Source organism: Mesoplodon bidens (assembly GCF_964165515.1).
Source record: "Mesoplodon bidens genome assembly, chromosome: 11".
Lineage (NCBI taxonomy): Eukaryota > Metazoa > Chordata > Mammalia > Artiodactyla > Ziphiidae > Mesoplodon > Mesoplodon bidens.
Window position 1 is genome coordinate 47011959 of NC_138167.1, and position 141311 is coordinate 47153269.

The following is a 141311-nucleotide window of genomic DNA, read 5'->3' on the forward strand; positions in this document are numbered from 1 at the left end:
AGCCAAGAGCAACTTCCCATTAGGCCTAAGAAGAAAGCATAAATCCTCGGCATAAATCAACGTTCGAAATAACACAGTCCAGTTGAACTCTTCATTGCACTGGGGGGAAGCCCAGGGTATCATTACATGGATGAAAAGGATGTTGTTTTGACTGAAACTGGAGGACCTGCTTGGTCCTCAGTCCAGTCGCGGTACAGACCAGACAGAGGACCACCAATCCCATCTGGTCAACTGCTTCCATCACCACTGCACCGACTCACATTCCACCTTACATTCTGTTAAGAAAGGCCTGTGCTTTCATTTGTTCCTCTACTACTGGAGTGGATGATGTTTGCCACTCACTAACCCTATACAGAATGCCTCTCTTGAAAAAAATTAAGACTAACAAATGGGTAAAATTGGCCTATTTCTAAAATATATATACAAAAGCTGGTGGTATTATATAAATCCTCTAGGATATCTTTTTGAGTCACAACTATCTTTACAACCTTTAAATTCCTCATATAGTAGACTGTTTCTTGTTGCCACTAAAGCTCTTTTCCTTTTGAAACTAATCTCAGGGATTCGTTTAAAAAAGAAAAAAAAAAAAAAAGGATGATTTTTACTTGTTCCTTTTTCTCCAACAGCTAAAGACTTCTAGTTGAACTCTTACTCAGTGGCCTGCCTTACAGTTACCCTGGACCCACACAGTGTGAGCAAGTTCTCAAGCTTTAAGTACAGACAGATGCTGAGCTCAGGAGCCAGTCTTTCATCTTTGGGTGGTGCTAACCTTCTCATTCATAGCCAGGATCATCATGAGTTTTCTGAAGAGAGTAACGAAATCTAAGAAGAGGTCAACGCAGTGCCTGAAAGAGAAGAACCAGGTCACAAACTGCACTTCCCACTTTCCTTTATCCACAAGCCCACAAAGGTGCAGAACACAGAAACCCCGCCCCAACCCCAAGAGTCAACTTCACCAGCACTCCACCACCAACTAAGTACAACTCTAGTGTCTGAGATCCTCTTCAACTCAGCAAAGCCATGGAGCATAGAGAAAAGAAAATTTAGACTCTGCAGAGGCCTAAGTCTGAACCCTGGAACTACCATTAACTAGCTGAGATTTTGAGAGGATTACTACATTAAAAAAATTATATGCACATCTTCTTCTCATTGTTAAAGGCTTAAAGAATACAACAGTATTAAGAGTAAAAGGTGAAAGATCCCTTTCCCTCTCCTCTGCCTAGAGGTAACCACTATTCAAAGTATGGATAATTAAATACATATTATTAGTCCAACTTTTAAAAATCTGATGTCTTTCAGGAATTGAGGGAAATGATGCTTTTTGGTGCACAGTTCCAAAACCATAGATATCCTATCACGTATGCCCCTGAAGGCTGGCCACATAAGTCAGCCAGTGCCATCTGGTCCACTCTTATTCCTACCGATGTGGAAAGAAAGGGAAGCCAAGCAAAAGATCATCCCAGAGAATCAGAAAAGAGTCGTCGAAAGGAAGATTATGCCTCCCCGCTTCATACTCATTAAAGACCAGGTTTCACACTCACCAGATATAATCTTTATCTCCATTTTCAGCCTTTTCAATAATGAGCTGAGTATCGAAAAGGACAAAGCCACACATGACCACCAGCCCCACATACAGGTTTGCCTAACAAAAGAAGAATGAGATGAGGTTACCATGTGGTAGACATTGTAGAGAAAAAACAGCCATACCTCTTTCTGGCCCTTGGCCGCTTGAAAGTGCATCGAACGCTAACCCTACAGACATTAACATTCGTGGGAACTGAAGCCCATAGTGAAGACCGTATTACTTCCCTAGGCACAATTCTGCACTTATTTTTTCAGGTCACTGGAAGAGCTTCAATCATTTTAACAAGGAGCCACTGCTGGACTGGCTTTAGAAAAATGATCTCTGAGCAAACCATATCCACTGCAATGCCCAACCCCTGTTCAGTTTGTACTTCCACCTGTAGCAGAAGGCTCCGTCCTGGGAGGGTAAGTGGTGAGGCTTCAAGAGCACTGGCCCACAAAGATGAGAATTCTGAGTCTATCTTGGCTAAGATAGACTTATTAAGCAAGAAAAAGAAATGCAAGGTAAATGGCTGCTGCAAAGTTATATGCAAATCTCACCTGGAAAAGCCAAATGGATCCAAAGAAAAGATTCCCCAGGGAAGACAAGAGCATCAGGCTCATGGCTGACATCAAGATACCTGTAAGAAAAGACAAAAAGCCCTCTTGAGAAAAGCCAAAGCAAAGCAAGGCAATCCCATTAAGTCCATTCTTTACTTTCCCCCCAAAATGAAGGCTTTCAATTTCAACCCAACAGTCACAAGTTGGAGGTGAGGGTAAAGGTCCTAGTGAGAATTCTGGCTAAAGTGGAGACCCTCTCCCTATTTTCCAGTCCACACATACCTCCCAGAAACAGGTAGCTACGGCGCCTGGCATAGAGTGCACTCAGGGTGAAGCAGGTGAAGATCATTGCTGTGCCCAGGAAGGCGGTGGGAAGGATGCTGTTAAGGGAAAAGACCATTGTATCAAGGGCTACAGGTATATAACCTATATTTAGAAAGTATATTTAGAAGGTATATTCATAAGACACTACTACCATAGTTACCTGGGGTTGATGGCAATGCACAAGTCCAGAGCAGGGCCCAGGCCAACTCCTAGAAAACAAAAAGCCGCAGAACACAGCATTAACACCAATTTCTGAAGAGGATTCTCATCCAAAAGCTGATCATCAATAGCATGGGCATGCCTACAGTCCTAGAAAACAACAAAACAAGTGGACTAATGTAATTAAAATCTTTCTCTCTTCCATCCTTAACTGTTTTCCAGAGAACAAATACTCGACTGAGTTATTTACGGACAGACCTGCACAACTGTCCCCTTGGCTGAAAATCATAGACGACCCAGGAGGAATAGACATTAGGAAAAATGAAGCAGGCATGTCAAACATTTTCCAGCTAAATTATAAGGCTGCAAAACTCTGAAGAGCAGTGATGTGAGACTGTAATGTAGGCCAGATCAGGAATTAGATGAAAGGGATAAAGAGCAAAGCAGTGCCTTGTGGCCAACAACCTGTAGTCATGAAGGCTGACTCCCTCTGTAGCAGAAAAGGCCAGACCGGTTCTGCAGGTGGACACTTGCCAACAGGAGGGTGCAGCGGCAACCTGTTCCAGCTCCAACATCTCTTCTACTCTGGTTTTTCTCTCCTTTTGATAACCCTACCCCTTTAGTACCTTCAAAAGCTAGCTTTCCCTGATCTAAAAATCTTAAATCTCTAAATCCCTTCCTTTCTACAATTTCTTCAACACTGTATAGATTAGACGCACTCAGAACGAGTTGTACTAACTCAAATGTTGCTTTGCAAGTATTTTTACTATGTACCTTGAGACCTGTTTTCCTTAATGACAATTCTAGAAGATCTGCGCTTTTAATTCTTTTCTTGAGAATCAGCAAAGTGCCCTGTAGGATGGATCTCAATGTATGACTTTAATTAACTGTCCACAAGATTCAGAAGAGATGCTCCTATGATAGTTGCCAGTTGAGTTCAACTAGGTCAGATTCTTGGCCTAGTTTAGTCCCATGTCCACCATTAACAAGTTATGCTACCTAAGCTCTTAAACGTCATTCATTCAAGCATACAAATGCTTATTTTTGGATACAAAAGTAGAAGTCACAGACACTAGTCACAAACAGCCTTCTAGATGGGGAAGCAAGATGCACCTACATGAAATAAGAAAGCAACACAAGGCACACTCAAATACAAGATAGGATGGTACAGTGTGCCAGTTGGGGTGCATCAGAATAAATATATATCTTGGGCCTTAATCTAAAGAGATACTAAAAATACAGTGTCCCTCCCTCAAAGTTAAACCAATCCCTTAACATACCTGTAAGGAAAGCAAATCCAGCAAGAAGTCCCAGTCTTTTTTGCTCAGTTTCATGGCTATGAGGTGTTGCCATCAGCCAAATCATCAACCCCAGGGAGCCCAAGGCAGAGAGCAGGCCAGCCTGTTAGATGCAGTCAATAATTAAACACTTGAAAGTATCAAATTTATTTTGCAAGAGACCTTATCGGGTTCAAATATTCACCTGGACTTCCTAATATTTGTTTCTAACCTGGAGGCAGCAGAAAAGGCAGTGAGGGCTGAGGAGAAAAACCAGAAGCTTGAAGGACAAGGTCAGGACCATGGTGGATGCTGGAGGCAGTCCATTAACTGTAACTGCCCAAGTCAAATTATAAGTCTGACCCAAGAAACGGAAAAGATGAATCAAAGTGACAAGTGCTTGAAGCATATTCCAATCTGCAGAACAAGTAGGAATGACCTCTTTTTGATCACTTTAAAACACACACACACACACAAATGTATATACACACACACAGAAAAAACTGAATGACTGTGCCCACCCCCTCAAATTCATGTTTAAATCCTAACCCGCAATTTAATGGTATTTGGAGGTGGGGTCTTTGAAAGGTGATTAGATCATAAGGGTGGAGCCTTCACAAAGGGAGATTAGTGACCTTATAAAAAAGATCCCAGAGGGCTCCCTTGCCCCTTCTACCATGTGATGACACAGGAGAAGATGACTGTTTACACAGGAAGCTGGCCCTCACCACAGAACAAATCTGCCAGCACCTATCATGATCTTGGACTTCCCAGCATCCCAAACTCTGAGAAACGTTTGTTGTTTAAGCCACCCAGTTTATGGTATTCTGTTATAACAGCCTGAATGAACTGAGACAGAGAGTAAGAACCAAAATGTTAATTTAGGATGATGGGATTATGGGGTTTTATATTTCCTTCTTCTCACTAGTCTGTTTTCTAAATTCTCTACAATGAACATGCATTAGTTTTATAAGAAAAAAATTTTTTGTTTTAAAGCAAGTGGGAAAAGTTACAAGCATTAGAAAGAGAGGAAAATCATCAAGGATGTATGTGGACACCAAAGTTCCTTCCTTCTTTTAAAGGTAGAGTCAATCCTCAGTTTTCACAGTAGTTCTGCTTTATACAGCCACTGTAAGCAATGAATCAGTGATACTGAACAAATGTTCCTGGAGGAAATAAAGGTTTAAGCTCTTTCATTGGATATATATTGTCGAGTCATCAACATAGAACTCGTGCCCAGCCGCACTGTAATTCATGCCTGAACAAAGCTTATCTAACACACGTATTTTCTCTATAAGGCACATCACAGTCTTGCACTTAGCAATACCACTCAGCACTTTTTAGCACTATGCCTGAGGCCATTTTAAACATCAAAATCACCACGAAAAATTATAAAAACGGAGAAAATGTGGCACTAAATAGACTATGAAAAAGACACTTGTTTACAGTATGAGAGCTTGAAAGAAGGCAGTGTTGCCTTGTTCAACCTCAGCTAGAACATGGTGCAATGGACAACTCGAATTTTTTGCCACTCTGTGTATGGCTGCAAAGGTCCACAAAAGCACCGTGAGAACTGATTTTAGGGTTACAAATGAATTTTGCTGAGTAGGTAAATCACAAATACAGAATCCATGAATAATGAGGATGACTATATTTCACTATATTACTTAAAAAAACAAACAAAACACAACCAGAAACCAAAAGGGCCACTTCTGCCTAAAAGGTAGACTATGTTTTAGTCTGAACTTGAGGGATCAAAGCCCTATCTTTGAGTGTCTAGAGTAATTTTTCACACCACCTCTGCCAGGAGGTGCCTGAGCAAGGGGATGCCTGATCATGCCACTCCCAGCAGGGGCAAATGCCAACACAGGTACACCCCTGTACTTACATTAAAAAGGTCACTCCAAAACGGACAAGTCTTGGTTTGTGAGCTTCAAACTTTTCGAGTACTCCTCAACCATCCCTTTTTTTTTTTTTTTTTTTGCGTTACATGGGCCTCTCACTGTTGTGGCCTCTCCCGTTGCGGAGCACAGGCTCCGGACGCACAGGCTCAACAGCCATGGCTCACGGGCCCAGCTGCTCCGCGGCATGTGGGATCTTCCCAGACCGGGACACGAACCCGTGTCCCCTGCATCGGCAGGCGGACTCTCAACCACTGCGCCACCAGGGAAGCCCTCAACCATCCCTTTTATTGCTTCTAGCCAAACTCAAACTCTCACTCAACAAAGGAAAATGAGTTTCTCCAAGAATAAAATGGGCCAAATCCTTAAAGGTCTCAACCCTGTCTCTCCTGATAATCATACAATCAGTGTTTTGTATCCAAGTACTACACAGTCATTCAGGCAAAAAAAAGAGGAAGAAAAGATAAAAAAGTTACTGTGCAAAACCACCCCAGCACGCAGACGTCTCCCCAGTGGGTGGGGGTCTTGTGTGTCAGCAGCACACTGTTCAGTGTCAGGGCCAAAACATCCTGTTTTCAGTATCTAGAGAGGGCAGAGTTGCCAGAAAAATTAAATGGTTCTGCATGTCCTGATTTACAACTGGCTCTGGCTGGGTTCAGATCCCCAACTACTGAGAAGTATTAAGGAAGGACATAGGCTTGTACCACCCTGCTGAGCTAGTTTCTTCCTAATGCGATCTGGGCCACAGCAACTAGAGGAGAAAACTGCTCTTACCTGAATGAAGTGGGTGACCACATGGACATAGGCCCCGGCAGCCGCAACAAACATACTGAGGGCAAAACTGGCATAGACCTTCTTCAGGTGCTGCTGTGTCGAAGGGGTTCTAGGAAAGAATGTTAATAATGGCCATTACTCTAGGACCAATCTCATCTCTAAGCTAAGAATAATTTTCCTTCTTCTTCCCAGGGAATATGTAAAAGTTTTGGCACAATAAAAAAAAAAAGAACGCTTTGAAAACTAGGTTCACAAACAGAAAATCTTAAATGCTGAGGAAAGCCCCAATGCCCAAACTATGAACAATCATTACCCAAACTATAACAACTAAATGGCTTTCCAGCGACCACACCGCAGCCCTTAGACTTTGGGTGCTTTTATCAGATCCTCGGGATTCTAGCAAAGTTAATATGTTAGTTTATATGTACAAAAGTTAATACACCAGGAAAAGGAAAAGAAACAAGATATAAAGGGAAATGTAATATGGAAGTACAGTTAAGGTCAAAGCACTTACATGTGGGAAAATTTAAGGAGTGCATCAAAGTTGATCTTCCGATCAAATATGTTCATGATGCTAGAGTCTGTGGGACACAGTCTCCACTCTGTGGAATCAAGGAAATAAGAAAAGTTATTTTAAAGATACAAGGACACACAAAATAACAAACAACTTTCTTATGAAAAACAGCAACATACAAGTTTGGAAAAATGAAAGTTATATCTAAAATCCCACTGCCCTAACACCACCATTTGCATTTTTATATATTTCCTTCTAGAATACATTTGCAATCATACACAACCATTTTAAAGGGGTCAGAGGAACCCATCTTCTTCTCCCCAAACTGTTTCATTACTAGCATTTGATTTCTATTCTTTCAGAAGATAATCTGCCCCTTTAACATCTTTTTTTTTTCTTTTTTTTTTTTTCAGTACGCGGGCCTCTCCCGTTGCGGAGCACAGGCTCCGGACGCGCAGGCTCAGCGGCCATGGCTCACGGGCCCAGCCGCTCCGCGGCACGTGGGATCTTCCCGGACCAGGGCATGAACCCAAGTGCCCTGCATCGGCAGGCGGACTCTCAACCACTGCACCACCAGGGAAGCCCCATCCTGCCCCTTTAAAAGAGAGTTTGTTTCTTTGAGAAATTCTCTATTAGCAAGCTAGTTAAAGGGACCCAGTCTTACTGGAACATAGAGCAACTTGTCATTTTTTCAAGATGCCAGAGAATTCCCTCAGCAAAGGCACAGAAGTTTAAAGATAAAAAAGAAAAATTATAAAGCTGGGTCTGATACTAGGGCTTGCATTTTTCAAATATACATTTAGAAACTTTCCACCCAACGCAATTTAGAACTGAACTGTAAGGGAGCCACAATTTTAAAAAGAGGAAAGTTCCTCCATGAAAAAGAAATTTGTGCAGAGAGAATTTTTTAAAACACAATCTCAGAACCTTTCTTACAGAAGAGTTGGAACAGTACAAGGAATTTCTGCACACTTCACCCAGATTTCCTAAATGTTAGTATGTCACCATATTTGCTTTATCCCCCCCCATATAGCAATACATGGAGACCTTTTCTTAACTATGCAAGACACAGTGCCTCTTTACACCTAAACACTTCAGTATGTATATCCTGAAAACAATGATCAAAATCAGTAAATTAACAATAATACAATACCATTATCTAATCTACAGACCTTATTCAGATCTTGTCAACTGTCCCAATTGTCAGAAAGGGCATTTTAAAACTGAACTACAAGCAGGTTACATTACATCAGTACCATAAAGTCATGATCTTAAGTTTTGCTCCCTCCCCTATTTCAATGCAATCCTAAATAAACACATTTAACCTACAGAACTAAAAATCTAATCAAGAGCTTTCATCCTTCCTAAATATCAATCCTCCAGATTCTTATTAGACCCATAATACCCATTCATTTCAAATCAGCCAAAAACGGGGGAGAGGAGGGGATTAACGCTAAGTTGTTGGAAAGACAGGCCTACTACTCACACCCATTCTATCAGCACCTAGCCCAATACTCAGCAAAATTAATCCAGGCAATAAAAGTTACAATCCCCAAACTGACTTCCCGAGGAATCCTGGGCCAGTGGAAAGATGCCATCCTTAGAGTCACAAGCATCACTACCGCTTGTTTCCTGAGGCTCTCTCTCATACATGGAACAATTACAATGGCTGGCTTGCTCTCTCTGATTTCCTCTTTCCTTTCTCACCAACATCCCTACTCACCTCAACTGTATTGTTAGTTTTGTTCTTAAGGATATATACAGTGAGAAGCTGCAGAACCTACTAAAGCCGTTCCTCTCACCTCCAAGTCACGGGGTTCTGGGCCCTCTTGATCTAGATGGTGCAATGGTTGCAGGCTATTGCACAGCCAACCAAAGCCTTCCATAACCATGATGAATCCGTCCTCTAGAGAACACACTTACAGGATGGCAGAATCCAGCACCTGGAAAATGTCTTTGTTTAAAGCTTCCATTAACACCCTTAATGACATCCCTAGACAGAACTTGCAACAGCACTGAAGCAACCTTCAGAGCCAAGTTTCTCAGTATTCACAACAAAGCTAGAGTGCCTCCTGCTTCCAATTTCAAGAGTTCAGGTGTGTGTGGGGGTGTGTGTGTGTTAAATCCTCAAATATCCTGGGGATTATTAGTCAGAAAGGGGCAACACTCTGTAACCAGACCCCACTGAATGGAAACTGGGAGGGGAGAATGGCAGTTTGCTCTCTGGCATTTCCCAGGGGCTACTGACTGTCTCTCTTACAACTGCTGATGGAAAAACCAAAACCATCAAAGGTTGTGAGGGTAGGAACAGAGGTGTCAAATATGAATTTCTCCATGATTTAGTGCCTTGCAATTTAAAATCATTAAAAAATTAATTAAAACCAGTTTTCCAACATTACTACCAACTCTAAAATTTAAGTGAAATATGTAATCACCAAATTTTCTGGATGCAAAGGTACACAGCAATTTTAGTAGCAGCAGCTTCATGGGGAAAAATGCAATAAAGTATACATTTAATAAATATGACATAATTTCAGAACTGTTAAAATTAGAGGGGAAAAAAGTTAGGTCTTAGAATCAAGGAAATATACGACAGTTTGCTCTCCGTCTGTTCCAGACAAACAAGAACTAACATACAGATAAGTAATGAGTTCAAACTCTTCTTATAACTTTTGCCAGATAGACTAAACTTACCAGTTTTCTATCTTAGCCTCAACTACTTGTGCTCAGAAGCTGTAGAGAAAAGGTATCTACGTTTCAATGGTTCATATGCAAACTCAGCTAAACAAGATTAAATTGCATTCATAACTCAAAAATAGCAGCTCCCATACCAAAAGTATTTTCAGCCCCAGGGACAGACAGCTCTCAATAGGGCTTGAAGTATTCAAAACCATTAACCAAGTAACTCGGCTAACATTCCAGAGGGGCCCCCATAGTTAAGCGACAATCTCGGTTTTAAAAAAAAGTACAGGGAATTCCCTGGCAGTCCAGTGGTTGGGACTCTGCATTTTCACTGCCGAGAGCCCAGGTTCAGTCCCTGGTCAAGGAACTAGGATCCTGCAAGCCGTGCAGCGTGGCCAAAAAAATAAACAAAATAAAAAATAAAAATAAATGTAAAAGTACATTAAAACAATAAATTTTATGTTATATATATTTTACCAAAATAAAGGGAAAACGTATACTACAAGTTACTCAAAAATTATTCATTATAGGACTCCCCCTAACATACACTGAAGCCCATTACGGAACGGATACCAGCACTGGTCTGTCTCACCCTGGACCCCAACTCATACAGAGTTCTATACTCAAATCTAAAATAGGGAGGTGGACAGTGCCTCAGAGACTCATGGGAAATATGCCTGCACTGCATTTGTAAATGAGAAGTAAATGTTCAGGTGTTACATAACCAAATTCCTTTAATTTAGTTTAGAGACTCATTTTATGCCTTCATACTTTGAAAGGCAGGATACCAAAACTTGTCAAAATTTGTCATGCATATATTGCTCAAGCTTTGTTGGAAGTGTCACCATCCATGGTTCCCCAGGCCAACCTCTCTGCCAGAGCCACCCGAAAACAAAACAAAAAACATATTGCACAATAGGACTTCCCTGGTGGCTAAGTGGATAAGAATCCCCCTGTCAATGCAGGGGACACGGGTTCGAGCCCTGGTCTGCGAAGATCCCACATGCCATGGAACAACTAAGCCCATGCGCCACAACTACTGAGCCTGTGCTCTAGAACCCGCGCGCCACAACTACTGGAGGCCATGCACCTAGAGCCCGTGCTCCGCAACAAGAGAAGCCACCACAAGAAGCACACACATCGCAACAAAGAGTAGCCCCAGCTAGCCACAATTAAAGAAAGCCCGCGTGAAGCAACGAAGACCCAGTGCTGCCAAAAAAACAAAAACAAAAAAACCCTTACTGCATAGGTTTATCAAGATAGAAAAACTCAAGTAAACACATTGTTTTGAGTTAGGTATTCCTGGGGTCTGCTTTTGTTTGAGGAGGAAAGGGCAGCAGGGGCAGGTAGGAGGGGACAGATATTCTTATCAATTAACATCTCTGTCTTCTTACATATTGTTAAATCTATTGTTGTTTTCTAAGAATCTTCCTTACCCATGTCCTAAAACAAAATATTATTATCAACAGCCAAGCCTTAAATTTAAAAAAAAAAATTCTCCTCAATCTTATTCCAACACCTATTAAGTACAATGCATATGAAACATGGCCAAGTGGCCAAAAGCTATACAAAACAATCATGCACTTAGTATTCATTTTTTAAAAATCCTTGCCTTTGACAAAGAAAAGCTTGCTGGCTCCTGGAGCCAGCCCAGAAGCTGCCTCAGTGTATACAATTTAACAACATTAAACAAACCAAAGAAACATTGTTCACACATTTAATTAAACATTCAGTGCATGAATTGGTTCTTCATTCCTGTTGTAGTAATTCAACCATCTTGAATCCTGTTCCCACACACCCAAAGGGACCAAATTGATACTTGAGAGAAGAAAAATCTCATGTGGTTAAAAAAAAAAAAGGTGGTGGGGGGGGAACTCTAATTTTTTTTAGTAGTTCTTTCTACTGAATAGTTTGTAGACTCTACAACCATGTCCCTAGCATAGTGGTTAAGAGTACAGCCTGCAGTGTTTGAATCTTGGCTACTTCCTTAGCTGTGTGATGGAGCAAGTTTCTGGCACTTAACCTCACTGGTTTCAGTTTCCTCATTTGTAAAATAATAACACTTAACATTCCCTACTTCATACAGATGAGGACTAAGTGAGATAATACAACGTGCTAAGAATAGTGCTTCGAATAGTGCTTCGTACATAAGACCAGCTCAATATATTAACCATTGTTTTTACTAGTGTAATTCATTACTCTCATGTCCTCAGTGCACGATTTTCCCCCTTTTCTTAAATTTTTGTTGTTGTTTATAATCATTTAATGAATGTTCCAAACACACCCTTCACAGGCTACAGGTGATGATTTTCCCTTTTAGAAGTCTAGTTTTAGGGACTTCCCTGGCAGTCCAGTGGTTAAGACTTTGCCTTCCAATGCAGGGGTTAAGGGTTCAATCCCGGGTCCCCCTGGGATTGTGGGAGCTAAGATCCCACATGCCTAGTGGCCAAAAAACCAAAACATAAAACAGAAGCAATATTGTAACAAATTCAATAAAGACTTTAAAAATGGTCCACGTTAAAAAAAAAAATCTAGTTTTAGAAGACATTTATCATAGGCCTAATTTACATATGCTCTGTATTTTAATTTTTTTTTTTTTTTTTTTTTTTTTTTTTTTTTTTTTTTTGCGGTAGGCGGGCCTCTCACTGTTGTGGCCTCTCCCCCTGCAGAGCACAGGCTCCGGACGCGCAGGCTCAGCAGCCATGGCTCACGGGCCCAGCCGCTCCGCGGCACGTGGGATCCTCCCAGACCGGGGCACGAACCCGCGTCCCCTGCATCGGCAGGCGGACTCTCAACCACTGCGCCACCAGGGAAGCCCTCTGTATTTTAATTTTAAAAACGTATTATTCAAGAATTAGAAATGAAAAAGGAGGGGCTTCCCTGGTGGCGCAGTGGTTGAGAGTCCGCCTGCCAATGCAGGGGACACGGGTTCATGCCCCGGTCCGGGAAGATCCCACATGCCGCGGAGGGGCTAGGCCCGTGAGCCATGGCCGCTGAGCCTGCACATCCAGAGCCTGTGCTCCACAATGGGAGAGGCCGCCAACAGTGAGAGGCCCGCAAAAAAAAAAAAAAAAAAAAAAAAACGAAAAGAAAAAGGAGAAGTAACAACTGACACTGCAGAAATACAAAGGATCATGAGAGATTACTACAAGCAACTATATGCCAATAAAATGGACAACCTGGAAGAAATGGACAGATTCTTAGAAAAGCACAACCTCTGAGACGGAACCAGGAAGAAATAGAAAATATAAACAGACCAATCACAAGCACTGAAACTGAAACTGATTAAAAAATCTTCCAACAAACAAAAGCCTAGGACCAGATGGCTTCACAAGCAAATTCTAACAAACATTTACAGAAGAGCTAACACCTATCCATCTCAAACTCTTCCAAAATACAGCAGAGTGAGGAACATTCCCAAACTCATTCTACAAGGCCACCATCACCCTGATACCAGAAAAAGATGTCACAAAGAAAGGAAACTACAGGCCGATATCACTGATGAACATAGATGCAAAAATCCTCAACAAAATACTAGCAAACAGAATCCAACAGCACATTAAAAGGATCATACACCATGAGCAATTGGGGTTTATCCCAGGAATGCAAGGATTCTTCAGTATACACAAATCAATCAATGTGATACACCACATTGACAAAGTGAAGGAGAAAAACCATATGATCATCTCAATAGATGCAGAAAAAGCTTTCGACAAAATTCAACACCCATTTATGATAAAAACCCTCCAGAAAGTAGGCATAGAAGGAACTTACCTCAACATAATAAAGGCCATATATGACAAACCCACAGCCAACACCGTTCTCAATGGTGAGAAACTGAAACCATTTCCTCTAAGATCAGGAACAAGACAAGGTTGTCAACTCTCACCACTATCATTCAACATAGTTTTGGAAGTTTTAGCCACAGCAATCAGAGAAGAAAATGAAATAAAAGGAATCCAAATCGGAAAAGAAGGAGTAACAGTGTCACTGTTTGCAGATGACAAGATACTATACATAGAGAATCCTAAAGATGCTACCGGAAAACTACCAGAGCTAATCAATGAATTTGGTAAAGTAGCAGGATACAAAATTAAGGCACAGAGATCTCTTGCATTCCTGTACAATAATGATGAAAAATCTGAAAGAGAAATTAAGGAAACACTCCCATTTACCACTGCAACAAAGAGAATAAAATACCTTGGAATAAACCTACCTAAGGAGACAAAAGACCTGTATGCAGAAAACTATAAGACCCTGATGAAAGAAATTAAAGATGATACAAACAGATGGAGAGACATATCATGTTCTTGGACTGGAAGAATCAACACTGAAAATGACTATACTACCCAAAACAATCTACAGATTCAATGCAATCCCTATCAAACTACCAATGGCATTTTTCACAGAACTAGAACAAAAAATTTCACAATTTGTATGGAAACACAAAAGACCCCGAATAGCCAAAGCAACCTTGAGAAAGAAAAACGGAGCTGGAGCAATCAGGCTCCCGGACTTCGGACTATACTACAAAGCTACAGTAATCAAGACAGTATGGTACTGGCACAAAAACAGAAATATACATCAATGGAACAGGATAGAAAGCCCAGAGATAAACCCATGCACATATGGTCACCTTATTTTTGATAAAGGAGGCAAGAATATACAATGGAGAAAAGACAGCCTCTTCAATAAGTGGTGCTGGGAAAACTGGACAGCTACATGTATGAACGAAATTAGAACACTCCCTAACACCATACACAAAAATAAGCTCAAAATGGATTAAAGACCTAAATGTAAGGCCAGACATTATAAAACTCTGAGGAAAACATAGACAGAACGCTCTATGACATAAATCACAGCAAGATCCTTTTTGACCCACCTCCTAGAGAAATGGAAATAAAAACAAAAACAAATGGGACCTAATGAAACTGAAAAGCTTTTGCACAGCAAAGGAAACCATAAACAAGACGAAAAGACAACCCTCAGAATGGGAGAAAATATTTACAGATGAAGCAACTGACAAAGGATTAATCTCCAAAATTTACAAGTAGCTCATGCAGCTCAATATCAAAAAAACAAACAACCCAATCCAAAAATGTGCAGAAGACCTAAATAGACATTTCTCCAAAGAAGATATACAAATTGCCAACAAACGCATGAAAGGATGCTCAACATCACTAATCATTAGAGAAATGCAAATCAAAACTACAGTGAGGTATATCACCTCACACCAGCCAGAATGGCCATCAAAAAATCTACAAACAATAAATGCTGGAGAGGGTGTGGAGAAAAGGGAACCTTCTTGCACTGTTGGTGGGAATGTAAACTGGTACAGCCACTATGGAGAACAGTATGGAGGTTCCTTAAAAAACTGAAAATAGAACTACCATATGACCCAGCAACCCTAGTACTGGGCATATACCCAGAGAAAACCATAATTCAAAGAGAGTCATGTACCATAATGTTCACTGCAGCACTATTTACAATAGCTGGGACATGGAAGCAACCTAAGTGTCCATCGATGGATGAATGGATAAAAGAAGTTGTGGCACATTTACACAATGGAATATTACTCAGCCATAAAAAGAAACGAAATTGAGTTATTTGTAGTGAGGTGGACGGGCCTAGAGTCTGTCATACAGAGTGAAGTAAGTCAGAAAGAGAAAAACAAATACTGTATGCTAACACATGTATATGGAATTAAAAAAAAATGGTTCTGAAGAACCTAGGGGCAGGACAGGAATGAAGACGCAGACGTAGAAAATGGACTTGAGGACACAGGGAGGGGGAAGGGTAAGCTGGGACAAAGTGAGAGAGTGGCATGGACATATATACACTACCAAATGTAAAATAGATAGCTACTGCGAAGCCGCCACATAGCAGAGGGCGATCAGCTCGGTGCTTTGTGACCACCTGGAGGGGTGGGATAGGGAGGGTGGGAGAGGGATGCAAGAGGGAGGAGATATGGGGATATATGTATACGTATAGCTGATTCACTTTGTTATAAAACAGAAACTAACACATCATTGTAAAGCAATTATACTCCAATAAAGATGTTAAAAAATATATATATATATATAATTGAATCACTAACTCACAGCTAGCTATAACCTGAAGGCGTATTTACCCTAATGAGAGAGTAAAATTAAATGGGGGGGAGGGGGAATCTAAGAAAATTATAAACTGGAATTTGAAGGAACCTGGTAAATCTTACTACTGATTAAAATGACTTTTGTTTAAATGGCATGCCTCTCCGCTGGTACATTTACACTGTACCTCCTGTCCCCCAGGACCACAAAGGTGTTTTGAGTCAGCCTAATGACCACTAAGTGATAATGTGATGTGGTAGAGAATTTGATGAAGTAAATGTTTATTAGCTTGATGCTTTCCTTGCCACCCCTAGGAGGTAGATCAGTTTGATTTCAGGAAATCCAAGAAATTCTGTCTCGACTAGGGCTGGGCTTTGATTGTCCTAGATTTGGACTCTAGATGTCCCAGCCCATCCCTTAACTTGAACCAAAATCCCTGGATTAGGTAACCCTGAATCTCTAGGAGGCTGCCTCAGAACCAAACCAGTAACTGGAGATGGAATGCCTACTTCCTTCAATAAATTATTATTATTATTATTATTATTATTTTATTTTGCCTTTTTTTAAATTTTTATTTATTTATTTATTTATGGCTGTGTTGGCTCTTCGTTTCTGTGCGAGGGCTTTCTCTAGTTGCAGCAAGTGGGGGCCACTCCTCATCGCAGTGCACGGGCCTCTCACTATCGCGGCCTCTCGTTGCGGAGCACAGGCTCCAGACGCGCAGGCTCAGTATTTGTGGCTCACGGGGCTAGTTGCTCCGCGGCATGTGGGATCTTCCCAGACCAGGGCTCGAACCCCTGTCCCCTGCATTGGCAGGCAGATTCTCAACCACTGCGCCACCAGGGAAGCCCCTATTATTATTTTTTGCATCAAATGGACACTGTTGAATCTCCCTCTCTATAAGCACAACTGTTTGACAAACTGAATCGCACAACGGTCCCAATGTCCTAAATACATAATCATCCTCCAGTATAAACCAGCAATCCCTGCCTAATAAAACCATATTTAGCCCAAATGAGAGTAGACATAGATTAGGACAAACAGCACACCCACTCAGCCCTCATCCTTGAAGCTCTTTTTTTCCCAAGTGTTTTGGATTCCAGTTAATTGTTCAGGAACTTTTCTCACACTTTTCACAGTAAGCACCCCCCACACTTAAGTCTCTAGAGTAAATCTAGACCCCCCCATCATCTAATCAAGTGTTGCGACCACAAATCAGCATTCCCCAGCTGGCTCAGAGAGGAGCCTACCTTAATAGAGGGTCACTGAAGTGGCCCTAAAAGCCAGTCTCTACAGTTTTTCTCTCCTTGGTTCGAATACTGTTTTTGAAAACAAAAATGAGTATGTATAATATAAAAGCTACTTCATGAAATTTGGTTAGAAACTCTAGAGGAAAACAAGGTGGAGTAAAAGACACTTCTAGCAGATTCTACCGCCAAGTCAAAGTAGCAAAGGAAAATTTAGCAGGATAGTGCATCAAGAGAATATTCAGTGTTTTCCCAGAGGAGACTAATACCCTTGGGTAGTTTATGAAATAAAGTGAAACTCTTCAGGCTAGCAATAGTACCTTTTATAACAATACCACTGACTGCATTTATATGAAATTAAACAAATTTCAAAGTGTTTTATTATATACACTATTCCCTTTGATCATCACACACATGAAGAAAGGGCAAGAATGATTAGTCCCACTTTAAAGATTAAAAAGTAAGTTCAAAAAGGCAGCATAATAGTGGCACGAGCACTCGATTTGGAGTCACAAGTCCTGCCATATTCTACCACATAACTTTGGGGAAATCATTTTACCTAAGGTCATCTAGGCTTCCTCATCTGGAAGGATGATTAGCTAACACCTGCTCTACTAAGCTCATTGAATGCCAATAAGAAAACCTGTGTGAAATTACTATAAAGTGCTAAACACTTTACAATGGACATTAAATGGACATTAGTACTGACCAACATCAGAGAGTTGAAATAAATAGTAGAGCCACGGACTTCCCTGGTGGCGCAGTGGTTAGGAATCCGCCTGCCAGTGGAGGGGACACGGATTCGAGCCCTGGTCCGGGAAGATCCAACATGCCGCGGAGCAACTACTGAAGCCCGCGCGCCTAGAGCCCGTGCTCCGCAACAAGAGAAGCCACCGCAAGGAGAAGCCCGCGCACCGCAACGAAGAATAGCCCCCGCTCGCCGCGACTAGAGAAAGCCCGCGCGCAGCAACGAACACCCCTAATGCAGCCAAAAATAAATAAATTCATTAATTATTTTTTAAAAAATAGTAGAGCCAGAAATCAGGTTAGGGGTCTTCTGACCTCTCAAGCCTGGTGCTCTTTCTACTATTACACCTTACAGCAGAAAAGCAAGTTTTCCTTAAAGCAGTTTCAGCTATAGGTCAAGAGAAATTGTAAAACAACAACAACAAACATATTTTGATTCCTATTATACTTTTCTGCATTTTTCAGCATTTCTAAGTACGAACCATATGCATAAATCAAGAAAAGATGTGGAAATGCTGACCAAATATCTGGATTAATTTTACCTTTCCTTTTTAGGAGAGCGAGACTTCACTGGATCAATAGTGGGGAAGGGAGAGAAGGGAAGAAAGAGGGTACTAAGCCAGGTTTCCACAACAAAATGAATAATGGAATTAGGAAACTCTGAATCCAAATTACAGACTGCATTTCTCAAGGATTCAACCATTCTGACCCCACTGGAGGAAAATGGCAGAGAATCTAAATGTCAACATACTCTTGAAGCCAGGCCAAAAAAAATATTAGACAAGGAGGAGTAATAAAACACCAAAGAGGGTAAATCAAATAATTACAGAAATGTGTTTGCAGAAGCCGTAAGAAATGCAGTTATGAAACTTTTATCTTTCTTGAACTTAATTCTTAAACTACACATGCAACCAAAAGATAAACTTGAAATAAATAAGTAACTAGAAAAGCCCATTCGCCATTAACCTTTAACCCTGAAATTTTTGTCTATGTTTCAGGCACAGTCAGCTCTTCTAGTGATTACACATTCACAACTTAACTATTGCTGGAACAGAGACTCAAGTTCAGAAAGGGTTTTTTTGTTGTTTGGTCAATGGAAGGCTCATGCGGCAGGCAATGCAACTTGGGCTGGCACCGGGCTGCAATTCCTCACTTAATAAACACACAAAAATACCACAGCTCCAGCACGTACGTCCAAGAAAAAAAGAAAAGCAACCGCCCAACGACGCCTTTCCTGAGCGGACTTTAAGAAAGTCGCCCACAAGGCCCAGGACCAAGCAAAGCCAAAGCCACCTCACCTGTCCAAAGGTAACCAATCAGACCAGAGCGGGGCTGCCCTGGGGGGCTGGCAAGCCAGGCCTGGCCCGGGTCTCTCCTCACCTCCCGCCTCTGCTGTTGGCTTCCAAGTAAATAAGGAGCCTCGCAGGTCACAGAGACGTGTGACATCACCCGCCCCGCCGTGACAGGGCAGCCTGCCGGACCAGGCCCTCCTGAGTCCCAGCACCCGCCGCTCACCCAAATGGGGCCCGGCCAGGACCCCCAGCAGGCCAGGGATCTGTCGGGTGGGGCGGCTATGACCACAAACCCGTAAGGTTTCGCTTTCATTCTCCTCGGAAGGAAGGTGCGGGGGACGTGCCCTGAATTCAAGGGATCAAGGCTGGGCCTGGGCCGTCTACACCGGGCGGAGGAGGAGGAGGAGGAGGGACACGCAATGGGGGGAAGGAAGGCCAAGAAGGAGCCTTCGCTAGCGCTAGCGTGCAGAATCCGCGCCTCGACGACCCCCAGAGACCCCTTGGACTCGTCCCCGCCCCTCCCCCGCTCCGGTACAGTTGCGCATGCGCAGTAGTAGTTGTCGTTTTCCTCCCCTCCCCGCCTAGCTTTCCGGAGTCCAGTTGTCGACCAGGGCCCACTTTCCCCAGGATGCAGTCAGTCCGAAAACGGAGACTACTCCCACTCTTGCTCAAGCAACAACTGCTAAGCCTCTTTCCATTTCTCACTCCCGGTTTGCGCAGTCCTAGCTTCAGACGTACCTTCTGACCCGCCGCTCAGGAGTCCAAACAGCTCTCCTACCACCGGATGTGCTTCTGACTCTCCCAGGGTCCGCTCCAGACTCTTTGCCTCGCGTCCGCCCCTCGAGGGAAGCCCCGCCCCCGCGTTCCGCCTAAGGCAAGTCCTCATTGGTCGTTGGTTGCACTTCTGCCTTTCCATTGGCTGTACGTGCATAAACAACGGCTGCTTACTTCCGAGCCGTTTGCTTAACGCCCGTGTCGATCAAGACTCTAGCCGCCAACCAGCGTCGTAGCGAAAGATATCCGCCTTCTTCCCTCATAGTAAGAAAGGGTCGCGGTCCAAAGCCTCCTCTAGTGGACAAAAAGAAGAGGGGCAGGCCCCACCCAAGACACAGGGCAAGTAATTCAGCCTCCAATACGCGCGGTGGGATAGCACCGCAAAGTCCCGGGATTCTGGTTTTAGGCTGGTCATGGAATGTTAAAGGGGGAAAGAGATTCAGAGAACACCTAGAAAAGCGGTCTCACAAGGGCCAATTTACCGTGAATCTAGTGAAGCTTAGAAGGCTCAGCGAATCCTCCAGGAACTCGAGGAGGAATTAGCAGCCCCAGTCCTGCATCGGACGCACGGACCCCACCCTGGAGATCACCCTCTAAGCCTAAGTGGTGGTTCTGGGGTCTTGGGCGGGGCCAGCGGGTTGCAAGGACCACCTCCCCATCCACCTTGCTTGGGGGAGGTGGGTATTAGTGCAGTGGGTGGGAGGGGAACGAGTGTGGCTATCTGGCTGAGTTGCTCTGGCAGCCCTGAAGAAACTAAGCCAAGGAAAATCAAAGGACTGGAGCTCCCCGAGGACAAGAAGCAATACTTGCGCAAGAACTTATAGTAAGGAGTTCTAAGACTGATTTAAAAAAAAAAGTTTCTGCACTATCAATTTTTAAAAAAACTTTTTTTTGCTAATTTAGCGTTCTAGTATCGCTTAATATCTTATAAAAATAATACAACATGGTCATACGAAGAGGCAAAGAGTATGCAGCCAAAAAAAGAAAAAGATAAAAAAAGCATATCGTGGTTGACAGGCAAGTTAGTAATAATAATGTGGGTTTTTTGAATTGTGTTATATTTGTGGTTTTGGCAGCATTTAAAAATCTGTAATGATTTCTTATTCTAAATAAATATTGACTTTATTACATAATTTTTTATTCTTTTTCTTAAATACAGCCTTATAATTGTAGATGTTTGGGGCTGCACAAAACATAGATCCAACCCTGCCCCTCATTTTACAAATAAGGAAACAGTCCCATGGACAGAAAATGTTCTCGCAAAATAAGAGAAGAAATTTAGATTAAGCATTTGATCAGTGAAGATCAAATCAGAATGCAGGATTTAGGAAACTGCTTTCTAGAAGGATAGAATAGCTTTTTTTTTTTTTTTTGGCCGCATCTCCCGACCAGGGATGGAACCCGGAGGAACCTGGGCCCTCAGCAGTGAAAGCGCGCAGTCCTAACCACTGGACCGCCAGGGGATTCCCTAGAAGGCTAGAATAACTATCTTTTCAGTAAAGAATACAAATGGACAGGGTATGATTCTCAGTACACAAATGCAGATATGCAATAAACATTTTATTTTCTATAGTGCAACCTAATGTTTACTCTGAACCTTATTCCACTGGAGTGGGAGAAAATACATTATCAGTCTTCCTTGAGGTTTCTCTCCCTACCCCACCCTAATTTCGGCCACATTTCTGGGGGCTAAAGTGCTTGGGAATAGGGCCTATCTGGTTCCTGGTCATCAATTCACACAGGTTGCTGCAGAAGTTTTTACCTTTGTACTGGTGTGGCCCTTTCAGGTACAGCAGTAGCTATTTCCTTGCCATACTTAAGCCACAAGAAATCTTTTGTCAAGCTAATATTGAATTCTCCACCTAGAACAAGAGGTTGCTAAGAGTTTGGCCTGTACAGTGTTGACCGACATAGTTTATTCATTCATTGATGACATAGATTATTCCCTCCATTTCTGACTCAAGGTCTCTCATGAGGTTGCAATCAGATGTCAGCCAAGGATGCAGTTATCCAAAGGCTTGACTGGAGCTAGAGGAATTACTTCCAAGGTATGGCTGACAATTTGGTGCTGGCTATTGGTAGGAGGCCTTAGATCCTCTCCAAATGGGCTCCTCTATAGGGCTGTTTGAATGTCCTCACAGCATGAGGGCTGGCTTCTCCCAGAGTGAGCAATCCCAGTGACAGAGAGAACTAGGTGGAAGCTCTCTTTACAACTTATCTTCACAGTTGCAGAGCAATCACTTATAATAATAACCTTATTCCCAGACCCCTGTCCTGGGTCTTGTGCCTCAGAGGGCCTCATGCTTTGGAAGGCCTTCCTGGAAATTTTCTAAGTCTCCCTCATGTGCCTGGGACCAACCTGGGCCAGTAGTGCCATCAAGGTTCAGCCCAGACCAGGTCCTGCTGGGCCCTTGTCCCAGTTTCTCCCCTTCATGGGGTTCTCCAATTCCAGGATGCCCGAGAAACTCTGAAACTCATGCCTGTGGCATTATTCCAAGGCCCTGTGATCAGGTCTCAATTCCAAGAGGGCATCCTGGTGAGCCGATCACTCGTGCTAGCCAGCACAGTATTTCTTTTGTGGAATCGCATGAGATTGGGTCTCCAGGATCATGCTGACATGCCTACTTGGGGGTCAGACAGAAGATGAGCTCAGGCCTCTGGGCTACCAACAGTCTTCTACTAACCTTTGGGCTTGAGGTGTATGTATGGGTTCCTGTATTGATCCTCTCCTGTCAGTGTTCTGACTGTGGAGCTGTGTGAGGTCCATAGCACCAGAGGACAACAGAATGACAGCGGGCATCTTTTATCCTGTACATCACTACACTCAAGCCACTTCCACCCCCACCCCCTGCCCACCCTACCACTGGCACCCAGGGTAGTCACTCCATCTCCTCCAAAGACTCTGGGACGTATGTCAGGCAGTCCTCTGGGAGTAGCCCCCACTTCCTCCTCCAAGATCACTTCTGGATGCTTTTGAGACTGTTGCTCCACAGTGCCAACAGGCCCTTCCCAACTAATGTCCTCTTTTGCTTCTGAATGCTGTGGTGATACAATGTTCTCACCCATGTCAGTCTTAAGTCATGCCAAAGGAGGCATGCACAAATGATATCATTCCTCTTGCTCTATCCATGATGTGTGGAAGGTAAGGATGTGGTTAACACTGAAAGAGATCACAGTCTGGGAATGCTGTGATTATGGTTTAAAGAGTATAAGAGAAGGTATGGTTAGAAGAGGTGTTGTTCTATGCTTACGGTATAAAATTCTGAATGAAAATTTAACATGACCATAAAACAAATTATTGTTCAAATTTTCTTGCATATTCTGGGTAAGACTTGCATTTGTGGTCACCATAAACAAAGCACAGTAATAATTTTTGAGAGAGTCATGGGTGACATGTGGATAACGTGGTGTCATGGGTAATGATATAACCTGGAGAAAACAAATAGTATAAGGGAACTACAGGAACAAGAATATCTATATTGTTTCACTATAAACAGAGTACAAAGACCCTTGGCATTGTATTAACAGTGTTACTAAACAACCCAATCAAAAAATGGGCAGAAGATCTAAATAGACATTTCTCCAAAGACATACAGATAGCCAAAAAGCACATGAAAAGATGCTCAACATTGTTAATTATTAGAGAAATGCAAATCAAGACTATGATGAGGTATCACCTCACGCTGGTCAAAATGGCCATCATCAAAAAGTCTACAAACAGGCTTCCCTGGTGGTGCAGTGGTTAAGAATCCGCCTGCCAATGCAGAGGATACGGGTTCAATCACTGGTCCGGGAAGGTCCCACAGGCCGCAGAGCAACTAAGCATGTGCTCCACAACAAGAGAAGCCACCGTAATGAGAAGCCAGCGCACCGCAACGAAGAGTAGCCCCTGCTTGCCGCAACTGGAGAAAGCCCATGTGCAGCAGCGAAGACCCAATGAAGCCAAAAATTAAAAAATAAAAAAAATAAGGTTTAAAAAAAAATGTCTACAAACAATACATGCTGGAGAGGATGTGGAGAAAAAGGAACCCTCCTATACTGTTGGTGGGAATGTAAACTGGTACAGCCACTATGGAGAACAGTATGGAGGTTCCTTAAAAAACTAAAAATAGAATTACCATATGACCCAGCAATCCTGCTACCGAGCATATACCCAGAGAAAACCATAATTCAAAAAGACACATGCACTCCAATGTTCATTGCAGCACTATTTACAATAGCCAGGTCATGGAAGCAACTTAAATGTCCATCGACAGTGGAATGGATAAAGAAGATGTGGTACATATATACAATGGAATATTACTCAGCCATAAAAAAGAATGAAATAATGCCATTTGTAGCAACATGGTTGGACCTAGAGATTATCATACCAAGTGAAGTAAGTCAGATAAAGACAAATATCATATGATATCACTTATATATGTAGAATCTAAAATGATACAAATGAACTTATTTACAAAACAGAAACAGACTCACAGACTTAAAAAACAAACTTATGGTTACCAAAGGGGAAAGGGAGCGGGGGATGGATAAATTAGGAGTATGGGATCAACACACTACTATATGTAAAATAGATAAGCAATAAGGATTTACTGTATAACACAGGGAACTATATTTAATATCTTGTAATAAACTATAATGTAAAATAATCTGAAAAAATATATATAATTGAATCACTTTGCTGTACACATGAAACTAACACAATATTATAAATCAACTATACATCAGTTTTTTTTAAAGTGTTACTATTACTTTTCTCCTTGTAGGAGATATGAAATTAGCCAGCAATGACACATTTGACAGTAAAGAACATGAAGAACATGATTTCTGAACCTGAACAAGAAGAGATGATACCTGGACACTGAAAAATCATCACATCCTCTGATGTGTACAATAAACTGATTGCTATCCATTAGTCTAAATCTTCATCAATAAGTCATTATACCTCGTATAGGCTCATAGATTTGGTAATCCATTTTAAAAATGAGATATAATTCACATACTATAAAATTCCTCCTTTTGGAGCTTGTACAATTCAGTATTTTTTTTTAGTATATTAACAAGGTTGCACAAACATCACCACTACCTAATTCTAAAACATTTTTGTTACCCCCAAAAGAAACCCTGTACCCGTGAGCAGTCCTCCCCATTCCCCTTTCTCCACAGTGTCGGCAACCATTAACTTCCTTTCTCTATGAATTTGCCTATTCTGGACATTTCATGTATTAGAATCATACAATATGTGGCCTTTTGTGTCTAACTTCCTTAACTTAGCATAATGTATTCAAGGTTCATTCAAGTTGTAGCATGTTATCAGTAATTCACTCCTTTTCATGGCTGAATTACATTTCATTGTACGGCAATACCACATTTTGTTTGTCCATTCGTCCATTGACATTTGGGTTGTTTCCACTTTTTGGCTATTATGAATAATGCTGCTGTGAACATTCATGTACAAGCTTTTGTGTGAACATATGTTTTAATTTCTCTTCGGTCTATTCCTAGGAGTGGAATTGCTGGATCTGGAGCCATAATTGGGGTGGTTTTTCTAAAATGGCCTTGAATGCTTGACACTTATCAAGAGATTAAGTCTATTTCCTCTCCCTTGGATCTGGACAAGCTTATAACTGCTTCCCATAATAGACTACAGAAGAAGTAGTGCTGTATAACTGCCAGGACTAGCTCATAAATGCTGTGCAGCTTCTGCCTGTTTCTCTTGGAGCACTTCTACTTGGAATACTCTCTGGAGACTCTCTTAGAACCCAGCTGCTAGCTTGTGAGTCTAAGCTATTTGAAGAGGCCATGTAAAGGTTCTCCCACCAACAGTTGCAACTGAACCCAACGTCTGAGTCATCCTAGCCCAGATGTTACACATGTGAGCAATGGAGTCTTCAGATGATTCCAGCCTCCAGAGGATTCCAGCAATTCAAGTCTTCCCAGCTGATACCCTGCTGTGCCCTATCCAAATTCCTATCTCATAGACTCCACAGGCCTAATCAAATGATTGTTGGTTTATGCCAAGTTTGGGGTGGCATGGATAAATGTGGTCTTTCTACAAATCAGTAAGAAAAAGACCAAACCAACAGAAAAATGGGCAAAGGGTGTAAACAGGCAGTTCACCCAAGAGAAAACCCAAATGGCCAATAAACACTGAAAAGTATATGTTCATTCTCACTAGTAACTAGTAAAATGCAAATTGAAACAATGGTATACCATTTTACACAAGATTGACAAAATCAAAAAGTCTGACAACTCCAGCATTGGTGAAGAAGTGGAAAAACAGGAAATCATACGCTATTGGTGTAATGAAAAACTAGCATAAACATTTTGGAGAACAATTTGACAAGATCCGGCAAAGCTGAAATGAACATACCTCATAACTTCTAGGTATATATTTTAAGGCATATGTATAAAGATACAAAACTAAAGCTATTTATTGCAACATTTCTTGAAAGAAAAAAATTAGAAACACGGTATATTTATACCATGCATTCTCAACTGGGGCAATATCACCCTGAAAGGGGTGAAAATTGGTTCTTAGGGATGCCAAAAATTAGATGTGGTCTATGGTATTGACCCTCCAAAGTTCAATCCTATCGAACAAAAATCTTATTCCTTAGTATTTAATTTCTGTTGTTGGGAGAAATTAAAATTAAATGTTATTCATTTAATAACTCATAATTAATGAAGTTTTCCCCTTGGGGGAAATTACAAAAGAAAGGTTGAAAAACAGATTAATACAGTGAAAAATCGTGCTGCTGCTACAACAAATGTAGTACGTTTATATGTATCAACATGGACTCCTCCTGAACACAATGTGAATGAAAACAAATTACATAATGTTACACGCAAAATGGTGCAATTGACTTAAATGTAAAATAACACCCAGAACAATAATATATATTGCTTAAATATATACATAGCAAAGGTTTAAAAAAAAAAACGGACTGTATAAACATTAGATTCGTGACAATAAGAGTCTCAGAGGAGAATGCTTGGTGAATGAGATTAGGGAAAGGAAGTTTCAACATATTTATAATATCCTATCTTTTTTAAAATAAATTTATTTATTTTATTTATTTATTTTTGGCTGCGTTGGGTCTTCATTGCTGCACGCGGGCTTTCTCTAGTTGCAGAGATTGGGGGCTACTGTTCGTTGCAGTGCGTGGGCTTCTCACTGCGGTGGCTTCTCTTGTTGCAGAGCACCGGCTCTAGGCATACAGGCTCAGTAGTTGTGGCACGTGGGCTCAGTGGTTGTGGCTCACAGGCTCTAGAGAGCAGGCTCAGTAGTTGCGGCACACAGGCTTAGTTGCTCTGTGGCATGTGTGATCTTCCCGCTCCAGGGCTTGAACACGTGTCCTCTGCAATGGCAGGCGGATTCTTAACCACTGCGCCACCAGGGAAGTCCTATAATATCCTATCTTTATGAGAAATTATCTGAAGAAAAAGTTATGAAATCTTAACATTCATTAATTCTAACCAATGGGAATGTGGGCATTTATTTTTATTTATTTATTTTTTTTTAAATTTTATTTATTTATTTATTTATTTATTTATGGCTGTGTTGGCTCTTCGTTTCTGTGCGAGGGCTTTCTCTAGTTGTGGCAAGTGGGGGCCACTCCTCATCGCGGTGCGCGGGCCTCTCACTATCGTGGCCTCTCTCATTGCAGAGCACAGGCTCCAGACGCGCAGGCTCAGTAATTGTGGCTCACGGGGCTAGTTGCTCCGCGGCATGTGGGATCTTCCCAGACCAGGGCTCGAACCCATGTCCCCTGCATTGGCAGGCAGATTCTCAACCACTGCGCCACCAGGGAAGCCCATGGGCATTTATTTTTATTCTCTGCATTTTTCTGGGGTTTTTTTTCTCCCAAACTTTTCAAATTGAAAGAAAATGAAAATTTAAATATTAAAAAATCCTTTTTTTTTTAGGTGTAGGTGCAGTGCATCTGTTTTTTTTTTTTTTTTTTTTTTTATAAGTTGTTTTCATTATTTTTTTTTTAATTATTTATTTATTTATTTATTCATTTATTTATGGCTGTGTTGGCTCTTCGTTTCTGTGCGAGGGCTTTCTCTAGTTGCGGCAAGTGGGGGCCACTCCTCATCGCGGTGCGCGGGCCTCTCACTATCGCGGCCTCTCGTTGCGGAGCACAGGCTCCAGACGCGCAGGCTCAGTATTTGTGGCTCACGGGGCTAGTTGCTCCGCGGCATGTGGGATCTTCCCAGACCAGGGCTCGAACCCGTGTCCCCTGCATTGGCAGGCAGATTCTCAACCACTGTGCCACCAGGGAAGCCAGTGCATCTGTTTTGAGTGGGTCTGTGTCAATGAAATCCAATTTAGCAAGATAGAATATGAATGGATGAAGCAGACAAGGTTTGCATATAAAACAAATAGTTTTTAAAAACCCTGCCTGCTTCACCCTCGGCTCTCAGGCCCCTACGGACCTCCCCTCCATCCTGTCTCTAATCCAGGGGAGGGAAATTCTTCTTGGTTTGGTGAAATGAAGAGCCTTCTCCTTTCTTATCTGGCCAAGACACTATGCCCTTGAGTATTTTGCCAATGAGCGAAACGCTTGGCAGGCATTATTTGTACACCGACCCTGTCCTACTTGCCATATTTTCCCCCAAGGCAATAAGCATAAAGCAAAGTAACTGCTTGATAGGGGAAAATAGGGGAAAAATAAAGGGGAACATCTTAAAATGTGATTTAAGACACTCAGCCATAGCTGCCATGTTTGGAGTATTTACTATCTGATATCTAGATCCTTTTACAACATTGTGAAAAAAAATTTAAATATTTATTTATTTATTTAGTTGCACTGGGTCTTAGTTGCGACAGTTGGGCTCCTTAGTTGTGGCATGTGGACTCTTAGTTGTGGCATGCATGTGGAATCTAGTTCCCTTATCATGGATCGAACCTGGGCTCCCTGCACTGGGAGCATGGAGACTTAACCACTGCGCCACCAGGGAAGTCCCACAACATTGTGAAATTTAAACTGACAAGATTCCTAAATTAGACTTTGTTTTTCTCCCCTTTGCTTCTTTATTTGTCCACATCACTGTCTACCCTTTGGTTCCCATTCTACCCACAAATGCCAAGCTCAGTTACATAAAAGGCACCTCCCAGGAGAGCCTGGAACCTGGCTTTTAGAAAGCATAGAAATATTCTTAGGAAATGGCTCAAAGAGACTGTTTCTATATAGGACAGAGGCCCAGGGAAATGGCCATCACCCAGTTCACCTGAAGATCCTCAGTGTGTATATGTCCAACCTAAAGTTAAGGGAGCATTTACCTGGGTCTGAGAGGTTTCCCAGGATGCAGGACTCTCAGTGCTAAAAGTAGAACAGGCAAATTGGGATGATTGCCAGCCCTAAACCTGGGACAGAATTGGGGTATAGGATGGAGGGCTAGGCAGGGAACATGGCAGGAGAAGAGAAAGCTAAGTGACCTCCTCCCACAGGAATAAATTTGAAGGAAAATTCTGTTGGGTTTCCAATTATTTCAAAGAGCATATATGCAAATATTAACCAAGAAGCAAAAGACCTCAGGAAGATCTCTTAAACCCTGTAACTTCCTCATATTTGTAATGTTATTGTCTGTTTTTATTAGTGAGCAGAAGCAAAACATGTAATTATAGGTTAATTTTTTTCTTTTTATTTGCTTTCTGTAATAATACTAGTTAATATGTATTGCGTGCTGCTTTTTGTATGCTAGACAGTGTTTAAGATGCTTTATATTATAAACTAATTTAATCCTTGCAATCACCCTGCAAGGCAGGAGCAAGTATTACATTTAAGATGAGGAAACTAAGACTCAGTTCACCCAAGGTCACAGAGCTCAAATTTGAGCTCTGGATACCTCATTCTGAAGCCCATACTTTTTTTTTTTTTTGGCTGTGCTGGGTCTTAGTTGTGGCACTCGGGATCTTTAGTTGCGGCATGCAGGCTCTTAGTCACGGCATACGGGATCTAGTTCCCTGACCAGGGATTGAACTTGGGTCCCCTGAATTGGGAGCACGGAATCTTAACCACTGGACCACAAGGGAAGTCCCTCAATCATTTTTTCCCCATGTGTTTATTTATTTATTTATTTATTTATTATACAGCAGGTTCTTATTAGTTATCTGTTTTATACATATTAGTGTATACATGTCAATCTCAATCTCCCAGTTCATCCCACCACCCCCCCACCACCCCCCTCTTTCCCCCCTTGGTGTCCATACATTTGTTCTCTACATCTGTGTCTCTATTTCTGCCTTGCTAACTGGTTCATCTGTACCATTTTTCTGGATTCCACATACATATGTTAATATATATTTGTTTTTCTCTTTCTGACTTACTTCACTCTGTATGACTCTAGTCTCTAGATCCATCCATGTCTCTACAAATGACCCAATTTCATTCCTTTTTATGGCTGAGTAATGTTCCACTGTATATATGTACCACATTGAAGCCCGTACTTTTAATCGTTAAGCTATACTTCCTCTCACTGTAAAATTGGCATGTATTTGCATGTTAATGCAATTTTGTAAAGTTTTGTCTTTTTTAAAAAAATAAAATCTTTGAAAGAAAATAGCAGTTGTACTTGACTTTAAGGGCTAAGGGCGATTAAGAAATGGTGGGGAGGAGGTGGGAAGACAGCAACAGATTCTTCATCCCAGAAGTTAGGGAGGAGGTGAAAAGCAGGCTGAATTCCTCAGCCTAGGGCAAGGATGGAGAGGAGCAGAAGCAGGACAACTTGGAATGACTGGGGGCCCTACTCTCAACTTAACTGTAGGGAGGCTGAGTGGTTCCCCAACAAATGGCGATAAACGTGGCTTCCCCGAGGTCACGTCTTCTGAATCTTACACCTTTCCTTGTCTACTTTTATAACGCCACTCCCTCTTTCAAACTCACTGACCTTGTTCTGCTCTATGGTTATGAGAACAAGCAGCTAACAGGAAAAACCACATTAAAATCCACATCATCATCTATAAATGTGTGAGTATTCAACATTCTGTTTAAGATTCAGGAGGAGGCTTTTCACTTCCCAGATCTCATTTGCATTTCCACTGACATCTGGAAGACAGGAGTGAAGAAAATTGAGCTTTCCTTTTCCAATTACAGTATTGTGGGCTGTTACTACTGAAGACTGGCAGGAGAAAAAGACTAAAAAATATAGTTTGCCACATGAAAGAATGCTCAACATCATTAATCATTAGAGAAATGCAAATCAAAACTACAATGAGATATCATCTCACACCAGTCAGAATGGCCATCATCAAGAAATCTAGAAACAATAAATGCTGGAGAGGGTGTGGAGAAAAGGGAACCTTCTTGCACTGTTGGTGGGAATGTAAACTGGTACAGCCACTATGGAAAATAGTATGGAGGTTCCTTAAAAAACTGAAAATAGAACTACCATATGACCCAGCAGCCCTACTACTGGGCATATACCCAGAGAAAACCATAATTCAAAGAGAGTCATGTACCATAATGTTCACTGCAGCACTATTTACAATAGCTGGGACATGGAAGCAACCTAAGTGTCCATCGATGGATGAATGGATAAAAGAAGTTGTGGCACATTTACACAATGGAATATTACTCAGCCATAAAAAGAAACGAAATTGAGTTATTTGTAGTGAGGTGGACGGGCCTAGAGTCTGTCATACAGAGTGAAGTAAGTCAGAAAGAGAAAAACAAATACCGTATGCTAACACATATCTATGGAATACAAGAAAAAAAATGGTCACGAAGAACCTAGGAGCAAGATAGGAATAAAGACACAGACCTACTAGAGAATGGACTTGAGGATACGGGGAGGGGGAAAGGTAAGCTGGGACAAAGCGAGAGAGTGGCATGGACATACACACACTACCAAATGTAAAATAGATAGGTAGTGGGAAGCAGCCGCAGAGCACAGGGAGATCAGCTCGGTGCTTGGTGACCGCCTGGAGGGGTGGGATGGGGAGGGTGGGAGGGAGGGAGACGCATGAGGGAAGGGATGTGGGAACAGATGTATATGTATGACTGATTCACTTTGTTATAAAGCAGAAACTAATAAAAATATGTTAAAAAAATATATAGTTTGCAAGATTGTTTACTATCAACTCAGTCCCTTTTAACTTTTCAGAGTGCAGCGATTAACGGTAACAAGAGTATTAGAAGAATGCTTTACTCTTTTCAGAGTAATTTTCCATCTGTAATTTCACTTTATCTGTATAACAACTCAGTGGAGAAGGTAATGCAGATATTATTAGTTCCATTTTACAGAGGAGGAATCTGAAACTCAAATAGATTAAGTTAGTTTCTGTAAAGAGCTATGAGAGATGCTTCATTCTTAGAAGTAATTAAGTCTCTCCATTTTACTGTGGAGCTTCCGTCTGAGTTCCAGATCAATTACTTTAGTATCTCCCGGCACTCTAAAGTCTACACTCTGCTATCCCATCACCACTTCCAAGCCCCAAACACTTGGCCAACCTCTTCATCTGCTTTCCCTGGTCCTGCCTCTGTCATGTAGTGCAGGTAGTGAAACAGAGCAAAGGGCTCCTGTGCCCAAGGTGCAGAAAACCAACCTCTGACAGCGGGAGTTTGTAGCAAAGTAAGGATTTATTGCAGGGTGCCAAGTAAGGGAGTGGGAGACAAGCCTCAGATCCTTTCCCACTCAGTCTCTGAGTTAGGGGCTTTTTAAAGGGTAAGAGCAAAGAGGCTGGGATTAATGATCATCTTGTGATAGTTCTGTGACACTTCTTAATCATAGTTTTGGAAGCCAGAGTATCTCTGGTTTATGAGTCTCTGGCCAGGTGGTCCATGGCTTGGGGGTCTGTTAGCTCATCTTGCCCTGGAGAAACAATCTGAGTTTGTACGGTAGTGATATTATCTACAACAGCAGTTTTAGTCATTAACGCTGTTATTGACAACAGCAATTTTAGCCATCTGACTCTGACTGATTAGCACTCAGTTAGTACAGGATTGAGGTCAGAGGGGACCGGAAAGGGAATAAAGTTTTGGATAGAGAGGTTAATCATAAACTCCACAGGGAAACTCGGTTTTAGGGGGACTCGGTTTCAGTAGAAAGGCACTACATTTGTATAACCGTTGCTTACTGCACTGACTTCTTGCATCACTATTCACAACTAATGACACAAATCTTTTCTTCCTTAAGGCTTCAACATATCTTTTTTTCTTTGCCTTACTGTGATGGTTTTAAAATAGGTCCACAAGTTCCTTGACACTTCTCCCTTCAAGAGCTGGAGCTTAATTCTCCTCCCTTCAAGCACAAGCTGGACTTAATGAGTTGCTTCTAATAAATAGAATATAGATCTTCCTCAACTTACAATGGGGCTATATCCCAATAAACTCATCAAAAATTGAAAATATTTTAAGTAGAAAATGCACTTAATATATCTAACCTACCCAGCATCATAGCCTGGCTTACCTTAAATGTGCTCAGAACACTTATATTATTAGCCTACAGTTGAGCAAAATCATCTAACACAAGGTCTATTTTATAATAAAATGTTGAATATCTCATGTAATTTATTGAATGCCATACTGAAAATGAGCAATATAACAGTTGTATGGGTATAGAATGGTTGTAAGTGTATCAATTGTTTATCCTCATGATCACATGACTGACAGGGAGCTGCAGCTCCCTGCTTCTGCCCAGCATCAGGAAAGAGTAGGTACTGCATATCAGTAGCCTAGGAAAAGATTAAAATTCAAAATTCTAACTACAGTTTCTAATGAATATGTATCACTTTCACACCCTCATAAAGTTGAAAAACTGTAAGTTTAACAATGGTAAGTTGGGGACTACCTATAAAGTGGAAGTGATGAAGATTAGGAAGACTAAGTCAGAAAAAGCACTGCAGCTTCCTCTCTGCTCTCTCTCTGATCACTCATGACCAGCTGCCATGTCAGGAGGACACTCAAGCAGCCCTGTGGAAAGGCCCAGGTGGTCAGGAACTGAGGTCTTTTGCCAACAACTAGCAAGGAACTGAGGCATCCTGCCAACAGCCATGTGAGTGAGGCACTTTTTTTTTTTTTTAATTTCTTTGTGTGAGTGAGGCATCTTAAAAGGAGTCAAGGGAATTCCCTGGCGGTCCATTGGCTAAGAATTGTGCTTTCACTGCCGAGGGCGAGGGTCAGGGAACTAAGATCCCGCAAGCCATGTGGCGCAGCCAAAAAAGAAAAATAAAATACATCACTTCCCTGGTGGTGCAGTGGTTAAGAATATGCCTGCCAATGCAGGGGACACAGGTTCAAGCCCTGGTCCAGGAAGATCCCACATGCTGCAGAGCAACTAAGCCTGTGCACCACAACTACTGAGCCTGCACTCTAGAGCCCATGAGCCACAATTACTGGGCCCGTGCACCCAGAGCCCATGCTCCACAACAAGAGAAGCCACTGCAATGAGAAGTTGTGCACCACAACTAGAGAAACCCCAAGCGCAGCAACGAAGACCCAACGCAGCCAAAAAAAAAAAAAAGGTAGTCAAGTCTTCAGATGACTGGAGCTCCAGTCGAAAGCTTTATTGCAACCTCATGAGACACCCTGAGTCAGAAGCACCCGGCAAAGCCTCTCCCAGATTCCTGACTCTCAGAAACTGTAGGATAATAAACGTTGCTTTGGTTGTTTTTGTTTCAAGCCTCAAAGCTTTGGGGTTATTTGTTAGGCAGAAATATATAACTAATACCCTTACTTAGTTTCCATTCTTGATTCCAGCTGATGATGTGACATAGCTTGAGAGTTTCACAGCTTGAACACATTTGGGTGCCAATCCTTGGGGTAAAGAGGGGAACTAAATGACAAGGAGATTCTGTGGAAGGTCTAGGCACATGCACTGATTAGGGTTTTAAAACCAACATTCTAACAAAAGAGAACAAGAGTGGCATCCAAGAAAGGAGTTAAACTATTGGAACAGAAAAAGTGAGAGAGAATGAGGGCTTGGACTAAAATGGCAACTTGTGAAGATGGAGGGAACCAAATGGATATCTTACTGTATAGGGAAGTTTTGTGTTTTGTGTTTGGGGAAGACTGGGGGAAGGAAAAACAACCTGGTTTCTGTCTGAAATCACTGTCTTCGGGGAAGCCAATGCCTTCTAACTGCTGAATCCAAAAATCCAAAGGCCTTTTCCTAATTCTTCTCCTCTCTGAAACTCCGTGTTCCTTTGGCTTTGCTGGCACAGCATTACCTGGATCCCCTTCACCCTCTCAGACTGTACCATCTCTGCCTTTCCTCCTCATTCCTCCACATCTATCAACAACAACGCATTCTCTCTTTCACTCAGGGTTAAAACTTGGAGTTATTCTCAACTGTTCTCTCTCTCTTTTCTTTCTTCAACAAATATCTGTCAAATCCCTAACATGCACCAGATTCTATGTTAAACATTAGAGATGTAAATAGGCACGGCCCCAGCCATTATGGAGTTTTCACTCTACTGGAGAAGACAGACATCAAACAATCACATAAGTGAGGGAAGTGAGGGAATTCCCTGGCGGTCCAGTGGCTAGGACTCTGCTCTTTCACTGCTGGGGCCTGAGGGAAGGGGGTGGGGGGTGGGAGGGGGGTGGACTGGGCAGGTGGGTTTGATCCGTGGTCGGGGAACTAAGATCCTGCAAGCCACGTGGTGTGGCAAAAACAACAACAAATCATGTAAGTGAATATACACAAGGCGTATAGGGTTTTTTTCCCCTAGTCCAAATGTCTCTGCTTTAATACTTAAATAACTTTATTTAGGTATAATTGGTATATAATAAACTGCACACATTTAAAGTGTATAATTTCGTGAGTTTTTGACATGAAACCATCATTATAATCAAGATAATGAACATATCCATTGTCCCCCCAAACTTCCTCATGTCCCCCTTTTGTTTTTGCGGTACACGGGCCTCTCACTATTGTGGCCTCTCCCATTGTGGAGCACAGGCTCAGCGGCCATGGCTCATGGGCCCAGCCGCCCCGCGGCATGTGGGATTTTCCCGGACCGGGGCACGAACCTGCGTCCCCTGCATCGGCAGGCGGAATCCCAACCACTGCACCAACAGGGAAGCCCGGAAGTTCCATCCTTATTATTGATTTTTGAGAGCTATTTCTATGTTCTGGATACAAGTCCTTTGTCAGATATGTGATTTGCAATAGTTTCTCCTAGTTCGTGGCTTATTTTTAGTTCTCTTAACGATGAGTTTCAAAGAGCATTAGTTTTTAATTTTGATGAAGTCCAGTATATCCATTTGTCTTTTTAAGGATTGTGCTAAGGATAACTAAGAAATTTTTGCCTCACCCAGGTCACAGAAAAGGGTAAACTGTAGCCTGAAGGAGAAGACTGAAGAGACAGGGCCAGAGACAGTCACCAGGGGGGGCCCTGGGCAAGGGGGGTGGGGGAGGAGGAAGAGACCCAGTTGCGGGTGATTAAGACATTGGGTGGATTTTCACACAAGCAGAGTAGTGGATATAGTTTATTAGCATTCAGCATATATTCCCACATTCCCAGCATGTATTTTCCTTCTAGTGTGCTTTCCTATACTGCAGAGGCTGAAAAGATAAGGATTATATTTCTCAGAATACCCTGTAGCCAGTCAGATGTACGAGGATGAGATTTAGAAGGCAGAAGTGAGACAAAGGCCATCATGCTGCTGCCTGGGCTATTTCTCCAGGCAAGCAAACCCATAGAGATGTGATCTATTTCTACTGCAGTAATCCAGTGAAGTCTCAAGCTTTGCAAATATTGAGAGGTGGTTGCATCAGAGTGTAGCAGCGGCAGTGTCCTGATCATAGATTCCAGATCCTTGGATCACAGTTGGCAACCACTTGTTCTCAAGCTCCATCAGTGGAGACCTCTCGGTGCCCCACCCTCTCTGGCTATGGCAGAGGTAGCACCTTCCCTGGCAGAGCACTTTTATCATGTTCTGGAGCTCATTGCTAGAGTTTTCAGCCCAGAGTGGGCCCCTCTAGACTTTCCAATTGATTTTGTAAGCACCTATGTCTTCATATCCTTGTACTACTTGGAGGGCTTTTTTGTTTCCTGCATTGAACCCTCAGTCATACAAGCAGTCAGACTGTATCTGAGAGGAATGATGAAGAGTAAAAGGGCTCAGTGGTGTGGGAAGAATGTCACAGTGTATGAAATCATTCATTTGTTCCATGAGCATGTAACAGACACAAAGTGGGCGCTGTTGCTAGATACTAGGAATATCAGCCTGCCCTGAAGGAGCTTACACAATCTGATGATTCATGATCTGATGACAGAGATATATTAGGAAACTATGTGCTCATAGACATGTTCTCATCAAATTTGGAGAAGTCATGAAAGAGGTGACCTGTAAGCTTAGTTTTGATGGATGAATAGGAATTAGCCAGCCAAGAGGAAGGGGAAGATCCTTCTACAATAACAGTTTAAGTTATTATGAAAAAGTTTTAAATTTCTGTATTCACATCCCCTCCACACACACACACACACACACCTCCCCAGGAGAGAGAGGACAGAGCAGATGTGTGTCTCTAAAGACCTTAGAGGAGGCGGCTGGGGATAATGTAGGCGCTTCCTAGATGGGGAGAGAGCAGGCGGAGGCAGGAGTTTGAAAGCATTTTGAGTAAGGGGGTGGAAGCAGTTGACCTAAGAGAGATTCTGGGCTTCCCTAAAGACTAAGGGTAAGGCAACCTCAAGCTGGCCTCAACTTTTCAGTCCTCTTTACCCCCTCACTTCTCACAAGAGAATCAGAATGGCATGGGATTCCAAGTCCACAGCCAGGTTCAGTGCCAGGGTCTCTGCTTACTAGCTATAAGGTCTTGGACATATTATTTAACTTCTTTTAGTCTGTTTATTCATCTATGCAATGAAGATAATGATAGTATCTCCCTCCCACAGTGTTGTGAAGGTCAAACCAGATAGTGGATGTGAAAAACAATGTTGTAAATTATAAAGCACTATAAAAATATTAGTCACTATTATCAAATAGGTACCTAAGTCTTGTTGATTCTATGGCAGGTATATCTCTGTTATAGACTGAATTGTGTCCTCCCCAAATTTGTACGTGGACAACGTGACTGTATTTGGTGACAGGGCCTTTAAGGAGGCAATTAAGGTTAAAGGAGGTCATAAAGGTGGGGTGCTAATCTGACAGGACGGTGTCCTTATTAAGAAGAGGAAGAGACACTAGAGCCCTCCCTCCATATGAGTACAGAGGAAAGCCCAGGTGAGGGCACAGCGAGAAGGCAGACATCTACAAGCCAGGAAGAGAGGTCTCACCAGAAACCAACCCTGATGGCACCTTGATCTTGGATTTCTAGCCTCCAAGACTGTGAGAAAATAAATCTCTGTTGTTTAAGACACCCAGTCTCTGGTATTTTACTACAGCAGCCTGAGCAGACTAATGTAATCTCCGCCTCCCCCCCGCCCCACCAGCCTGTTTTACTTCTCTTCATCCCCCATCCTGATTCTGTTCAGGCCCTTGTCTTCTCCGTATCATCTCTGCAGACCTCTCTGTTTTCTCAAATGCTGCTAAAGGAATCCTTCCGAAGTGTATACTTAATGGGGCTTCCCTGGTGGTGCAGTGGTTAAGAATCTGCCTGCCAATGCAAGGGACACAGGTTTGAGCCCTGGCCCGGGCAGATCCCACATGCCGCGGAGCAACTAAGCTCGTGCGCCACAACTACCGAGCCTGAGCTCTAGAGCCCGCAAGCCACAACTACTGAGCCCACGTGCCACAACTACTGAAGCCTACGTGCCTAGAGCCTGTGCCCCACAGCAAGAGAAGCCACGACAATGAGAAGCCTGCGCACCGCAACAAAGAGTAGCCCCCGCTCACCACAACTAGAGAAAGCCCGCACACAGCAATGAAGACCCAACACAGCCAATAAATAAATAAATAAATTAATTAATTTTAAAAAACACAAAAAACTGACTAGGACACAGGACTATCTACAGCATAAAAGACTCAGCTGAGCATGAGACTCCTCTAAACTTGATTCCCATGCCTTTCTAGCTTTGTCTCCTGTCCTCCCACTACATACCCTATGCCCCAGCCTCACTGAAATTCTTACCATTGCTCAGACATTCTGTGCTTTTTTCACAGTTCTCCATTTTCACCTGTATGGTTCCTCCTTCCTGAAATGCCTTTTCCCCTTCCTGATCACCCCTCCTTCCATCACCTTCTCATTCACACTGTCTCACTTTTTCCACTGGCACCTCTATTTATCCTTCAGCCCTGGATCAAATGTCATCTGCTCCCTGAAGCCTTAGGCAGCACTTTGCACAACCTTCTATTACAAAGTTTACCACATCGTTTTGTAAACACTATTTTCAGAGTCTTTCCTACTAGATTCTGAGAACCTGAAAGAAAGACACTTATTCATCACTGAATCTTCTTTTGTACTTGAAACAAAGCAGGTACTGAATACGCATGTCTTACATAAACAAACCAAAAAACCCCACCACCCAGACAAGACATACACAAAAAAACTAAACAACAAAAGGCAGTAGAGGAACCACGAGTTATTTATCAGGTATCCTCCATGGCACCTAGCCCAGTGTCTTGCATGTAGTAGACTCTCAGTAATATCACTGAATTAAGTTCCAAAGGAAAAGTAGAGGAAATAAGAATTACGATCATTTAAATCTGGGAGAAATCCAGGATGGGATTTAAAAGCTGGTATCCACTAAAATAACACCAATTATCCTATCTGGTGCCTTCAAACTTCGTCCTTACTCCTCCTCCTCTCTACCTTACCGCCTCTGCTCCAGACTCTGAGCCCTTTTGAAGTGGGGAGGGGGGAGTCTCTCACTCATCTTTGTATCTTGCCTTCTTTATCTACTGGTATTTAGCCAGATGCTTTGCATGTGATAAGCATCCAATAGAGTTTGTTGCGTTTTGTTAAATACCAAAGATTATGCTGAACCTGGGGTGGGGGTGGATTTGAATAGGCCGCACAGAAGAAAGCAGAAATCCAGGTCAGGGACACAGCAGGAGTGTATGTGTTTCCTATTGCTGTTCTAACAAATTACCACAAACCTAGTGGGTTAAAACAATACAGATTTATTATCTTACAGTTCTAGAGGTTAGAAGTCTGAAAACAGGTCCTACAGGGCTAAAATTAAAGCGTTAGGGCTGTGTTCCTTCTAAAAGCTCTAGGGGAGAATCTGCTTCCTTACCTTTTCCAGTCTCTAGAGGCTGCTGCATTCTTTGGCTGGTGACCCTGCATCACTCTAACCTCTGCTTCTGTTGTCACATCTCCTTCTCTCATTCTGACCCTCCTGCCTCCCCCTTTAAGGACCCTTGTGGCTACACTGAGCCCACCCAGATAATCCAGGATAACCTTCTCATCTCAAGATCCTTAACTTAATCTTATCTGCAAAGTCCCTTTTGCCACATAAAATAACATATTCACAGGTTCTGGGGATTAGGATGTGGTACTTTGGGGAGCCATTATTCTGTCTAGAACAAAGCTGAAGACATAAGAATGCACAGCTAATGTTAGGAGATGGACCTTTCCAGCTGAAGTAAAGGGTTTCTGAATATTAGAGCCAGGTAAGATAGGAAAAGTAGATTGAAGGGCCATTGGGGTTTGGGGATGATACAGATCATTGAACACCAGATTAAGTTTTGGCTTTATCTGTATAAAGTAAGAAAGCTTTGAAGGTGGGTGAGCAGAGAGTTAACAATGAAAGAAGTAATCTAGCAGACTCCAGAAGGTCCTAGAGTATGTATATTTGGTGATCAAATAAAACCAAAAATAAAAGGTTTGGGACAAAGAAACTGCACCAAAGTGAATACATTGCTGTTTACTGTCAAGTCTCTCCTTTCTGCTACATGTTCCTTGAGAATCCATAATAAATGACTGATGAGTTATTTCCTCTCTTGAATTCTAAATTTTTTGTCTAGTGGAAGTCTTCAGTTGTGCTATAACTCATCTGTCCTAGAAGAGTCTGCTACAGCAATTGGGAAAGTGTGTTTGGGGTGGGGGGAGGAGGACAGGGGATAAGATGTGAGTTAATTGATTTGTCCAACTGACTGGAGGAGGCTGAGCTTTTTGGGAGTTTCAATGGTTTGCAAAGACAGGGACTTCACTTTTTGGTTGTAAACAACAGAAACCTAACTCAGACTGACTTACAAAAAAGTAGAACCTACCAGCTTTAAATTGCATCAATAGGCTGATGATTTTCATTTTTAAGCAATTTTTTTTGGGGGGGGGGTTGTGCTGGGTCTTAGTTGCGGCAGGCGGGCTCAGTTGTGGCATGCAAACTCTCAGTTGCTCCGCGGCATGTGGGATCTAGTTCCCTGACTAGGGATCGAACCCGGGCCCACTGCATTGGGAGCTCAGAGTCTTAACCACTGTGCAACCAAGGAAGTGTCCTGATAATTTTTATAAGTTTATTTATTTTTGGCTGTGTTGGGTCTTTGTTGCTGCGTGCGGGCTTTCTCTAGTTGCGGTGAGTGAGGGCTACTCTTTGTTGCGGTGCGAGGGCTTCTCACTGCGGTGGCTTCTCTTGTTGGGGAGCATGGGATCTAGGCTCACAGGCTTAGTTGCTCCGCGGCATGTGGGATCTTCCTGGCCCAGGGATCGAACCCGTGCCCCTGCATTGGCAGGCAGATTCTTAACCACTGTGCCACCAGGGAAGTACCCCCTGATGATTTTTTTTTTTTTTTTTTTTTTTTTTTTATTTTTTTTTGCTGTATGCGGGCCTCTCACTGTTGTGGCCTCTCCCGTTGCGGAGCACAGGCTCCGGACGCGCAGGCCCAACGGCCATGGCTCACGGGCCCAACCGCTCCGCGGCACGTGGGATCCTCCCAGACCGGGGCACGAACCCGTGTCCCCTGCATCGGCAGGCGGACTCTCAACCACCGCGCCACCAGGGAAGCCCCCCCCTGATGATTTTTAAATTGATATTGCCAGCCTGGATCTCCAGTCTCATACATACCCAAATGCCTGATGGCTAACTCTACTTGGATGTCCAATCAGCGAATCAAGCTCAACATGGCCAAAACACTGTTCCTGATCTTCCCTTTCTGGCTGTCCCTCACCAAATCTACTCCTCCCACAATCTTTCTCCATTTCAGTTAATGAAAACTCCACTCTCCCAGTTGCTCAGGTCAAATGCTTTGGAGTTAACTTTCATTCGCCTTCCACATTCCAAACTGTCAAATAATTATATTGGTTCTACTTTCAATCCATTGAAAATCTGACCATTTCTCTCTACCTGTACAGCTACTACCTCACTCCAAACTACCATCATCTCTCACCTAACTGGTCTTCCTGCCCATGCCTCTATTCCATTTATTTTCCATGCAAGAGCCAGAAGATCCTTTAAAACATAAGTTAGATCATGTCATTCCTCTGCTCAAAATCTTCCAATGGCTACTGATCCTACTTAGAGAAAAACCAAAGTCATTGCAACAGCCTACAATGCCTCGCACAATATGGCTTCTCGTTACCTTTCTGACCTCATCTTTTACTACTCTTTCCTTTGCTCAATGCACTCCAGCCACATTGGCCTCCTTTCTGTTCCTCTAACACATCAGGCATAGTATGTACCCATCATTCCCTCTGTTTGGATCATTCTTCCTCCAGATAGTCACATGGCTTAATTCCTCACTTTCTTCAGATCTTTATCCAAATGTTATCTTAATAGTGAGGTCTGCTCTGATCGTCTTATTTAAAATTGTAACCCCCTTCCACCTCTATCCCCTTTCAATTTTATTTGTATTAACATGGATCACTAACATCTGTACATTTTACTTATTTAGTTTATTGTTTATCTCTTCTCCTACCCAGAATGTAAATTCCAGGAGAGCAAGATGTATGCCTTTTTTTTTCCTTTTCTTTTCTTTTTCCTTCGGCCGTGCAGCGCGGCTTACAGGATCCTAGTTCCCCAACCAGGGATCAACCCAGGCCTCCAGCAGTGGTAGCACAGAGTCCCAACCGCTGGGCCACCAGGGAATTCCCTGTATGCCTGTTTTTGTTCATAGCTGTATCTTCAATGCCTAAAACAGTATCTGACCTATAATGAACTCTTCAGTAAATATTTGTTGAATAAATGAATGAAAATGGTTGGAGTCAGGTTCTCAGCATGCTATTAGAACTCTATCTCTTAGCTTCGCTTTCCTCTGCATTGACTTCATTCTCAAAAAGGCTTGAGGTGTTACGGGTAATGGCATGATGGCTACCAGCAGCTCCAGAGTTACATTCTCACAATCCAGCAGGCTTAATGGGAAGAGAGTGCCTCTTTCCTGATTATTCCAGTGAAAGCCTTAGAAATGAGTTTTATATTCTGGCTTGGGTCAAGTGTCAATCCCTAAAACACTCTCTAAAGGTAGAGCAAGAAAATGCTGTGACTGGCCAGGCCTGGGTCATGGGGCTTCCTGGGATGGGGGTGAAGTTCAGCTCTACGTAGACTGAGAACAGGGGAATGTAGTTCCCTAAAAGGAAATGGGGTGCTATCACTTGAAGAAGAGGGATGTAGATTTGGCCAGCAGAAACAACAGATGTCCATCACATCATAAATGATGACCCACCCAGCAGACCTAGTCCAGAACAGCATTCTTCTCCTGCCCCTCCATTTTCACCTCCAACTAGATCAACCCCTGAACGTTGGTAAGGTCCTCTCCTCCCAAATGCCTTTTCACCTGTCTCTGTCAGTTAAGGTATTCCCCGTCCCTAAATGGCCGGTTCAAATATGATCTCCCTTACCATGACTCTTTAACAGATGTGGTCTCTCTCCCACTTCTGAGCATCCTAGTTGTTTCTACTTCTCTCGTCGTTATCTTTTCACACTGTACCCTATATCTTACTTATTTGTACACATTATGAACTGTTGTGGAAAAGGGCCGTTTCCCGCGTCAGCAACTGCGGTGATTAGATACGCACCAGGGCCGCCAGGGTGCGCCAAGCGCCAGGCGCGAGGCAGCCGGGGGCTGGAGGCGCTGTGATTGGCAGTTGCGGCAGTCAATCGGGCGCAGGCGGGGGCAGGGCGGGGCGGGCCGCCCGAGAGGGCCGTGGGCGAGAGGCGGGGCCTTCATGAATGGGGCGCGAGGCGCGCGGCTGCAGTCAGCGCTCGGGGGGGAAGCGGGAGTCCCGGCCGGGAGTGGGTGGGAGGAAGCGAGGTGGGGAGGGGAGGGAAAGAACGCGGGGGGCGGGGAGGGGCAGCGCCGGGGCGGCGCGCCGAGAGCGGCGAGGCGGCGGGTGTGAGCTAGAGCCGTGGCCGTGGTTCCTGTCGCTTTGGTGCCGCTGTCCGCTGCGCCGCCTCCTGCCGGACCCCGAGGAGCCCCCGACCCGGCGGAGGAGTCGGGATTGGGGTAGCCGGCGCTGAGGGAGGAGTCGGGTCCGAACGGCCGCGCCAAAGACCCCCGGGCGTGGAGGTGGGGGGCTGAGGCCCCCGAGGGGGCCCCGCCGCTATGGGCAACCTGGAGAGCGCCGAGGGCAGCCAGGGCGAGCCTCCCTCTGTCTCGCTGCTGCCGCCGCCCGGCAAAATGCCGATGCCTGAGCCCTGTGAGCTGGAAGAGAGGTTCGCCTTGGTGCTGGTGAGAGCTGAGCCTAGTCCCTTCCCCCTCCTACCGCCCCGCAGGTCCCAGCGCCCCGGGTGGGTTCCTTGGTCCGGCCCACCCCTTCAGTCAGGGCCCCCGATGGGTCTCGGCCCCCAGCGCCTACCAGGAACCTCTGAGCAGCCCCGTCGGGGACCTCCCGACCGACGCCTCAACCGCTGGACCCTTAGGAGGAGGGGTCCCCAACCCGGGACCGCCCCAGGATCCAGACTTCTTCCTCTTCCCTTCCCCTTCTGCCGCCCTTCGCACTTCTCCTCACTTCCCTGACAGTCTCCGCATGTCCCTAGGATTCTCATTCCTAAACCTTTGGCTGGTGCGGGGGAATTCAGAAGCTCAGGGCCGGCCCACTCCCCAGCCTAAGTCCGGGTTCTCTGCCTGGGGAGACCGCCTCTCATGTTAACATGGAGGCTTTCCAGGGAGTGGGTCCTACTCCCAGCCCAGACCAGATGTTTGGGGGAGAGGAGGGGGAATGGAGGGGGACTGGCAGCTCGTGAAGGGGGTGGAATAAAGAGTGATGCCATTCTACTTATTTTCAGAACGGCCTGCAGGCATCCTGCAAAGTTACAGTGGGTTTGCCTAAAAGAGCTGAACATGTGGATAAGCCATTTCACTAGTGTATTTTTCCAATTGAAACAATACACAAACCATCCTACCTACCTCCCCCCCACCCCGCACAACCCCTTTTATGTTAAGCCCTAGTGGCTGGTTTGTGTTTTTTGCCTGTGCTTCTTTTCAGTCTTTCTGTAGGTTCCTAAATGATCTATATGGATGAGTTTTTAGAGCTGACTTTGGGATTCTTCTTTGATGTGGGAACTGGACATTGATGTCGGTGGCTCTGTGGACAGAGAGCATCTGAGCTGGTATCACTGAGATGGAGGCAGAGAATATGTCGGAGCTAAAAATGAAGTTTTGGAGAAAGAAAGTGAGCTAGGTGAAGGAACGTTTGCTAACAGAGGTAAATCTTAGAGAAACTTGGGGAAATAGAGCACAGAAACTTGGGGAAATAGTTCCCAGTTCCTCAAAGAACTCTCTAAGAGGCAGTGTTAATGCTGCCGTTATTGTTACTATGGCCTGAAGGGCTGACTTTGCCTTTGCCTGTGAGGACGGTTAAGTTGTGACTTAGCAGCCTTATTGGATTTCATCTGCTTTGGAATAGGAAGATTAGATCTGTTGGCACCAGTGAAGCTGTCTAGAGATCCTGGCCTGTCTGATGGTGCAGAGCCTGACATCAGCCCACTGGCACCATAGCCAGATCAGAGAGGGTTCACGGGGTTCCAGGGGGAAGCTGGCACCTATCTGCCCATCAGCTTTGTGAAGGGCCAAAGGGATCTGGGCCACATGTCTTGTGGCCCTCTGCCTTTCCCCCAGCATCCTCAGGGGGATGGGGTGAGTCAGTGATTATTAATGTGCTGTGGCCACCTCAGAGGCTGAGGAGAGCCTGGGACTTGGTGCCCTTGCAAACAAGAGCTCAACTGTTGGGGGAAAAGAGTGGAGGGAATCTGCCCTCCAGTGGGGGTGTGAAAACCCCCATGGAGTGGCATGAGGTAGCTACAGAAATTGGAGAAAAAGGGATGTAAAGGGATGTTCAGAGGTGGACTGGGTAGGGGGCTGCCTTAGGTAGGCGCTACCAGGCTGTTTGTTGTGAGAGCTCAGAACCAGAGTTGGTCATGTCCTCACTGGAGTTTGGTTGACACATTTGTTTAGTTGGCAGATTAATGGCTTAATATTTACAAAATGCGCATGGTATCCTGATTACTAGCCAGAGAGCCTAGGTCAAACCGGGGACCGTACCACCCACTTGTTAGCCTAACTTGCAGCATAAAGTTTTGATTTGTTTCCTCGTGGCTTTTGTTTTGGTCTTGTTACTGTGTGCCTGAGCCACTGCTAATGGGGAGTTGGAACAGGGCAGGCCAGGGCTAGTTAGCTGTCTTAGGAAAGGAGGAGATTTTACCTCAGTTTTCTAACACAGGGAAATCATGCTTTCTTGGGGATTTGAGTTCTTCGCTAGGGACTCTTAAAAATCCCTCTTTCCTCTGTTCCTAAAACATGCCCTTTCCACTATCCTTTGGGAACAGTACTGACTATTGGATATTTGACCCTGGAACAGGCTCAGGTATATTTCCTGACAGTCAGGAGAAGCATAGTACAGTAGAAAAAGCAGGAGCTGTGTCTTAGCAATCGTCTTAACCTCTCTGAGCCTAGATTTGCTCATCTGTACAATGGGGCTAATGATTCCCATCCTGGTGGGATTTTGAGAATTAAGTGAGGTGTGTATATAAGGTGCTTGGCACCCAGTAGGTACTCAATATAGATTAGTTTCTTTTCTTGATTGTGTAAAAGAGTCAGACAGGTTGCTCCTTTTACACCATTTTCTTCCCCAGATTGATTTGGTTTATGGACAAGCTATTTGTTGGTTTTGCTGAAGTGATGTACTGGTGTCCTGGTTAAGCATATGGATTTTCAAGTCAAAGTGGGCTCAAATACTGGCTTCTCACAGTCTCCAGTTAGAAAAGTGTTTGACCTCAATCAAGTTACTTAATCTCTTCGAGTCCCAGTTTCCTCTTATAAATGAGGATAATAATAGTATTTGCCACATGAGGTTATTGTGTGAATTTAACGAAACTAAAAGTTAAGTACTTAGGTAGCAGAGTCTGGTATCTACTGTATGCTTGGTAAATGGTAGTTTTTAAATGTGTAACTCTCAGCAGTGACTCAGATCTGAGATCACTTGTATTCCCAAAATGGTATTTTAAGTTCAGAAATCTGATGAAACCAGTTACCCCATTCTGTATAGCCAGACTCAGGATATGCTGCTGCTGTTACATGGAGGGCTTCCCCAGTCCCAATGTATCTATGGAAACCCCCCCTGAAAAGCACCCTGGCTGGGGAAGTTGTATCATTGCTGAGTCAGGACCATAGGCTCCCAGCTTTCTGGTGCAGACACATGATCTGACCCACAGCCTGTCAGCCGAGGTTGGAGAGCTCGAGGTCTGAAGCCATGAGGTGGTTTGTGCAGGACATAGTCCTACCCCAGCCCAGTGCCCTAATCCAGGGCTTTCCTACTGGTATGCTGGGATACTGATCCCCTCAGCCCTGGCAGCAGCTCAGGTCCCAGATTGGTCCCGTTTGGCTGGATCAGCTTCCACCATTTACCCTGTGTACTGTGCAAATAGTATTTTCTAGGTGTGCCCTGATATTAAAAAGGTTGTGGGGCTTCCCTGGTGGCGCAGTGGTTGAGTGTCCACCTGCTGATGCAGGGGACACGGGTTCGTGCCCCGGTCCGGGAGGATCCCACATACCGCAGAGCGGCTGGGCCCCTGAGCTATGGCCGCTGAGCCTGCGCGTCCGGAAAAAAAAAGGTTGTGAAGCTGCTGTGTTACACTGTTTCCTTTGGATCCTTCCTTACCCCCTGTCTTGGCAGCAGCCCCTATTCTGTTGAGGACTGAGAAGTTTAGGATGGTCAGTTATTGGAGCTCCTCTTTATTAATACCAGGATGAGAGCCGATCTCTGGTCCGGTAAAGCCCCCTTCTGTGTTTTGGTCCCAACTAGTCTACTACCTTAGTTGCTCAGAAGCTAGTATGCTGGCCAGTACTGGCCTTTCCTTAGATAGAGAGGGGAGGCAGAGGGCTTTAATGGCTTTAAAAGGATAGCTGTCTGCTTTTGCTGTGTTTGCACCCTGATTTTTCTGTTTACTGGCTTACTACAGATTTGAAACGAAGTCTAAAGGTTCTAAAGCCAGAAAAAGCCCTGGATATCCCTCAGGAGGAGGCTCTCAGGGCATGAGGGTGGGGCTGTGTGACGGGCTGTCCCTGCCGTGGCCCCTGCTTTCACATTTCCCTGGTTAAGACTGATGACTTGGTGTTTTGCTATAAGTGTAGCATTGATGTGGGAGCTAAGCTGGCCTGGGTGCTAGTTGTCAAGAGGCTTTGAGAGGCCTCCTTTGACATAGAAAGGGGCTGGGAAAAACTTGGACTAAATATCAAGTTCCAAATCGCCATGGTGGAAATGTTTTTCCCAGCCCTGGGGATCGTGGTGAATTAGTTCAGGCTGGGATAGGACTTGGGGGAGGGCAAGGGCCCTTGACAGCTGTCAGAGAAACCCCCTCGTTTAGAGACCCCACTGAGAAGACCCTAGGCCACAGAGAGAAACCTCATTCCTTGACTTTCCCATACGACCCTGCTTTAGATTGGGGAGGTGTAGGGGTAGGTGGGAGGGAGATGGAACTGATGCAGTGGACTCCTTGTGATTTGGGAATGTTTTCATGGCTCAAAGGGAAACTCAGCTTTTTTCCTTTTTTCTCTTAAAGTAATACTCATTCTCTAAAAACAAGTTTGAGCAATTTAGAAAGAAGAAAAGATTGAAGATTTAGGTTGAAGGAAAAAGTCCATATTTTCTCCATTCCTTTAGCAAATGGAGACAATGTGTTTTATTTTTTTATTATTATTATTTTAAATTTATTGTTTTATTTTTGGCGGCATTGGGTCTTCGTTGCTGCGTGCAGGCTTTTCTCTGGTTGTGGCGAGCAGGGGCTACTCTTCACTGCGGTGCGTGGGCTTCTCATTGTGGTGGCTTTTCTTGTCGCAGAGCACAGGCTCTAGGTGTGCAGGCTTCAGTAGTTGTGGCTTGCGGGCTCTAAAGCTCAGGCTCAGTAGTTGTGGCTCACAGGCTTAGTTGCTCTGCGGCATGTGGGATCTTCCTGGACCAGGGCTCTAACCCGTATTCCCTGCATTGGCAGGCGGACTCTTAACCACTGAGCCACCAGGGAAGCCCGACAATGTGTGTTAAAACTTTTCATGTTTTTGTCTCTGCATAGGGTTTTTTTTTAATTAATTAATTTTATTTATTTATTTTTGATTGTGTTGGGTCTTTGTTGCTTCGCGCAGGCTTTCTCTAGTTGCGGAGAGCAGGGGCTACTCTTTGTTGCAGTGCATGGGCTTCTCATTGTGGTGGCTTCTCGTTGCAGAGCACAAGCTCTAGGCGCACGGGCTTCAGTAGTTGTGGCTTGCGGGCTCTAGAGTGCAGGCTCAGTAGTTGTGGTGCACGGGCTTAGTTGCTCCACGGCACGTGGAATCTTCCCAGACCAGGGCTCGAGCCTGTGTCCCCTGCATTGGCAGGCAGATTCTTAACCACTGTGCCATCAGGGGAGCCCTCTGCACAGGGTTTTGTACAATGTGATAATAGCGTGTGTGTGTGTGTGTGTGTGTGTGTGTATGTATACACACACACATATATTTATCCAACATGGCTTTTTTTTTTTTTTTTGCTTTTGTTATTTCGTTAGTTTTCCCAGGGTAGTCACTGTAAACATTTTTAAATGCTTGTACAATGGTCCATCAAGTGAATGTACCATTGTTTACTTAACTCTCCTCCTATTGTTGGACATTTAGGTTGTTTGCCTCGTTTGCCGTCATAAACAATGCTGTGATGAACATCTTGGTGTACCTTTTCAATAGTTAGAGTTTTCCTTGGGATAGAAACCCCAAGTTGAACTACCTAGATTGTAGGATATAATGTTTTTAAGGTCCTAAATACATATTTCCGCTTTTTTTTTTTTTTTTTTTTTTTTTTTTGCGGTACGCGGGCCTCTCATTGTTGTGGCCTCTCCCGTTGCGGAGCACAGGCTCTGGATGCGCAGGCTCAGCGGCCATGGCTCACGGGCCCAGCCACTTCGCAGCATGTGGGATCTTCCCGGACCGGGGCATGAACCCATGTCCCCTGCATCCGCAGGCGGACTCTCAACCACTGCGCCACCAGGGAAGCCCCACATTTTTTTAAAAAAGTGAGTAATTCATGTGAGTGTCCTTAAAGGGATGTTGCAGGATTGAGGATAGCTTCTTTTCTCCTGATTATGAAAATAAGACATATTTATTAAGCAAATTTAGAAGTAAAAAGTGTGAAAAGTATAAAACATATGGAAAAGTATAAAGAGCATTAAAATCACCTGTAATCTCTCCATTTACTATTAACATTTTGATGTACTTATATATATTTTAACAATTAGAGTCATAGTGTGCATATTGTTTTGTAAACTGATTTTTAATTTTACTATTTGAAGCATTTTCTCATTTGTCTAAATATTCTTCAGTCTTATGATTTCATGGCTAGTAAAGTATCCCATAATACAGTATTTTATTACTGCCTTATATTTCTCTCTGTCTCCGCTTTTTGCTACTATAATTAACACTGTGATGAATTTTCTGTGCATAAATATTTGTTTGCATCTCTGATTATTTCCTTGGGATAAATTGCTTTTAAAGGCCTTTGAGAAGTATGACTTCTAAAAAAGTTGTACCAGTTGTCTTTTCCACTGATAGTGTGTCTCCCTTTCTCCATAAGCTAACCATTACTGCATGGTTTAACTTTAAACACCTTTGCCAGTTTAATTAGTGAGCAATGGTATTTTGTTTTAATTTGTATTTCTTTTAACATTTCATCATAAGTGTTTTGGCCATCTTTTTTTTTTTTTTAACATCTTTAAAAATATGGAACGCATCACGAATTTGCGTGTTATCCTTGAGCAGGGGCCATGCTAATCTTCTCTGTATCGTTCCAATTTTAGTATATGTGCTGCCAAAGCGAGCACTTGGCCATCTTTTTTATGTGTTCTTAGCTCTCTGCCTGGGATTTATTATACATACATATTTCTATGTAATAAATGTATATGTTTCCACACTTGTTCATTATAAAATATTTTTCATATATGAAAGCATATATAACTATTATGTAAGATTAAAATAATAATGAAATGGATAACAGTGTATCCACTGGAGAGTTCCATTGGAGAGTTCTTGGAATTGCTTCCTGCCCCTTAATTTCTTCTCCCTGCTATTTTATCTGGGGTGAAAAAGCCCTTTAGCTCAGGACTTACTGGGTCTGTTTCTGCAGCTGGGACAGTCCAGGTGGCAGCCACACCAGTGCTTCATAGCTCTGTCTGTGGGGAAACAACCGCTGCAGCTGGTGAGAACAGGAACTGGTTGTGGTGGAAATAGCTAATCTTCAATGAAGTGAAAAAAGAAGCCAAGGTGGAGAGGAAATGAGACCACAGATCCTCCCCTGCCCCTGGGGTTGCCTGGGAAGGCTGGTCGGAGCCAGGGCCCCAGTTCCGTGGTTGAGACCAAAGAATCTGCCCCACAGCTGACTGTAGTCGGCCCAGGGGACAGCAGCGCTGGCGGCTTGAAGTCAGCATGTTATCTGCCCAGCCAGGCTGGTCACCTCCATTCTGGGGAATGTTTCTCCTAAGTCTGCTCTGAGCTGAAGCAGCGCCAGGGAAAGGCCGGGGGTTCATTCCAGTTCGGAAATGCACTTCAGAGAAGAGGAAGGACCTTTTTCTTTGAAGATAAGAGAGGGTGCTGTCTCTACACAGCCCCTGCCCCCTGCTCCTTGCTGGGTACTCTAGGGCCCCCTCTTTTTGAATAGCACCACATGGGAACTGAAGGGTTTCGAGGTTGTCATCCATGAAGAAGAGGTTTCCAGAATAGAGATGAACTAGGCAGCTAGAATCCCTGAGTTCCCATTTCCAGTCTCTCCGCCTCCCTCAGCAGAGCCACATTTTTCTATCTTGTTTTCCTTCCATGGGAGAATGAGTCCCCCAAGAAAGATACAGAGGTATTAGGCTGCCTCTCTGTCCTTGAAATACTCTGGTCGTCTGTGCCTCCCACATTCCTCTCTACTTCTGTTTTCACCTTTCAGAATCCTCTTTCCAGAATCTCTTACGCTTTCTGTCTTCCATCACTTTACAACGAAGTTGTGGGTTGGAAGTTTGTGTGGTGGGTAGGGGAGGGCCTGGATATGGTTTTGGCGGAGCAGTTTCCCCCCCACTTTACTAATATGCATACTCTTCTCAGTTTATAAAGTACTTTGAGGTACTTGAAGGGTGTTCTAAACAATGTTCTGAACCACGAGGGGATATCAGAATTACTTATGTGACAAATTTTGCAAGTAGAGGAAGGATTTAGGCTGTTGTATGCTCACGATAGTTCAATTCTTGTCCTCATCTCTTTCCTCGTTCCCTCCCCATCTCTTTTACCACCTTCTCACCCTCACCCGGGTTATTGACAGAGCTGGATGGACTGGTGGTCCTGCCTCTGGGTCCCTAAAAACATTAACGGGGAAGGAATATACTCTCTTCTTCCCCTGCTTGCTCATTTCTACTCAGATCTGGACTAGAGAGTGTCATAGCCCTCCTCCAATTGCTCATGCCATCTCTAAGTAAGAGCTGGGCATGAGCCTTGTGTTTGGGTACTTTCGGAGATGGTTATCTTGTTTTAAGGACTAGCTACGGTTTAGAGCAGAGTTAGTTTCCGCTCAGTTTTTACCAGCTTCCTTGCAGGGAGCTGGAGAGCCAGTCCCTAGATCTTCCCAGTATTTCCCATGAAACCTTAAAAAAAATATATGTCCTGGAAGGAAGTAGCTGGTTTGAGACTCTTGCAAGCTTAAGATGTTTTGAAAGAAAAAACATCAGTTTTGGAATCAGAAGACTTGGGTTCTGGTCCAGCTTGATAGCCTTTTTTTTTTTTTTTTTCTTTTCCCCCAGCTGATGACCTCAGGCAAAGTCTATAACTTTTCTGAGCCAATTTCATCCTTATGAAATTGGTGATGATAATACCTACTTTACAGGGTTTTGAAGATGTTTAAAGTAGACAACGTAATGAAAATAGTTTATAATCTATAAAGGTTCTACAATTAAATGTTTGTGGCATATTCATTACCCAGTGTATACCACCCCTATTCCCATCACTTAAAGTGGTTTTCAGCTGGGGGAGGTACTGTCCCAGAAGGGAGCTTTTGGCAAGTGAGGATGTTTTGGTTATCACACTGACTTGGAGTGGGGAGGGGCGAGTTACTTCTGACATTTAGTGCCCGAGGGCTGGGGGTGTTAACCATCCTACAGCATTTGGGTCAGTGCCACACAGTAAAGAATGATCTTACCCAAAATGCTGATAGCGCTTCTGCTGAGAATTATCTTCTACTAATCTGTACCTCTGTTGTCTTTTTTTTTTTTTGGATAACTGTTTTTTTGTTTTTTAAAAAATTTATTTACTTATTTATTTTTGGCTGCATTGGGTCTTCATTGCTGCGTGCGGGCTTTCTCTAGTTGTGGCAAGCGGGGGCTACTCTTCGTTGCAGTGCGCGGGCTTCTCATTGCAGTGGCTTCTCTTGTTGCGGAGCACAGGCTCTAGGCATATGGGCTTCAGTAGTTGTGGCACGCGGGGTCAGTAGTTGTGGCTCACGGGCTCTAGAGCGCAGGCTCAGTAATTGTGGCGCATGGGCTCAGTTGCTCTGCGGCATGTGGGATCTTCCCAGACCAGGGCTCGAACCCGTGTCCCCTGCATTGGCAGGCGGATTCTTAACCACTGCGCCACCAGAGAAGCCAGGTGTTGTGGTTTTTTTTTTTTTAATTTTTATGGGAGTATAGTTGCTCTACAATGTTGTGTTAGTTTCTACGGTACAGCAAGGTGAATCAGCTATACATATACATATATCCTCTCTTTTTTGGATTTTCTTTTGTTTTATAAATTTGTTTATTTTATTTCTTTATTTTTGGCTGCGTTGGGTCTTTGTTGCTGTGTGCGGGCTTTCTCTAGTTGCGACAGGTGGGGGCTACTCTTTGTTGCGATGCACGGCCTTCTCATTGCAGTGGCTTCTCTTGTTGCGGAGCATGAGCTCTAGGCACGTAGGCTCGGTAGCTGTGTCTGCGGGCTCTAGAGCACAGGCTCAGTAGTTGTGGCGCACGGGCTTAGCTGCTCTGCGGCATGTGGGATCTTCCCAGACCAGGGCTCAAACCCATGTCCCCTGCATTGGCAGGTGGATTCTTAACCACTGCACCACCAGGGAAGTCCCTGGATTTTCTTCTGTACCTCCATTGTCTTGTGTCCCAGTTGGGGATGAAACTTTAAGAGCAGTAAAAGTAAAGGCAGAGCAACAGTTTTTGGTGCTTTCTTGGTTTTCCCATTTCCTATTACACCTTCAAGCAAGAGGTGGACCTCCATCTTTTTATTGCCTCTGTCTGTAGGTCTAAGGACTGATTCCCTGGTTCCTTCTGTACTGTGGGCTCTACCCTAAAACTTGTCAAGGAGCAGTTTGGGGTATACACACTTCACTGCTGACCTTTACTAACCCCATTAGCTCCTCAAGCCAGGGTAAACGTTCTTTTAGGTTGGGAATATGTTTGAGAGCTTTTTGAACAGTGCTTCTGGATCTTTTGAGTAAAAGACTCTTTTGAAAATCTGATTAAACTTGTGACTCCTAATTCTGTGTATACATACAGTCCTTTGGGGGTTTAAAACCCGTTCTTGGATCTGCTAGGGAATCCCTGGCTTTGAGCCTAGAGGAATGGGAAGGGAGAGCTGGGCGAGGAGAAGCCACTGCAAGAGCTCCTTGACACGAACAGTACTCAATATTTTTGTAAGGGGAATGGAGCCCTTACAAAAGGGCTATCAGTTCAGATAAAATAATGCCTCTGTTGGTGGTTCCAAAAAAGAGAGCTTGTTGAAACTTGGTTGACTGCCATCCAGAGGGAGATACTCTGGCCCTTGGACATCTTAATTTAACTTTAAAAAAAATTTAATTAAATTAATTTATTTTTTATACAGCAGGTTCTTATTAGTTATCTATTTTATACATAATTAGTATATATACGTTAATCCTAATCTCCCAATTCATCCCCCCGACCCCGCCCTGCTTCCCCCCTTGGTGCCCATATGTTTGTTCTCTACATCTGTGTCTCTATTTCTGCATTGCAAACCCGTTCATCTGTACCATTTTTCTGTAATCCACATATATGCGTTAATATACGATATTTGTTTTTCTCTTTCTGACTTACTTCACTTACTTCACTCTGTATGACATGGATCTATGACAGTCTCTAGATCCATCCACGTTTCTACAAATGACCCAATTTCGTTCCTTTTTATGGCTGAGTATATATATATGGCTGAGTATGTTCCATTGTATATATGTACCACATCTTCTTTATCCATTCGTCTGTCCATGGGCATTTAGGTTGCTTCCGTGACCTGGCTACTGTAAATAGTGCTGCAGTGAACATTGGGGTGCATGTGTCTTTTTGAATTATGGTTTTCTCTGGGTATATGCCCACTAGTGGGATTGCTGGGTCATATGGTAATTCCAGTTTTAGTTTTTTAAGGAACCTCCATACTGTTTTCCATAGTGGCTGTATCAATTTACATTCCCACCAACAGTGCAAAAAGGTTCCCTTTTCTCCACACCCTCTCCAGCATTTGTTGTTTGTAGATTTCTAATGATGCCTTAATTTAACTTTGACTAAGGATACTTTGTGGTGAGGTCTTCCCCTTTGAGCCAGACCCTCAACCTCCAGGAACATCCAGGTGGGGATGACAGGATGTACTTTGACAAGCCAGGGGAACCTGTGGCATCCTTGCAGTGAAGCCCAAAAGTTAGGTCATATCCTATGTTTTGAGGTACTATCTGCCCAAAGCTGCAACTCTCTCCAGCAGGCCTAAGGTCTCTGGAAATATCCAGGCAGTTGTATCTTCCCAGGGTGTGCCTTAAAGAGGACTTCGACATCCAGTCTCTAGCAATTACTTCTATGCTTAAATCCTTTTGCTTTCTACCTTACAAACAAACAAACAAAAATTATCTATACTTGTTTTGACTGCTCAGAATATTTCATACCAAAATTTTTGAAGAAAAATTCAGATCTTTTGGCGGCTTTATTATGAAAAAAAGTTTTTTTCAGAAAAACATAAAAAATGTTGTTTTTTGGGTTTCCCTGGTGGCACAGTGGTTGAGAGTCTGTCTGCCAATGCAGGGGACACGGGTTTGAGCCCTGGTCTGGGAAGATCCCACATGCCGTGGAGCAACTGGGCCCGTGAGCCACAGCTGCTGAGCCTGCGCGTCTGGATCCTGTGCTCCGCAACAAGAGAGGCCATGATAGTGAGAGGCCCGCGCACCGCGATGAAGAGTGGCCCCCGCTCGCCGCAACTAGAGAAAGCCCTCGCACAGAAACGAAGACCCAACACAGCCAAAAAAAAGTTTTTTTCTGGGTGGAGTCTCCCATCTCATCCTTATAGGAATGGCTCAGTTTCTGGTCTACACCAAATGCCTAGATTTAACTTGTATAGGTTAAGGAAAGAGAATTCAACATTTGTCGGGTATATGCCACATGCTTTTACATGTATTATCTCATTAAACTTGACAACAATACTGTAAGGCAGTTATTTTACTTCTTTTTTTTATTAATTTTTATTGGAGTATAGTTGCTTTACAGTGTTGTGTTTCTGCTGTACAGCAAAGTGAATCAGTTATACATATATCCCCTGTTTTTTAGATTTCCTTCCCATTTTGGTCACCACAGAGCATTGAGTAGAGTTTCCTGTGCTATACAGTAGGTTCTAATTAGTTATCTATTTTATACGTACTAGTGTATATATGTAAATCCCAATCTCCCAATTCATCCCACTCCCCCTTCCCCCCTTGGTATACATAAATTTGTTTTCTACATCTGTGTCTCTATTTCTGCTTTGCAGTTGTTCATCTGTACCATTTTTCTAGATTCCACATATAAGCGACATTATACGATATTTTTCTCTTTCTGACTTATTTTGCTCTGTATGACAGTCTCTAGGTCTATTCACATCTCTGCAAATGGCACTATTTCGTTCCTTTCTATGGCTGAGTAGTATTCCATTGTATATATATATACCACATCTTCTTTATCCATTCCTCCGTTGATGGACATTTAGGGTGTTTCCATGCCTTGGCTATTGTAAATAGTGCTGCAGTGAACATTGGGGTGCATGTATCTTTTTGAATATGGTTTTTATTTCTGTTTTACAGGTGATGAAAACAGGGCTCAGAGGGGTTAAGTAACCTTGAGAAAGTCTCAGCTTAGATGTCACTTAGAGAGGCCTTAAGTAAAAGTTTTTGGTTAGATTTTTTTGTTAATGCTAAAAGGACTGCTAGAAATATAACTTTTTTTTTTTTTTTGGCTGTGTTGGGTCTTCGTTGCTACGTACAGGCTTTCTCTAGTTGTGGCAAGCGGGGGCTACTCTTCGTTGCAGTGCGTGGGCTTGTCACTGTGGTGGCTTCTTGTTGCGGAGCACGGGCCCTAGGCATGTGGGCTTCAGTAGTTGTGGCGTGTGGGCTCAGTAGTTGTGGCTCTCAGGCTTAGCTGCTCCGCGGCATGTGGTATCTTCCAGGACCAGGGATCGAACCCGTGTCCCCTGCATTGGCAGGTGGACTCTTAACCACTGTGCCACCAGGGAAGTCCACAACTTCTAAAAGGTGCTTAATCCTTGATTTTATATATATATATATATTTTAAGCTGCCTAGAAAAATTTCTGGAAGAATACAAGTAAATCTAATAACAATGATTACCTCTGAAATGTAGGGAGGGAATCATAATAAGAACAGGAAAGTCAAAGGGAATTTAGCTTTATCTATAATGTTAACATTTCTTACAAGGAGAATGTATTTATATGTCAGTTATATAATTAAAAGTTAAATAAAAAATTCTTAACCTCATTAGAAATCAAGGAAATGAACATTTCAGTGATACACTTTTATACTAATCATCTGGGCAAATTTTTAAAGATTGACAATGTCTATGGTTGTCATGAGTGGTACATTAATACACCATTAGTGGTAGTGTAATTTGGTACAGACATTTTAGAAGACATTTTATAGGGTCTACCAGTTTCAAATGCGCATACCCTTTAACTTGGTCATCTCACTTCCGGGAAACTGTCCTACAGGACTGTTTATACATGGGCATGAAGGTGCATGGAAAGGATCCTCAGGGCTGCATTGTTTAACAGTAAACACCTGGGAAAAACCTGATTGTCCATTTCCTGTCCATATCTGTTTCTTTTCCATTCATCTGGTTACTCCAGGCAAATACTGGGAGTTATCCTTAATTTTTCCTTCTTCCTTCTCCATACTCAGTCTATTACTCTGCCAATTCCATCTCCAAAATATGTCTCAGATCTACCCATTCTCTCTATCTCTACTGCCACTGCCTCAGTCTAAGCCGATGTCAACTCTGGCTTGTATTACGTCCAAACAATTGGCCTCCCAATTTCCTCTACTGCTCCTTTCTCCATCCTCCCAGCCATTCACAAAACAGCCAAATTTAAAATATAAGTCAAATAGCATCATTTTCCTACCTAGAAATCTTTAATGGCTTCCTTTTGCACTAAAAAAAAAAAGCAAACTCCTGGCCTTGGCCCTTAAGACTGCATTATTTGGCTCCTGCTGACTTCTTTAACCTTACTCACCCTCCTGATTGCCAGCCTCCACATTAGCCTTCCTTTAGTTCAGGACAAGTTCCTTTCTTGTCTCAGGGCCTTTGCACAAGCTGTTTCCTCTCCTGGAATGCCTTGTCCCTGGATCTTCAAATGGCTCAATCTAGTTTATGCTTCAGGGCTCAGTTTTAATAATGCCACCTCTCAGAGAGGCCTCTCTTCTTTATTATTCTCTTAGCATCCTATTAACTTCTTTTGTATTATTTTCCATTTTAAAATTATTTGTTTAATTACTTATTATCTGTCTCCCCAGACTATCGACTCCATGAGGGTGGAGACTTTCTGTATGCTTATCACTGTCCAGCCAAATACCTGGCACCAGCTAGGCACTCAATAAATGGTTGTGGCTGATGGGAATCTCAAAGATACGTGTGTGTGTATGTATAAATATAATCGTCTAAAAAGGGAATTAAAAGAAGAGTATATATAATGCTTTATAAAGCCACATGTTTGTATGTAAATGTTAGAAAAAAGGCCTGAAACAGTCAACACCAAGCTGTTAGTCCCTGTGGTGACCTATGGAGGGGAATGGATAGGGTTGGGGGCTGACCAGTGACTCCTTTTTTATTCTATAAGCTTTTGAGTTGATTAATTTTTTAATAGTATGTACCCATGTATTTGTTCCTCCTTTAAGGGAAAAGGAGGAATAAAAATAGGGGAGGAGGACTCAACTTTTATTGCAAAAAAGAAAGCTCCTCTCTCTTACTCCCTGTGCTGACCCAAAAGAAGAGAGCAACAGGGAGAAAGGACACCAGTGAGGTCATTCCCTGCCCTGTACTGAGCTTGGCACTAGTTTTCATAGTAGAAGGAATCCTAAGAGATGCCCTTATGCCCTGAGGCTATATTTTAAATTCTTAAATGTAGGCTCAACCTTGGTCTCCCAGACACAGCCAGGTTGTATATTTTTAGCCCGTTTTCATTTCTAGGCTAGTGAAAGCTGCACCTCCAGCCTCAGTTTAGCAGGTGAAGTCAGCAAAGAGAATAAACGAGCTCTGGGCTTCACTGCAGCTAAGCTTCTCAAAGTTAAGTCAGTTCAGCAGCCCCAACCCCCAAGGAAACTATGTTCTCTAGATTCTTGTCTCCCAGAAATATGGATAGCTAATCATTTTCACAGCTAATGTTCATTGCGTGCTAATGGTATGCCAAGCATCTGGCAAAGCTCTTTATACACATTGTCTCATTTAATCACCATAACTATGAAGTAGTTATAATTATCTCCATTTTATAGATGAGGAAATGGAGGGCCAGGATGGTTAAATAGCTCACCTGGGATCACACAGCTAGTAGGTGGTGACGTCAGAATTTGAATCCAAGCAGTTTGACTCCAAAACCCACATCCTTAACCACAATCTCCTTCTCTTTCCAGGGTCACCACCCGCCCTTCCCCCCTGCCCCCCACCCCCACCCCCACGCCTTCAGTACTGCTTTGGTGGGGATTGTGTACATTACGGCAGAACACAGGGAAGGTAGAACAAGTCTTCCTTTGCTAAGAGGCGTGGTGGGAAGATTTGGGCTTTAGAGTCAGCCAGACTTGGGTTTGAATCCCAGCTATCCCACTAGGACTTTGACTATTCAACAAGTATTTCCTTTTTTATTTACTGTGTGCCAGTGATAGCACTGGGTATACAGTGGTGAAAAACAAATATCACCTCTGTCTTCATGGAGTTTATGGGAATGCAGATATTAAACAAATAAATACTTAACTACGAGTTATATGTCCTCGGGAGACAAAGAACAGGTTTTTACGAGAGAGTATAACCAAGGGTCCCCTCTAAATGAAGGCCAGAGGCAGCCTTGGAATCTCTGAGAGACTTTCTACTTTCATTTCATTTTCCTTCCTTTCTTGATTTATTAAGGAAACAGGTCTTAGGTGCCTACTGTATATACAGCACTTTCTCGAGTGCTTTGGAGAATACCAAAGAAATAGAAGATAATGCAAGTTGGAGAGACAAAATAGAACTGTACTTTGAACAACTAGAGAATTAAAACAAGTGCGTGTCCTCAGGTTATCCATGAGGCTCTCTATGTGCCTCAGTTATTTTATCCATAACATGGGGATATTTGTCTTGCCCAATCACATGTTTTTGTGAAGACCAAGTGAGATCATGAAGTGATGAGGTGCCACACAGCTCCAAGCACAGAAGGACTAGAGGGTTAGGGAAGGATTAACATGGCGTGGGATTGCAGATCAGGCAGTGCTCTCAGGAAGACATGGACTTTGTCAGGTCTTACAGGGGACAGGTGTGGATCAGGAGAGAGAAGACTGAAGGCCAGAGCAGTGTGGGAGGGGATTAAAGAGGAAGAATTAGCCAGATGTATGAAGGGCAGCCAGGAGCCCCACCTGCTGGGGTAGAGGGTCCTCATGTCTTGCCTGGTCCATTGTAGTAGACTCCTTAGTTGTCTCTCTACTCCAGTCTTGCAGACCCAGCTCCACCTTCCTGCCCCCCACCCCCCATTCATCTTCATAGCCATGTGTAAAGATCTGGGTGAGAGGTTTTCTAGGAAGAGAGAGTAAACCTTGGGATGGGAAAGAACTTTGCACATTCGAGGAACTGAAGGAATGCCAGATAGGTCAGCAAGGATGCTAAAGAGATGGGGAAGGCAGAAGAAAGGTGAGCAGGGCTCAGGTCATGGAACCTTATCAGCCTTGATAAGGAGTTTGGGGAGTGACCCGATCTGCTTTATAATGTTAAGAGTTCACTGTGTCTGCCATGTGGAGAGCCCTGGAATCTGGCTTCCCTCTGGGCACCGTGTTGGCCTGAGTGAGGCCAGGCTCCTCAGTCAACTCTGCCCAGCAGAGTGGTCGTGCCCTTCGCTCTTTCAGGTTTGACTGGTGTCCAACCCTCCTTCCTACACCCTCCTCGGCCCAGAAAGGGCAGTGCCTCTGCTAGGCTGGCCCCAGTGTTTGGCGTGCCTGTCCATGGTCTGAGCCTATAATTTGGTGGGTTGGCTGGTTACAAAAATAAAAAGTGTGACCTATAACTAAAGCTGAGCGGATTCAGTAAAGAGGGAGCTTTTAATTTGCAGGGGTCCTGGGCTGTATTTAACTGGAGGAGAAATGTGTCTCCTCCCTAAGCGCTGCTCCATTTTCTCCCTTGAGTACCTGCTCTGCAGTGAGTTAGGGTTTTTGGGCCTGGGGGTGAGCTTTAGGGAGATATTTCGAAGGGAAGTTAGGGTCCAACAACAGGTTTGATGGCGCTTCCTGGGAGGTTGGCATTATTCAGTCTTGCCTCTCATATAACCCACTTGGAGGGAAGTAGAGTTTTTAAATGTTTGATTGAGTGATCACTCATTTATTCATTCAACACAAATGTATTGAGTGTTTATTCTATTTTAGACACTAGGGATCCCATAGTGAACAAAAGAGACAAAGGGACTTGCCCCACAGAGTTCACGTTTTTGTTGGGGACGACAATAAACACATATACAGGTCTGTCATAGAACGTTGAGTAGGGATAAGTGCCATGGAGAAAAAGAAGGTAAAGGGGTGGTGAGTAAGAGGGGCACTATTTTAATGAAGAGGCAGTTTGAGGGGCTGAAGTACAGGAGAAAAGTGAAATAGTGAAGACAACTTTCTGTGGACTCTGGACCCCAGCTCCTGAGAGCCCCCCAGGACAGGGGCTCCCTGAGCAGGGCAGGGTTAGGTCCATGCTCAGCGGGGGGCCTGGCTGCTTCCTAGCCCAGGTGGGCCCAGTCAGAGCCTGTGGTTGCCTCTTCCTGGCTCCACTGGTCAGAACTGTCTGCAGGGCTGGGCAGGGTGCTGATTAACTGTAAATAGATACTTGTCTTTCCAGGGCTTCTCAAGCCTGATCCTCTCAAGATTTCCTGAAGTCACCGTGTGTTCTTGGCTAGAGGAGGACTAAGAAGTCTGGCCTGGGAAGCTGCAAGGAGTGCAGGGGTTCCTTCTGCCTGTGACTGCTGCTCACCAGGCCTTTTTCAGGGGCTTCGGGGCTCAATGGATTTGGATTTGAACCCCAGCTCTGCCATTTATTAGCTCTGTGACCTTGGGCCAGTGCTGTAACTTCCTCAAGCCTCGTTTTCTTTATCTGTATAATCAGGATAAGAATACTTCTAGGGATTTGGTGAGGATTAAATAACATATATAAAGGATCCAGGGCAGTGTCTGGCATAGTGGGTGCTCAATAAATTTTTTTTTTTTTTTTTTTTTTGCGGTACGCGGGCCTCACACTGTTGTGGCCTCTCCCATTGCGGAGCACAGGCTCCGGACGCGCAGGCTCAGCGGCCATGGCTCACGGGCCCAGCTGCTCCACGGCATGTGGGATCTTCCTGGACCGGGGCACGAACCTGTGTCCCCTGCATCGGCAGGCGGACTCTCAACCACTGCGCCACCAGGGAAGCCCGCTCAATACATTTTAAGTTGAAATATTCTAAGACCACTAACCTCTTAAAGTCAGGGGTCTGATATTAAGGAGTCCAGTGAAAATATTCAAGAAATATGGATTATTATTGATGGGTAAGAGACTGGTTCTGTGTACCTCAAAGTTGTAAAATCACTGAATTGCACACCACATATTAGTCACCTGGCTTTCCTACTCCATGTTGGCCTTGTCATGACCTCTGCACGGGCCTTAGGATCTCCAGGAACTAACGTAGCCCTTGGCCTATCCTTTAGCACATTTCATCTCTAGTACAGCCATGGAAGGATCGGCCTTTAAGAGTCTTCTGGACTGGGGAACTTACCAAGGCGAGAATAGCCAGCATAGGGTTACCGAGGTCCAGACCTCTGCTCCTGGGACTGTATTGAACTCTGGGGTGGTGGTGGCCACTGTTATGTGGGTTCATTTGCAGATTGAAGGGATCACAGACTCCCTTCCCCTCAAAACCGGCCTCAGAGTGAGGCCCAGACAATGTTCTAGAATTGATGGACGAAAGATAGCTAAGTGGGAAGGAGCATCTTAGTTTGAACCTTCTGTGTCCAGAGTATGCTTGGGCCCCTTACTTTGGACAGACTTCTTGCTAGTGGTTGTGGTTATTTTGTTTTTACTTGCCGCTCAGCAGAATCAGCATCACACAGTCATTATCCTCAGGCCCTTGGCAGTCAGGGCACTTGGTGAGTCCCTTGTAAAGTGCTCACGTCTACAGATTATTTTCTGATGCATCTGGCATGAGTTCCAGATTGACAGTGCAATAGCAACTATCAATTTCTCCCTTCGGGCTTGGCTAATTACTGCTGGCATCGTATGTAAGGAATTAAGAATCTCTTATGCTTTTACAGGGCAGCAGGGCCTGGTGAGCTCCCAAAGCGTTTATCTTTCATTTCCCCAGAATACCCTTGTTAAAAGTTGTGAGCGGGGCTTCCCTGGTGGCACAGTGGTTGGGACCCTGCCTGCCAATGCAGGGGACGCGGGTTCGTGCCCCGGTCCGGGAAGATCCCACATGCCGTGAAGCGGCTGGGCCCATGAGCCATGGCCACTGAGCCTGCACGTCCGGAGCCTGTGCTCCGCAACGGGAGAGGCCAAGACAGTGAGAGGCCCACGTACCCCCCCCCCCAAAAAAAAAAAAAAAAAAAAAAAAAAAAAAAAAGTTGTGAGCAAAACCTCAGGAATTGAAGGGTAGCCAGCCAGACAGTATTGGGTGGCATTTGGCTTCTCAGTTGATTCCCTCTAAGAATTGTAAAGAAACTATCTAGTACTTGTTGCCTACAGATGCCTGTAGGGAAATGTCAAATGGTGTCATAATGTTGTAAAAGCCCTACTAGCTGCTTCTAACTGTCTTGGAGGTGAGAAGGCAGAGAGGTTATTCCAGCCTTATCCTATGGCGAGGTGAAAATTTACTCAGGACTCTGGAGGGCCTCTGGAGGCTGCGAACTGAGAATGGTGCAGGTGTCATCTTCCTCGCCTGGAGACAAGGAAGGGAGAGGGATGCAGTACCAGCCCTCAGAGACTCCCGAGTGCAGCACGGTGTTGATTCGCTCAGCAAGCACTCATTGAGCACTTAGGATTGTGTTAAGTGCCAGAGAAATAAAGATGGCTGAGACAGTGTCTGCCCCTAGGAGTTCAGTCTGGAGGGGAAGACAAACACATTAAACATCTAATTGCAGTCTTCAGCTTGGGAAGCACAATGGTGTAGACATGCAGGAGCATCTGGGGAGCACAGGGAGGGGCTTGGGGAATACTGCCTGTAGGAGGGAACCTCTGCTGGCTAAAGGGATAATTAGGAGTTGGAGAGAAGTGTGGAAGAGAAAGCAGGTAGAGTGGCAGCATCCGGGTGAGGCAGAGCGATGTATTCAGAGAATCCTCCCGCAGCTGTGCGGGGCCCTTGGAGTGTAAGGTGTAAGGCAGACGGTGGTGGCGGGGTGGGGATGGCTAGAGTAGTAAGGAGGGCTTTTTTTTTTTTTTTTTTTCCTTTTTGCGGTATGCGGGCCTCTCACTGTTGTGGCCTCTCCCGTTGCGGAGCACAGGCTTCGGACGCGCAGGCCCAGCGGCCATGGCTCACGGGCCCAGCCGCTCCGCGGCATATGGGATCCTCCCAGACCGGGGCACGAACCCGTATCCCCTGCATCGGCAGGCGGACTCTCAACCACTGCGCCACCAGGGAGGCCCGTAAGGAGGGCTTTGAATGCCACGCGGATGGACCATACTTCATGCTTTTTGTTGGAGAGTGGCATGGTCAGATTTTGAGGTGTGAGTGGGTCAGTGTGGCAGCCATGGGAGGGGAATCAGAATTGGAGGTGGGCAGCCGAGTGGGAGGCCTTATAGTGTGGTGATGATGATGGGAGCCTGACCCAGAGCTGGTTTGCATGGTGGAGATGATAGGACAGACTCAATAAATAGTTTAAAAGATTAAATTTGGAGACTCAACGATGGATTAGATTTGACATTGGAAAGGTAGAGATAAGGGAAAAGGGAGGAATTCAGGATGATACCCGGATTTCTAGTTTGAGGTGGAAATGCATATTTGAGAGTCATTGGTGTCTATTGGTCAAATAAAATTTGGGGCCAAAACATTCTCATGTCTCTCTCTATATTCCCACAGACAGCACAGCCCTTCAGGGACTGGGAGGGACAACTCCTGAGACTTATGCAAGGTCACAAGGAGAGAAACAGTTGTTGAGAAGAGTCGTTAGCTGAGGGGGCCGAAAACACAGATTTGTGGTAGATCAAACCTCAGGTTTGCAGATGGCAGGTTTAACCTGCAGAAGTTGGGAGACAGCGGGGAGGTGAGGGACTTGAGATAAGGCGGAACACGAAAAACAACTTTCTTTGCAAAATCTCACTCCAAAGGTTAGAGGAATTGTCCCAGATCACTCAGCAGAGCACCTTAGTTAGTCAGTGCCTCAATTCTGTCCCCCCAAGTTCTGGTCCCAGCTTTCCTGTGAATCCTCTAGGTGGCTGTTGGTGTTTTCAGTCTTACCTTTCGGAGGGGTGTGTGTGCAACTGCTCTAACCTAGAGAATTAATAATCATATAAATAAATATATTTAACCTGTACTCTTCAGCTACATGTATATACTCTCTCTTTTTTGCATTTTAAAGTACTGTGAAATTATATTTTATGTATGTGGTTAGAAGCTATCTTTGAGTCACCTGCAACTCTTGGGAGTAGCTCATCCCAGTTACCATTTATAGAGCCCTTCTGGGCCAGGCACCATGCAAACTCCTTTTCATTCTTTCCTCCCTTCACTTAATTCTTATAGGAGGTAGAGATTATGATTCACATTTTATAGATGAAGAAACTGAGATTCAGAGAAGGCTAGTAACTTTCCCACTGTCTCATGAAAAGTACCAGGATTCAAATCTAGGTCCTCTCTGTTCCAAAGCCCATGCTGTTATTTATAGCTCTCTGAATGTTTGTTTGTTTGTTTGTTTGTTTTTGCGGAACTCGGGCCTCTCACCGTTGTGGCCTCTCCCGTTGCGGAGCACAGGCTCCGGACGCGCAGGCTCAGCGGCCATAGCTCACGGGCCCAACCGCTCCGCGGCATGTGGGATCTTCCCGGACCAGGGCATGAACCCGTGTCCCGTGCATCAGCAGGCAGACTGTCAACCACTGCACCACCAGGGAAGCCCCTCTCTGAATGTTTAAAATGCCATTCAGGTATGAGGGAATTTTCACCTTGTGGTGTCCAAGAGGGGAGTTCCCTTGTCTTTTTGCTCTGCATGGTGTCCTTCTTACTCTGAGACAGAAGCCTTGAACTTCAGGTGTTCGGCACACATACCTCATTCAGCTAGTTTCACCCAGTGTTGCTGGACAGGGAGGCACCATTTAATGATCAACCAAAGCCAGTCAGACAAATACAGGTGGACCTTCCCAAATTAGAAATGGAGATTTGGTTTCTTTGTAAGGAGATGGCAGGGTATGGTGGAAAAAGCCATGTCCTGGCAAAAGTTCTATTGGAGGCCACATATCTGGGTTCGAATCTGGGTTCTGCCACTTTATGACTTTGAGCCAGTTGGTCTCAGATTCTTAATTCTCTCACCAGTTAAACAGGCATAATACCACTTACCTCCACTGGTTGTTAAGAACAGTAGTGAGATTTTGTGAGAAAAGTGCCTGGCATATAAGAGACGCTCAGTAATGTTTTCCTCCCCATCTGTGGCCCCAAGTGAATATGGCACCTAGGACACCAGACATTGAGAGAAGCAGACAAGATTCAGGGTCTCTCTGGGGTGGGAACTCTCAGAAGGCTACTTCCAAAGAGGTGTTTTTCTAGCTGGACAGTCAAATGAGATGTAAAAAAGCTGGGGCATTCAAAGATGGGGTAGGGTGTGGGCAGTCATAACCTCTGTGTCAAGCTCTGGCCTTAAAGACATGAGGAGGGACAGTGTTGGGAGGGTGGCTTGTGGATCAAGAGCAGACTGGGGTCTTTACGATTCCTCCCCAGAGAGGAGGGGAGCATTGAGGCACTGAGATGCACCTCCATTTGAGAGCAATTGAAAACGCAAGGAGAGACAAAGGACTTGTAGTGCCTCTCCCCAGCTGATACGACTGGTGACAGATGTGAGCCCATGCTGGGGCATAATGCAGGAGTCATGCCCCTCCCACATGTAGTCTGGATGTAGGAAGGGATTCATTAAGTTTTATGCTTTGATAATAAGCTCCTGGATTTATGAGACTCCTAGAAAGCCCAAGCCGGGCCCCCAGCTGGTACACTGGGTGAGATGGAGCGCTGCCCCCAGCCGGCCTCTGCCATCCACACAGGCAGCTCACAGCATCTATTAAGCTTTTTCTGTGTGTCAGACGTCCTTGTCTAGGAACAGGTGTGGTCAAGGGAAGTCCATGCCCTCACAAAGCTTACAGTCTAGTTCAGGAAATAATACAGAATGTGAGTAGTAATAAGAGAGTGCAGTAATTTTTTTTGTGAAATCTTACAATTAAAAGATCTAGCATAGTGCTTGGCCCAGAGTAGACGTTTATAAGCCATAGTTTTCCCTTTTTTGGTAAATTTACAAGAGTTATCGCAAGGCAAAATAGGACTTCCAGTTGGCACAGTGTATGATGCCTCGAAGACACTAGTATTTAGTATTGAAGGAATGATTGAATATAATTGTGGATGGGAAGCAAGGGCAGGAAGCCCCACAGAAGTTCAGGGGAAGGAGTGTGCAGAGGTCTGGGTTGTTTGGAGGGGGCTTCATGAGGAACATTAATCGTATTGATCCTGAAGGATGCATGCAATTTGAAAAGGTTCAGAGAAGGGCTAAAACAATTGGTTGTCTCAGAAGAGGCATTGTATGGGAATACAAACTCAGGGTCAGATCTGGATTCAAATCTCATCTCTATCGCGTACTGGCTGTGTGACCCTGGGCAAGTTCCACGGCCTGCCTTTCGAAGCCTTTGTTTCCTCACCTGTAAAATAGGAATGATGTTAGTCCCAACTTCATAGGGTTCTTGTGAGAATTAAATGAGATAATCGTATAAAGTTCTTCTTTTTTTTTTAATATTTATTTTTGGGCTGCATCAGGTCTGAGTTGTGGCATGTTGGATCTTTTGTTACGGCGCGTGGGCTCTTGATGGCAGTGCAAGGGCTTCTCTCTAGTTGTGGCACGCAGCCTCATTAGTTGTGGCGTGAGGGCTCTCTAGTTGTGGCATGAGGGCTCAGTAGCCCCGCAGCATGTGGGATCTTAGTTCCCTGACCAGGGATCGAACCAGCGTCCCCTGCATTGCAAGACGGATTCTTAACCACTGGACCACCAGGGATGTCCCTCATATAGAGTTCTTATCAAAGTTTTGTCAATAAATGTTAGCTTTTGTCATTATTTTATCATTTTAATAGTAGTATCATTATTATCCTACTCATGCCCACCTACTTACCTTAGTTCCCTAGACCTTGTGTCATCTGGCTGTTCCCTGCCTACTGTAATTTCCTCATATATACTTTTATTCCATTATTGTAAATCAGGGACTCCCAGACTTTTTATGGTGTTTTGTGTGTCTGTGTACTTGCAATTGCTATGTCCTTGCCTAGCATATCACCATCTTCCCCTGCTTCATTGCTTTTCCTGCCTTCCTCCTGCTTGATGTTTTAAGACTAAATCCTATAGCATTTCTTCCAGGAAGCCTTACTCGACTCCTCTGTCTATTAGATTTTGTGTCCTCGGGATCCTACAGTGCCATGTGCACCTGTTTCACAGCTGTGCTGTATGCACTCATCCCTGGTTTGCTTGTCTACCTTGCCCTCTGGATATAAACTTCCTGAATGTAAGGATCCTGTCCTATTTATTTTTATATTCCCAGCTCCTAGCTTAGTGATTGGCATATTGTTATTTTCCAGCTAATTGTTGAATAAGAAATCCAAACCCCACCCCCCAAAAAAAAACATAGCTAGCTTTATGTGTAACGTTTACTACCTACTTCTGACTTAAATGCTTTACATATATTAACTTTAATCATCATAGCAACCCTATGAAGTAAGTATTATTTCTACCTCCATTTTATAGATGAGGAAACTGAGGCTCATAGAGATTAAGTAAGTCTCCCAAGGCCACACTAGTAAGTGGTGGAACCAAGATTCATACCAGGGCAGTGTGGCTCCTCATTCTGTGCTTTAACCAGTCTGAGATTTGTGATAGGATATTTATTGAACACCCAAGAAAAGGTGAAGAGACATTAGCTATAAATTACAACTCCATGAACATATTTTAAAGGCATTAGTAAATGTGTGGAGATGCTGTTAGGGGGCGAGTGTAGAACTTACCAGTCTCACTTATGAAAGATTTGCTAGAGAAGGTGGGATTTCACCCTTTGTGGATTGGATGAGGGGCATGGCTGGCAATTGGGAAGGAGATGATCTCTGAGGATAATGTAGAGTAGAAATCTTAGGGGCAGGAAAAAGAGGAGTATATGTATGGGGAAATTTAATTTGCCCAAACTTTATTGAGCACCTACTACAGTGATAAACAAGCTGGTGATGATGGTCCCTGTGCTCAGGAGCTTGTGGGCTAGCGGGCTTTAAGAAGATGAGTCTGGTTAGAAGATGAGTTAGGGGAGTGTCTTAGATTTATGGCGTGAACTGAAGGACAGAGTTGAAACTCAGAATGAGAAGTGGGAGTTCGCTGAGGGAGAAGCAGCATTAAGGAAAGGGACTTGGGCTGTAGCACATAAGGCAGATTATAGGAGAGGGACCAGAAATAGCAAGGACAATTGTAAGAATTTGGATAATCCCCTCCAGAAATAACCAGGGACTGAACCAAAGACCTGGTGATGGGAGAGGTAGTAGCAGGATCAATCATTTATTTATTAAGCACCTGCACATGATTCAAAGAAGGATAAGGCATGACCCCTACCCTCCAGGAGTTCATGGTCTAGTTGTAAATAAAGGAAGTACACGCATGAAAAGACACTATATGACTTCATTCAATTTGTGTTAAGATCCATGGTATCAGTGACCAGCTGCTTTTTTCCTCTTTGCTTCACTCATCTGGACTTCATTTCCAAGGTCACCTCATGGTCCAGAATAGCTGCTGAAGTTCCAGCCATTACCTCTGCATTCCAACCAGCTGGACGGAGGAAGGAGAAAAGAAGGGTATACTCCCTCCCTTTAATGATACTCTTCTCAGAAGTTGTACACACTACTTCTACTTGCATCCCACATGGTCACATAGCCACACCTGAATGCTAGGGAAGATGAGAAATATATTAATTCTTTTAATTTTTTAAATTTATTTTTTAAGTTCAAGTATAGTTGATTTACAATGTTGTGTTAATTTCTGCTGTACAGCAAAGTGACTCACTTATATACATATATACATTCTTTTTTATATTATTTTCCATTATGGTTTATCCCAGGATATTGAATATAGTTCGCTGTGCTATACAGTAGGACCTTGTTGCTTATAGAAATATATTAATTCTGGGTTGCTAAGTACTCAGCTGAACATTGGAGGTTCATTAATAAGGAAGGTGAGAGGAGGTTGGAGATAACAAGCAGGTCTCTGCCATATCATTCTTCACATATGATTATGCTTTGGAGCTCAGAAGAGGAACTGAGCTGTGTTGGGTAGTCACAGAGTTGGATTTTGAGTCAGGTAGTAATAGGTAGGGATTCAGAAGATTGGGGAAACGTCAGTTACAAGCAAATCCTATGGCAAGAGTGGCTGTTCTGAGAGAGAGTCCGGGAGAGAATGAGCTGGTCAGAGATGCTGGGGCCAGCCCAGGGAGAATCTTACGTGTGAAGCTCTTTCTTATTTAAGATGCTAAGAACAGTAGGCCAAGGAGTTTGGGTTTTCTTGTGTAAATGGTAAGGAGTCAGAGAAGATTTCTGAACTGAAAAGAAACATGATTTATCTTATGTGCTAGGAAGTTTAGAAATTTCATCCACATGCAGGTTGGAAGTAGGGGTGCCAGCTAGAAGGTTATCCCAGAAGGTCAGGAGTGAACAACAAGGGCCAATCCGATGGTGGCAGTGGGAATGGAAGGGAAGGGAAGGTATGGATGAGAGACCCTGGGAAGGACACGCCCTGGGTCCTAATGGTAATGGGCTGTGGTCTGAGGAGAGAGAAGATGCCTTTTGTAGGATGTTACCCCAGAAATGTTGTGTCCTCTGTGAGGTAGCGCTGCCTATTAGGTCTCCCCTGGCAGGAGGGCAGAATGTCATGAAGAGAAGGGTCGACCTTGGTTGGCTACCAGGATAATGTGAGGCTCTGCCCCAAGACTCCTTAGCTTTGGAAAGCCAGCTGCCCCCAGCAGAATAGTTTCCATTCTGCGTAACTGGGGACTGTGTGGGTCTGGCTAACCGCGAGGAGGGGCTGAGGAGCCAGCAGATAGATCAAGTTGCTGTGGCAGTGACTTTTCAAGCTGGGGCTTGGGGCCCCTAGCTAACAAGAGTCCTTCTGTCCGAGGCTGTGTGCTTCTTGACTGAGTAGGCCAGAAAGGTGTCCGTAGCCAGGGCCAGGTTACCTGCCAAGGTTACCTGATGTCAGGTATGAGGTCAACAGTGTGGCAGAGGGTAGAGCTGGGGGGCTTTGCTGGCACTGGGGACATGGCCAACTTCCTGTGCCGGCTCAGGATCCGACGCAGGAGTGTTCCAGGGTGAAGAAGAGGCCTCGGGGGGTATAGCTGTATTTGGATAAAGCCACCTCTTTGTTTGATTGATGCTGGCCTTCTAGGACCTCTCCTTTACCCGACTTCCCTGGTGTGAGTTGCAGAGCTCAGCCTGAGACATCTGGCGAATCCATCTCTTTTTCCTCCAGGCTGCTCAGGGACTTGGCCCGTAACTGCTCAACAAGTCATTTCTGGTTATAGAGTCATCAGTGACCACAGAAGCACGTTCTCCAGACAGGGCTCTGAAAGCTGGCTTTTCCCTGGCAGCTTGTCCCCAAAGTGATAGCTTCAAGTAAACAAAACCAGAAAGCCAGACCTAAGCCATTACAGACATTAAGTCAAGGAGCACTCACCCATAAGTCTAGTAGGGTAGCTTAGGCCTTGAGGAAACCGTGTGTGTGGCTAGAGCTGTGTCACACCCATGAGCCCCTGTGCATGGGGCTGCAGATGGAGGGAGGTGAGGAGGGAGGGGCAGCTGCACCACTGAGGCTGTGGGGTTTGGTAGCACCAGGGCAGGAAGCCTGGAGTCCAGGGAGGTGACTGCTGCTGTCCACCCCTTCCTATTCTTGAAGTGTTCATCCCACTCCATCATGGGCAGGGCTACCTCTTCCTCCAGCCAAGTGTCATGAACTGTTCTTGTGATTTCCTTTCTGCTGCAGGATACAGTTCTTCTCCCAGAGCCTTTCCCAGTTGGCTCAGGCTCATTCCAGACTCTGTCTCAAGTTATCTTCTCCAAACCTGAGCTCTGAAAAGAAGGATGGGGGGGAGGCAGGCAAGGAGAGCCGTCCTGAGCTTCGTCTCCCAGGTTGCCAGCAAAGCCAGGCTTGGGCTTGGTCTGTGGGAGCTGCAGTGAGACCTGGCCACCGACCTGGTCTGCTTCCTCCCCTGCGTAACTCCCGCCAGTCACGGGGCTGGGGGAAGGTGTGGGTGTTTGCAGGGACTGCTGTGCTTCCCATGTCTGGACCTTCTTAATTTTAGCTCTTGGACCTTTGACCAAACTCTCTGATTTTTTTGGTTTCCTTTTGCCAGGATTGTACTTCTGGGGGGCAGTTAGGAGGAGCTGTGCTGAAACAACGAGATAAACAAACAGTGACGCAGAGGCGGCCGCAGCAGCGTAAGCAACAGGCTGGGCCTGCCGTCTGGGCCGGCTGGGTGGAGGAGGACTCCCGCCCTGCACACTGGCCAGCTGGCTTGTGTTAAAGCGCTGGCTGAAAATAACTCTCATTGTCTGGGAGCTGCTACTGCGCAGGGCTGGCAGGGCTGGCTGTGGCCGCCAAGGGGGCCGAGGCAGCAGGGGCCGGTACCTCCCACCTCCTTGGGCTCTTGCCCTTTGGGAGCAGTGCCCAGCTGGCCACAGCTGCGTCTACTGCCCACCAGGAGAGACACGTGGAGAGTAGGCTGGGCCACTCCTAACACTCTGTCCTTTTGGTGGATGGGCATGGCCCTTTGTGCCCAGTGTTGCCTGTTTCGCCATTGACTTGGGGGCATGAGATGTGAGGGGATCCTGGCAGGAACACAGGGCGGGAACACAGGGCTCCAGCTGCTCCTACAGCAGTCTCCTGGACTCCCAAACCAGGGACCTCACCGCATTCTCCTCTGCCATCTGTATAATGGGCTGATCTGTGGATGCCCGAGAGGCTTTGCTGGCTGCTGTGACCCGGAGCTGGGGCTCAGCAGCATGTAGTGCCCGGGACAGTGCCTCATTTCATCTCTGGGGAGGTTCTAGACTCAGCTTCCCAGGGCTCCCCACCCCCGTGGGCTGAGCCTGGCGGCTGGGGCTGACACACTGGGGAGAAGTGGCCAGCTGTAGGGGACTTGGTGGGGAGGTGGTTCTGAGAGGGAAGACATCAAGAAAACCACCAGCTCACATTCTGTATTTGCTCAGAATAGACAGCCCTTGCCTGCCTTCCCTCAAGCCTCCAGAATCCCCTTCACAGGAAAGTTTCAGACATCTCTCTCCCTCTCCTCAGAGGAGCTATGCCATTTTTGTCTCTATTCCTGAGATTTATCATGATTGACTGGGACCAGTAGAAGCAGCTGGGAATTTGGGGTGGTTCCTATTTCTGTTTGTTGGGTTTTCCCCAGGCCTGGCCCAAGGAGACTGACAGAGGCAGGGGTGAGTCCCAGCACAGGAGCCACAGCTTTGAAGGAAACTCCAACCCTACCGGCATTTCCCTTCCCCTGCAGTGGGAAGGAAACGAGGAGGGGCTAACTGACCGGGGGTGCAGAGCAGGAAAGGGGAAGGAACCCCCACGACTAGAGCCACCTCCCTCCTCCTCTGCTTCTCTGGGGCCAACAGGGGTCCGGTGGGGAGTAAGGAAGCCTCGCTGGGGGGACTGGGCCCTTTTGCTCCCGCAGAGCCCGGGAAGGGGTTGGACCCTGAGCAGGGGACTCTGCCTGGCCGCAAACTGGCAGTAAACCGGAGCGGCCTTGCCGGAGAACCATCAGATCCACCCCTTTCTGCTTCTTCCTGTTGTAGGTTTTTATTATTAGACTTCTGGCTGGTTCCCTCTGATTTAGGAATCAGTCCTGGAGTTGCTTTCAGTCTGAGTTCCTCTTCCCCGTCTCTTCCCATCTCCCTGGGGTCTCCCTTTCCCTCCCCAAGGATGGTGGTATTTCATTTCCTCCTAGGCTTAGAGGAAACCAGAGAGGGATCAAAGGAGGGGTAAGGGATTGCTCTGTCCCCAGAGTGCGGAGAAGCAGTGCTGAAGGAGGAGGGACAGAGGCAGAGATAGAGGGACAATCCAGGAGCAAGAGGGCAGGTCCTTGGGATGTCAGAACATTACTCAAGGTTTCTAGGAAGAGCGGGGAGGGAACTGTGTGTTCCAGACACATACGGACCCAAAGTATTTATCATTTAATCCTCATAAAACCCTGTGAAGTCGTGAGATTATCTCCATTTTATGGATGAGCTCACTGAGGTTCTGTGACTCTGAAGAGCCCGAAGTTGATCTTGAGCTCTCTGATTCCGCCTTCAGTGCCCCCTGCTCCGGGACAGCTGAGCCTCCTTTCCGTTAAGCAAGGATCTCAGTGAGGAGTTAGCAAGAACTCAGCTCAGCTTCTGCCTCAAGAGAGCCTGAGGTCTCTGCGGAACCACGGCAGGAAAATGTCAAGGAAACAAAACCTCTGACCGAGACCAGAAGGAATCATGTCAGATTTGCTCCCTGGCTGTCCCCGGAGCTCAGGAAGCTGCCCTTCCTCAGGACGTTGAGCCCTGCTGGCCTCACGCACGTTTTCTGGTGGAGGCAGAAGCCCCGGTGCCCTAGTCTGGCAGGGGGAGAACTGCCAGGCCCTGGTCCTGCCCCCTAGCCAGTGGCTCCCACCCCCCAGTCAGTGATGGACTTCTTGTGAGTGTTGGAGGCTGGGGAATTCCCCCACCCACCTCCTTCCCCATCACACTTCGGCCCCAAAGGAGCAGAGAAGACCACCATCACTGTCCAGAAAGTGCCATCCAGAACTCTGGACTGGAGGATGTGGGCCTGTGGTTGGAGCTGATTCATGCTTCTGCCACCCATTTCCATACACTGGTGTCCCTCTCTCCTGGGCATCTAAAGTTTGGCCAGGTCCCTCAGGTTCCTCCTCCATGCTCTTAGGCTAGGGTTCCCAAAGGTGGTGACTCTGCTTGTCTTTGAAGCCCTGGGGGGACGTTTTCTCACCAGTTCACCTGGTGGGGAAGTGTGAGGCCACAGCATCTGACAGTGGGTGGCTGAGGGAGGAGGTTGGCGTAGACGGGATGTGATGTCTGCCACAGTAGCGACAAGCTCCCGCCCCCGGCCCGGTCGCGTTCTTCCAAGGGAGACAACTGTTTTCTATCTTCACGGCACAGACTTGGGGGAAAGGAGCAGATGACAGTGAAGTCATCTCAGGACGCACACAGAGCCAGAACCAGGCCTGGTCTCACTTGGGCTCAGCTGGCAGCAGCCTGGCCCTGGTTAGGTGGGAGAACTTGCTCTGGGCCACCTTTGATCTTTGGGCCCCTGTTCTCTTGTGGCCTCCTGCTCCTGTCCTGTTATCCACAGAGACATGCTGAGATTGGCCCTTAGCAAAGTAATTCCAGAGAGAACATCTGGGGTTGTATTTGCCCGTTCGGCCATCCCTGCTACATCGGCAGTGGGGAGGATTCGTTTAGCCTCTCTTGCTTGCGGAAGCTCAGGCAGGTTAACAGGGCAGCAGAAACCATGGGGAGAGGTGTGAAGTGTTGGTCTCTTCCCCTTCTTTTCTTCTCTTGACCTCTTCTGTATTCCTAAGTTCTTCTACTTCTAAACACTGAGCAGAGATCCCAACGCTGCTTCCTTTTTTGAACCATAGTGACCCTGTTTCCAGCAAGGAGCTGGGCCCAGAGCTCAGAACCGGGACATCTTAACCATAGGTTTACCATCAACTTACTCTCCACTCAGTGCCTGTCACAGGGTTAGGCACTATTGGGGGTTGGAGATCGTATGAATAGATACAGTCCTTTAGGAGCTAGATGAGCATACAACCGGCTTAATCGTATGTATGTAAATAAATGCATAATAAATAGATACATGTAACAGAAATAAATGATGTTTAAGGATTTTCTTTTAGTTTCTTAGAAAATGGAGGCCCCGCTCCCAGGATACTCCTGCTGCTTTTGGAATAATGCAGGGCCTGTGTGACTCCTTGGGATCCCGGGCGCACACGATTCATGTTCCCAGGGATGAGGATGTCAAGGAGCGGGCAGAGGTAACCAAGTGGTCATGCTTCGTTTACCCGGGAGTTAAGAGCTGAACTTGGAGCAGTAGGTAAAGGAGAGAAAGATGAGAGGAAGGCCTTCCAGGTGGCCTGAGTGTGCTGGGGGAAGAGGCCAGATTTGTGGGTAGTCACGTGGGTCGTCAGACAGCTCTGATACTTCAGGTAGGAGATCATATCTGATTCAGGGGTTGGGGGTGGGGTGCAGGTGAGTGATCTGCCTTTGGAGGCAAGGGCTGTGACCTGCCACCAAGGCAGCCGCCGGACTGGTTAGAGGAGGGCCTTGGCTGGACGGGGGTAAAAAGGGAGGGGAAGGTAGGGCTTCTGGTCTGGATGGAGCTCACCCATGGATGCCTTGGCTTTTACTCACTTACACTTGTATTCACTTATTCACTCAGCAAACAGTAGTGAACAAAATAAAATGATTCCTGGTCTGTCCTGTACTCTAGGTTAGAGTGTCTCAACGAGGGGTTGGGACACTTTACTGTGTCTTAAATAATTGGGAGCTGTGTCATAAGTAATTGATACTAATAATTAAAGTCCTGAAATTCTGTAAATTATTTCCTTAAAAATTTGAGCAGTTACCTTTATGTTAATGTTCTACTCATTCACTTGTATCCTGATAATGAGGGAAAGGAGTAGACTTGTGACATCTGGACAGGCTGTGAGTGGCACAGGATTCACCCATGGGCATACGTGGTGCAGGAAGCCCGCTCAGCTCTCAGACCGTGGGGGGAAATCGATTGAAGGTTGCCACTTTAGACTGGTAGCTTTCAAACTTTTTTGCCCGGTCCCATGTTAAGAAAAACATTTTACAGCGTGATCTGTGTGTGTGTGTATACATGACATATAAAAAGAAACAAAACTTCATGAAACTTTTTTTATTTTATTTTATTTATCTGTTTTTGGCTGTGTTGGGTCTTCGTTGCTGCACGTGGGACTTTTCTCTAGTTGCGGTGAGCGGGGGCTACTCTTTGTTTCAGTGCGTGGGCTTCTCATCGTGGTGGCTTCCCTTGGAGCGTGGGCTTCTAGGCGTGCAAGCTTCAGTAGTTGCAGCACTCAGGCTCAGTAGTTGCAATACGCAGGCCCTAGAGCGCGCAGGCTTCAGTAGTTGTGGCTTGCAGGCTCAGTAGTTGTGGCTCGCAGGCTCAGTAGTTGTGGCCCACAGGTTCTAGAGCACAGGCTCAGTAATTGTGGTGCATGAGGTTAGTTGCTCCATGGCATGTGGGATCTTCCGGGACTGGGGATCGAACCTGCATCTCCTCCACTGGCAGGTGGATTCTTAACCACTGCGCCACCAGGGAAGTCCGTGAAACATTATTTATTCTTCCTACTTGCAATGAATTCTGGTATCTTCAATCCTATTCTATTTTAATCTGTTCATTTTCTTTTTTGAAAATTTAATTTTATTTAGAAAAAAATTTTATTGGAGTATAGTTGATTTACAATGTCGTGTTAGTTTCAGGTGTACAGCAAAGTGAATCAGTTATAAATACACATATATCCACTCTTTTTTTAAAAAATTCTTTTCCCGTATAGTCCATTACAGAGTATTGAGTCAAGTTCCCTGTGCTATACAGCCCATTCTTACTAGTTATCTATTTTATGTATAGTAGTGTGTATATGTCAGTCCCAATCTCCCAGTTTATCCCTCCTCCCCCACCCCCTGATAACCAGTCTGTTCATTTTCATTTAAAATAAAGTTACTCTTGACTGACTAAATTGATTCCACAGCCTGTGGTTTGGAAAACATTGCTCAACCAAGCTGAAGCAAATACGAAGGGGAAGCAGGAGGATGGTCGTGCCTCTCTGAGCCTTCCTTATCAGCCACATAGTGTCAGGGTGAAGCCTGAGGGACCACGCCTCAGGGAAGCCTGTCAGCCCCGTTGACTCCGGTTCTCTCCTCAGAGCTCCATGAACCTGCCTCCTGACAAAGCCCGGCTCCTGCGGCAGTATGACAACGAGAAGAAGTGGGATCTGATCTGTGACCAGGTACGGGGTTTGCGGTGGGTCCCGAAGTGGGGGTGTGTCTTGCGCTGGGCGAGGCAGCAGGACCGTGGGCACTGACTGCAGCTCTGGGGTTCCTTGCGGGCGTGGCCTCAGTCCATGCTTACTTCCTGGTCCAAAACGCCTCTCCTAACAGAGACCGGGCTGGTAGGCCAAGTTCCCCTCTAGCTGCCACAAAGACCTGTCTTGATTTCTTCCCAGTGAGCAGCAGCCTCAAGGAGGTTTGTGTAGGTCTGAGGTGTAGGGTCTGCTGTGGAGGAGTTTGGTGTTTTTCCCAGCAGAGCTTGTTTCTGCCTTTCCCCAGGGTGAGGGCTGTCCCTGGCTGGGAAATCCAAAGCACCATTTTTCTCTCACTCTGCTCCAGACCTGGCAAATAGCAGGATTTTCCCCATTATTTACAGGCCTCTAGGAATGAGAAGCCCCAGTCCTCTAGTCTCCTGTTCCCAAATCTCAGAACATGAGGATTGGAAGCTCTCCCTACATGAAAGTGTTTAGAGCCAGAAGAGAAAATAGAGATTATCACTTAGCTCAGAATCAAGAACTAATGCCTGCGGCCTTGCTCTTTCCCCTGCACACATTTGAAGATCACAAGTCATGAGTTTCTGAATCAGACAGGCCTGTCTGCATTGCTGGGAGAGTTGGCTTTTAGTTCCTTACCTCTTGGGAGGTGTGGAAGCACCTGGCACAGAGTGTAGGCAGTCTGTTTACCCAGCACTTTCTGATGGAGTTTTGTCATAAACATAATTTTTTTCAAGCCCTGAACAAAATCACAATAGCTAACATTTACTGAGTACTTATTATGGACCAAGCACACACACTCTCTCTCTCTCTCTCTCTCTATATATATATATATACATATATATATACATACACACACACATATATATATATAGAAATATTTAATCCTTACAAATACCCTCTGAGGAAGGCACTGTTGCATTTTATAGAAGCAGAACCTGAGGCTCAGTAACTTGCCTCTCACTGGTAGGTGGTGGAGCCAGGGCTCAGGCCACCAGCTCCATCTGTGCTAACTGTTGTGCTCCTCTGCTTCCCAAGTCATGCTGCTTGACCTAAAGTAGAATCATGCTTCAGAGGACCTAGTCCGGGTCGCTTCTTACCCAGGGAAGGCCCATTTCCTTGAATTCTGCATTAAGAGGAGTTGGTGAGCGTGGTGAGCACCTACCTACCTGGGGTTTGGAGAACAGTAGCCCTTTGGTACTGAGTTTCTTTAATTGATAATCTCTCAGTCTTTTCTAGGTCACATCATGTCAGCTCTTTCTCAAACCTTTCCTTTTTTTCTTTCATTTGTTTTTAGGTTCTGTTTCCTAACATTATATCATTCTCCTGGACCCTCTCCAGCCCCTAACTCTTCAGAGATATCTCCGTTGTGGAGGCCCTTACAGGACCAGAATGCTTAAGAGTTTTCCCCCGGGTCAGATGAGGGGGTTGAATGGGGAGCCTGTGCCCTGTGTGGAAGGGGACGGAGCAGTGATCTTGCTGAAAGCAGCCTGCAGCATTTGGGGTTGCTTGGATTGTTGGGGACTGGGACCTGGGCAAGGAGCAGAAAGTGTGTTTGCACTCCTGAGCTGTGTTAACACAGCAAAACCAGTCCAGTCCCAAGTCTGGGCTCAGGGCTGAGAAAGTTGGCTTCTACGAGGCCTAGCTCCCCTCCCCTTCGCCTTCCTAACCCCTGTCCATTAGCTGGCTAGGAAGTGAACAACATTTCCGAATCATGTCTTTATTTTGGGTGCTGTTTAGAGCTATGTAATCCCCGCATCTTCTTAGTAAGCAGCAGGCTCTTAAAATAATTTTTAATGTAGAAAAATATTTTAGGCTCAGGGAGTACTAACTGAAGGAGGAGAAGATGGCAACAGTTGAGAAGTAGCTGAGGATAAGTCAAGAAGGGGAACCTATGGTTTGGGTGATGTTAAGGGCCAGGTGATAACTTCAGGAGTCCCCTCACGTCAAACACCGTGAGTGCCCTACTTCCTCAACACTCCCCTCAGAACCTTGGGTGTCTGTGTACACACACGTGTTTCCCTTACAGGAACGATTCCAGGTGAAGAATCCTCCCCACACTTACATCCAGAAACTCCAGAGCTTCTTGGACCCCAGCGTAACTCGGAAGGTGAAGTGCGAGGCAGGGCGGCCCCGTTTTGCTGCCCTTTACAGTCCTGGGGGGTTTAGGGGCAAACCGTTTTGACTTGGGTTGGGACTGCTTCTGAGCAATGGGAGTTGGGTTTCTGTGTTCTGAGGCCATGGCCCTGGAGTGGCTGGCTAGTAACAGACGGAAGGACTATAACTGCCCTCTTGTATGCCTTCCCTTTCCTTTTCTACCCATTTTGCTTGTATTGTAAAGTTGGCTTGGGGACCTCCATCAGTGACAGAGAATTCCATGTTTACAGAAGTTCAGGAGAAGAGTGCAGGAGTCAACCAAAGTACTGAGAGAGCTGGAGATCTCACTTCGTACCAACCACATTGGGTGAGTCAGATTTGACCATCAGAGCCTTTTCACCTGGCGTCTTAGGACCTGGTGTCCACTGAGGATAGTTTGCCTGTTTCATCTCCCTGCCATGGGGCAGATTTGCCTCTTGAATGGCTTTTATTTCCCCAGAGAGCTTCAGACTGTTCCTTTTCTGGCTTTTCTCCCCCTCAGCTCTGCCAGCTGCTGACTGGATGCTGCTGGCAAGCTTGGGGCCTCTCCTGGGTTCCTCAGCCTGTGGCTTTGAGTGGAAGACATTCCCACAGCAGCTGAGACTGGAGTCTGCCTGTGGCCTGGGGCTGGGCCAAGGGAGCCCCAGAGAAGGCTGGGGATGGAGGAGTGTGTTGCATTGGGTAGCTAAGACCTACCTAGTTCACGGACTGTTTGGTACCCAGAAGATTATTTGCTTGATTTTAAGACAATTTTAGTTCATGAGCAGAAGCAGCTTCCTGAAGTACCAGGAAAGATCTAAGGCAGTGGGGACCAGGAGCTGAACATCTTCCGTATTCACTGACCAGGGTACTGCCAGCCCATTGACGGGGCCCCTAGAAACTACATGAGTCTTTTTTGCCAGAGAAGTGGGGAACCAGGACCTGCTGAACAGACAGAGGGCTAATGCATGAGATACAGTGAAAGACGGATATGGTCTCAGTTTTATAAAACCGTAACCAGCCAGAGTAAATATAGTGAAAGTGAGAGAGAGAGAGAGAGAGAGAGAGAGAGAGTGTGTGTGTGTGTGTGTATGTATGTATGTATGCAAAGGACAGTGAGGGACACCTGATGGAGAACTGCAGGCAGGGCTACAGGCCTGACTGAGGGGCCTGGCATGAACATTGAGAGCTTACACAAGTGAGAAGTCGAGCCTGGGTTCGGGGTGGAGGTTTCTGGGCAGGTTCCAGCCCCAGGGTCCTGGGCTTCCTGAGAGCAGGGGTAGAAGGCATATGACATCATACGCCTTCCCCTCCTGTCCCCTCCCAGGCTGAGGCTGCCTGGGGTTCTTATGGAGGCTACCTGTATGCAGCCAGCTGCCTCAGCAACAGTTGTAGGGGAAATGGCACAGGAAAGAACAGGAAAGGGACAGTTCCTGGCCTCAGTAGCTGTGCTTGATGGCCAGAGTTGGCTTTCACTCCTCATCTGTGAACCAGACACTGAGAACTGACCTGCTTGGAAATGTGTAACTAAGCCTTCACCTTTATTTGGTGAAGCTCACAGAAGGAAAAACTGCAGAGCCTCATCAGCTACCCCACGTGAGAGAGCAAGAGTGACACAGATGGCAGCTCCAGACGCCATCTACCACCCTGCCTTGCTCCACAGGGCCTTTACCCCTCCCTGCTCCCTTCTCTCTCAGGCCCTCCTGTCTTCCTTATTAAGTCTTGCTACGTGAGGATGGGGGTCTGCTTTTCTCAGGAGAGGGCCACAGAGCAGTGTGGGGCAGTCCCCTCTGCCTGCCCCTTCCACCTGGTGCCATCCCCCCTGGCCATTGGCCAGGAGCTGGGGCCAGAGCAGCATGGTTCCCAGGCCCGGGCCTCTTGGCAGTTGGCACACAAGCTAGAGGTCTGGACCTGGTCCTTGGTTCCCAGGAGCAGCTTAGTGTCTGGCATTTTAGGAGCTCCTGTCATCCGGACTGTGGCTTCTCTGGGAGAGTTATGTGGGAGGGCCCGGATCCGTCCCGGATTTTGGGGCAGGAAGAGCTTGTCAGGCTGTCAGGCTGTCAGGCTGGGGTGTGGGTGCTTCAGGGCAGTAGGAGCCCTGCCAGGGCAGGGTAGGGAGAGGAGGATCTTGCTTCGGCGGCAGCCGGATCAGCCCCAGGCCTGCAAAGATGGGAACTCGGGCCTGGAGTGGGCGGGCTGGGAAGTAGGATTCCAGAGCCTCCCCTGCTCCTCCTCTCCCTGGTTTGTATTGGTTTGCGGCCTTGCCTAAGTGCCCTTTAACCTCTCCTCAAAGTGTCAAGATCCCGAAAATAGCAGTGTAGACTCAGACAGGAAATGAGAAGGGGGTGGGGAGCTGGAGCGCAGACAGACAGGAAACGGGAGGCCTGTCGGCCCCCAGAGAGGAAGCTAACTTCAGGCAGCTCCGGTGTCAGTCAGCCTCAGCCAGAGCCTGCGGCCGGATCTTAGCCGGGCCTGGTGCTCTGGCCCGGCCTCTCTCTGTAGCCCGGGGTGTGGCCATCAAACATGGCGCTGGTGTTCCAGCTGTGGGGGAGAAGCGGCCTTGCAGGGCTGTTTGGCGCAGCTGGCCTAGAAGGACACCTGGACGCCCGGAGGGAACAGCACCGGAGAGTCAGCATCCATCCCGAGAGTTTTATGTCATTCTGGGTCCTGTATGTCTATAGGCCAGGAGTGAGCCTGTCCTGTAACAGTCCTGGGACTCGCTCCTGACTTTCCTTCCAGGGATGTCTGAGTTCAAAAGGCCTGAAGGCAGAAGGGTGAACATGCCCCGGTCCCCTGTCTTTAGGGTGCCTAGTTGTCTTCCCTCCTGCCTCCCTGGTTCATCCTCTTAGTGGCCAGAGCCATTCTGGGGTTACTTGAGTTCCTGACTGTCCCTGCATCCTTTTCCTATTCTGCCAGACTCACCCTGACAAAACACTGAAGTCCCCCGTATCCCTCTGCTCACTACTTCCCAAAATACCTTTCCTTGAACTTGGTGGAGAGCCTTTTGGCCCAGTATGCCTCTCTTCCAGACTCTCTTTGACCCTCCCTGCCTGTCTTTTAACTGAGACTTCGGTCAAGTCGGGGACCTGCTGGCTTCTGTCAGGAACAGCTCTGCATGAGGGCTACAGTAAATGCTCTGTCTAACCCTCAATTCCTCCCAGGAACGTGACATCAGGACGGTGTGCCCAGCCACGTGCTAGACACCAGAGACCTAGAAAATGATTGAGTGGGGCCCTGGCCCTTGAGGAGGGGCTCCTGAAAGCTGGTTTGACTAACATGGTGTTGGAAGGCCTGTACCTTTCCTCATCCCTGGCTCTCCTGCCTAGGGGCGGTCCAGGCTGGTGATGTGACCATGGCTGGGTCTGCCACAGGCTTTGATCTTCAGAATTCTCCCAGCCTGGTGCTGAGTTCCAGAGGATCCAGGAGGGGGTGTCATTTTGTCAGAGACACCTTTTCCTCCTCCCCCTCAATCCACTTTAGCAGACCTCTCCACTGTGTTTCCTTTATCTGCAGGTGGGTGCGGGAGTTTCTGAATGATGAAAACAAAGGCCTGGATGTGCTGGTGGATTACCTGTCATTTGCCCAATGTTCCGTCATGTGAGTACCACCTGGGACTAGGGTTGGGGAACGGTGAGGAAGGACATGGTCCCATTCTGCTTTGACGAGGCAGGGTGAGCTTGCAGTAGTGAAGATGGGAATGGGAACCCCAGGCAGGAGGGGAGGGCCCGGGCAGCAGCGTAGGGGTGGACAGGCGGCCAAGGGGCTGTCTGAGATCAGTGAAGAATGCCAGGTGGCTGGAGTAGAAGGTGCATTTTGGGGAGCAGGAGGAGAGATGTGGAAAAAGGGAGCTCAGAATCGAGCCCAAAGGATCCAGACTCCATGCTGGGAGCCGTCCAAGGAAATGTCCTGGCTTCTGGGAGAGAGGCCCTGTGGGATTCGTTTGCTTTAGGAGAGCTCAGTCTTCAAGAAGCAACTTTGGGTCTCCAGTTGTGAGAGGGTTCCTCCAGGTCACCCCAGGAGCAGTGAGCATGACCTTTGACGCAGACTGAAAGTGAAGCATTCAGGAGCCTTTTGCAAGCAGGTGGGGGGTTTGGAGGCAGCTGGAAGTGAATTAGTGCAGAGGAGAAGGCAGTGTGGGGTAGTGGAAGGAACGAGGGCTTTCGAGTTAAGACAAAGCCCAAAGCAGGGTGTGGGTCTCTTCTGTCCTTTACTGTCTGCGTGACCTCAGGCAAGTTTGCTGAGGGCCCCTTATGTAAGAGGAGATCCATATTCCAGGGTTGCCATAAGGATTAGATGATAATGTGTGTAAAGCAGTTGTAGTATTTGGAACATAGTCTGTACTGTGGTAGCCGCTTTTTATTTGTTAATTGTTATTATTTAAGGTGTTGTTCCCTACCATAATTACCTAAGTATATGGAAAGAGGGATTATATTGATCATTCATGGCATGGCCAACACGTTCAGACTTAGACCCAAGACTTACGTCGGCCCTCGGGTGACTGATCAGGTTTGCCCGTGACTTTCCCGAGTGTTAGCGCTGAAAGTCCCGCGTCCTGGGGAACTCCTCGGTTCTGGGACTCAACCCCAGCCTCAACTTCCACTTTTCTTGCTACTGTGCTTGCCCCTGGGCTGTTCTCCTTCCTCAGCAGGTTTTCACCCTCATCTCCTTAGGGTTTCGAACTAACGCCTCTCCTAGGTTTGGCCTTTGTCATTTTTTGCAGGTCATCCGCTGTTAAAACCAAGAGTGGCCCACTCCCCATTCCTGTCCCTACAGAAGTCAAGCCTCATGATCCTCCTATCCCTTAAAAGAAACTCACTCTTTTTATAGAAAGAAATGAAAAACATTTGCTGAAGCGATTTTTTTAAATTCAGAGCTTTTATAGCAAAAGATGTAGATTATTTTTCCAAATAAGCATATCTTGTTTCAAAAGCAAACAAATTCCAGCTGCTTGAAACCAAAATACACTGGAACCTCAGTATTGTAGTGTCCACAGCAGTACCTTTGACTGTGTTTTTAAAAGAAAGACTCAGAGCAGGTGAGGTAAGAGTGTGTGTTTTGGGAAGTGTTGAGGGGGAAAGAGCTAAGCCAAATAGAGTTTGAGTGAAGGCACTTATTTGTAAACTGCACATCCCAGCTCTGGGGAATACTATTATTCACGGAGCAGACTCCTCTGATGTCTGCTTGAGAGCCCTGTTAACCATCTGATCGACAGGATCCTGAAGTCTGCTCCTGCTTCCTTGGGAACACTCAGGCATCTGCAGATACCGCTTCCTATTTCAGAGAGCCTCGGCCTCTGTGCCTTTGACCCTGGGGCTGTGTGTGTCTGAGCAGAAGGCTCCTTGGGGGAAGAGCCTGTAGGAAATGCTTGCTCAGTCCTGGGTGGCCTACTGGGGGAAGAGGACAGGAAAGAGGAGTGGGGCTTGTTTCTCAGGGCGGGTAGATCCCGATGTGGGGATATGTAAAGGAGAAGGCCTTGTGGGTTTGTGATCTTGAGCTGTCCTCCTTGCCCTGGCTACACTCCCAAACTGCTGGTGGTGGGAGATGTCTGGTCCCAGAAGCAGGAAGTGACGTAGAAACCATCCCAACTCCTGTGGGGACTAAGGACCCCGGTTCACACCCTCGACCTGTGATTTCTTCCCCGAGGGAAGCTGAAGCCCAAGGCCTCTAAACCAGAAAAACCTAGAAGCCTCAAGTAGAACCATGGAAAGAAAACCTGGTCATTAAAACCCAGTGCTAGTATGAGACCATGGTGCTTTTCCTGAACACAGAGGCCTGTCCCACCCTGGGTTTCTCGGGACCCCCATTCCCTTCCACTCAGACCTGGCCTCGTGAACCTAGTCCAGAGCCACCCGGGCCTCACCCTCAGGGCACTGAGAGGCCCCTTTGGCTGTTGCCATTTGCCCCCTAGTAATCCCTTCAGTTGGCCTGTTCCCCAACACTGCTCTGCAGGGCAGATTCTCCAAGGGGAGCGGCAGCTTCTCTGAGATGTCCCCTCTATGGCTGGGAGTGCAGAAAGACTGCCAGCTCCCCGCGTCCCTTCGGGCCCATGGGGAGGTGACTCCTGGAGGCCAGTGGGGGGCAGCGGCTGGCCTCGGTCAGCACCCGCATCTCCTCAGATCCCCCTCCTGGTTGCTGCCGGTGACTACTCTGCCCTACTCAGTCCTCCTGACCAGGGTTGGGTCTCTTCTGCCCAATTCCGCTTTCTCTTCTGTTGCCCTTGCTTCTTGTTGCCCTAGACGTCTAAAGGGCGGGGGTGGGCTCTCCAGGCAGCTTGGCACTGAATTTCTCCTGTGTGTGCGCTTGTGTCCTTTCCTGCTCCAGGTTTGACTTTGAGGCTCTGGAGAGTGGTGACGATGGTGCATTTGACAAGCTCCGGTCCTGGAGCAGGTCCATCGAGGACCTGCAGCCGCCCAGCGCCCTGTCAGCCCCCTTCACCAACAGCCTCGCTCGCTCTGCGCGCCAGTCTGTGCTCCGGTATGTGTGCTCTCGCTCTGCCCGCCTGCCTCCCACCCTCGTCCCCGTCCAGGTCTTGGGTGACAGCGGTGAGTGCTCATGCTCCTCCCTTCACTCTTGCTTCCAGGCTCAGCTCTCTTGCCCTCTGCCTGCCAGTCTGTCTCTGGTCTGTCCTCTCTGTCTCCTTGACTCTGCCCAGCGATCTGTCCTGGGTAAGTACATCACCCTCGGCTGTGCCCACCCCATCTGGGGTTCCAGCCCTCCCCTCTCCTCTCCCCGTCTCTGGGGGCCCCTCCGTTCATCATTCTCACTCTGCCGTTCCTCCAGGCCTCTGGGCAGGGCTTGTCCTCACCCAGCGCCTTAGTCTTCACCAGCTGGTCCAGCACCTGCCCTCGTGTCTGTTTCCCTCTGCTCTGCACGCAGCCCCATCAGCTGCCCGGAAACCAGCTCCCCCCACAACCTGCTGCTGCTCACCTTCCCTTCACTTCTTTCTTTAGGCCTTTTTTGTTCCTCCAAGGCTGCAGCGTGTTCATTTGTCTGTAGTATCTGAAGAGCCATCCTGCCCAGAGGCAGGTGGACGGACCGGATGATTTCTGAGAGCCCCTCCTACAGAGGGAGGCTTTCTTGTGGGTCCTATGGCCCTTTCCATGGCCTCTGTCTCTCAACCATGCTTTTCTCCTAGTCTTCTTCTTTGGGTTTTGCCCATTCTAGTCATGCACGAGCAGATACCACTTGTGTTTCCTTTTTTTTCCATGAAACATCACTAGGGGCGAAGTCAGATGTAGTCCCTAGCCCTTCTATAGCCTTTGGGGTCTGCTCTGTCTTTTCTAGGACATAGATGTGGGATGGGAGCTAAGATGCCCCTGCCCCAGTGAGTGTGTTGAAGATGCAGTGACTAGAAGGAAGAGGAAGGATGGCTCAGATGAATGTCTCCTGGACCCATCTTGAGGTCTAGGAAGGCCTACGCACCTCGTGTTGTATTTTGGAGGACATCTGGGCTTAGGATGGTTTGGGCACTGGTTGTAATGCTGGGATCCTGGATAGTTAACTGACAAAGACTTGTTCCAGGGAGGTGAAAACAGTGGCGCGCCCTGCCCCCTGCACCTGCACCCCCTGCATCTCTCTGGGCTGCTGGTGCAAGGTCCTCCATGCCCCTTTTCTTCTGCTGCTGAGGGGCAGCCTGCTGTCTGGGTGGTGGCAAGTGCTTCTAGACCCTTCACCAGCAGCCCCTCTCCCCCAGGTATAGCACTCTCCCTGGGCGCAGGGCGCTGAAGAACTCCCGCCTGGTGAGCCAGAAGGACGACGTCCACGTCTGCATCCTTTGTCTCAGAGCCGTCATGAACTATCAGGTACGGCGACGGCACTAGCCACGGGCGCTCTGCCTCTTCTGCCTCACCTCCCTCACCAGGAGAGCTAGGAAGGCACCAGCTTGTACAAGACGAGTTTGCTGGTGGGCCTGCAGTCAGGGAGCTCCGGCTGGGATCTGTCTTCCCCACCGTCATGGTCTCCCCTCCTTCTGTCCTTTCCCCTTGCTACAGTATGGATTCAACCTGGTCATGTCCCACCCTCACGCTGTCAATGAGATTGCGCTCAGCCTCAACAACAAGAATCCAAGGTGAGTTCTTTCCTTCCCTCCCCTTTCCTCCCTGCTCTGCCCAGGACGCTGGAGAACTGGGCTGCACTTGTCCCTGCCAAGAAGTCCTGCCTGGCCTCGGGTCCTGCGGCCTAGGTCAGCGCCTTGGTTTGGCCCCTCACCTCTGCTGGAGGAAGAGTGTTCTGCTCTCCTCTGGTCTCCGCAGCTTAGGGAGGGAGAAAGCCTGCCTTCCCCTGCCTTCTTTCCCAAACCCACCCTCTCCCTCACCACCGAGGCTGTCTCTACTCTCTTGAAAGGACTCACCCAGTTGTGGAAGTGAGCTGTGTGGTGGCCAGGGTCAGGGGCTAGGGTGTTAATCTTCATTCTCCACCCCTTAGGACCAAAGCACTTGTCTTAGAGCTCCTGGCAGCCGTGTGTTTGGTACGGGGAGGTCACGAAATCATTCTTGCTGCCTTTGACAATTTCAAAGAGGTCAGTTTCCTATACCCGTGTGCGTGCGTGCGTGCGTGCGTGCGTGCGTGTGTGTGTGTGTGTGTTTGGCGGGGAGGAGGTGTGAGCCAGGTAGGTAAGGACCCTTTCCTGTGATCTCACACATCCTAGGGATTTTAACAGCCTAGTGCTTTTAGCTAGGTAGTCTGCCCCCTGCTTTTTTAAACCAAAACCAAAACTTCAGTCTTACTAGATCTTGTGTCGGGAAAGCTCCTGATTGGCCAGCGAAGGATGCCCTCACTTGAGGGCTATAGTCCAGCAGTTCTAACCTGCTGTGCAGCAGAATACCTGAAGAGCCTGTGTTAAATGCACAGACCCGTGGGAGACCTGGCCATCTGTGCTTTAAGAGGCTCCCCAGCTCGTTCTGAGGCTGTGAACCCACTGGTAGAACCCGAGGCAGTTATATTTGTAGGGGGAGGAGAAGGCAAGCAGGGATCCTCCTGGCTGTCGTTGGTGAGGGGAGAGGGAGCTCCTACTTGGAATTCCCCAGACTCTGGGCCTGGCTTTGAAACCCCCATCTGCTTGAACATAGGATTCCTCGACATACAGCTGCAGCTGCTGGTCCCACCTCTTCCTCCTTTTTGGACCTCTTCCCTAGCATCCATTGTTCAAGCCAGGAAATGGCTTTTCCTCCTTGAAGCCAGAGGCTCAGAGGAGTCTCTGGACCCCTCTCAGCACAGAGGCTTTCCTGCACCCAGGCCCCTCTCCTGCATCCCCACTAGGACTTCAGCCTCCTGCCTTGGCCATGGCCTCCAACCTTCCTCCACCCTCCCTCTTTCCTTCAATAGCTCGGCAACACCAGACCCCTGTGTTTCTTCTTGGCCTACACTCAGAGGCACCCAGAGCCCAGACTAAGGGCACACCCTTTACTGAGCTCCCTCAGGGACCCAGAGCAGATGCCAGGTCCCAGGCTTTCTTCTGTCATGTCCCAAGTGACCCGTTACATGGAAAGAATTGTGGTTACACTTGGTCTGAACCAGTCCCTTTGCTGGATGTTCCTGGGAACCAGGACTCAGGGGCTTGGGTTCTGCATGGGACAGATCCTGTTACTGAGAAAGTTTGCTTGTTCAGGTATGCAAGGAGCTGCACCGCTTTGAAAAGCTGATGGAGTATTTCCGGAATGAGGACAGCAACATCGACTTCATGGTGAGGGGCTGGTCCTGGGTCAGGTGCATGCCCAGCAGGGCCGCCTACTCCTTGAAAACGGGGGCTGGGCCAACAGCGTACTTTGATGTTCTGTGTAGGACCTAGAGTGGTTCTCTATTCAGTAAATGCTCCTTGTCCACTCACTCACTCACCCCAGAAAGCTTTTAGAAACTCCAGGACAATTTCTGTCTTGGGTCTACCTCCTTTCCCGCTTTGTGTGGCCGTACTGTCCCTGATTTGGATCCTTTCTGAGCTGCTTTCCTCTTCCCCAGCTTTTCCTCTAGCTTCACTTCCCTTCAGTCTAGGGTATACAGCTAGTAGGGTTGTCTCAAGGAATACCTGCTGGTGTGCAAAGGAAATCATCCAAATCTTCATTTACACCTATTTCTCATGTAATTTACTTGTCTTCATAAAATGAATATTAAGTCTGTTGTTTTTTAAGTTAAAATTCTCTTATTGCTCCCTGAAAGACTTCCTTTTTTACTCCTTTTGATTATCCACCTGATGATGCTGGCTCTAACGGCCGCCTCCCCTCCATGTCTCGGCTCTCTCTGCCCCTCTGGGCTGCTCCTTCCCCAGGTGGCCTGCATGCAGTTTATCAACATCGTGGTGCACTCGGTGGAGGATATGAACTTCCGGGTCCACCTGCAGTATGAGTTTACAAAGCTGGGGCTGGAGGAGTTCCTGCAGGTGAGCTGGGCTGGAGTCCTCACGGGATGAGGCTCTTCGGGGAAGAGGACTAGCTTAGCTGTATCACAAGGAGTTTTTCTTTTACAAGAGCCTGGTCACGGATGCTCCTGGCACCCTGCCTGTCTTCTGTGACCTGGGACTCTGGACTTTGCGCAGAGGGCTCCTCAGTCAGTCAGCTCCACAGGGCGAGAATCTGACACGGCTACAGTAGGAGCTCCCTGGGTCCTAGGCTCTAGGAAGGGGTCATGGAGACTGATGAGGAGGCTCCCCCAACTACTACTCTCTCTGCTTTCCGCCAGAAGTCAAGGCACACGGAGAGCGAGAAGCTGCAGGTGCAGATCCAGGCATACCTGGACAACGTGTTTGATGTGGGGGGTTTGCTGGAGGATGCCGAGACCAAGAACGTGGCCCTGGAGAAGGTGGAAGAGCTGGAGGAGCATGTGTCCCATGTAGGTGGTCCTCCTTTGCTGCCAGAACCACTGTTGAGAGTGGGGAGAGAGTGGGGACATCTGAGTCCCAGGAATCCTGAGCTGACCTACTTACCTCCCGATTGAGCCTCAGGGAAGCCTCAGAATCCACTGGGGCTCTCTAGCGCATGCTCTGGCTGAGACACTGGTTCATCCGCGGTGGAACACACATTGACCTCAGGACTGGATGTGAGGTGGCCTCAGGCTTGAAAGAGGCAGATGGTGGCCATTTGCCTTGTACTATTTCATGTGGTCTCAGATCCTGGGCTCACAGGAGTGACAGGGAAGCCACTGGGCCAAGCTGCCTTTGGGGCCCTGGGTGGAGGGGTCAGGCCTGGGTCCTGACTGGGGTTCAGACTGTGCTGAGTGCCCAGACTTTAGGGCCGTCCCCAAACCTGCCCTTTTCATCCTGCAGCTCACAGAGAAGCTTCTGGACCTAGAGAATGAGAACATGATGCGTGTGGCAGAGCTAGAGAAGCAGCTGCTGCAGCGGGAGAAGGAACTCGAGAGCATCAAGGTACCAGGTTACGTGGGGAAGGGAGCCCCTGAATGGTACTGGGTGCTGGGGCCTGGGGATCTTGCTTTTCGTTCCATGTCAGTCATGTCAAGTCCTCGAGAATCCAGATGTTAATTCACCCCTGAGGCACTCAAATGAGGGTGGGCTGATGATTTCACCCCATGTTTTAGCTGGAGAGGGAAGCTGGAGCCAGAGTGGGCCAGACATACACACAGGAGGGTGGGAGCAGGTGGGGCACCTTTGGAGCCCCTGTCTCCTCCTGCCAGCCCACCCCCTTGCTTCTCCCTCACCCGTACCTTCACGTGCTTCCCCAGCCCAGTGTAATGAACAGGCTCAGAATAGCCCAGGTACTTGGGGCTGTTTATTAGGATATCCACCATGTATTCCAAATTGGAGAGCAGGGCCTCCTCACATTTCAGTGTCTTCTCTGTCCCCCACCTAACTTTTTGTTAGTTATAAAATCATGCCCCAACCCATCTCTTCTTCCACAGGAATACAATTATGCTGGCTCTGTTGAGCTCAGTACACATCTGCCAAGCCCCTGCTAAGAGTCTGAAGTGCTGAATTGGGAGTATGGAGGATACAGAGGTGGCTAAGGCAGGGTCTTGTCTGTAGGGGGCTTCCAATTGAGCGACTGTACAAACCAAATGAAATGAGAGCAGGACTGAGGCACAGAGGGCTGAGAGCTGCCATAGCAGGCTGCTGGTGGGTCAAGGAGAGTTTCACAAGGGCAGCCTTCTGCCTGGGCCTTGAGGGACCAGTGAGACTGGGCTGGAGCAGCGAGGAAAGACACTGCAGGGTGCCAGCCAAGCAGGCTTGCTCTTCGCCCCCCTCTTTTGTTGTGCTGCATTCCAGTTTTCCCTGGGTTTCTGCCGCTCTCTGCCTCTGAGTACCCTCCCAGAGACCCTTGGGTAGGAAGTCTCACTCCCAGGAGCATCGCCTGCTGCGCCTTCAGGTGCTCTTTTCTTAACGGAGCTATCTGCCCAATAGGAGACTTACGAGAACACGAGCCACCAGGTACACACCCTGCGGCGGCTCATTAAAGAGAAGGAGGAGGCCTTCCAGCGCCGATGCCACTTGGAGCCAACCGCCCGGGACCTAGAGTCAGTGGGCAGCGAGGCCCTGGCCCGGGTAGGCCCTGAGGAACTGAATGAGGGCATGCCCCTCTCCGACCTGGACCTCCTGGCTCCGGCCCCGCCCCCCGAGGAGGCCCTACCTCTGCCTCCGCCGCCGGCTCCTCCCTTGCCCCCTCCACCTCCCCCGTTACCAGGTAAGCAGGACCCTTACCTGGTAAAAGGCAAGAGGTACAGCCTTATTGTGGGGCCAGACCAAAAGCCCAGTCAGCAGCATCTCCACAGGGAGAAACTGGGGATGTGGCTGGAAGGATGTAAAGTCAGGTGGGAGAGGCTGAGGGAGGGTTAGAATCCGAGGGAGGCTCAGATTACTAGGGAAGGGATGTCTACGAGCAGATGTGGATCTGTTTTAAGGAGCGTAAAGATGCCGCTCCTGATTCCTCTGAGGACATCCAAGGAGAGGGCTTAGACCAAAGCAGGAGAGAGTGGGTCAGAGACAGCACGACCTGCCCCGTCAGGAGCCTGGGAGCCACTTGGGCAGGGAGTTCATGCAGACTCCTTCCCTGATAGTCTTTAAGGACAGGTAGGGCGGACAGAGGGGAGTCTCTTGGCCCCTGGGTCACCGTGCTATTTCCTCTTTTCCCAGACAAGTGTCCCCCAGCCCCACCTCTCCCCGGCGCTGCTCCCTCTGTGGTGTTGACAGTAGGCCTGTCAGGTGAGTGTCCCGAGGGCTCTGGGCAGGGCTAGTGGGACCGAGGGAGGGTGTCCTTGGCTCCTGCCTCACTGACCCTCCTTCCAAATTAGCCATTCGCATTAAGAAACCTATCAAGACCAAGTTCCGGCTGCCTGTCTTCAACTGGACAGCACTGAAACCCAACCAGATCAGCGGCACTGTCTTTAGCGAACTTGATGATGAGAAGATCTTGGAGGTAGCAGGGCCTGGGGCCCTCAGGGCTGGGCTTGGGAGCTGGGGGCCAGGTTGCCCTTTAAGGTCGATCTCTTGGCTTTGGAAGAGCCCTCAGACTCAGCCCTCCATGTACCAGAGCCGAGCTGATGCTGGTGTGCTGCCAGCGGGTCCTCTTGTGGGATGAGGCCACAGCATTTTCCCTTCTCATCAACTCCTGCCAGGACCTGGATCTGGACAAGTTTGAAGAACTGTTCAAGACAAAAGCCCAGGGTCCTGCCCTTGACCTCATCTGCTCCAAGAACAAGACAGCACAAAAGGCTGCCAGCAAGGTGACCCTGCTGGAAGCCAATCGTGCCAAGAACCTAGCCATCACCCTCCGCAAGGCTGGCCGCTCAGCTGAGGAGATCTGCAGGGCCATCCACACGTGAGGCTCCCACTGACCTTGCCCTGGTCCCCAGCTAAGTTGGTAACCCACCTAGGATCTCCACCTAGGATCCTAGCCTTCCCTGGATTCCAGGGCATTGACAGAACTCCCTCAGTCATCCAGTGGCTTGGCCAGGATTTACTGCATCTGTGCTGTGTGCCAGGCACTGTGTGAGGTGTTGGGGAGTCAGCCCAGACCTTCCTTCAAGGAGCTCCCAGTCTAATGGGAACAGTCCAGTAACACTGGGTGACAACACCAAGGTAGTGGAGGTACAGGCAGCTTTGGGAGAACAGGGAGGGCTAGGTAGCTGAGCTTGGTGATCAGGGAAGGCTTCCTGGAGGAGGTGATGTCTCACTTGCGACCTGAAGGATGTATATGAACTCCAGGTCAGGGCCTGGAGGGAGAGGCATGGTGCCCTGAGTACTGAAAATTGACTCTGGCTTTAGTGTAAGGAGGGGAGTAGGAGAGACAGAGTAGAGAGGCGAGCAGAAGTCTTGCAGGCTGGGCCTCCTAAGCCACGTCCAGGTGTTAAGACTTCTCCGTAGTTGCAGAGGGAAGACATTGAAGGGTTCTTAAACAGGGCATGAAATGTGACCCTAGGACTGCTACTGGTGCTGAGTAACCCCAGCCCTGGAGTTACTGGAGGTGAGACAGTGAGTCCTCTTCCGCTGGCTGTGTGCTGCTCAAGACCTCACCCTCAGTCCTTGTAGGAGCTGGAAAATGAAGGGATGACAGATAATGTGGGCAAAGGCAAGACCTGAGGTGGTCCCTCCCTCCTACACAGGTTTGACCTCCAGACACTACCCGTGGACTTCGTGGAGTGCCTGATGCGCTTCCTGCCCACAGAGGCGGAGGTGAAGCTGCTGCGGCAATATGAGCGGGAGCGGCAGCCCCTGGAGGAGCTGGCGGCCGAGGACCGCTTCATGCTGCTCTTTAGCAAGGTGGAGCGGCTGACCCAGCGAATGGCTGGCATGGCCTTCCTGGGCAACTTCCAGGACAACCTGCAGATGCTCACGCCGGTACGGCCCCCACCTGGCCCCCACCTGGCCCCCACCTGTATCACGGTTGTCTGCAGCCGCCCCTCCGCCCTTTACCTGCTGGTCCCCTCCCCTGCCAGCCCCTCCCTGACTTTGCCGCATCCCGGCATGGGGTCACTCAGCTATTCATCTTGCCTTCCAGCAACTCAACGCCATCATTGCAGCCTCTGCCTCCGTCAAGTCCTCACAGAAGCTGAAGCAGATGTTGGAGGTGGGGAGGGGTTGGGGATGGAGGTGCCGGGAGTTCCCAGGTCCTGGGTGGGGGGCTGGCGCTATACAGAGAGGAGGAAGGAGCCCTCGGGTCTTGCCCTGAGTTCCTCCCGTGCCTCTTTTGGACAGATCATACTTGCCCTGGGGAACTACATGAACAGCAGCAAGCGGGGAGCTGTGTATGGCTTCAAGCTCCAGAGCCTGGATCTGGTAAGATGGTGGGCACAGCAAGTGGCCAGGAAGCTGGAGGGGGCAGCGGCTGTGGCGCCAGGGTGTTCAGCCCTCTTGCACTGACCCCTGTCCCCCTCTACCAGCTGCTGGACACCAAGTCCACTGACAGGAAGATGACACTGCTGCATTTCATCGCCCTGACGGTAAAGGAGAAATACCCGGACCTGGCTAACTTCTGGCATGAGCTGCACTTTGTGGAGAAAGCTGCAGCAGGTGAGGGGAGCCTGGCCCAGCAAGCCTGCCTCGTGTCCAGCGCAGGACAATCCCTGGAAGCTATGAGGAGGGGGAGCACTTGGGTGCCTTTCTTTCTTGCTTTTGTTTTCTTTTTTCTGACCACTTCAAAGTTTTCCGCTGGGGCCATGGGCAGGGGCCACCCCAGAGGGAGCCTTCCTACAGGCACCAGGCCCCCACCCAGCCCTTTCCACTTGGGTGCTGTGGGAGCTGGAAGGGAAAGGCAGCGGTGGCTCTTCACTGCCAACTCCCCCAAGCTGGCCCCAGAGCCTGTGTCTCTGTGATGTACGTGAAGTGCTTAGAAAACCCATAAAGCCCCCCACAGACATAGGGTGGCTGTTATCTTTGCCCCCCTCGTGAAACTGGGGTAGGCCTGGGGCAGCTCTGTTTTGGAGCCCAGCAGTCTGCGGCTCACCTTCTCTTGCTACCTTTGGGGTCATGAGCCCACGGCCTCTTTTCCTTTTCCTTGCGCCTGTGAGAGCTTGGCTAGCTTGGTTCGCCCCTCTCTGTCCACGCTGGTAGCTCTGGAGTGGGGCGTGAGGAACCGAGTGAGCCCATGCTGAGCGGGAGGGCTGGAGTTTGCTGTAGTCCTGGGCTGTAGTCCTCAGCCTGGGCTCTGGTGATGACAGTGTCCCTGGAGAACGTGCTGCTAGATGTGAAGGAGCTGGGCCGGGGCATGGAGCTGATTCGGCGGGAGTGCAGCATACATGACAACAGCGTCCTGCGCAACTTCCTTAGCACCAACGAAGGCAAACTGGACAAGCTCCAGCGCGATGCCAAGACAGCCGAGGTGAGCACAGGGTGGAGGCGGGTGGGAGAGGCTGTAGCCAAGGTGCCGTGCGCCTCTGGCGGGCTTAGTTCTGGTTCTTGGGTCAAAGAACTTTTGTCAAGCAGCTGGCTGGCTGATCGTAGTGGAGAGGGGGCGCTGGGGGTGGCAGGCAGCTGCCTCTGGAGACGCACTCCAGGGGGCTTGGCGAGCCCCTAGTTCTTTGCCCTCCCCCAGGGGCTGTGGGGGGCTGCGGCTTCCTGTGGGCCTCCTGCCCCTGCTGGGAGCCGGGCTTCTCCTTCCCCCGCCGGGCTGACCCCTTCTGCCCACCCCCTCCCCAGGAGGCCTACAATGCTGTTGTGCGCTACTTCGGTGAGAGTCCCAAGACCACGCCTCCTTCTGTATTCTTCCCAGTATTTGTCCGATTCATTCGTTCTTACAAGGTGAGCAGAAGAGAGGCTTTTAAAGAGGAGTTTGGCTGAGAGAAAACTGGTAGAGGGAGAGAGGGCTGGGCTTCAAGCTTGGGCCTTTTCCGTCTCCTCCTCTGAGTCCTGCGAGGGAGCGATGGAAGCTGGCCACAGGCCTCTTAGCTGTGAACTGGTGGGCAGGGTGGGGGCCCAGGCCCTTCCTGTCATTGTTTGGGGCAGGAAGTGCCCCTCCAGAGAGTGGCCACCTGGGGTTGCTGGTCCCACTGACACCCACTCTCCACCCTCAGTGTCAGCCCCTCCCCTCACAGCTCACAGCCTGTGTGACACACACACGCACACACACACACACACACGCCCACACACACACACACGCGCCCCCATCTTTCATGGTGCTTAGGAAGCAGAACAAGAGAACGAAGCCCGCAAGAAGCAGGAGGAGGTAATGCGGGAGAAGCAGCTGGCTCAGGAAGCCAAGAAACTGGATGCCAAGGTGGGTGGGACCAAGAACTGGGGCCTGGAAAACACGGCAAAGGATTAGGAGGGGGTGGAGCAGAGAGCTGGAGAGGCAACGGAGAACTGGAGCCCACAGACCACCCAGAGGGCCTGATGGAGTCCAGAGGGATGGAGAGGGGGGCTATGGGAGGGGATTCCTAGGCGATGATGGGGGCTGGGCTGGCGAGCACAATCAAGGGCATCCTCAGACTGCATCTTGGGGCAGGAACCAGCCCCGTGGTACGTTAGCGGTGACTCCCTTTCCCTTCAAATGCTCGGCTCTAGACCCCATCCCAGCGGAACAAGTGGCAACAGCAGGAGCTAATTGCAGAGTTGAGGCGGCGCCAGGCCAAGGAGCACCGGCCTGTTTACGAGGGGAAGGATGGTACCATTGAGGACATCATCACAGGTGGGGCCCTTTTCCGTCCCTGGTGCCTGGCCACTGGGCCCAGCTCCCAAACCCCAACCATAGCCCTTTGGGCCCTCCTTCTCCCACCCCACCCCCATGGGGCCTGACCACTGTGTCTCTCTCCTGGGCCACAGTGCTGAAGAGTGTCCCTTTCACGGCCCGTACTGCCAAGCGGGGCTCACGCTTCTTCTGCGATGCAGCCCATCATGATGAGTCAAACTGTTAACCCCCAAGGCTGGGGCCCTTGACAGGTACTGGGCACCACAGCTGCCCTCTCTGCATGCCCACCTCCCAGGAGTCCTGCTGGGTCCCACAGGCACCTCCTCTCCTGCATGACTTGGAACCATCCTCGGGCAGCGTCGTGGTGATGGGGACACATACTCCTTCCCTTGCATGCCCCATGCTCTGAGAAGCATGGCTTAGCCCCTGCATGTGCCCTCAGGGAAGTGGTTATCTCTCCCACTAATGCTGTCTGGCTTGTACTAAGACCCAAGGGGTAGGGAGTTGCCAAAACAGGCAGGACCAGGGGCGCCGCCGCTGATCACTGAGGCTGAGAGCCTCTGGTCCTGGGCCCAGGTATCATTTGTCCTTGTCTCCTTGTAAGAGCTCTGGCAGTGGCTTCTGCCCAGGGGCATCAGATGACCCTTGACCTCTGTTTCCTGATACCCAATCTGCCTGGGGTCTCTTCCCAGCTTCTAGATCTTGCTGAGTCCACCTTGTTTCTGTCACTCCCCAGTGGCCTCTAGAACCCCAACCTGTTCTTCTGACTGTGCAGAGCCCACCCCAGAAACCTCCCTGACCAGCCCCTCCAGTCTCTCTTTAATCTTCTCCCTCATCGACCTCACTCCTGGCTCTTCGCTGGCCCTGCCTGTGCGGCTGGGCCCTCGGAAGGTGGGCCTGGCCCAGCCTCCCTGCTTATTCACAGGCCTCTGTTTCCCCTACAGGCCTCCACCACCAGCCCCTTGTCGTTCGCCACCAAGCCAGGAGTGCCGCACCGCCTGCTGGCCCCCCTCGGGCTCCAGGCCCCCACTGAGACCTTCTTGGAGGCAGAAGCACTTCAACCCTGAGTCCTTCAAGTCCAACCAGTGGACCTGAAGCCCTGGAATTGGCCAAGGGCCCAGCAGAGGGCTATGCTGCTCTCAACCCAGTGTCCACCCTAGCTCTCAAAGCTGCGTCTTGCCTGCCGCCACCGTGGGCACAAGGTCTTTCAGGGCTTGGCACTTCCCTGGTGCCTCCAGTACTGCACTTTGCTCCCAAGGTCTTCAACATCATTTCCTCAAGGGTCAGCTCAGGGCTGGAGAAAACCATTTCCAGCTTTAGGCTATGAACGGGCACCTAGGCCCACCACCACTAGAGCCAGAGGGACGAGAGGAGAAAGCAATTTTTCCCCCTTACTTTTTGCAACCCGATGGTCAGCTGCGATCCAGAAGTGTCCAAGCTTAGGGAGCCCTGGGGCGGGGCCCTGCCAGTCTCAGATCGTCTTCTACCAGGAGCAAGGCTCTCCTAAGCCTGGGCAGTGTGCCCTAGTGATAAGGGGAGAGGAGAGGTGCCACGCTCCCTGCCCTTGGCCCTTTGCGTTCTAGGCTGACTATCCTTGCCGAGGTGGGCAGAGGACTAGTTTTCTCTGCCTAGAGAGAGGGTGTGCCAAGAACGTCCTCACCTCCTTCCCCCGGCTAGGTTTTGTTGGCAGGGGCAGGGTCACGTCGGTCTTAGCTATTTTCTCCGTCCCCTGCCGGTTTCTTCTCGGCCCCTGGGAGGGAATACAGGGGCCCACTCCTTTTTGTACATGTACCACTTCCTTCTCTCTTGTACATAAACTCCAGACTTTCCTTCTCTTAACAAAGGCTTGAAATACCAGGCCTGACTCTGTCTCCTCTGAGTGTGGCGGGGGGGGGGGCTAAGCTGGCCCTTTAGGCTGACCCAAGCCACGGGGATAGAAAGGAGGCTGGGCAGAGCTGCCACGCTTGGGGGAGGTGAGTGCGGAAGCCTGGAGGAGAACCTGGCTAGATGGGCTCCAGCCACACAAAGGGAGGCAGGCCCGCCGTGGGGCACCAGTGCCCCCTGCTGGCCATGTGGGCACCTGTCAAGCTCCAGCCGGCCCCAGTGCAAGCACACAGAGAAGACAAAAGAGCCACTGGCCACGTTATAAATATTGTTATTTAAAAAACAAAACCAAAACCAAAACGAAACACACATACACTGGGCCCCGGGGCTGGAGGAAGGAGTGGTGGTGCCCCAAGGGCCCGGGCAGGCAGGAGCAGGTACTGATGCTAGAGGGTAAGGACCCCGCCCTCTGCCACCCAGGCTGTGTCCACCAGCCTGTCACTCTTCCTGGGGGCCCCTTCTCACATTTTATCTACTGGCACCACCCACCCACATGGCATTCACCACCAATCGCTGGTCTGGGGCTGAGGGCAGGGCCCACACTAGCTGTCCGGGAAGCTGGGAGGACCCTTAAACACCGCGAGCAACCCTGGGAGGTGCTGGCAATGATGTGTTGGGGTTGGGGCTACTTGAGGAAAAGTGGACACGGACCCAACTAAGGAAGAAGTCTGGGGCAGACAGCGAGGGTAAACTAGGCCACAGCCTCACACAGACCCGAGGCACGGTGCCTCATCAGGTCACTGGTGGTCATCCAGCTGTTGCAGAAGCGTCCGCCGCCGTCTTTCCAGCTCACCCTCGCTCAGCTCGCTTTCCGACGTGTCCCAGCCCGTCTGGTGGAGCAAAGGCACAGCTCACCCACAGCTTCCCCCCGAGGGCTGCCGAGGCCTGGGCACAGCGCTGACTGGGCTGGGGCCGGGTGCCTGCCTCTCACCTTCTCCTTCTTGATTCCAAAGCCTGCGGAGCGGTTAGGGAGCTCTGCCCGCCGGAGGTCCCTGTCCTTGTCCTGCTCTGATTCTTTCTCATCACTCTCCTTGCCCGCTTTCTCCTCGGGGTCTGTCTCGCTCTCAGGACTGTTCTGTAAGAGCCCAGAGCCCGCCTCCTCAGTTTCTGTGGAGAACAGCCCAGGAGGCGGGTGAAGACATCTCATAAAATAGCAGGGCCTTGGACGGAAGTTCCTTCCCTACGCACCGACTTGTGTCTTCTCTTCTTAGTTCTCTTTTTTGGTTTCTTGACTTTCCGAAGGCCGTGATCTGGAGACAGAAAAATCCCCACTAAGTCCCATGGGAGAAGGGAGGCCTCATCCTTTTCTCTGCTCATTCTTCACAGACAGGGACCTGTCTGAGGAAGTCTCAGCCCAGTTTTCCTTCCTTCTCTCTGTTTCCTGCCTGGGCAGGGACGGGAAGTTCTCCTTACTCTCCGACAGGTGCAGCCCTCCCACTCCACTCTACCCTCAGAGGGTGGGGCTCCCTGAAGGCCTCCTCTCCAGCTCCCAACTGCTTACCTGATCCAAGGAGAAGGCGGGAGGATGGGGAACCCCGTCCTCCAAGGGCAGCACCCCCACTTTCAACAGAATCAAGTGAGGAAGAGGGCTCAGAGCCTGACTCCGAGGGGTTCCGCCGCCTCCGCCTGGGGGGCCGGAGAGATGGTGGGGGCAGCTCCTCATCTTCTGACTCAGAGCCCTGGGGAGATCGGCAGACACATGTCGGCACAGAGGTTACCTGGGCTCCAGAGGCCCTCAAGTATGGGAACTGGGGACAGAGAGGAGAATCCAGGACCAAAGGAATCCTCAATCTTCCTCCAGGGGAGGTGATGTAGGGGAAAAGCAAGAAAAGTGGCTCTTATTTCCCCCAGACAATCCAGCCTCACCCCACATCCTTTCTACCCGCCAACTCACTGAGGGCGAGTGGGAACGCTTGTGATGGTGCTTCTTGCCCTTTCTGCCGTGTTTCCGGCCTTTGCTGTGGAGGTGCTGGCATTCAGTCTGGTGGAGGCAGAGGGAGGGGTGAGGAAGGTTAGCCCCAGGAAGGACCCTGCCTTCTACAATCCGGTTTTGCCTCCTCTTCTGAGGCTAGGGCCTTAGGTCTATCCAGGGTACCCTAAGACCTCCCCTTCCTTAGTTGTCCAGGACAGGAGAGCCCTGGTGCTAAGAGGTTACCGAGGCTTCTAGCCTCAGGTGTTCGAGAGCCTGGGGCAGATGCAGAGGACAAGCAGCTCTGCCTCACCTCCAGTACCTGCAGGAACTCCCGGAAGAGCCGGATCCGCTCCGACTCCAGGGTGATCTGCTCAAAGGCTGAGTCGCACACAAAGCGCTCACGGACCTTGAACAGGAGAGCACTGCTGATCAGACCAGCCCCAGCACAGCATGGATGCCGCCATGAGCACAGGGCAGGGCTGGGGCAGAGGAAGGAAGGGAGCCGAAGCTGGCCCCGAGATGTGCTATGACGGGTGGGCCCCCGGTGGTGGAGAAGCACCGCTGCCCTCAGGACTGAGGGGGTGGTGTTTGGTGCCAGGCTGCAGTCCTGACCTCTTCCCAGGCAGTGCCCAGCTCCACAGCAGGCACAGCCTGCCTCAGCATGCTTCGAAAGGCAGCTTCTCTGCGCCGCAGCCTTCGTGCCTCCTCCTTCTCCCGCTCTCTCTCCCGCGCCTCTGCTTTCTCCAGCAGCTGAGGACAGACAGGACACAGAACAGCGTCACCCAGGAGGGTGGGCGCCCCGACTCACCCAGACATACCTTAAAAGGTGGGAAGTTGGAGCCTGGGCTCCTACTATCATTCCCTGAACTGGGGGAAGAGTCACACTGGGGCAGTGAGTGAGAAGGCACGGAACAAGAGTGAGGGACGAGTTTGAGAACGGAGCCCTGGCTACAGCCCCTCCCCACGCGGCCCCTCACACTATTGAAAGTCAGCTTGATGTTGCCTGCATCCAGCGCAGCAGCCCTCTTGTCAAAGCTTATGACGTGGGCGAAGTCCTCAAAGGCTGTGTTCACCTCCACGCAGAAGCCCCGGTCCTGTGGGCACAGCAGCGCATGAAGCAGGGGGCACCACAGGCCCGAACCTGAAGCTGGCTGGCCTCCAGGGCAGGCAAGGGTCAGACTACAGGATGCTCAAGTAGCCCCCTCCCCTGGAAGGGATCCACAGGACTGGGATGCACTTGGAGACCAAGTCGTCCAAGTCCTCACCATCTGATAATTAAGACTCCCATGCCCACCCTTGGCTTGGTTGTCACAGGGAACTGGGGGCGGGGTTGGATCACAGGGGTGGGTGTGCAGGGTGTGTGTGTGTTTCTCACAATTAATTCTTTGTCCCTTTGGCTTAAAGCCTGAGCCCCTGCTGGGTCCTCCTGCTGCTCAGTAAGTTCCTTGCATTCCAGCATCTGCAAGTCCCACCCTCCGGCTATATTTATTGAGTGCTTACTAAGTACCAGGTACCATGCTGAGTGTTTCACACACATTATCTCATTTAATCCTCACATATCTGAATTTAAGCACAAGTCCTAGTATCCTAATTTTATGCAGAAGAAGAAACCAAGGTTTGGAGGAACTAGCGAAATTGCCCAAGGTCTTCAGGGCTAATATATACAGCTGAACGAGAATTCTACCCCAGGTCTTTCTAACAACAAAGCCCCTACTTTTAAGCACTACACCCACACAGATCACTTCATCCACGGGAGAAAAAGAGGCCATCTGGTGTACAACTCCCGAAACACTATTAAAAACACCACACACAGACCTGGTGCTGTGCTTCTCACCTTAGCCTCAAAACACCCCAGTGAAGCAGAGGCTTAGGAGAGTTCTCTCACTTGGCCCAAGATGACTCAGTGGAAAGTGAAGCCACTGGCGTGCGGGGTCTGGGGCACGGGCCCAGGTTCCCTCCCTCTCCCTCCACTCAGCTCAAACTTGACCCGGCCTTCCTGCTGATGGCAGAGGCACACTCTTCTTGCTTCTTCCAAGAGGACTTCCTCAACCCATGCTCTCCAGCCCTTCTCCTCAAACATACCAATCTCTCTCGCTTAGGGAACTGCAAGCTTCAGTCTCACCTCTTCACTGGCTCCTTCCGTCAAGTACACAGCTCACTTAACCTGGAACACCCTTTCCACCCTGCTCTCCACCTTCCTCAAGCTAACAACCTCTGCTTCTTTCCCTTTGTTTCAAAATCTTTAAGTGCAGCGCAAAGGAAAACAAACATTTATTAAGCCTACCATAAGCAAGATACTACAAATGTTATTTAATTTCACAACCTTGCACGTGTATCATCCCCATTTTACAGATTAGGAAACTGAGGCTCAGAGACATTATATAACTTGCAGAGGTCTCAACCAATAAACAGCCAGGAGTTACCCAACTCTAAAGACTGTGCTGCACTCATTCTGCCCTCTTCACGGACACTGCTCTCCTAGAGGTTGCTCACGTCCCAAGAGTCAACTCCAAGGACACCTTGGTCCCCACTCTTCTCGTCCTCTGTTCACTTCTTCAGCGCTCCCCTCTCCAGGGTCCCCTCCTGTCTCTGACCTCTTTTACCACCTCTCTTGCATGTGCTTGTTCCCCTGAGACCTGCAGTTAGTCTTTTCAATCTACACTGTCCTTCGCAATCTCATTCCCCACCTCTCTCCTGATTTTCAGACCCATACTAGACTGGATATTTTGCAGACACTTCAAATTCAGCAGATCCCAAGAGAATTCATTTCCTGGGAGCCCCCCACGCCACTCCCATGGATCTCTCAGGCCCAGATCTTCTGTCTTTCAGCTATTCCAAGTCCAGGACTCTGCACTACCCTATGGGATGCGAGGTACCATCACAGTCTGCCTGGCTGGTAGATGGTCTCAGGGAGCCCTGGGTTCATCTGCCTTCCATAGGCAGGAGCCCAAAAGGGGGAAGAGGAAGGAGGAACTATCTAAAGAAGATTCTTTCTCAGGAGGTGTGGAGACACAGGACTCAGCAAGGATAGGACTCCCACAGGCCTGTCAGCAGTACCGGCTGCTCTGTGGCTAAAAGTTAAGAGTCCAATAAAATTTAGCTCTCCTTGGATTAGGTATTTCTACTTTATATAATTATCCTATTTAAAATTTGGTATGTGCTTTATAACTCCCTGCCCCAGGTTGCTTTTGAGAATAATTCCAGAAGTGGAATTCCTATTTTCTCCAGCCCTGTTCTTCCTGCTTAATCCTTACCAATGGCACCATCGATCCATTCCTGACATCTCCGACTCACTCCTTCCTTCCCTCAGTTTCACAAAAAAATCCGTCAGTTCTACTTCTGCGTGACCCTAGCCTACTGGTTTTAAACTTTCTTTTTTAACAGCAGAAACATTTTTTTCCATAAAAATCTTATGCAGAACCTCGATGTATAAAAGAGAAACAAGCTGTTACACTTGAAAAGAGAGGAAGGAGCATAAAGTACCCCCCCCCACTCCCCCACCCCCTCCGGCTTGTCCCAAGGCCCCTCTAAGGAGACCTAGGGAGTTTCAGAAACTACTGGAACATCACAGCTCTGCTCACTGGCCATCCCCACTGCCCCCGTCGAGCTCACTCCCACCTAGATCACTGCAGCAGCTCCTGCCTGGTCTCCCTACTCACCCCTCATGCTTCGAACCCTGCCTTGAGTCCATGCTGCCCGGATTTTTCTAGCAAATGGCCCCAACAGCAGGAAAGCGGTCTGGGGGTGAGTCAGAAGAGGATAACTCAAGCTCAGAATTTATCTTAATCACTGGCCACTACCACTTCTAGTATCCTGAGGCTTCGAGTCCTACCACACCTATCCCTAAGCATACAAGCACTCTGGCTGCAAGTGCTGCTCTACACAACCACCTGGGCTTTTCCAAGACATCAGCTAATCACATCATTCCCAGCTCCCCATTACTTACAAGATAAAAATCCAAATTCCTTATTTTAGCATTCAAGGAATTTTACAGGCAGGGCTCTCCTTCCCAACTGGGGCATGTGGTTCCAGAGAAACAGAGGAAGCCACAGGACATTATGCTACATCTTACCTAATGGTAAGTAATTTTAAAATATTAAATTTATGTTAACAGAGAAGTATTACAGTATTAAAACGCAACACCTGCATGAATTCTTAAGGCAAAACACAGGACTTTAAAGAAATGTGTGTGCAGTGGGACATTCCTTGCTTTATTCTCAGACCCTCTCCACCTGAGGCACCAAGTTACTCCCCTTGGTAATCAGGTGAAGTCTGAAGGAATACTCCCCATTTTTCAGACGAGGAAACATGCTCAGAAAGATTAAGTAATCTGCTCAAAGTCACACAATTTGTAAGTGGTTAAGCTGGACTTTTACCCCTGCAGTCTGCCTTCACAGCCCTGCTCCTAACCACTATCCACACTGCCCTCTCAAACCCATGAGAATGGTCTTCACTTCCACAAAGAAACATGCTTCTCTTTGTTATCTTTTCCTGAAACATGGGGCTTTCTTAGTCCGTCACTCACTTTTCCCCCTTTGATAAGACATGGATGTTGAGAATTCTCCAACGTGCGTGTGCGATCGGAAATGGCAGGTGAATTCGCTCCCACATCACGGAGGTGACAGAGAGGAGTGAGGATAGATAAGGAGGACAGGCTCCTTCTAAAAGGCAGTGGCATCTCAGCTCAAGTCCACTGAATGCCTCACAAAACCAGCCCGGTGCTGCTAGATAAGCCGAATTTCCAAGAGACGCTGAAGATCCAGATTTTAATTGTAATCTCTTGATTTTAAAATGTTAGCATCAAATTCCAAATTTTTGTAAACTCTGTACAGGCAGAAGGAACCTATCTGTGGGCACCAGTTTATGATTAGCTGTGCTGCTTGCTCCTCTGTGCTCCTGTGGGACGCTACGCCCAGGACCTCCACCCTCCTCCACCTACTCGTTCTTAGAGGTGCAGTTCAAATGGCAATTCTTTCGATTCTCTGTAGTAACACTTGCCCCTCTGTAGAGCCATTGTCATGTCTATCTTCCTACTAGACTATGAGGCTCCTTATGGGCAGAAATTGTATCTTATTCATTTGTGTGCCCCCAGCGCACAGTAAAGGATCACAGTAGCTATCTCCTGAACCGAGCTGCAGTGCTCCCACAAAACAGGCCTTACTGGGGAGTTCTGTCCTGGGAGCTTGCCCTGCACCCAGCCTGCCTCCATCCACAGGCCCAGGCTTCCCTCACCTTAAGGATGTCCTTAATGATCTTCTTCTCATCATGGAATCGTGCCTTCAACTCCTCCACATAGAACTTGAATAAGTCCAGAGGGGTGGAGCCTGCAGGGAAGGGAGGGAGGGGGGCCTGGCGGGCGGCAGCTTCCCAAGGCTTGAGGGTGGGGTGCAGGACCAGGGAGTGGGAGTGCAGAGAGGCTGGCAGGGCAGAAAGCCAGGCTAGAGGAGGGGGAGCCCGGCTGCCTTACCCGGCTGGCCCAGCATGTTGGCAAAGCGGACATCAGTGCTGACCGCTGGGTACAGCTCCATCCAGGTGGACATAGAGTGCAGCTGCCCTGTCTCGTGCAGCTCATCCAGGAAGGTCTAAGCAGGGAGAGGCCAGTTACAGGGAGAGTGAGAAAGGGAGGGAGGCAGAGCCAAAGACTGGGGAAGAAGACAAGAGCTGGCAGAGAGAGGCAGGGACAACCCAGACTGAGGAAATGCAGGCAAGAGGCAGAGATGAAGAGATACAGATGGGGAGGCAGAGAGCAATGTGAAAGAGAGTGTAAAACAGAAAGGGACAGACGTAAAAGGAAAATGGGCTGGACCAGGAGGCAAAGCAGCGGAAACGTGCCTGCAGCATTATCTTCCCATGACTTGGTTTCAACTTCCCAAATGTGTTACAGCCAAGTAATCCCCACCACTACCAACACCAATGCCACCTCCAAGCTGGGGGATAAGCTAGCTATGCCTGTCTGGCTCCCCAGTGAAGGGAAATAAACTTGGCCTAGATGGTGAGCCATGCTTGTAGGGCGCTCTCTGCTGGCAGTTTCTGGGTGGTGCGTATGTCTAATCTCCCTAGAGGAGCACAGCCCAAGGCTGAGGGGACACAGCGGGAGCAAAAGTGCAGGCACAGAGAGGCCTTGTGGAGCTGGGACAGGGCTGAGCATAGAGAAAGCAGTGGGACTGGCCGAGAGGAGGCAGGGCATGGGTGAAGAGGTGACGGTCTGGGGCAGGGCTGAGCTCTGATCCGGAGGGCAGCAAAGCTACCTGAAAGGCCTCCCGGTTCTTGCGCTGCTGGCGACGCTCCCGAAGCCGGGCCCTCTCCCGCTCCTCCTCCTCCTCCCTCTCCAAAGCACGGATGTGCTCCTCAAAGCAGATCAGCGCATCTTCCTTGTCCATGTCTAACCGCAGGGAGAAGCCTCAGTGGGCACCGCACCAGCGGGACACCCTCTCAGACCCAGAACCCCCAGTGCTTCAAAGATGCTGCCCCTGTAGGTGTTGGGGACACCCAGGGTGGTGGGGTTAGGGGAGCAGGGGGACTCTGCAGGAGAGGCTATTGGAATGATGGTTCTTGAGGAGGGTTCCTTGACCATATGAGAAAAAATTAGAAGTATTCAGCTCTTGTGACTTTGGTTACTAGAAGTCATCATACAAAATCAGTTATCTCAGGATCTGAGATTTCATTTTTTATGGGACTGGGAATCAATCAGGCTTTGATATAACTTCAGAAGGTGAATATCTGAAGATACTGCCTGTGATGATAGGCCAGCAGCAGCTTATTGCATCATTTGTGACCACTTAAGGCCCACCCTACCAAGCAATTTAAGACCATATTCACATGAGCTATAAAAATCATCTCCAAGTCTTCTGATTCCTACACCAGTGCCCTTCCCCCAAGGACACACATTGTCCAGGTAAACAGTGGACCCTGGAGGGAGAAAGGAGGTGTCCTGAAGCATTCTGGGATCTCCAGAGTCCAGAGAGGTTCTGGACTGCGTAAGTGCTGGGGAATCCTAGACATCCAGGAGGGCAAGAGGTGCAGGGGAGTGGTTTGAGGCTGGTGCTAGGGGTCAGTGAGGAAAAGGGAAGGGACAGGAAGGAGTGGAGACCCAGGCTTACTCTGTAGCTGATGGTCCTGAGCAAAGCTGGGGTTATCCATGAGGTACTGCTGGGCCTGGGACCATGTGGTTTGGAAGTTGACGCTACTCATCCCATCCAGGATGCTCTTCAGGGCCTGGATGTTGCGGCGCCGGAGCTGCTTGGCCTGTTCCTAGGGAGCCACAGGGTCAGGGTGAGGCAGGGCAGGCTGGAGCTACTCAAGTGGGCCTGGGCAGAGGCACACCTGGGGAAAGGCAGGCCGCCTGGGGACTCTGGGATGGCCAGACTCGAGGCCTTCATGTCCCCGGCAAGGGGAAGGAAACAGGTTACAGACCAAGCCCTCAGAGACCTTCCTGTTCTCCCACACCCAGAGCTGTAGGCCCAAAGCATAAATGGGGGATGTGTAGGTGCCACACCAGCTTCTGGGTAAGGTGCTGGGACCCTGGGGGCAGCAAGAAGTGAATGGCTGGGTCCACAAGGAAGCAAAGACATGGAAGGTCTTAGATGAGACTGTGACTGATGGATCCAGCCCAGTGACTGTTACCTTCTCCTTCTTGGCCAGGAAGAAAAGGACATCATCATAAACCTCTTTTCGATCCCTCTCGGGGACCACAGCCCAGACCTCCAGCTCCCCAAAGGTCTGTTCTGCCCGCCTGTGGAGCATATGGGCCGTGAGTAGGCAGGCAGAGAACAGAGACTGGGCCCACAGGTTCTCAGGGTTCCCAGGCCCCACCCCAGCCCGGCCCCCTGACCGGTAGCGGGTGGTGGAGGTCATGCGCTCATGCTGCTCCAAGAAATGCTGCAAGGTCTGCTTGGCCTCCTTGGCTTTTAGCCGGGCCTCTTCCTTCTCCTCCTTCTCCCGCTGCGCCTTGTAGGCATTGAATGCCTGCTTTTTCTCACTCAGTTTGGGCAAGGCACTGGGGTGGACAGGGTGGGAGTGGGATGCGGACAGAGGAGTCAGCCTGAACCACGCTGCACAGCCCACAAAGCAGGGTCATGGCGCACTGGGGACAGGGCTCATAGAACTAACAGGTGTCCATGCATGGGCACAGCAGGCTGCAGGGGCTCCAAGGGCACAGGGAGGCAAGACAGGTAGGCCTCTGGGATGTGGGGAGGGGTAAGAAGCAGTGAGGGGACAAGACGGGGCTCTAAGACACTGCTAACACTGGGCCCTTTTGTTTTGGGGTTCTCAAGTTGCAGTCAGGCCCCTGCCCTATCCAGCCCCCTGTTTCCCCAATTAATTCAATTCAAATCAATTCAATTCAACAAGCATTTATTGAATGTCTCATGTCAGATCCCTTTCCCCTCCTTCTCCTGGAGGCTCTCCAGCTTCTCTTTCCCATTACACTCACCCATCTATCACTCTCCTCACTCTGGCCCCCCTGGGGTTTCCTGGGGAATCCCTGGCTCAGCTGCCCCCATGAACAAGGTCTGGAGGGCCTGCCCAGACCTACCTGTAACGGGGGTCGGTGACCACCATCTTCATGGCCTGTTCCCACGAAGCATTGGAGGGGACAGCCTGGAATGGAGCAGGCAGGGGTCATGGGGCCTGCCCATCTCTCGCCCCCTCCAGGCCTACCCTGGGAGCCCCACTCTCAGCACCTTATCCCTCAGCAGCTCCTTGAAGGCCTGCTTTGCCTTCTCCCGATTGCTCCAACTGAGGCCAGACCTCTCCGGTTCTGGCTTTGATTCCTCTTCCTCCTGCTGTGGTGGCTGATGCTGTCCAGCAGAACTGGGGGGAAAAGGGGACTCAGCCACAGTGTCCCCCAGTCCCTATAGCTTTCAGGGCCCTGCGTGATCAGGACACTCCCCCTTGCTCCCCAGGGAAGCCATTTTCTGCTCCTCAGAGGTCATGCCCAGATCTTCACACCTTTCCCGAGAAACCTGGCAGAGGTCAAGGGTTAAACCCAGCTGGGAGCCTGAGGCCAGTGTCTGGAATGCCACGGGGGGCAGCCCTCACCTGCTGGGGCCCTCCTCCGGCTGCTGCAGGAACCCCTGCTCCAGGGGCTGGGCAGCCTCTGACACGTCGCAATCTTGAATCCCACCTGGCTCAGGTTCTAGGAGGCCCGTGGGCACCAAGGTGGGGCCAGGCGGCACAGGTGGGGGGTCAGGCTGTGGCTGAGGAGGCTGAGGCTGTAGTGTCCGTGGCTGCTGCCGTTTCCTGCAGGTGAGCCGGAAGGGCAGAGTCCAGTAGAGCAGGGATAGAGGTGGTCAGGGGCTGGCTGGTCTTTCTATCCTGTGAAGGACTGGGGCCAGAGCAGACCACTCCACAAGGAGACTGAGAGCTGGCTCTTCCTCCCACAGAGTAGGGATCATGGGGAGAGGCCACTCCCACCCCTTAGGTGGCCCCAGGTACGGGTGGATAGGTAGGCAAGGTGGGCAAGTCACTCACCCTGCAGCCTCTTGTTTGACTAGAGCTGTAATAGGAAAGGATAACATGGTTATAGGGTAGCAAGGGCCACACCCAGAGCCCCTGCCTGGGCCCACCCCCTCCTCACCCTCCAGGTCATCCAGGTCCTTGGGCCGGGTCCAGCGGGACTCCTTACTCTGGTTGTTATAGTAGTAAGGTTTGCCTGTGTCCGACTTGTACTCTTTCCAGGGACACTGGGATAGCAGGAGCTGTAAGAGGATGGGCCAGGGAACATCAGTGGGCTGGGCATACCTTCCAGCCACAGTTGGGGGAGCTAAGGGGACCCAGTGAGTAGGGGACACAGGAGTGTTTAGCAACCACCTGGCCTGGCTCAACATGGGGGAAGGTGGACTTCCTGAGATCCTAGGGAGGTCAGGGAATGGTCAGGGATCTTAGGATCAGAGGAACCACGTGTATGGTTAGAGACTCAGGGGAAGCCAAGGATGTGGAAGGGTCAGGGCAGCTGAAAGGAAGGAACAGAAAGCCCCACTCAGGACCTCTGCCTTGGACTTGAGCACGCTGGGCTTCTCCCACACGGACTGCTTGTCGTCAGCATTGTAGTAGTAGATGCGCCCATCAGGGGCCATATGCTCACTCCACAGGGCCCTCTGGGGGAGGGGAGGGTGCACAGAATGGTGGTCAAGGCCCCTTTCCCAAAGCTTCTTCTCACCCCAAAATTTTAACGATTAGCACCCCTTTCTACCCAGAGACCCCTGAGCTGAAAGAACTCACCGGAGGGCCCGTCCCAGCCACAGCAGCTAGAAAAGAAGCCAAAGGAAACATATTAAGTCCTTGCTCCAACCCCTATCTGATCCCCATCTATTCCTCCCTTATTCCATCCCCAATAAATATCCCCTGGGCCCATCAACATCCCAGGATCCCTGGCATCCCAACAGGCATGATCCGGGGTGGGCTCTAGTCCATGGTCCCCTCTCCCCCCCAACCTCCGAGCCTGGGGGGAACAGACCCCCAGAAGACTCACAGCTGGCGGTGTCCACACCTGGAGCCGTCTGCCGAAGAAAGAGGAGGGGGAAGGGTTGGGGCCAAGCCCAGTGGCCCCCAAGACCCAGGCCATGGGGGATGAAGAAGCAGGCCAGGCCAGGATCCAAGTATCCTGCTCCCAGGGATCTCTGCTCCCTAACAGGCTTCCCCTGCCCTCTCGGGCCATGGCTCTAAGACCCCAGAGGGAAACTGCACAGCAGTTCCTTTCTTCCATTTTCAAGTGAGAGTATTTTGTTGAGTAAACCTCCATGGCACATTTTTTCCACAGTGAATACCAAATGCCACATCCTACCCAGACTCTACTACACTGAACAACAGCACAAGAAGGTACAGAGAGATCCCCAGGTACTGCTGCTTCCTCCAGAGACACAGAAGATGAAGAGGAAACTGTATTCAAGTGTCCACAGTGCTAACTCTGTGAGGGTAAGCAGTGTCTGGCATGAGTGTGTTTCCTTAAGGGAGCTGGGCATAGCAGGGGGAGTAAAAAGAGAGAATGTATGTGCCTTTGGGGAAGAGAGAGAAACTAGAAGAGCTGAGTACATGGCTGGACTGGAGAGGAGGACTCAGTGTGGGGAGTGCAGCTGGGACGAGGGTGGATGCGATGAGAAGAGGGAAAGAATGGAAGCCATGTCCCTGTTCTCCAAGTCAGGCCCACTGGGCTGCAGGGCAGAACCTACTTCCTGTCCCCTCAGTGCTTACCGCTGCGGTGACGGGCACCGCTGGCATCAGCATCCCTGGCATCATGGGTGGTACCATTCCTGGTATCTATGGATACAAAGAAGACAAAAACCAGCTACCGAGGTGAAGGTAAGCACAGGCTGTGAAGGGTCCTGAGAGATCCTGTCGGGGCTGTGACCCTCACATGGGCGCCTCTGCAGGCAATCCCCAGGCTCTGGGCTCTTAGCCGAGCCTCAGAGTGTCCTCCAGCCATTCAGCAGACAAATCCACCTGGGCCTGGCCCCACGTTCCCTCCCTCCCCACCCCAGCTTCTCAAGTCCAGATATCCACTCTCACCTCTACCCGCAGCTAAAATGACAAGGGTTTTCAGAGCCCCTGGTACAGGGGGGAGGATTACCTGTGTGAGTGGTGGTGGCGCCCCTATTGGTGGAAGCATTGGGGGCATGATGCCAGGTGGCATGGGGGGGATGGCCGGTGGTCTCTGACTCATCGGGGGGAGCCCCATTGGAGGAAAAGGTGGGGGGATTCCTGGAGGAGGCATCTGGAAGTGAGGAAAGGAAGAGCTCCTGAGTAGAGAAGACACTGCTTTGCACCTGTCAGGAAAGAGCCACTTGGCTCCCACCCCAACCCTCCACCCTGGCTCTGAGACAATTCCAAGGTTTCGGTTTGAGAGGCATGAAACTGCCTCCCTCCTCAACACTGAGACTGATAACAGGGGGTCCCTCTGGGTATAAGAGGCAAGCACGCAGCTTCTTGAAGCAGGGAAGGGAGAGGGAAAAGGGAGGTGGAACTGCCACCAGACTGCAAGTGGAAGGCTCCACTGCTTCAATGCCTGTCCCCAAAGAGGCCTTTCAGATGCAGGGCCAGAGGCAGGTGTCCAGTCCCAAATCCCCCAGTCCCCTGCCTCCTACCTCTTTTTCCCCAGTTTGATGACCACCAGGTGCTATTCCAGCCTGACTTTTTTGTATAAAGAATACAGACAAGGGGAATTCCCTGACAATCCAGTGGTCAGGACTCGGCACTTTCACTGCTGAGGGTGCGGGTTCAATCCCTGGTCGGGGAACTGAGATCCCACAAGCCATGAGGCATGGCCAAAAAAAAAAAAAAAAAAGAATATAGACAAGGAGCAGTGAAAGAGAAAGGCAGCCCTACCCTGCCCTCACACTAAGGGGGTCTTTTTCCATCCACTTCTCTTTTCCCCAGCCCCTGTGTGTCCCAAAGACAAAAAGACAAAGGGAGAACTGTCAACTTTATGGACTGAGAGCTTAAAAGCAGCTCCTCCCACCCCGATGCCCAAGCAAAACCATCCCTCATCCAAGGGCAACAGAAGGGGGCATTACACAAAAACCATACTGGCGATGCAGCAGTGCTAGGGACTAGGGAGTTGGGGGTGCAGGCTGGAAAAGCCAAGCCCAGGGAAAGACATAAAACTTACGAAGGGTGGTGGCATCATGGGGGGCCCCGGTGGGAAGGGGGCAGGCGCTGCTGGGGGCCGGGGACCAGAATCGGGAACCGACTGTTGAGGGAGAGAAAAGTCATAGGACCCAGGATGGGCAAAGAGATGGGCTTTTGCAGAAGGGAAGCAGAGGGGTGAGGATGAGAAAGGAGCAAAAGTTCAGAGGAAGGGTCTCCAAGCCCATTTTCCTGCCCGCTCCCAGCTCTGAGCCCTGGGTAGCTCTGCTCTCTCTTCTGCTAGCTCAGAGCCAGCTGGCTGAGCTCCTTCAATGTCATCTGTATTTTGGAAGTTTCCACTTTGCCAAAGCCAAGGAAAGATGGAGGAGGCTCTACTACAGGCACAGATGGGCTCTTCCCAAGGCTTTTCACCCACCCTCCTGCCTGTGGGCAAGGCTGTGCTTCCCTTAAACCAGGCAAACAGAGGTCTCTCATCCCCAAAGTACTCAGGGAGGAAGTGGCCTCTTTTCCTGTTCACCTACCTGAATTCACCCAGTACAGAGACTCAACCCAAAGGTCTCTAAACATAGTCACTAGTCCTTCCTAAGTACTAGTTTCCCTATCTCTCCTCTCTTTACTACCAGCCCCCTCCCCTATTGGCCTCATCTTTAGTCACTCACTCTGACATCTTCCATTCCCATTCCCTCCCTCTTCTCTTTAGCTTTACTCCCCAGCCTCCGCACTCAGTGGCCATCACCTCCCCTACAGATTCTGAACTCATGTCCCAGTGCATGAGGCTTTGAACAGCCTAGGTCTCCCTATCCTACACCTAATGGCTAGCCACATCACCCCACTTAGTTCTCAGCCTAAATATCACTTGCTCTAAAAAGCCTTCCTGACTCTATTCTGATCCCCTTTTTAGTTTCCTTACATACACAATTTCGTAATTATTATGTTTGCTTGGATATGTTTCCCCTTACCAGAGAATAATAACATTCCATGAGGGCAGAGATCGTATCTGACTTGTTGAAAGCTGGATTCCTGGTGTCTGCCACAGTGTCTGGCACATAATGGGTACTCAACAAATATTAAGTGAATGAACGAACAAATGAAGGAACAAATCCTCTTTATATAGAACCTTCCGATTCTAAAAATTCATCCTATAGATATAGCCCTACATGTGTGTACAAGGTTTTCAGATCAGCATTATTTGTAAAACCAGAAGACTATAATAGCCTAAATATCAGCAAGGAACCATGGAATTTTACACAAACATAAAATGGAATACTATGCAGTCATAAAAAAGAATGAAGAGGCTCACTGTCTTGATAGGGAATAATCTAAGATACATAAACAAGTGGGGGGGAAAAAAGCAAAGTGCAGCAAAGTTTTATTACTTGTATAAAAATTGGAGACAAAAGATGACACACAAGAAATGAGAATGGGGACAGGTGGAAAGGAGAATTGTTTGCCCTTTTGTAACTTTGAATATGACTATATTTACCCTCTCAAAAAAAATTTTAAAGTAAACTAGGCACAGAGATGCAGCTAAAAGGCTCTGCCCTTCCTCCTCTTTGCTTGGAAGGTGGGGGGTGGTAGGGAGGAGTCCCATGGAAAGGTGGGAGCTGGCTCACTGCTGCCCAATTTCCCTACTTTCCCAATTATCCCTATGGTATGAAGGCTCAGCATTTTAAAATGCTTCTAATCTCTACTTTTAGTAATATCTGTACTTCCTCTCTTCCCACCCATCTTGTCCTAAGAAGAGAAGGAAGGGTAAGTCAAACTACTCCAACATGGATCACCTTTTCTCAGGGATCACATACTCTAAGCCCTGTATTCAGACCTGCTCCTGCCCCCTGAAACTTTCTTCCACGTGGAAGTCAGAAACCAATCAACATGGGAGGAAATCCAATTCTCTGTGCCACACTTTCCCACCCAAGCTGCCTCAGGATCCTCTCTAACCTCCCAGACGCTACGTAACCATCTTTGGGTCCTCCCAGGCTCCAGGGTCGCCCATCTCAGAGACTGGTGCCACCATTCATACAGTTGTCCAAGATAGAAATCTGTGAGTCACTCACCATACCTCCGTCTTTCTTGTCAATACATCAATGAGTCCGGTTAATTTTACCTCCTAAAGATTTATTGAATCCATCTATTTCTCTCCGTTTCCTCCTCCACCCCTACCACCCCTCTTTTTTCATCTGACCTACTTCAGTGGCCTCTTGACTGGTCTCCCGACATCCACTCCAACCTCAGGCCACGCACGTTACTCCCCTGCTTAAAACTCTTTAATGGGTCTGGGAGGCTGTGGCACGTTTGCTCCCCAACTGCCTTGCCTACTTCACCCATGCTGAGCTCCTTCTCTCAATCCTCCCACCTCAGACGTCCACCTCAGCCTGGGGCAATCTTCCTTCCAAGCCCACACAACTCGCCTACATAACCTTCACATCTGGCAGTCATCATTTCTTCAGGAATGCCTTTCTCCAACCCAGCGGACTAGTCAGAGCCCTCTTTTACACACTCAGACACCATGTTACCTCCCCCTTCAGCAATTATCCACTGGAATTTTACAGTTATTTGTACAATTCTGATTGTATTCTTATTTTATGTGGCACTAATAAAAAACAAATGCTGCCAATTAAATTATGATTCTCCACTGATTTTAAGATGCATCTTAACTTCAGAAATGTTAAAATGTGAGTCTTAGAATCAATGAAATATCTGACACCTCCACTAGGCTGAAAACTCTAAGGGGCAGGGACTCTGTTTTTGCTTATTCCAATATCCTATGCCCATTGTATTTTCCTCACCACCCCCTATTGGCACACAGTATGTGCTATTATTTCTTGACTTACTGACTGAATGGTCTTGGCAAATCCCACAAAACAAAGCCATCTTAAGGTCTAGCGGTTATTCAGGGAACACAGAATGTCAGAGCTGGAGAGGATGCTGGCAACCACCCTAGACAGTCCTCTTTTTTCAGATAAAAAACTAAGGGGGACTAATTGGTCCCAGGGCTGTATCCAATCTGCTCTCTAGCCCTACTCCCTTAAAAGCACAGTCCTTACCGCAGGAAGCAGTTCTGTTTTCTTCACTCTAGCATATCCCCTGAGACCCATGTGGTTAAACCGGGAAGGTTCCAACATTTTCTTGCTTGAAAACCAGTGGTGGGTCCCTATTGCCCACCCTACAGAATCTCTCATCTCATCTCATTCAAAGCCTTTAAACAAGACCCATCCCACACTCTTGGCTCACCCTGACTCAATGGCTCCCCTCCTCCTCTTTGCACAAACTGTTAGATTACTCCATGTGTTTCTTTTATTCTTTGTCTCTTATTTTGTTCAAGATGATCCAATAGTCACCTCCTTCAGGTTACCTTTATGACTATCCTCCACACATACACACACTCCTATCTGTGTCCCCTCAGGATAAATGCTGCACTACTTTGCACAGAGTGACATGCTACTCTGTGGATGCTTGCTGGGTGTTTCACATGGGACTGCCTGTCTCCCTACTCAGGTGGGGATTTCCCTACATTTAGGGATTGCGTTTTCTCCTTTTGAGCCTCCTCTGAAGTGTCTAGTCAGGGCCCTATACAAAGTGCTGTGACAAGATGCAGACTCACCCCTAAACTTATTTTTGCATACTGGAATATCCCAGAACAGACAAATGTGTATGTGTGTGCACACGTACTCAGGTACATTTGTATAAATTCTCTGGGTAAAAGCTGACTGTGATGTGAGAGAGAGGCAGTTTGGCAGAGGTCTGTGTGGCTGGGGAAAGGGAACTAGAACCAAATACTGGCACGGGAAAACCTAAACAATTTAAAAAACTAACTGTATATGACCATCTTTAACTTGGAATGGAGACCCCTGGCCAGGATCCAGACACTAGCCTGTTTTGGACAGTTCCCCAGAGAGGACACAGCAATGGAATGAACATAAATTACTATGGAACTTCCAAAGCCCTCCCTTCCCTGAGCCTCCCCTGTGCGACGTGTAGGCTTTCTTTCCTGAAACACCCCTGCCCCTATCTCACTTGCTGCAGTGCCTATACAACTTCAGGTCTTAAACTTCTGTGTGAGAATCTGAAGACGTAACTCGTGTGAGAGAGGGATATAGGAAAGGGGGCTGAAAGAGAAGCAGATCATGTGTCTTCCCTGGAACAAAAAACACATTCGTAGGCTGGGGACAGACAGTGAAGAGATAACTGATCATCTGATCATCATGCGTTCACCTGGGACAGTTGGAAGATTCCCCCCCACACCCCCACACCCCCGGCCCCAACAGATACAATCAGTTTTTCTCAGCCTCCACATCTGAGGGGCATCTCAGAACTGAAGATTCAGAAGAAAGAACAAAAGGAGAAAAGGAGAAGACTGGAGAGACAGAAGGAAGAGAATGGAAAGAGGGGAAAATAACATTTACTGAGTGCTTATTATGAGCCAGATACCATGCCAAACACTCATTTAATCCTTGCAACTATATGAGAGGTTATTATCCCCATTTTACAGATAAAGAAACTGAGGTTCAGAGAGATCAAGTAACTTGACCAAGGTTCCAAGAGATTAAATGGCAGAGGCAAGTTTGGAATCCAAGCAGTCTGACCCCAAAGCCTGTGCTTTCAATTACTCCACAAAGCGGCCTCCCAGCAAGGACAATACTGCCACAGGTATTTCTCACACTCAAATTCATTCCCCTCTTTTCTTTTTTACCCCAATCCTCACACAATCCTGAAATCCTCAGACAGCCAGGGGATCCCAAGGTTGGCCAGGTCTGACTCACTCCCTGAAGGGATCTGTGCTGGAAAATGAAGGCTGGGAGGCACACCTCTCAGAAGGAGGTAGCCATCATCAAAAAGAAAAGTATCATGGAGACTGAGAGACCAGCTGATTACCCTGTGCTCTAATTATCTACCTGCTGCCCTTCTTCAGCTGCCCCAAACAGCACCAGCCTCTCCCTCCCCGTTTTCAAAACCATTCTAGTCCCCACTCCCCTGTACCAGCCTCATTATTCCTCCTGCTCCCCAAAGATACTAGAAAATATCTTCCGTTGCTTCTCTCTGATCCTGCCATCTCATCACTCTCCTTCTGATGAACAGAATGTTACTTCTGGTCTTCATCTTTCTTGGGTTAGGTCTCAACCCCTCCTCTACTTAGAGTTCTCCCATCTCTCCAACAGGATTCCAGAGGCGCTGGCTAGCCTGCCCCAGCCTTGCTTTGTGCCTACCATCCCCCCACATCCCTGGGGATTTTCTGCAGCCCCAGCTGAAGGCCTAGCCTCCATCTTCGTCCTTCTTTCTTTTGCTTCCCGACGTCCTAGAACCCATTCTCCTGAACTCTCTCCTCAAGAACCACCCCATTTTGGAGCAGAAAGAGATCTGGGATATCATTCCCGTGCATCCTCCTTTTTTTTTTTTTTTAATCGATAGGAAGTCTGAGGCCCAAAGAAAGGTAGTGACTTGCCCAAGGTCACACAGAGTTGTTACAGAGTTTGTTGACGGCAGAGCCAGGATTGGGGCCAAGGGGCTTCTGCTCTCCCATTTCTTGGAGTGTCCAGCACTGCGTGGGGGCCGGAAGCCTCTCTTTCCTCAGGAAACAATGCCCCCTCCTCACCTCAGGAGACAATGCGGGGAAATGAAGGAGGAGGTCTCCAAGAGATATGGGGCACCCATGGCTTCCAAAGGGTTCAAGCACTAAGTCTGGGTAAGGGGCATGTCGCACGCCAAATATCCCAGGAGGGGAAACTGTGGCCCCCAGCTTTCCACTAGTCCACCGGTTCCCACATCTCTCGCCACCTCTTCTTTCTCGACCTTTCTCCACAAACGCACTCTTCGCTTCATCCCTTCCTCCTCCTCACCCAGTCCCGCAACCCTAGTTCCCCTCAACACCCCCACCCTCCGCCATCCTCCATCATGGCCTCCCCCGCCCCTTCTCCCCCAAATCCCCGCCCCCTCCCCCTCCCTGGCTTCTCTCCCTAACCCCTCATTCCCCTAGCTCTGCCCCGGGGTCCCGGGTACCCCCGGCGGCCTCCCCGCCCCCCCGGCCCAGGCCCGGGCCGCCGGGGGCGCTGTGGGACCGAGCCGGGACCCTCCACACCCGCGCGAGGACGTTACCATGCCAGAGCCTCCGAGCAGCTGGGCCGGCTCGGCCCACCCACCAGTAAAAACCGCTCTGATTGGCTGGCCGCAGCCGGGAAGGCGGGGCCAGTGGGGGTCGCACGCCCTGGTGGCCGGGGCTCCGGTCGCTCCCGCCGACCAGCCGGGTCCTCCACCGGCCCAGAGAGCCCCGGCCCGGCCCCGCCCCCGGCACGGAGAGCAAGGCCCCGCCCCTGCGCCTCCTGGTCCGGGGTCCGCCTACCGGGGGGCGGGGCGCGGGGCATGGGGCACGGGGCACGCCCTCTCCGCGCTCTGAGTGACGGCCGGAGGGCCGACGCCAGGCTGCGGTTCGCGGCCTGAGCTTGGGTCCGATCCCTCAGCACGCGCCCGCGATTCTCCTGCCTTCCTGCCCTTCCCACCCTTCCAGCCGGCCGCCTCCAGACCTCGGCCCGCCGCTTCTCCGCCTTCGCGGCTCGACTGCAAGGGCGCGCGGAGCGGCTGGATCCCACGCGCTCGCTCCTAGGACCAGAGGCTGGACCCAAGTATTCATTCCAAATGTAGGGATATCTTTGCACTTCACAGAGCGTTTTTTTGGTTCGATGCGTATTTTTAGCACTTTAACTAATTCACTCATTCAACAACTACTGAGCACCTGTTATGTGCCAGGAAGTGTTCCAGGCACTGGGCAAATAGCAGTGGGGAAAACAGATCCCGGGAAACTCCTGCCCTTGTACGGCGTACACGGGCTTCTTACGTGACCCCAAAGTTACTTCTTTTGAGATTTGGCTCCTACCAAGTAGTGAAATCGTGAGGCGAGGGGCCCAATTTATTTTAGGAATAAAGATGTGAGATAAATGTTATATTGTACAGGTAAGGGAATTATATTCTAAAGCTATTTAATGACTGCTGAACGTCTCAGGGCTAGTAACTTACAGAGCTCCAGGCATACGAGTGCAGAAAGGTCGAGCACCTTCTGTCCAAGGCCCGGGTAAAGGTGTTTCTTTTTTCCTTTATTTATCAACACTTAATTGAGCCTGTGCTCCGTGCTTGGTATTGTGCTAGGTCCTGAAGATACAAAGAAGTCTCACCTGGGTCCAATTCCAAGGCGCTTAGAGTCTAGCAGGGGAGAGGTAGGAAAACAACCAACACGAAGTAGAAGTCCTAAGTTAAAGGTGACAAATGGGAGGAAAGGAAGAGAGAGTCATTCTTGGGGCCGTCGTAGAGAGAAACTTCATGTGGGTGTTTTGTTTTTGTTTTTGGCAGCGCCATGTGACTTGGGGGGATCTTAGCTCCCCAACCAGCGATGGAACCCATGCCCCCTGTAGTGGAAGGGTGGAGTCCTAACCACTGGACCAGCAGGGAATTCCAAAACTTCATCTGGTTTTCATTGTAATACCTAGCTGGCCTCAAATGAGGGCCTAGTCCTGTTGTTTTCAAACATTATTATTGAGACCTCTAGGCACAGCAGAAGTGGTTCAGAGGTTCCATAAACTTTTATCAGTCACATTTTATTTTTACAGTTTTTTTTTTAATTCACTTATTTATTTTTATTTTTGGCTGTGTTGGGTCTTTGTTGCTGTGCGTGGGCTTCCTCTAGTTGTGGTGAGCCGGGGCTACTCTTCGTTGCAGTGCGCGGGCTTCTCATTGCGGTGGCTTCTCTTGTTGTGGAGCACGGGCTCTAGCTGCGCGGGCTTCAGTAGTTGCGGCACGTGGGCTCAGTGGTTGTGGCTCACAGGCTGTAGAGCGCAGGCTCAGTAGTTGTGGCGCACGGGCTTAGTTGATCCACGGCGTGTGGGATCTTCCTGGACCAGGGCTCAAACCCACATCCCCTGCATTGGCAGGCAGATTCTTAACCACCGTGCCACCAGGGAAGCCCAGTTTTTCTTTTTTTTAATGAGGTATTTTTTAGAACACATAGACACCTGTGTGTCTATATATAAATCTTATATAATTATTTTAAAGAATCAAATAATTATATAAGATTCATTAAGAAAAACAGAAGAGCCCTGCCTCCATTCTCTCTCCCTCCTGGGAGGCAGCCATATTCAGCTCTTTTCAACTGTTTCTTCTGGCATTTACCTTCATATCTCTGGCCCTCCTCCAACTGTGTCCCTCCCCTCGGGATGAGGAGTCCAAGGGGATATATCCATCCAAAGCCCACTTCCCACCTTATAGGTGATATTCTGAATACCTGGGGCTCTGGAATTCCCTGCCCAGCTTGCTTCCTGGGACTGCACCAGCTTCTTCCTTGGATCTTTCCTCCCCAGGGAGACCTTGCTGATAGTGTGGGCATCTCTAGGCCTGAGGGGTAGCCAAGGGGCAGCTATGCACAGCAAGAGGAGTGAGCACAAGCTGGGGTGTCCACAGGACCCTGTGTAAGCCTTGCTCATTGCAGGACAGAAGCAAGGGCAGAAAGGAAGGGGGTCAGGCAAGAGCCAGGGGCTAGGGGCTGCTATTTTCTACTGTAGAACTCTGAGGAGTCCAAAAATTCTAATTTAGAACCTGGCCTTTTAGGTAGGTCCTTATGAAAGTGTATTTGTGAAGTTAGTTTAGCGGTATTTTATTTAACAGTGTGTTACCTTAATTTGTAACATTAAGATATGTAGTGTATGAGAGGCTCCATCTGTAGTCTGCCCAGCCCTCACAAGTAATAGGGGCAGATTTGAGGATTGAACTCTTTTCCCTGCCTCTCTTCCCAGTGCTATACCTTATTCTCGTCTCCTATCTGCCAAATTTAATTTGCTCCTTTTCGTTAGTTCAATTTTCAGTTCTCACAACACTGTGACTGCATATGCTATTCAGAGTTGCACCATGTAGAAAAGTTTGATTATTCTTCCTTTCCTGCACTTTTTATTTTTCCTGGAATTAATAATTACCTTGTTTTTTTTCATTTGTTTAGTTTTCTATGTATTTATCTCAAAATCTTCCCCCAGTTGCCTAAATCCCTTCTCAGACTATCTAGGCACAGCAGATATTCTATCAACTTCATCTTCTTGAGGACATCTCTGCTGGAGACTTATGACCAAGCACCGATCTGAGTTTATTCCCCCCACACACACACACATCTGGCAACCTACTATCTCCTTTCTCATCGCCGGACATTTTCTTTGCCTTTCTCCTTTGCTGATCTTTTATTTGCCAGTTTTCCATATCTTTCTCTTTCTTGACTTATTCCCTCTTTTTGGAGGAGACCATCTTCCGGAAGCTTTCTCAGAAAGGAGGTAAATTGTTTTCAAACTTTGCATGTTTGACATTACCATTATTCTATTCTGACATGATCGATCCATTGTTTTGCTGGGACTTGAATTTCTTTGGAATTATGACGGCATTGCAACGTGACCTTCTAGCTTTGGTCATTGCTCTTGAGATGTCTGAAGTCTTTTAACTCCTTATCCTTTGTAAGTGACTTTCCCCTCTCTCTGAACCTCTCCTTGTCTCCAGTGTTCTAAAATGGCAGTGATATGTCTTAGAGAAGTTATCTGTAGTGCTGGGCACTCAGTGCCCCTAACTTCTGGGAAATAATCTTGAATCATCCCATTAGTGATTTCTTCACTTCCATTTTCTTTCTTATTTCTTTTTTGGAACTCTTATAATTCAGATGATGGATCTGCTGGACTGGTCCTTCTCATTTCTTGTTTTTCTCTCCTACTTTTCATCTTTTTTACTTTGTCTTTGGGAGATTTCCTCAACTTTTATCTTCTTATTCTTCTACTGAGTTTTTCAATATTTTAAAGACTTTTATTACTCTCACTTTATTTTTGTTCTCCAGCTATTCCTTTTTATAGCATCTTATTTTGTTTCAGAGTTGCAGTAGCTTATCTCTGACACTATTAATGATGGTTTAAGTTTTCTTCTCTTGCATAATCACTGTTTTCTCTAAATTTCCTTTTCTGTGGTTTTGATCTCTTTCATGTTAGAGTCTTTGCTTGAAGGTCTTATAATCCCTGGTTGTCTGCTCACATTTAAGGGTGGGTTACCAAAATCCCAGTGAGAAGCGTTTGTGCTCTGTGGGCTGAGGTACATGGGTGGGGCTTGTCTCCAAGAGCTTCACTGCAGGGAACCTCTGATGTCACATCTTTAGGCCTTCCTTCTTGGGGTGGTCAGCAATCTGGCACAACTAATTCCATTTGCCGTATGGTTGCCCCACTTCTGCCTTAGGATTCATCCTTCTCTGGTCTGTCAGCAACCACTCATCCATATGCTTAACAGCTTCCTAAAGTATTTTGCTCGTCTCCTCTCCTGTTTCCCTGTCTTTGTGCACTTATGCCTTAAAAAAATCCCTTTGCTATAGTTTTAGTATATTTTTAGTAGAACAAAATTAGATACATGTGTTCAATCTACCAGTTTTACCCAGAAACTTTAAATATATTTTAAATATTTTTAAAACAGTAGTTTAAATATATATACACTCAAATGTCCTACGTATCAAATTTTTGGGTTTGTCAAAACAAGCTTGTTGACATCGAATGATTTTATAATACAGAGATATCATGAAGTTGAACTTACAAATGTATTCTAATAAGACATTGCTTTTATCTGTTTTAGATAGTGAGGTTCTACAGAAGGCTCTGCTTGCAAAAGGGGGTTAGCTGCTTTTTAAAAAAAGGTTTAGAAACATCTCTTCTGGGCTAGTGATCAACTAGTGTGACCCTTGAACTGTGGTGAAGGTGCTGCTACTGACCTGAACTGCATGGGAGAGGGCCTTGGAGGAGGGAGCATCCCAGCCCCAAGGGTAAAGGGAAGGAAAAAAGAGAAGACTTGCCACCTGAGAAAAGAGAAAGAGTTATCTCCTTATACCCTCCTAACTTCCAGCCCCTTGCACTGTCTGCCCACGATCCCTCCACATCTTGGGCATTATAAAACATTGCACTTTTAAAAATCAGCTTTATTGAGGTATAGTTTACACATAATAAAATTCACCAATTTTAAGTGTAGGGCACAGTGAATTTTCACAAATGGTACAGTCATGTAAACACTGCCATAATCATGACATAAAACATTTCCTTCCCTCAGAAACGTTCTTTGTTCCCTTTTGCAGTCAGTCGCTTCTCCCTCATCTGGCTCCTGTCATCTACTGATCTGCTTTCTTTCACTATAGTTTTGCATCTCTAGAATTTCATATGAATGGGGTCATACAGTGTGTGGTAGTTTGTGTCTGCCTTCTTTCACTTGGTATAAAGCTTTTGAGATTATCCATGTTGTTGCATGTATCAGTCGTTCATTCTTTTTTAATGTGAAGTAGTATATTTCATTGCATGGACGTACTGCAATTTGTTTATGCATTCACCAGTTGATGGACATTTAGGTTGTTTGTAGGTTTGAGCTATAACAAATAGAGCTGTTTGTAAATATTTGTGCATATAGATCTGTGTGTGGACATATGTTTTCATTTCTCTTGGGTAAATTTCATTTCTCTTGGGTAAATACTTAGGAATGGGAATTGTGTGATAATGTATATTTAACTTTAAAAAAACTGCCAAGCAGTTTTCTAAAGTGGCTGTACCATTTTACATTCTCACCAGTAATATACAAGGGTTTCACTTTCCCAACATCCTCAACACTTGGTATCCTCACACTTTTTACTGTGGTTAACAAGTTGTAGTTTTGTTTCCCTAATGACGTTGAGAATCTTTTCATGTGCTTATTTACCATTTGAATATCTTCTTTAGTGATGTGTCTATTCAAATCTTCTACCCATTTAAAAACTGGATTGTTTTCCTTCTTGTAATGGAGTTATAGTGGTTCTTTATATATTCTGGATACAAGTCCTTTATCAAATACATGTTTTGCAGATAATTTTTTTTCCTGTCAGCAGCTTCCATTTTATTTTCTTTTATGTCTATGTTATGTCTGTGTTTTTCTTGTAATATTTTGTCTAGTTTTTGTAGCAAGGTAATGCTAACCGAATAAAATGATTTGAGAAGTGTTCCATACTGTTCAGTTTTCTCAAAGAGTTTATGTAGAGTTGTATTATGTTTTCCTTAAATGTTTGGCAAAAAATTTACCAATAAAGCTGTCTGGGGCTGGAGTTTTCCTTGAAGGAAAGGTTTTTAATTATTAATTTAATATCTTTGGTTGATTGAGGGCTTTTCAGGTTTTCTTTTTTATTGAGCTTTAATAGATTGTATCTATTAAAGGAATTTGTCTAATTCACCAAGTTTATTGGCATAACATTTTTTCATAATACTCTCTTATTATTCCAACTGTAGAGTCTGTAATGGTGTCCCCTTGTTATTCCTGATGTTTGTAAATTGTGTCTTTTTTTTCCCCTGGTAAAAGCTGGCTAGAGCTTAATCAATTTATTAATCTTTTCAAAAAACCAGGTTTTGGTAATTGCATTGATTTTCTCCATTTTTGTTTGTTTGTTTTCTGTTTTATTTATTTTATTCTTAACCATATTATTTCCTTCTGCTTGAGTTTCTCTGTTCTTCCTTATCTAGTTTCTTCCTCTCAGCACTGCTTTGGCAGCATCCTACAAATCTTGATATGTCATGTTTTCATTTTCACTCAGTTCAAAATTTCATAATTTTCCTTGTCATTTCTGCTTTGATTCATGGATTATATAGAAGTGTGCTGTTTAATTTACAAATATTTGGGAATTTTCCCAGATATCTCTCAATTATTGACTTATAGTTAATTCCATTGTGATCAGAGAACATATTTTATATGATTCTAATCTTTTTAAGTTTATTGATATTTGTTTTATGGTTCAGATTATTATTCCATATGCATTTGGAAATAATGCATCCTGCTGTTGTTGGGTGAGATGTTCTATAAATGTCAATTGAGTCAAGCTGGTTGATAGTATTTTTCAAAACCTCTATATCCTTACTTTTTTTTTTTCTACTTTTTCCAATTCCTGAAAGAAAAGTGTTGAAACCTCTAACTCTAATTGTGGATTTATCCATTTCTCCTTTCACTTCTATAAGTTTTTCACTTCATGTATTTTGAAGCTATGTTATTAGGTTCATATCTATCTATCTATATATATAAGATTATGTCACCTTTATTAGTTAACACCTTTATCATTATGGAATATCCCTCCCTTTTTATCTTTGCTAATCTTTCTTGTTCTAAAATCTGAAATTAATATAGCCACTCTAGCTTTCTTTTGATTAGTATTAGCATGGTTTATTTCTATTCATCTTTTAACGTATATGTATCTTTTTATTTTAAGTGTGTTTCTTGTAGACAGAACATAGTTGAGTATTGGGTTTTTCTTAATTGAATCTCATAATATATCTTTTAATTGGCTTGTTTAGATCATTTATTTGTGATCTAATTTTTTAAATAAATGTATGGGTTTTTAAAAATTAATTTATTTGGCTGCATCGGGTCTTAGTTGCGGCATGTGGGATCTTTTGTTGCGGCACACAGGCTCTTCGTTGTGGTGCATGGGCTTCTCTCTAGTGTGTCACACAGGCTCCAGAGTGCGCGGGCTCAGTAATTGCGGTACGCAGGCTCTCTTGTTGTGGTACGTGGGCTCTAGAGCTCGCCAGCTTAGATGTCCCGCGGCATGTGGCATCTTAGTTCCCTGCCCAGGGATTGAACCCACATTCCCTGCATTGGAAGGCAGATTTAACCACTGGACCACCAAGGAAGTACCTATTTGTGATCTAATTATTAGTATGATTATGTATAAAAGAAAGAAGAAGTGGGGAGGGAGAGAAAGGGAGAAAAGGGGAAAGGACCCCAAATTGGGAATCAGAAAAGCAGGTTGAAGTCCTGACTCTGTACTTCCCAGCTCTGTAACTTTAGATAAGTCTTATAACTCTGATCCTCAGCTGGCTCTACATGTTTGTAAGGATAAATAAGTTATTTGTAACCTACAGCATGCTCTGAAATCATAAGGGATTAAAGGACCATCCAGTGCCAGATGTATAGATAGACAGGTATCCATAAACCAGGGTGTGACTGCCTCAAAGACAGAACTAGGTCTCACTGTTTTTTGTATTTCTAGCATCTAGCCCCATGCCTGGAACATAGAACGTTACCAATAAGTGTTTGTTGAGTAAATGAGGCAATGAAAGAATTAACTTTGAATAAGTGAATGAATGATAGTATGTAAAAGACCGGTGGGTGTCAGGTGACAAGTTGTTAAGTGGCTATGGCACTGCTAAGAACTGAAGTTACAATGTTTAATTCCTTATCCGTTAAATGTTTCAGTAACATGGAAGAATAATTTGCACATATATGTATTTTTACTTACAGCTTCATTAATTCAACACATGTTTATTAAGTGCCTACTATATACCAGGCAAAGTTCTAGTCCTGGGCATACAATGATGTCCATTTTAATCATTTGTTTTAAAAAGGCCTCTGGCACTGATGATTACCTTCAGTGACAGTGTTGGTTAAGCCCTGACTGCTGGTGCAAATTGAAATACATTCCCATTAGTTATTGATTGGCTGTAATTTTGTTTTAATTAAAAGTTCTTTGGGAAAAGAACTTTTTCTAATTACTGTTTCCTACTTTTAGCCGTTAATATTTAGTTTGGGAGCATAACATTTAATGATTTTTAAAAAGCAATAGGTCAAGTTAATATATATTAGGTGATGGATTAAAAAGCTAGATAATCAAGCAGATAGATGACAGGGAGTCATTCTTCCAATCAACCTGATGATGTCACTGGAGAAAAGAAGGTCAGTTGGAACGTGATGTCTGGCAGTTACAGGGAGCTGTGGCTAGGAAGAGGGTACTCAGGAGCTGCCCTGGAGTCCTTAACCCCCAAGCAGCCAACATCGTGTGTCCAGGCCCCTGTACCAGAGACACAGGACATCTCTGTGACTGACAGAGTGATCCCAAATGGAGAAAGACGAACCCCCACTGTTGGTGACCCCTGCGTCGGTGAAAGCCATCATCTCAAGAATTGAGGCTGCCCAACTAACTCGGGCTCAGGAGGTAACCCCTTGAGATGAGGGTGTCACCCTTCTGTTGGGGTCTGATGTGGAGGCTGGGAACTGAGCCCAGATTTGGGTAAGATTCCAGCTCTGGGCCCTCAGGGGTTCTGGGATCCTAGCAAGCTGTGTTTGTGGACAGATTAGTGGAGGGTGAGCTGGAATCAAACCGCCCTCGAGGCAGGGATGGGCCCAGGAAGCAGACAGCCCACAGGGAAGCCCTAGGTTGGCCCTGAGACACATCGTGGTGGGTCCTACCAGGGCAGGAGGAGGGGCCCAGAGTTCATGATTGGGGTCTGTTCTTGGCAACCTGTCAGAGTGCCCCAAGCTGAGCCCTAGAAACTCACAGGGAAATGGCCAAAGATTCAAATCACCCTGCACGTGAGCCTCTGGTGCACATTTTTAATGGGAGCCTCTGATCCTGAGGGTTTCTTGGGGCCTCATTTTTCTAGTCTGTTGCCTCTGGATCCCTGTGAGGAGAGATGTCCAGAAGTCCCCAGCAAATTCTGAAATTCTGAAGAAATGTTCGCTGTGGATTTTTAGTATTCTCTCCCTGAGCTGGTCTTAATAATCAAAATGACAGTAATTAGAGCTAACACTTATTTTATGTGCCAGGCGCTGTCCTAAGTGCTTTACAAATACTGGTTCATTTAATCTTTACTAAAACCCTGTGACGTAGGTACTATAATTATCTGCACTTTACAAATAAGAAAACTGAGGCCCCAAGAAATTAACTGACTTGTCTAAGATCACACTACTAGGACATGGCATCTAGCACCAGAGTTCACACCCAAAAACACTACAATCTGCTGCCTTCCATATAGGATATTTCTTCCCAGCTCTCAGACATCTTGGACAATGTCAACTGTGTCATCAACCGCTTCCAGGAAGAATTAGAATATGATTTCAAAAAAAAGGCAAAATCTCACCAGACAGAGCAAAAGGGCAAGAACAGATTCATCTTGCTGGAGAAAATTACCTCATTCTCCAATGATGCTAAGACTAAAGAGAAGCACTTGTATGAAATTCTCCACTGGCTAGGTGACTGGGGTGAGTTTGCAGGCTGGGTGCAGTCCTGAGGTCGGGTGCCTTCCCCGCCAAGATGCTGGTCCCAGCTCACTCAGCCTCCTCCTTTCCCCTACCCTAGGTCAGCATTTGCTGGGAGGGGAGTGCAGGGTGGTGGGTGCAGAAGGCACAAAAGACACATCACAGCACCTCTCCAGTGAAACATTGTCCCACTCATGTCGCAGCATATCACCTCTATTCCCTAGAGAGGCAAACATGTCATTGTCCAAAACATAATAGATTGTGATATTAGGTGCATATGTGATGAAGCCTAAGTCATGGGTTCATTCTTACATCTCATTTTTTAGTAAGATAGAACCTAAATGCAAACTCACACTAGCTGTTTTATTTTTCCAGCTTTATTGAGATATAATTGACAAACACCATTGTGTAAATTTAAAGTGTACATGTGATTATTTTATATATAAACATATATATGTATATAGTGAAATGATTATCACAATAACATATCACCTCACATAGTCACCCTTTGTTGTGTGTGTGGTGAGAATATTTAAGATCTACTCTCTTAGCAAATTTCAAATATAGGCATACCTTGGATATTGCAGATTCAGTTCTAGACCTCCACAATAAAGTGGATATCATAATAAAGTGAATCATGTGAATTTTTTGGCTTCCCAGTACATGTAAAAGTTGTGTTTATACTCTAGTCTATTAAGTGTGCAATAGCATTATGTCTAAGAAAACAATGTACATTAAATATACTTTATTGCTAAAAAGTGCTAACCATCATCTGACAATGCAGGGTTTGCACAAACTTTCAATTTTTAAAAAATGCAGTCTTTGCAAACAACAGTAAAGCATAGCACAATAAAATGAGGTATGCCTGTATACAATACAGTATTATTAACTGTAGTCACCATGCTGTACATTAGATCTCCAGAACTTATTCATCTTATAATTGAAAGTTTGTACCCTTTGACCAACATCTCCCCATTTCTCTCACCTCCCAGCCTCTGATAACCACCAATTTACTCTGTTTCTGTGAGTTCAACTTTTTTTAGATTCCACATATAAGTGAGATCGTACGGTATTTGTCTTTCTTTCTCCGTCTGACTTATTTCACGTAGTGTAATACCCTCAAGGTCCATTCATGTTGTTGCAAATGGCAGGATTTCCTTCTGTGTTATGACTTAATAATATAGATCTTCCTTAGCTTATGATAGGGTTATGTCCCAATAACCCTATCATAAGTTGAAAATACCATAAATTGAAAATGTGTTTAATACACCTAACCTACCAAACATCACAGCTTAGCCTAGCCTACCTTAAATGTGTTCAGAACACTCGCATTAGCCTACACTTGGGCAAGATCATCTAACACAAAGCCTATTTTATAATAAAGTGTTTAATATCTCATGTAATTTATTGAAGACTATACTGAAAGTGAAAAACAGAATGGCTGTATGCATACAGATGGTTGTAAGTGTATTCATTGTTTACGCCTGTGATTTTGTGGCCTCTTAGAGCTGTAGCTTGCTGTTACTGCCTAGCATCATGAGAGAGTATTGTACCATATATCACTAGTGTGGGAAAAGATCAAAATTCAAAATTCGAAGCATGACTTCTACTGAATGTGTATCACTTTCGCCTCATTGTAATAAATCATAAGTTGAACCATCATAAGTTGGGGACTATCTGTATTTCATTATATATACTACATTTTCTCTATCCATTCATCCACTGACTGACACTTGGGTTTTTTCCATGTCTTGACTGTTGTAAATTATGCTTCAGTGAACATGGGCATGCAGAAATCTCTCGGAGACAGTGATTTTGTTTCCTATGGATATATACCCAGAAGTGGGATTGCTGTACTATATAGTAATTCTATTTTTAATTTTTTTAGGAACCTCCATACTGGTTTCCAAAATGGTTATACCAATTTACATTCCCACCAACAGTGCACAAGGGTCCCCTTTTCTTCATGTCCTCACCATTACTTGTTATCTCATCTTTTATACATAATAGCCATCCTAATAGGTCTGAGGTACTATCTCGTTGTGGCTTTGATTTGCATTTCCCTGATGATTAGTGATGTTGAACACCTTTTCATATACCTGTTGGCCATTTGTATATCTTCTTTAGAAAAATGTCTATTCATATCCTTTGCCCATTTTTTAATCGGATTATTTGTTTTTTTGCTATTAAGTTGTGTGAGTTCCTTTTAGATTTTGGATATTAACTCCTTATTAAATACATGGTTTGCATGTATTTTCTCCCGTTCTGTAGGTTAAGGCTTTTCACTTTGATAATCATTTCTTTTACTGTGCAGAAACTTTTTAATTTGATGTAGTTCCACTTATTTATTTTTGCTTTTGTTGCCTTTGCTTTTGGTGTCATATCCAAAAAAAAATCATTGCCAAGACCAATATCAAGAAGCTTTTCCCCTATGTTTTCTTTTAGGAGTTTTATGGTTTCTGGGCTGGTATTTAAGTTTTTGATTAATTTAGAGTTAATTTTTGTGAGTGGTATAATATAGGAGTCCAATTTCATTTTTTTGCATGTAAATGTACAGGTTTACCAGCACCACTTATTGAAGAGATTATCCTTTCCCCATTGAGTGTTCTTGGCTCCCTTGTCAAATATTAGCTGACCGTATATGCATGGGTTTATTTCTGAGCTCTTGATTCTGGCCCATTTATCTATGTGTCTGTTTATATGCCAGTGCCATGGTGTTTTGTTTACTATAGCTTTGTAATATAGCTTAAAATCAGGTAGTGTGATGCCTCCAGCTTTGTTTTTCTTTCTCAAGAATGCTTTGGCTATTTGGGGTCTTTTGTGGTTCCGTATGAATTTCAGGATTGTTCTTCCTAGTTCTGTGGAAAATGCCATTGAGATTTTGATAGGGATTGCACTGAATCTATGGATGACTTTGGGTAGTATAGACATTTTAACAATATTAATTCTTCTGATCCATGACATGGGTTATGTTTCCATTTACACGTGTCTTCTTTAATTTCTTTCATTAAGGTCTTATGGTTTTCACTGTAGAGATCCTTCACCTCCCTTGTTAAATTTATTCCTAAGTATTTTATTGTTTTGATGCTATTGTAAATGGGATTGTTTTCTTTATTTCTTTTTTGGATAGTTAATTGTTAGTGTATAGAAATGCAACTGACTTTTATATGTTGATTTTGGATCCTGTAACTTTATTGAATTTGTTTATTAGTTCTAATTGTTTTTTGTGGAGCACACTAGCTATTTTATAGAGGGACCCAAGGGTGATATTCAAAGTACTGAATGGATACTGAGCCAAACAGCACTGATGCCAGCTGTAAGCAACTGGTATAGCCATTTGGGTGTGGACCAGCTGCATGCAGCCCTGGAGCCAGATGCTACCCCCGTTAAGATCAGAGTTATCTGATCAGGAGACTTCAGTCTGGTGTGAGGTATGGTGGACGCTACAGTGTTGGAGGAAGATGGTATAGGGATATGCCCTACCCCTGCTCATATTGCCCTGCCCCTGAGGAGCTCTTGGTTCTGTGGTCCTTCAGCTGCTCCCAAGAACTAAGCAGGGCTGTTGACTGCAGTTAATTAATTTAATTGTCCAGATATTGGACTAGGCAGTGAGGATAGAGCAATAACAAGATAGGCACATTCCTGGCCTTGTAGTACAACAGTGCTGTTTTATGTCTATGCATATTTTCTACATGGCGGGTCTCATGTTAATCATTTCACTTGTATTATCTCATTTAATCCATACCCAACCCTTTTTTGGCAAGGATACTAAGGCTTAGGGGAATAAGTGACTTGCTCAACATCATACAGCTAATAAGAGGTTAAACCAATCCAACCTCAAAGCCTGCTGGTGTAACCCCTGTCCTATAGGGCTATTTGGGGCTCCCTAGAGGACAGACTATTCTCAGCCTGCATCTCCCACTCTCTCTCCAGGTGACAGTCTGACCTATGAGATCAGGAACAGGAAGAGTGAGGAGGAAGAGGAAGCCCTGGATGAATGGATCGAGGTGATGGAGAAGGTGTTGCCCCTCTCCCTCATCGCCACCAAAGGAGGCATCGAGTCTCTCATTTCCCTCTGCTCCACTCTCATTGAAGGACAAAGGAAAGGGCACAGAGTAAGTTCCAGGAGCACCTGGCAGGGGAGCTGGGTGGGGTGGATGCCATCTCAAGGAAAGAAGTCACACACCAGGGCCTATGGGAGTCTTTCTGATTCTCCTCCATAACAAAAGCTTTAGCTGAGATGGATGGTCAGTGGTAAGAGGCTGGGGTGGTGGACCCAAGCTGAGAAGTGAGCAGTTCTGGGCTGTCCCTCAGGGCTGAAGGAAGGTGTGATGTGGAGACAGGTCCTTGTTGGTGCTCCCTGGAGCTGCGGCCTCGTATGGGGGAACAAGGCTGGAAGGTCAGAAAGGGTGGAGTTTATAGCTAGAGCTAGAGGAACATCCTTTCCTTAAACCAAACCCAGATGCAGAGCCAAGCAGTCTGGTGAGACTCAGCTGGAGGACCTTCTAGAACCTTCTCGATTGTGGCTACTCCAGAAGTACCCAGTCAACAACATGGCTCAACCTTGAAATATTACTCCTCTCCGCACTAGAAGGGGCCCGAGATTATCTAACTGCCACACTTTGTAGATGAGAACATTGAAGCTCAGAGAAGAGAAGGATCCACAAGGAAAGCCTGTGGCAAACCTAGGCCCCACGCATAGGTTTTCTGGCTTCTTAATCTTACTCAAGAGCATGGGCTTCGGAGTCAGACAAACCTGAGTTTGAATCCCAATTTCTAGCTGTGTGACTTTGGGTAAGTTACTTCATCTTTCTGAACCTCACTTTCCTCATATGCAAAGTGAGGAGAGCATTGTCTGCCTTACAGGGTTCCACATGGTGTGAGGCATCTGGCACTGTGCTTAGAACACACACTCAGGGCTTAATAAACAAGAGCTAACATTATCATTTTACCATTGATTTTCATGGCCAGGTTCCTTACCAGTCAAGCAAGGTCGATAGCTGGGGGAGGGAGGAAGCAAGGAAAGGTGGAGGAGAAGGAGACAATCTCTCCTACTGTCCTTGTCATATTATGTCTTGAAATATAGTTATTTGTTTACTTGATTTATTTCCTTACTAGGTTATAAATTTCTGGAGGGCAAAGGCTGTGTCTTATTCATTTTTTTAGGGATTAGTTATTGAGCACTTTCTAGGTACCTGGTACAGTGCTTGGTACTAAACATGTATAATCTACTTACGTCCCATGAAGTAAATGCTATGATTATCCCCATTTTTCAGAAATAGAGGTGCTGAGAAGTTAGGAAATTTGCCTAAGGCAGGTGGTAAGGATGGGATTCAAGCCCGAGTTATCTGACTCTAGAATCCATGCTCTGAACCGTTAGAGCATATGGCCTCTCTGACAGTATTAGCTAAATGCTAGCTTGATTTCAGTGTCATTTAATTTCCATATTTCCTTTAGCCCCTCATCCAAAGTTAGCCAGTGTTTTGTCTGCCAGTGAGGTTCACTGAATGAGAAATGAACGAATGCTCCAAGATAATCACTCCAGCAGCTCTACACATGGTAGATCCAAGGGGATACAACTATGACCATGGACCATCCCTGAGGAGCTGAAGTTTGCATATGAATGGGTTTGAACACAAAGTGCACAATCGGTGTTTATGTACATTTTCCTGCTTTCATCAGAGTATCAAAGGAGTTCATGACCCCCATATGGAAAAATACATTAGTCATTATAAAAGAATGTAAACAGTTGCAGGACCATGTGATAAATTCTCTACAAACACAGTCCAGTGGTAACAGGAAAGGAGAATACAACTTCCCAGGTGATCTAGAGTCTAAGTGCCAGGTGGGCTTCCAGAATTTAGATAGTTGGCAATAGGTAGCCAAACAGAGATATTGAGACTGGGAAGTAGCGTGATTAGAAAAATCACTCTACTCCAGGGAAATATGGAGGATCAGGAGTGTGTTGAATTGGGTTGAACTGGATCGAATAGGTCCAGACCCCTCTGGGTCCTGCAGGTGCTGTGGAGCTGACAGACCCTGACAGGTAAGCTCTGAGCCCAGCAGAGATCTCTCCTGACAATATCTCCCCTGGCCTCATATAATGCCCCAGCTCCTTATCGCCAAAGCCCTAAGAAGGTTGGATGGGAATTTGGCCAAGCAGGGTGTGGAGAATCAGTATAACCCTTGAGTTTATTGCCTTTGTTCTCTCCACCTCTCCTAGTGTCCAAACTCACCTTCTGGCAGAGCTGGTGGAAACAAAGCCCACAAAAAGGGATATCTTGCCCTCAGCCACTGAGCTCAGAGCAGGTGCTCCAGGACAAGCACACTACCTGCATAAGGGTCTCCGAGGTGTAGTCCATGCTGCAGGAACTTGTGGACTCCACGATGTTCAACCAGGGGGAGGTTCGGGCCATCAGGTACATGTCTGCTGTGGTCGAGAACCTCAACAAGGCCTTGATGCTCCAGCACAAGGAGAACAGAAGCCAGGAGGCCAAATACAGGCACCTGAAAATAGAGATGACCAAAGAACTCAGCAGCCAGAGGCTCTACTTCCAGAAGTCCCTCCAAGTGGTCAAGAGTAAGAGAGATGCCCTACTAAAGCAGGTAGAAATTCTAGGGGGAAAGTACCATGACCTCCTCCTGATGAAGCATGCCTTAGAGTTCCAGCTGAACAAGGCTCAGTCTGCTAGAGGTCAAGTAGAATACTCAGTCAAGATCTTGGTTGACTCCCCAACCCCTGCCAAGAAAGAGGCCCTCCCAAAGAAAGAAACAGTCATAGAGGAAACCCAACAGGAACCCAAGAAGGAGGAACAGTTTTCACCACTCTCCCCAAGTCCCCTGGCCATGACCTGGGATAGTAGTGCTAGGCCTTCCACATGTCAACCACTTTCCACCATGACCGTGCATTCAAGGATTGCAGATGTGTACAGCAGCAAGGACACTGAAAATCTTCAGCCTGTGTTGCCATCCTCCATGGATCACAAGTTTCCTAAGAAATGGGAAAGACTGTCAGCAGAAAGCCCAGGCCACAAAGTCAAAGACCAGAAGGACTTCTTCCAGGAAGTGACCCAGGAGAAGGAAGGACTCCAGATGAAGTCCCATTTTCAGAAGCAGCTGTCCCCAGAGAGCTCTAGGAAGGTGGCCTTGGAGAGCAAGGCAGAGCACTGGGAAGAGGAACTCAGCTGGGAGAGGCGAAGGCAGCAGTGGCGGGAGGAGGAGGAGATGTGGCTGCAGTGGCAAGAGCAGTGGGCCCTGCTGGAGCGGGAGCACCGGCAGAAGCGGGGCAGTGGGAGCAGGGGGAGGCAGCAAGGGGGTGGCAGCGGAGATCGGCCCAGGAGCAAGGGCGCCCATGGAGGGGGCCGGAGCAGACAGGAGAGGACGTGGAGAGAATGGGCTTCGTGCCCACCGGTCGATGGAGGGACTTGGAGGAGGCATCACTGGCACCTCCCCAAGGCCGGGCCCAATCTGCTCACCAAGGCAGGAGGCCACACTTGCCCAGGTCCCCTAAGACCCAGCAACCTGCCCCCAGAAACCAGAGGACCATGAGTTCAGCCGAGTTTACTCAGAAACCACGGGCCCACTGTGTTCCCACGACGCCCAAGAAGACAGCCTCCCTTCCTGTCACGGGGACATCCCTCCGAAAGGTGACCCAGCCCCCTTTGCATACATCCCCAGTAACTCTGAAGGGGAAGGTATACCACGTGGACGTGGAGGCCCAGAGGAAGAACCTGCAGCTCCTGACTGAGGAGGATCAGCTGGGGCTGCCCCACGACCTGCGCCACAAGGGGCGGGAGCTCACCACCACCGCCATGGAGCTGAATGCGCTCAAGCTGTGGTGCCTGTGCCATAAGTACATCCTCTACAGACATTTCCAGAGCCTCTGGTAGGTCCTCCCTGGCACCCACCAGCACCCACCCACACCGCTGCAATATATCGGCAGAGCCAGATCCCAGTGAGAAAGGAGGAGCATGGGGCAAGTGTGATGAAGAGAATCACCCCACTCCTGGACAGGGTTCCCCCTGAGGGAGGGTACCTGCGAAGGACACCTGACCTCGGAGCCTTGGGCAGCCCTGAAGGTGTGGGAGGTCAAGCACTTACACACTGCTCTCTAGTGAGCTTTCCTGCAAGCCTTTCTTCCTGTCTTCCTACTGCCCTGTCCATAACCCACCTAACATGCTCCCCCATTTGCCTTACTTTTTTTTTTTTTTGCGGTATGCGGGCCTCTCACTGTTGTGGCCTCTCCCGTTGCAGAGCACAGGCTCTGGACGCGCAGGCTCAGCGGCCATGGCTCACGGGCCCAGCTGCTCCACGGCATGTGGGATCTTCCCGGACCGGGGCACGAACCCGTGTCCCCTGCATTGGCAGGCGGACTCTCAACCACTGCGCCACCAGGGAAGCCCTGCCTTACTTTTTTTTTTTTTAAGATGTTGGGGGTAGGAGTTTATTAATTAATTTATTTATTTTTGCTGTGTTGTGTCTTCGTTTCTGTGCGAGGGCTTTCTCCAGTTGTGGCAAGCGGGGGCCACTCTTCATCACGGTGCGCGGGCCTCTCGCTATGGCGGCCTCTCTTGTTGCAGAGCACAGGCTCCAGACGCGCAGGCTCAGTAGCTGTGGCTCACGGGCCTAGTTGCTCCGTGGCATGTGGGATCCTCCCAGACCAGGGCTCGAACCCGTGTCCCCTGCATTAGCAGGCAGATTCTCAACCACTGCGCCACCAGGGAAGCCCCCTGCCTTACTTTTATTCCTGTTTCCAGCCCAGCCCAAGCCTCCTCACCTGACAACACCTCCTGCTTCTCTGCTCCCTGTTTTCCCCAGCTCTCACAGACACAGAGTCATCTCTGGTTAACAGAGAGTTGGGGGCAGGAGGAGGCTCCTTCACCCACTAAATCACTTCTCTCTCTTCCCAGACAAGAAGTGATCAACCATGTACAAGTTGTGTGAGAAGCTGGGGCTGCCTACAAGGCCCAGAACCTCTACCTCTTCCTGGAAAACGTCGACCGCCTGCAGAACCTCCAGCTGCAGGCCTGGACAGACAAGCAGAGGGACCTGGAGGAGAAGCACCGAGAGTGCCTGAGCAGCATGGTGACCGTGTTCCCCAAGGTGGGCCTCCCACCCGGCGACCTTCTCAGGGGTCAGCACAGCCAGCAGGGATGGGGCCAGGGTGGATCCATGGGGCTGTGGGGTGTACCTGGGCGCGGGGGAGCAGTTGGGAAATAAGAGAGCAGGTTAAAGCCTCTGAACCAGGAAGAGGGGAAGGCAGGAGACAGCCTGAGTGTAAGGAAGGTCAGTTTTCCAATCTCCATATGTGGGAAGAGCAAGAGAGGGAGGGACCCTCTAAAGGAGCTGGACAAGAAAGCTTCTTCCGGAGGGGAGGTAGTTGGAGCCTGCAGTCCCGACTCTGTGCTCAGATTCTCCCTCCCCTGTGGGTCTCCCTGTCCTGCTCTTGTCTGACCGGGTTGCTCTCCAGGCTTGGTCACAGCTGTGTCTTCTTTACCCTCGTGCTGGCGACTCCCGTTGCTTCTCTCTGGGGACAGCTCCCCTGCTTTCTCTCTCTCTCTTTTTTTTTTTTTGGCTGCATTGGGTCTTCGTTGCTGTGCACTCAGGCTTTCTCTAGTTGCAGCGAGCGGGGGCTGCTCTTCGTTGCAGTGCACGGGCTTCTCATTGCAGTGGCTTCTCTTGTTGCGGAGCACGGGCTCTAGGTGCACGGGCTTCAGTAGTTGTAGCTCGTGGGCTCTAGAGCGCAGGCTCAGTAGTTGTGCACGGGCTTAGCTGCTCTGTGGCATGTGGGATCTTCTGGGACCAGGGCTCAAACCTGTGTCCCCTGCATTGGCAGGCAGATTCTTAACCACTGCGCCACCAGGGAAGCCCCTCCCCTGTTTCTAGATGCCAGGTCTCCCTCGTTTTAGTGGAGTACCTCCTCCGGTCACTTCCTGACAAAGGGTTCCTGGCATGTAAAATCATTGAGACCCTGGTTGTCTGAAAATCTCTTTACTGAATATCTACTCTTAACTCTTTACCTTAAAATTTTTTTTATTTTTGGCTGTGTTGGGTCTTCATTGCTGCATGCGGGCTTTCTCTAGTCACGGTGAGCGGGGGCTACTTTTCGTCGTGGTGTGCGGGCTTCTCATTGCGGTGGCTTCTCTTGTTGCCGAGCATGGGCTCTAGGTGCGCGGTCTTCGGTAGTTGCAGCACACGGGCTCAGTAGTTTGCTGCACGGGCTATAGGGTGCACAGGCTTCAGTAGTTGTGGCTCGTGGGTTCCAGAGCGCAGGCTCAGCAGTTGTGGTACA

At 47.5% G+C, this 141311-nt stretch overlaps 4 protein-coding genes across 11 annotated transcripts in view; 2 read left to right on the top strand and 2 right to left on the bottom strand.

The window, feature by feature from the left end:
- Positions 1-19967, bottom strand: part of TMBIM6 (transmembrane BAX inhibitor motif containing 6) — a 22384-nt gene extending 2417 nt beyond the window's left edge. The window contains exons 1-9 of the mRNA XM_081250017.1: positions 19872-19967; positions 7074-7161; positions 6560-6668; positions 3888-4008; positions 2609-2657; positions 2407-2504; positions 2125-2204; positions 1542-1642; positions 770-845 (exon numbers count right to left, since the gene is read on the bottom strand). Of these exons, the coding sequence (XP_081106143.1) occupies positions 770-845; positions 1542-1642; positions 2125-2204; positions 2407-2504; positions 2609-2657; positions 3888-4008; positions 6560-6668; positions 7074-7129 (690 nt within the window). The 5' untranslated portion in view covers positions 7130-7161; positions 19872-19967. The remainder of the gene's footprint in view (positions 1-769; positions 846-1541; positions 1643-2124; positions 2205-2406; positions 2505-2608; positions 2658-3887; positions 4009-6559; positions 6669-7073; positions 7162-19871) is intronic.
- A 24059-nt stretch (positions 19968-44026) lies between these two features.
- FMNL3 (formin like 3) lies at positions 44027-100455 on the top strand. Of its 3 annotated transcripts, none has more exons than XM_081249680.1 (27): positions 44027-44404; positions 78827-78910; positions 80973-81053; positions 81331-81407; positions 84572-84655; positions 87380-87532; positions 88752-88860; positions 89050-89126; positions 89483-89576; positions 90666-90740; positions 91320-91430; positions 91730-91879; positions 92313-92414; positions 93405-93684; positions 94134-94202; positions 94292-94416; positions 94616-94818; positions 95603-95837; positions 95998-96066; positions 96195-96275; positions 96380-96509; positions 97157-97317; positions 97635-97736; positions 98119-98211; positions 98499-98622; positions 98757-98873; positions 99567-100455. In XM_081249680.1, the coding sequence occupies exons 1-26, from the start codon at positions 44279-44281 to the stop codon at positions 98846-98848; spliced, it is 3087 nt and encodes a 1028-aa protein (XP_081105806.1). In that variant the 5' UTR covers positions 44027-44278; the 3' UTR covers positions 98849-98873; positions 99567-100455. The 3 variants fall into 3 exon arrangements, with proteins under 3 accessions (XP_081105806.1, XP_081105807.1, XP_081105808.1); XM_081249681.1 differs by having other exon boundaries at positions 91733-91879; XM_081249682.1 differs by lacking the exon at positions 87380-87532.
- Positions 100456-100761: 306 nt separating this feature from the next.
- On the bottom strand, positions 100762-121226 carry PRPF40B (pre-mRNA processing factor 40 homolog B). Of its 6 annotated transcripts, none has more exons than XM_081249686.1 (26): positions 121094-121225; positions 115023-115103; positions 113985-114128; positions 113609-113674; positions 112890-112917; positions 112640-112665; positions 112405-112515; positions 111996-112116; positions 111890-111914; positions 111458-111658; positions 111100-111229; positions 110952-111016; positions 110250-110414; positions 110042-110150; positions 109519-109669; positions 108667-108800; positions 107886-108000; positions 107651-107742; positions 103396-103512; positions 103031-103168; positions 102738-102824; positions 102401-102487; positions 102008-102185; positions 101695-101756; positions 101438-101581; positions 100762-101336 (listed from the first exon to the last, which is right to left on the bottom strand). In XM_081249686.1, exons 1-26 carry the CDS (start codon positions 121094-121096, stop codon positions 101244-101246), a joined length of 2673 nt encoding a protein of 890 aa, XP_081105812.1. In that variant the 5' UTR covers positions 121097-121225; the 3' UTR covers positions 100762-101243. The 6 variants fall into 6 exon arrangements, with proteins under 6 accessions (XP_081105812.1, XP_081105811.1, XP_081105813.1 ...); XM_081249685.1 differs by having other exon boundaries at positions 102729-102824; XM_081249687.1 differs by having other exon boundaries at positions 100762-101581; positions 102729-102824; positions 112044-112116.
- An 8655-nt stretch (positions 121227-129881) lies between these two features.
- FAM186B (family with sequence similarity 186 member B) overlaps positions 129882-141311 on the top strand; it is a gene marked incomplete at both ends in the record, with an annotated part of 17270 nt that continues 5840 nt past the window's right edge. Inside the window, 9 exon segments of the mRNA XM_081248352.1 lie at positions 129882-129977; positions 130798-131023; positions 134954-135121; positions 135124-135135; positions 137244-137374; positions 137378-138299; positions 138302-138903; positions 139931-139960; positions 139964-140122. Coding sequence (XP_081104478.1) covers positions 129882-129977; positions 130798-131023; positions 134954-135121; positions 135124-135135; positions 137244-137374; positions 137378-138299; positions 138302-138903; positions 139931-139960; positions 139964-140122 — 2346 coding nt within the window.

Coding starts and splice junctions, on each gene's coding strand:
- FMNL3 (XM_081249680.1), top strand. CDS start 44,279: ATGGGCAACCTGGAGAGCGCCGAGGGCAGCCAGGGCGAGCCTCCCTCT. Junction 92,415..93,404: donor AGGAACTCGAGAGCATCAAG/GTACCAGGTTAC, acceptor TCTGCCCAATAG/GAGACTTACGAGAACACGAG. Junction 97,737..98,118: donor GATTCATTCGTTCTTACAAG/GTGAGCAGAAGA, acceptor CATGGTGCTTAG/GAAGCAGAACAAGAGAACGA.
- PRPF40B (XM_081249683.1), bottom strand. Junction 112,117..112,404: donor TGCTCAAGTCCAAGGCAGAG/GTCCTGAGTGGG, acceptor ATCCTCTTACAG/CTCCTGCTATCCCAGTGTCC. Junction 110,415..110,951: donor GTCACCGACCCCCGTTACAG/GTAGGTCTGGGC, acceptor TGTCCACCCCAG/TGCCTTGCCCAAACTGAGTG.